This window comes from Lycium barbarum, chromosome 2, assembly GCF_019175385.1.
Source record: "Lycium barbarum isolate Lr01 chromosome 2, ASM1917538v2, whole genome shotgun sequence".
Classification (NCBI taxonomy): Eukaryota; Viridiplantae; Streptophyta; class Magnoliopsida; order Solanales; family Solanaceae; genus Lycium; species Lycium barbarum.
Genome location: NC_083338.1, coordinates 3,730,866 through 3,875,044, shown reverse-complemented (window position 1 = coordinate 3,875,044; position 144,179 = coordinate 3,730,866). Strand labels below are relative to the sequence as shown.

The window sequence follows — 144,179 nt, the reverse complement described above, 5'->3', positions numbered from 1 at the left end:
TGAATGATGTACCTAAAATTTAGGACTACTTTAAATTATTTCAATGTAAAATCACCAAGAAAACTTTCAATCATCGTCTTGGCTATCATCAAGTCCGGAACCAAAATGACCCCAAAAACAATCTTTTGAATCAAAATATCCCAATAAAAAAAAGGTCACAGAAGTACCTTTAGCGCAATATTTTACTGCGCTAAAGCACTTAACCGTGACAGAGCCGTTAAGTGCTTTAGCGCAGTATTTTCGCTAAATAATATTTTCTCTCCCCTATAGCGCAGTAAAATGCTGCGCTATATCACTCAACTTAAAAACCCATCGGGTTCCACCACTGGTCCCTCCAATGGCAAAAAAAAAAAAAAACGCCATTGGAGGCTATTTCAAGGTGGTCCCCACATAAAAATACGTCGTTTTCTATTAATTTTCGTTGGGAAAGTTTAGATTCTCGGTATATTCAAGTCAAAGAGTAAGATTCTAAGCTCGAATTGTGGGAAAAAGCGGCGTACAACTCGATTAACACAACTCTACAAAAAATCTTCAACAACAAGGTTTTCTACATTATATTGTACACATGTTTAACATTTAATCGTCGTTAATTTTCAAAAAAAAAAAAAAATCATTTTTTTTTTTTGGTTTGATTGGGCTGGCAGTGGCTTTTGCCACTGTTGATTTGTTTTTTTCGGTGGCTAATTCATTAATTGTTAAATGTGTATGAATTGTTAATTTGTTAAACGTTTATGAATTGTTAAGTTGTTATATGTTTATGAGTTGTTAATTTGTTAATTGTTAATGAATTATTATTTTGTTAATTGATTATTTGTTAAATATTGATTATGAATTAATTAGTTGTTAAACATTGGTTATGAATTGAAAGAAGTTGATTGGTAATGAATTATTATTTTGTTAACACTTTGTTTGGATGATTGTTATGTATTGTTTCATAATGTATCGTATTGTGTTGTACTGTATAGGACCAAATCAGTCGTTACATAAAATAGGACCTTTCGTCATTACATAACGATGGATTTAACGATACGATACAATAAAATTAAAGTAACAATCAAAGCAAACATTGTATTTAAACTAACAACACAATATAATACAATAGGTAACAACCATCCAAACAAGTTGTAAATGATTATGAATTGTTAATCTATATTATTTTAAAAGCATGAATATATATGTTAAATAAAAAAAGATTATCTAAAAAAGAATACTTAAAGTTTTTCTTTTCATAAATACATAAGTTAACGATAAAAATGTAAAGTTTGTAGGAAAAATATGTGGTTGATGAATATACTCTTTTAGTCTAATTTTATGATAGTTGTGTTGGCTATTTGGTCAACTAAAAATTTATCACATATTCAAAAAAAGAGTTCTAAATAAATATTACTGCTGAATTTCGATTCCCAAACTAATTAACTTAAAAGACTTTGCCATCACATAATTCAAAACTAATTAACTTAAAAGTCTTTGCCATCACATATGTGTCTTTACTATACAACAAGCCCAGTATAATCCCACTATGTGGGGTCTGGATATGTGTCCTTACTATCACATATTAAATTTACTACACATTTAAATGACAAAAGCCATGTTGAAAATAATTATTTTTATTCCAATATTTGGTTGGAGAGTGAAAATAATTTTTGGAAAAGACTATCTAATAAAGATTTATACATTCAAAATAAATATTGTATTCAAGATAATAAGCAGATATTTTTTTTTCCAAGTTGCTTATCAATAGAATATAAATAATATTATAAAAATCGACAAGAAATATTCGTGCAACGCACCTGCATAGAGTCTACATACCCTCAAAATATAGTAATCTCCTATTATGTTAATTATGCCATTGTTATTTTATTTATTTGTGAAATTGTTTATCACATGTTAATTATTCACAAGATATAATACAACATAATTCGCATATTCCCTAAAAATTATTAATTAGTTAATATAATTTATCTTTCATTTCAAGAATAATGACTAATTTAGTTTGTACAGACCGGACTCTTTCATGGATCCGAATGTTCCCCCTGGGCCCGATGATCACCCGGGGCCCGCTGTTCACCCGGGGCTTGCTGATAGATCAGTATCGTCTTTGCAAGACAATCATAGGTCAGAGTTATTATGGGCTGGTACTATAGGGATATCGACTAGGCTTCGTCCTCGTAGGCTACAGAGAGTGTGGACTCTTTTACGCGAGCTCCCCCCACACCCTCGCGTCTTAGAGATATTGTTTCGGGGCGGCATCTATCGTTGCGTGTCCGTTGGTCGGGTACAACATGATTGGGCGCTCATTATGACCATGGTTGAGCGGTGGAGGCCGGAGGCACATACCTTCCATCTTCGCACTGGTGAGACCACGATTACACTTCAGGGTGTGGAGGTCCTCTTTGGATTGCGGGTAGATGGAGAGCCACTATACACTTGGTACGAGCCTCGTCCTGGTCGTACATAGGTGACAGAGTTGACAAGGCTCACCCACTTCGTGCCTGATGCCGCGGCCCAGATATCGGGACAGAGTCGGGTTCAGCTTAGTGCACTCTGCACTTATTTGGAGGGTCTGGATCCGGTTGTGGACGGCACCTAGCAGGACGATGTTGATCGTCATGCCCGTTTGTACCTGATTATTATATTTGGGGGCATCTTGTTCCCGAACTCATCGGGTGCCTTTGTTAGTACGTTATTTGGTTTTCTTGAAGCATCTGGACTGTTTGGGAGACTACAGCTGGGGCAGTGCTGTTTTGGCGTATCTTTACAAATGCCTATGCCGAGCATCTATTGGTGCTGTCAGAGATGTGTGTGGATTTTTTTCTCTTCTCCAGGTAATATTTTAAGTGTGTGTTCCTTTAATGTAAACAAATCTCTTGAAACGGCGACTAAACACTTTGCATTTTATAATATCACTTACAGTTATGGGTCGGGAAGAGGATGCTGCCTTTTCAGCCCGTACCTAGGCATCACCTCGAGATTGACATGCCTTATGCGAGGAGGTGGACAGCGGATTTTGACCGGGATGTGGATATGCACCATAATATTCTTCCATTCCGGGACCAGCTTGATCACATGACGGACGATGCGATAAAACTATTTAACTTTACACTATTAATTTAATTAAATGTCATTTCTACTTGGTGATCACTGATTTGTATTTATATTTTATGCAGCTATTTATATGGACGCCGTACGCTGCTATATTAGATGGTTTGCCGGCCTTTTGCAGGGCAGGTCAGGGGTTTGGAAGTCGCGGTGTCCATTGATACACCTAAACATCGTAGAGGACCACTTGCCCGAGAGTGTCTTACGGCAGTTTGGGCATACACAGAGTATACCTCCTGACGTCCGTCATGAGCTCCGACACTACCAGCGAGACGATCGGGCTGCCGTTGATGATGGTTTTCTGGAATTCATGGATGTCCAGCTCCACCGTTGGGAGAACAGGTTGGGCACTTTAGCGGTGGTCGGCCATTTGACTCCCATTAAGGATTACATGCACTAGTATCATCAAATCACACGCCGATTGATCGGCAACCCAGCCTTGCGTCCCGCTAGGGATGTAGGATACTCAGCACTCGCGGGGCAGTACGAGGCATTGTTAAGTTTATCGTATTTAGATTTATTTAATTGCATTAATTGTTACGTTTTAAAAAATAACTACTTTTTTTACTGTTGAACATAAATGCAGTTGGTGGCTGTACAGCGATTACGCATGTTGGGGTTAGAGCATATGTCTTACCCCAGGCTTACGGGGCTTGCGTCGAAGATGGTACGGATATCTGAGGATGGTATCTGGCAAGCAGGAGAGATTAGGCGCATGGACGAGCCTGTTCCAGAGGTTGAGTATCAGCCAGCGCCAGGAGGAGGACCGGGTGCTCCCAGAGGAGGAGGCCGTGCTGGCACGCGTAGAGGACGCGGTGCTGTTGCTAGAGGACCTGGAGGTGGAGGACACCATCTTGTAAATGAGGCAGATCCCATTCTAGAGGACGTTCTCGTTCTAGTCCATCCGCAGCCGTTCCAGGCCGGTGGCAGCTCACCTGGGGACTCACCTACGTTTACGTCGGCGCTCCTACTTGCTGAGATACCTGGGTCTTCATCACAGCCAAACTAGAATGCATACGTGGAGGAGCGTAATAACGTCGATTGGGCGGGGTTACGCGCTTCATTAGCTGATGAGCAGCCTGTGAGGAATTTAGAGGGAGCCAGGATTCTTGACTTCAATGAGTTTTTGATCCCGATTAGTATTTAAAATACTTATTTTTCATTTAAATTACTTATTTTAAATATATATGTTACTCATTATTTAGTAATATTTTATATTTTAGGATTCGGCGCCAGTGGGTCCAGCAGAGCCACCCACTCAAGCGTTTCTCATGGGCCTGCCGAGCCAATAGTGTTTTCCCATGTGACTGTAGAGCCACAGGTAAGGTTTTTATTAAAATTAGTTTTGTTCAATATAAGGTCAATATTTAAAATACATATTTGATTATTTAAAGTACTTATTTTAAATATGTATGTTACTTATTATTTTGTTTTTGTCATATTTTAGGATTCGACGCCAGTGGGTCCACAGTTGCGACCCATTCAGGGGCCTTCTCATCAGCCTGCCGAGGCAGAGGTGTCTTCTCATGAGACTACCGAGACGCAGGTAAGATTTTTACTTAAAATCAATTTTATTCAATATAAGGTAAATATTTATTTAATTTTTATAACCTTTATTTGGACTTCGAACAACATCTCGTCCAGGAGACTACCGCATATTCTACACTAGACCCATCTTAGGAGCCTACAGACCCATCTCAGGAGCCTACTCAGGCACCCGTTGATACACAGGTTTGATTATTCAACAAACGTTAATGTATTCAATATAAATAAGAAATGGTACTAATTATTATATACTTTTCAAGTTCATCCTTCGGCGCCTGCAGTGGCAACTCCCGATGAGGAAGAGGTCGAGTTTCCATACCCAGGTCAGCATGAGGTTCTGCTCGTGCTAGCGGGACCAGATCCCAAGAAGAAGCACATTCTAGTCAAGGGTGCACGGACCAGGGGAAGAGGAGATGATTATGACTTGGAGTGCCCGGTTATTAAGAGGAAAAAGTGCAATGGAGACGATGGCGAGGGCGGTGGGGATGATATGAGCCTTAGGCCTAAGGATAATCTCAGGCATACCACATGTGAGACCCATCCACGATAGTGTATATACATTAGTGCTGTACAATTTATTGTAAATATTATATATTTTTTGCATATCTATTTATATTTATAAATATTATCTTAGTCTTTATTATTGTTTATAGTTTCACATCCTAAATTGATAATAAAAAAAAAAACATGACACATTCGAAATAAAGTTAAGCATTAATTTAAAAATAACACGAAACCCTAAAAGATAAATAACGTAAAGCTAATGACTACAAGTCTTCAAACAAAAAAGGACTTCGAGCACTTTTCAACCACTAAAACGACAATCCAAACTTTTGTGTATCCTGGAAGTATTGAGCCTACCTTATTAATCGTACAAATATAAGTAGAGTTCTATATAAAATATTAAAGTTTCGGAGTCTCAAAGCACGATTAATATACGGCTAAATTACGTAAAAAAGTCTGAAAATGTATTAAGTGGTTGTTTTGGGAAAATGGTGGACTCCTATAGTGCAGTAAAACTGCGTTATAGGGGAGAGAGAATTTGGTTTAGCGCAGTAAAGCACTTAACGGTTCCGTCACGGTTAAGTGCTTTAGCGCAGTAAAATACTGCACTAAAGGTACTCATGTCACATTTTTTTTTTGTTGGGGTATTTTGGTTCAAAAAGTTTTTTTGGGGGTCATTTTGGTTCCGGACTCGCTATCATCTTAGTTGGCTATTAATTTTTTTATATGCTTCAAAATTAAAAAATCGATTATAGTATAATGTTAAATGTCAAATTAGCAAAATACAATTTTTTTAAAGTAACAAGAATAAAATAGTAAAAAATAATTGTATTCTAACTGGATTGTCATTTTTTGTTACAGTAAAATTCGTCGTTAATCCTATTTAGCCATTGATTAGAAATGAATTATCATAACAAAATCATAGCTTTGAGCAATTTAGCGACAAAACTTGTAGCTAAGTCCATTTTTTTTTTTTTGGTAGTATATGCTGTCAAATGAGGTACGCGTTTTGTTCACATGCAAAGCGTATACACTAAACTAGTCTTTTTATACTAATGAGATCTATTTTAATTTATTGGTTTCATTCGAGTCTATGGAAACCTAACTGATTTTTGGATCATTTATGCCTTGTTGACACCCAATTTTGTCCCTCCTTTATTTAATTTTTATTTACTCGGATTTTTAAATTTATTAACAAGCTAAATACTTTATTTTCACTTTTTTTTTTATTGCTACTACTATTAATTTTCACTATTTTTACTTTCAACATTACGAGCATTACTTTATCACAAATTTTAAATGGTTCGTCATCGTTTCATTTTCGGGTTTGGACTCGTTAAATTTAATTACAAGACAATACTTTGTTAAATTCTTATTTTTCTACATATTTCACATAGTATATTTTGTACTGGTTATTAAGTTAAAAGCTCCAAATTGTAGGAGTGGCACAAATGTCCTAAAGAACAAACAATGGTGCCTCAATTTCTTCGTTTCATTCCCTCTTTCTCTCGTAGCCTTTCTTTTTCCCCTTTGTGCAAACCCCAGAATGGAAATGCTTGGAGAAGGATGTTGAGTGCTTATGCATCTTCAGCAGAAGGTGAATTTGATGAAATCCAAGATGACACCAGAGCATCAGAGAAAGCAACTGCACTGCGTTCAGCCCTCTCACAGCTTGAAGGCGATTTTTGCAAAGAATCAATGTTGTCGTTGCAGCGATTCTTTGGTGCTAGATGTGCTCCTGTAATACCTACTGGCTCATTGAGGCTTGATCTAGCACTTGGGGTTGGAGGACTACCCAAGGGAAGAATTGTTGAAATTTATGGACAAGAAGCATCTGGGAAGACAACACTTGCCCTTCATGTAATTAGAGAGGCTCAAAAGCTTGGATGTTATTGTGCATATCTGGATGTCGAAAACGGAATGAACCCCTCCATTGCCGAAGCAATAGGGGTTAATGTAGAAAATCTCCTTGTTTCACAGCCAGATTCTACTGAGAATTTGCTGAGTATTGTCAATACCCTGACAAAAAGTGGATCCATGGATATAATCGTGGTCGATAGTGTGGCAGCTCTTGTTCCCCAACTTGAGCTTGATGCTACTTTATGTGACTCTCATAAAGGCTTGCAACCAAAGATTATGACACAAGCACTACGTAAAATTCATTATTCGTTATGCAACTCTAGCACAATAATTATATTCATTAATCAGGTAAGAAGATCTGACAAAGGATTAGTTCGAGGCTCTGGGCGTATGGACGAAGTAACTTGTGGTGGAAATGCTTTGCCTTTTTATGCTGCCGTACGGCTTAGAACGATTGGAAAACAATTGCTTACAACTAGGGATGGGGGAGGTGGTTTTTGGTTCATAGCTTACTCTCAGAATTTCATACACTTTGATTAATCACCCTGCATTCTTGAACATTTCTACATAAATTGTTATGGTCTGATTTCCCCTTGTTTTTACCATTCTCTTTTGATTCATTGTGTTCGGGTGTATCGAGGATTGCACTCGAAAAAGTTCGAGCGTCGTTCGCGTTCGAGCGTAGATCCGAGGCCCGAGGCTCCCGTTCACTGCACCCAGAAAAGGTATTTCCTTATCGTTTTATCGCTTCTATTAGTTTTCTTGTTTGATTTAGGGATTGGTCTGTTCGTTAGTTTTCTTGCTAATTTTGTGGTTTAGCCCACTTCATTTTGCGTTTAGAGTAATTGGTAGCCCCTGTTATGTTACGGTGAAGGTTTGGGTCGGATAGCTTGACCTGTATAAGCAATGATAGTGTTTCGTCGCGTTTGTTCTGATCACTGTGCCTTAAATTTAAGGGCTAATTGATGTTGCTGGGCTGTTTAATGTTATTTCGATCCGAGTTCTAAACGGTACAGTCTTGTGTTAGTCCATCGTTGTGTTTCTTTGCCTACGTTGCTTAGAGTATCACATTCATCGCAATGGTAAAAGTTCCAGTCGACTCAAACAGTTTGAAAATACATAAATGATGGTCTGGTCTTGTAAAAATTTGAATCCGGCGAGTCATTTTAGTGTTTCCTCTGCCGTACCCCATTTTAACCGGGTTAATTTAGAGTACAACATATTGGAGATTCCTATTTTGTTTTACTTTAAGGAGTCGCCACCTAATTAATTTAACGGTGAATTAGGACACCTAAATGTTAACTAAGGTAAAGTTAAAACTAAACCTCCGTTAATAGTCTGCTTAACCAATGTGATTCTAGGTAAGGGCTCCATATTATCCTAAAGGGAAGGGGTTAGGCATCCTTTAGAATCCGTTAACTTACGGTTATCCGACAAAACTTAGGTTAATTAATTTAGATTGAATATAATGCTTAAGTATTAAGAGAATATGTTGTAATGTTATTGAGGTTTTAAAGGAAAGCATAATGATGATATTTAAACTGACTTGAAAACATACATAGTAGTCCACTTAAAAATAAAACTTATAAATGTTGTTGAGCTTAAAATAATAATTTTTATTGTAAAAACGAGACTTGCAAAATATAATGATTTGTATATAAACAGAAGCTTTTAAGAGAAAACCTAGCCAATTTAACTTGAAATAAAATAACATTATATCAATATAATAGTGAAGGAAGTCAAGACTTGTTTTAAAAAATAGAATGCAAAGATGATGAATTTCTTTCTCTTTTTTACTGATTTATTTAATTATGCTCGGCTAAGAATAGACGTGATTGATTCAAACTTGAAGAGTTATTTATAAAATATACTTGAGTTTATACTTGCATATTAATGACGTTTTGAAATGTTTAGGATAGTAAGAATAAAATATGATTCCCTTTAGTTAAAATATATAGTCATGCCATTTTGCAAATCAATTATTCCAAATAAAATAAATATTAGATGTTTTAACATGAAAAGAAGAGAATAAAACTTATGGAATTAATTTTAATCTTCTTTAAACTAACTACCCATTACTAAAACTAAATCTACAAATTCATTAGGATTCATCTGAGTTAATAAAATAGGATAAGGTTAGCCATTCAAAGCAAATAAAAATACACGACAATAAAAATAAGGAAGAGAGGGAAAGAAAAGATGCAATGGATCTGGTCCATCTTAAGGCCCAATAAATTTTATATGTTGCTGTTGTGGGTCGTTGCTGCTTATTGGCCTTTGGCCCAGAAACTTGTTCTCTTTCTTTGCTGCGGCAGAATTAATAGAAATGACTCAAAAGGATTGCGTTGAGCTTTTAGCCCAACAGCGAATGCAAGAGAAGAATGAATCCGAGAACTCGTACGCGGTGGTCATGCATAAAAAATAAAAGAGAGGATTAGTATATAATCAACGAATGAAGTTAAACATGCGAAATATAACTCAAAAAAAAACAAATCAGTAGGTCGTGTATACTCTATGTATATTTTTAGTATATCTCATGTTTTGATCAATAAACCTCAAACTCAAAGTATTGAACTTACTGCCAGTTTTCATAGTCTGATAATACTCAAATTAGTACTTCCGTTTAATCACTTGCAAAGGCAAACGAACAGTTTAATACTGCCAAAACTCGAGAACAATTTAATACTGCCAAAAACTAGGTAATCACTGTTTTCTAATCCCCCCTTTCTTGTTTCAAAGTTTCACACACTTAATGAAACATCATTTATGCGAATTTCATATTAAGCAAAGATTTCCAAACTCGAGAGTCAAGAGGGAATTCATTCAAGCATTGACATATCATGCCAAACGAATAAAAGGACTTCATACCAAACCTGATAATTTTAAAAGCAGGGACAGGATGATGACAGAAATGAGGGACCGAGAGACTGGGCTTAAAACAACCAGATTCAGGAAAACATCCATATCTTGACCATGTTATTGTTTTAGTTCAACTTACCAAACTTCATTCAAAGCAGTTTTTAAATAAACAAAGATTGAATCAAACATAAACATGCTTGATTGGACCAATTGATATCAACATTGAATCACACACAACAGTGACATTCGACAGAGATATTCAATATTTGTAGATGGATATATTGCAGGCACAGAGATTATAACATGGCATACTTCATTCTTAAAAAGAAAGAGTAATGAATCATTTTGGTCAAGAAAAGAATGGTCACACTTGAGACTTCATTTTACTATAATCTCACCAGAAATTTGTTTTTTAACTCAATAATGTCTTAAGGCAATAGAGTTTGAATATAAGCTTTAAACAGGATTCATGGCAAGATTACACTACTACAATGAGATGTGGGTAAAGCATGTAGACTTCTTAATCATATATTTTCCAAACTTGAATATTTACCATGAACATAACATACTTGAGTGCAATATGCTTCGACTATCCATCAAACCAGGATTATTAGAAGACAAAGATGATCAGAGATCTCAACAGATTTCACAGATTTACTCAATGAGTTCATAGGTATGATCATGGCACACAATCAAACAGGACTCAATCAGAACAACTTATAGGCTAAATTGAATCATATTAAACATCTCACTGATTCAAACCAAACTCCAACCGAAAACACAAGATTTGCCAACATTTTGATTGGACAGAGTTTATAACAAAGATTAGGCTAAACTATGGCATGCTGATAATTAATATAGCACCCATTCAAATAGGAGACATTTTAGTTTATACCAACCCAAACGAAACGTGATAGACTAGACAGTATGGCTAACTGATCAGACCAATTTGACAAATCACTCGGAATATATTGTATACACTACTCGCTTGGCTATTCTACATTTCGTTTACACCCTTATAAGGTTTAAGCCATTATTAAACTGAAAATCAAAACCCACAGCAACCAAGCATATAACAATTAAAAGCACATAACTGGACTGTCTTAACGCATACATAGACACTGAACATACAAATCCAGGACAGAAAATTGAATCTATACAAAATGAACGAACCCAAAAAATAAAACAAAAAAAAAGATACGAAAGGGGAAAAGGAGAATCACCTGTTTCGGGTGCAGCGAAGTGGGTACGGGGTTTCAAATTCACCCTCGAACACTCTCGAATTTGAGCTTGCGATGCTCGGGTTCAACGCAATACCAACACAAACGAAAACAGAGAAAATTAATTTCGTGTTCCTAATTCGATATTCAGAATTCTAACCACTACAGATTCAGAACCCCTTTTTAGGGGGAACTTTAGCCACTGGAAACTTGTATTTTTCAAAGAATAAACAGGGTTTTTAGATCTGTTCCCCGAACTATTCCTTTTTTTTTTTAGATCCCCGTCTCTTCTAATGGAATCCCCCCTCTCTTCGATTCAACCCCCACAACCCTTTATAGATCTTTTGGCTTTTGTGTTGAAGAAAGAGAGAGGAAGCGGGGAACAACGAAGAGTGGAGGTGACAGACGCGTGGGGGGTGTCAGAGGTATGGGTGTGAGGGAAATGGCAGGGAACGTGGGTGTGGTGGAGAGGAACGTGAAGTGTCAGAGGTATGGGTGTGAGGGACAGTGGCGAGTGGGGAGGTCAGACGGAGGAATCAGTGAAGTGGGGGATGTGCGGCGGAGGTGCGGAGGCGAGAAGGGAAAAGGGTTTCCCTTATTTTGAATAAAATGGGTCAGACCCGGTCCATTTGTGGACTGGGTCAATTTTAGACCGGGTATTAAAAGAATGGGCTAGCGAATTAAAACACGAACTGTTCTAAAAAATCGAGATCAAAATATGGGCTGGTAAAAAATATTTATGAGTTGACTGGACTTTGATTTTGAATCCGATAAATCAAAATACGGACTGAGTGCAAGTAATAGTTTGGCTTCTAAATTTAAATAAAAGACTCATTTTAATTAACGATATGCTGAGGGTGCTTAATAAAAAAAATGTGTGATTATTAGGACTCGGGTAATAAGATCATATGACGCTATAATAGCAGTGCAACAATATTTTTTTGAAAATCCACAGTGAAATAAATACTATTATTTAATTATGCAAAGATAAACGCGATGCGCATGCGTAAGCTAGTAAAATATCGAAATGATAAAAATTGTGAATTATAATAATAGTAATAAATAATAATAATAATAATGATAATAATAATAATAATAGTAACCGTAATAAAATAATGAAGTGCCGGTATTGATAAAAGGCTAATAATTATAGTAAAAAACAAATATATGCATTTTTTAATTTTTCTAAAAATATTAGAAGCATAAATAGGTATTTCGGGGGAGAGACGGGACAAAATTGGGTGTCAACATCCTCTTGTCTGTGTTTTGGTCCCTATGTATTGAACAGTATATGGCCCATTTGGATCAGTTTTTTGTTCACACGATCCCACTATAGTTTTTGTTTAGCATCTTGTGTTAGGAAGATCGTTAGTCTATACTTATGAATGTGGGCAGGCTGTTTTCGTGTTCCTGTGAGCTTACAATCTTGTATCATCTGTTATTAATTTAGTTTTAATGTCTTCTGCCTATGCTACATATTAAAATAAATCATCTTCTCTATGGTTTTGGCAAATACTCGGGGTTGATTTCGCAATTTGGATCAGGCTTTATAGTCCCTCTTATCTGAATTGCCTGGGATCACTTATTCATATATCCCTGTTCTAAAAAAGGCTTCTTAACCACTGTTTTGTTGTCACATTTAGATTATGTTTAAAACCCTGCATTATGGTATTTGTTGAGTCTATGAAGTCCACAATTTGCTTGTCTAATTTCAATGCCTGTCAGCTTGATCTAGTAGCCTACACATGTTTGAACCAGTTTAATACCCAGTATCTTCCCCTCTGAACCTGTCTATCTCCTTCCTGAAAGTATCCCGTGAGTCAATTATTTATCATGAGTCAATTATTTATCACGTATGTCTGTTTGCAATAGCCGTAATATTATCATATACGACTTGTCTTCAAAATGACTATGAGACCTGTTACTCTACCCGTCTGTGTTAAGTCTCCGACTCAGCGTTCTGTTTTCCTCTTTATGTGTTCATGATAAATGAGAAACCGATTGTATAATGTGAACCGAGAGGCGATGATATTTTGCTACAGCTTTAGTGTCATAAGCCACTGGCAGAGATGATTTTTTTGCTATAACTATTGGTGTCTTGCCTTGTCAATATAAAGAATACAAACTGGGAATGTGCCCGAACGCCATAAACATCCCATCTAAATTTAGTAGGTGTTTTGTGTATCATGAATCGGCCTTGTTTAGCCTTGGTATGTACTAGGTGTTGGCAGCAGCCTTTTTTTATTTTTTTTATTTTTTTTTATTTTTAAACTATGCACGTTCTACATAGGCAAAAATGCTTGATTAGAATTCTTCAAATGGTTGAATATTATGTATATGCTTAGTCCATATCATGTGCATTTTTGCGTGCGTAAATATATATTAGCAGGTCCCGCACATGGTTTGTTATCAGTTTGGTTTGAACTCTGTGTGTTGCAAGCATGTTTCAGCTAAAGTATATATATATATATATATAGAATATACACAATCCGCTAGTTTGTTTGAGTTTTATATTTCATATGTTTAATATAATTCATCGATCGTATACTAATCTGTTTCTTTCGTTTCTTTGCATGACTATCGTATACGAGTCCGAGGACTCGTTTTTCTTCCGCATATGGCGTTGGGCTAAAAGCCCAACATGACTCTTCCCTTGTTCAGCCTCTAGCCGCAGCAGTCCAAAAAAATAACTGGGCCAAAGCCCAACAACAGCCTGGTCACAGCAGTCCTAAAATGGGCTGAGCCCATTTAACTTATTTCCCCTTCTATTTTATCTTTTGAGCATTTAAGTTGTGTTGTATGACTAACACTTTTGTTTGTTAATTTAAATGAACTTTAGCAAATTAGTGGGTTTTAATTTAATAATGGGTAGTTAATTTAAGGAAAACCAATCAATTCCATAAAGTTCATTTTTATTGATTTTCAAGAGCATGTCTTTATAATATAAAAAAAAAATGTATATTCTATGTCCGTTCTTGCTCTATAGTTCACGCTACAAACAATTTTCTAGAACTCACATTGTAATGCAATAGATTTTCAGATATATGTAAATATAAATTCAAGTATATTTTATGAACACATTTTCAAGAATTATGCATAATTTAGTTAAATAAAGTTAATAAAAGAGAAAGAAAACTCACTTCCTTTTGCATCCTATTTATAAAAATAAGTCTAGATTTCTCTATATTGCCATATTCATATAACATAATCCAAAAATTCAAATTTGCTAAGCCCTTTCCTAAAGGCTATCACATTATATGCAAACTATTGCATTTTACGCAAATCTTATTTTATTTAAAACTTTAGCCACATTTATAAGTCTTCTTTAAATAACATTTCATTTAAAGCCTTAACAACTTAACAATATTTATAAGTATTATTTTAAATAGCATATTTTCCTTTAAAACTTTAGCAATATTTATAAGCTATTTTTTCTTAAATTTTTAAAGATTACATCTACCTTTTTAGCCTTAATTAATTAACATAAGTCCGGTCGGATTAACCATTATTAATGGAATTTAGAGGATGCCTAATACCTTCCCTCTAGATTAGTTGAACCCTTACCTAAAATCTTAAGTTTCGCAGACTTTTAAAACAGAGCTAACTTTAAAATAACTTTAATAAATTTAGGTGTCCTAATTCACCATAAAATAATTAGGTGGCGACTCTTTAAAATAAACAAAATAGGGATCACCAATATGTTGTACTCTACTTTAACCCGGTTAAAATGGGGTATGACATGCCTCAAATTTGTTCCTGAAGAACAATATTGTTAAGAGAGATTATGATGTTAATTCCGTGTCCCTTAATGGCTAAATGAGAGTTTGCAAGAAATATCTGATCATCAGAAATGATAATATTTATTAAATCTCGTTATGATTAAATTCATTTACTTTTATAACCACCCGAAGTGGGAGTATTCTTATGGGCTTGTTGTGGCTGCTAGGGTTGTACAAGGCAAACCGATAAACCGCACCAAATCGAACCAAACCGGAAAAAAAAAAACCCGACTAGTGGTTTGGTTTTATTTGGTTTGGTGTTGGGAAAAAAAATCCCCGACGATTATAGGGTTGGTTTGGTTTTATCTACAAAAAATCAAACCGAACCCAAACCGACCCGATTATGTGGATATTACTTTTAAATTATGTTATACATAAAAATATTTATTAAAATGTAATTTATAAGTATTTTCTTAAACTTTTCATAATTTTTGTTTTCTTTCTTACATTCAGATTTGGACTTAAGAAGCCCATCTAAATAATACAAAAAAGCCCAATAGAAACCAAATGAGAAGGAAATGAAAACCAAAAGTCCAAAACATATGTAATGCAAGTGTAACAACAGAAACCCTATTCGACTACAATACCTTTTCTCCCAAAATCAGAAACCCTTTCTCATTTCATAAAAAGCCACTGTTCTTCCTTTTCTCATTTCACAAAAAGCCATTGTTCTACCCTCTTTTGCTTTCCTCTCAAATTAGCAACCCTACAAGACTCAACTCTAAAAGAAACTCTCATTTCACACTTCACACTGTAAGCCTTTTATTTTTCCTAATTAGCTTTAAGGTTTTACAAATTTATTTATATTGCTGTCCATTTGTTGATTTATTACAAATTACAACTTTTTAATTATGTGCAGAAATTATCTTTCGCGATGGAAGCTACAACTTCTAGAACTAAATCGCTGGTGATTGACAACAACCCTTCGATTGTGCCAATAGAATCTCAACAACAAGAAGGTAAGAACATTCCTCATCGATGCACTCTTTCTAAAAAGCAAAAAAGAACCTTCTAAATTTGGGAATACTGGTAGAGAGACTTTTGAGATTTGTGATCACTTCTCCAAATTTAAAGCTAAAGGAGGTAAATGTAGGGCGAAATGCAATTATTGTCCAAAAACGTTTGCTGCCGAAAGCAAGAATGAGACTACTGTATTATGGTCACATCTAACTGTTAAACGTAGCAAATCTCCCTTTCGAATCATTGATAAGAAAGAAACAACATTAAAACCTATTAAAGAAGGGTGGACAGAAGGTCCTTTGGGTTCTAATGAAAGGGTAGTGTATAATGCAGATGACATTAGGAGGGCCATTGATAAATTTGTAATTATTGATGAGCAGCCATTTAGAGTTGTAGAGGGAGAAGGATTTAGGAAATTGATGACTAAAACCATACCAAATTTTGAATTACCTTCTCGTGTTATTGTTGCAAGGCATTCTTTAAGGATTTATCAAAAAGAGAAAGATAAGCTTAAACGTCTTATCAAAAACCAACGTATTTGCCTTACTAGTGACACATGGACATCACTCCAAAATTTGACTTATATGGTTGTCACCGCACATTGGATTGATGACCAATGGAATTTACAAAAGAAAATTCTGAACTTTTTCCAACACCAGATCACAAAGGCGAGACTATTGCTAAGGGAATTGAGGAATGCTTATTGGGTTGGGGCATTGATAACCTATTTACAGTAACCTTAGACAATGCAACTGCCAATGATGCTGCCATTAAGCATTTGAAGGTACTGATGGATGATTGAAACGGGGTAACACTTGGAAATGAATTTTTACATGTTAGGTGTAGTGCTCACGTATTGAACTTGTTTGTAAAAGAACAAATTGAACCCATTTCTTGTGTAAGGAATGCGGTGAAATATGCTAGATCTTCTCCTTCAAGGTTTGCTTCTTTTAAGTCATTTGTTGAAAAAATTAAGATAGACACTCATGGTCTTGTGAGTCTTGATGTTGAAACTAGATGGAACTCGACATATACAATGTTAGATACGACTATAAAATTTGAAAAAGCCTTTACAAGAATGTATCTTAATGACCATAAATACCAAAAGCATTGTCAAGAAATAAAGTGCATTAAGAGGAAATCCATCAGCAAATGATTGGAAGAATGTCAGAGCTTTTGTTAAGTTTCTTGATCTTTTCTACCAGAACACTTTAAAATTTTCAGGGACTTTGTATGTTACTTCCAACTGTTTCTTCCGTGAATTTTTTACTCTTCGAAGTTCTATTAATAAGTATTCTACATGCGAAGATCTTATTTTGGTTGATATGGCAGAAAGGATGAAAAGTAAATTTGAGAAGTATTGGGGTAAGTTTGAGAATATGAATATGTTGTTGCTTGTTGCTGTTGTGTTAGATCCCAAATATAAGATGACATATGTAAACTTCACTCTTTCCAAAGCATATGGTCCTTTGTTGGGAAGATTAAAGTCGGAAGATGTGGCAAGTGTTTTAACGCGTTTGTATAATTCTTACAGGAACTCTGTCTTTGGTGCTTCTTCTGATGACGATATTGGAGGTGATACTAGCATGAGTGAAACCGATGATTTGTTGGAATCTGAGTGGGAGAAACATTTGGAAGACGAAGGAAATATTGCAAAAAAAACTGATCTTCAGATATGCTTGATGGATGATATGGTGAAGAATAAAGATTTTGATATCTTGTCTTGGTGGAAAGTTTCGTCTAGTAAATATCCAGTTGTTTAAAAAATTGCGAGAGATGTTCTTTCTATTCCTATTTCTACTGTTGCATCTGAGTCGACACTTTAGTACAGGTGGTCGAATTCTTGATTCTTACCGGAGTTCTTTATCGCCAAAACAGTAGAAGCTCTAATTTGTACTCAACAATGGCTATGATCACCTTTTAAAGAATACAAGTTTCACGACAGTTTAGAAGGGTCCAGAAAATTGAGCAAGTTGATGAAGGTATTTTATATATTTAGTTTTTAAGAATATGGTTATATTTTTATATTATTTATCCAATATATTAATTTTTTTTTCTTGTAGAGCATCGAAACTCACCTTTGAGCATTGATTAGCTAGCTTCGTTCATGATGCACTATCTGTGTGAGAATTGGTATGATAATTGATTGCATTATTCTTCTAGAAAAGGTTGCAGGCTTCTTCTACAAAAAGTTATTTTGTACAACTCAGCTTCTTTGATAGTTATGAATTGGCTGGCACTTATTCTCCTCTATTATTTCAGTTAGTAAAAACTAAATTAAATTTCTGCATATTTACATTGCTTTAGTTTCTGCAAGCTTATACTCCTATAAACTAAAACAGTTTATAGGTGATTGTGCTTAGTTTTATTGTTTGAGGGATGATTAATCTTGTTTGAGGATATAGGTTTGCATACTAACAATCTTGTTGAGCATTTTTCAAATCTCTATATCTTTCATCTAATATCAGTCTTCCAATTTTAGAATGTACTAAATAATATAGTCTTCCAACAGTTCATAGTGTTATTATCTTGACGTGTTGTATAGTTTTGTAACACAATTTATACATTCTTAGAGATTCTTGTTATCTTTGGAATTTTACTTGCTTTGGATCATTATTTCTAGTGTTTGTAGTCCTTGTACATGAAAAGTTTTTCTTGTGGGTAGGCATTGAGTGATCTTTCTAGTGTTTAATTACCTTTCGTTTATCAAGCCCGATCAAGGTATGATAACTGAAGTCTAGTTAGGCAAGTAACAGTTATGCTTGCATTGACTCTACAGTTCTGGGATCTTTATTTTATTTAGTAGACATTAGTGTTCGTTCTACCATCTCATTGCATTAGAGTGTTGGTGACTTTTAAAGCATATCAAAAAATTAATAGCCAACTAAGATGATAGCCAAGACGATGATTGAAAGTTTTCTTGGTGACTTTATATTGTTATAAGTTATCATGATTTGATATGCTTAAGGCACATTCAGATAATTATGTTTTATTCCAAAAGAATAAAAACTTTTGATAAATGTTGCCAATACAGGTTCATTCTCTGAAGTGAATGTGATAGTATGCAATAAAGCCTATACATATGAATGTGCATTTGATTGTGAAATATCACGATTCATCTCCAAAAGAGGTAGAATAATTGAGAAGAAATATTCTGAATTTTCTATGCTTTACTCCCGAAGTAGTAAACTTAGAAATTTGCTCCCCCAGTAGAAAACTTTGAACTTTACTCTCGAAGTAGTAGAACTTTGAAGCTCTACTACCGAAATAGTATGACTCTGAATTCTACTCCCGAAGTAGTAGAACTTTGAAATCTACTCCCGAAGTAGTAGAACTCTAAAATTTACTCCTGAAGTAATAAACATTCTGAAATCTATTCTCGAAATACTAATACTCTAAACTCTACTCCTAAAGTAGTAGAATTGTGGAATTTACTCCTGAAGTAGTAAAACTTTAAAATTTACTCCCAAAGAAGTAAAATATCTTAAAATTTACTCCTGAAGTAGTAAAATCTCAAAACTTTACTCCGGAAGTAGAAAGAATTAATAAATATCTGAGAATTATTTTGAAGCAATGTATTCCTGTGCTTGAGCAACATAACGAGCTAGTGATGAACGTCGTATTTCAAGCACATCTGAATTATCAAGTTTCATTCCCTGAAGTGAATGAAGAAATACCACTCCAGGGGAGATAAACTAACAAGGGTTATACATGTTATTTTTGTGGTATGAAATTAAGGCATTGCAACACGTACCTGTCGTACGTAGAAACATCTTGAATGATTTTATTAAAGTATCATTTTAAGGCAAAAGGGAGTAGAGTAGAATGCTTTCTGCTATAACCACATTAATACATTATGGTTAGTTGTTATTGAATTTCTTGAAGGAAATAAACATTGATGTATCTCTTCCTGAAGGATGTGATTCCTATGCGGTTGCTGCTTTGATACAAAATATTCAGATGTTAATGGCTAATCTCCTTGAAGGAGATATTTAAGATACTGAAGTTTAGAGCTTAACGTTTACTTTTCGTAATTTATAGTTTAATATTGTCTTTAAACTTTCATTTGATTATTGTTTTCTTTCATGACACCAGTAGTGTCTAACCATTATTTCATTCATGATACCAGAAGTATCGCAAAAAAAATATTTGGTTGTAGAAACTAATAATGAAGGGCTCCAGAAGAACTAATTGTTTATCTATAAGTATCATGACACCAGCAGTGTCCAAATAGTATCCGATTATGATAAATAAATTAAAGTCTCTCGAAGAGGATATATATGATAGCATAATTTGTCCTAGATTGGTAATCGTTACGATCAGAACACAAATTATAGTAAACCTGAAGTTTACTAGCAATGAAATTAGTTATCATATTGGGACTACAAATGATTGGAATATTGAATATCCTTAAGTTACCACAGGTAAGAAATACATATATGAAACGTTACCCAAGCATGATGGATCACATGTCACAATAAACCGGAAGTTTATGACATAAAATAAATAGCACTCGTCATGGTAAACTTAAAGTTTATGGGTACAGATAATTTCATCAGTTGACAAGACTATTTTGGTCGTTCTGATTTAAATCTGATGACTAATTAAGTATTCAAAATATATTGAAGAACTAGAAGATTCTTCAAGAATTTGTTTGTGTTGCTTGTTCTCATGATAAGTAGATTACACCAGCTAATGTTAGGATTGAATCCCCTAAAATTCTGGAAAATATAAAAGGTGAATATGGGACCCTTCACCTACAATGTGATGTCTGAAATAGATGCATCTATGAGATGGTCACATGTACGTTTATTGTTAAATGATAGTTTGACATTTACGAAGTTGCTTGATCAAAATAATTGAGTTGGAAGCACAATTTTCAGAATATATAATCAAGACAATTCATCTTGATAGTGCTAGTTTATATCTAAGTTGGTTTGGCATTGGATGCTTCCATAATATAGCTAAACCATTGCTTATGAGAACAGAGCTTCAAATGTTGGTTTGATGGTCTGAGATATGATATATTGCATACAACAGCACCTATATGATTCAGACCAATAAATTAGGATAAATTCTCCCCTATCAATTGGTTCAGGGTCAGGAATCAAATATTTCCATCTAATTGTTGACACTCAATTTTGTCCCTCCTTTATTTAATTTTATTCACTCGAGCGTCTAAATTTACTGACAAGCTAAATATTTTATTTTCACTACTATTATTTGCGCTACTTTTATTTTCAACATTACGAGCACTACTTTATCACAAATTTTAAATAGTTCGTCATCGTCTCATTTTTGGGTTTGAGCTTGTTAAATTAATTACAAGACAACACTTTGTTAAATCCTTTATTTTCTACATATTAATCATTAATTATCATAGTATATATTATACTGGTTATTAAATTAGGAGCCCAAAATTAATTAAATAGAGGAGGAAGGACCAACAATTTTCAGCCAAATTAATGGCTTAAAATATAAATACAATGTTATTCCCCTACCCAAATAATCAGCCCACATTTTAAATACACAGCCCATACTTTCGGACCTGGCCAGCCCATTAAGAAAAATTGACCCGACCGGCCCACTATCCCTGCGACCCGGTCCATTCAACAACAAAAATGAAGGGTTTCATTCCTTCATCCAAGCAGCCGCACCATTCCCTTTGTCATCTTCTTCGCCCCTCTCCTTCTCTCTTTCCTTTTCTCCACTTCACTCACACGCTCCCCTCCACTCGTCTCTCTCTCCCACGCTTCACCTCTGCCATCTCCACCATCGTCATCTCCACCCCTCCCTGCTCCTCACGTTCTCCTGTCCCCCACGCCTCTGCCACCTCCACGCTCCCCTTTTCCCCACGTTGTCCCCTGCTCCTTCGTCTCTTTCATACGCTCCTCTCTTTTCTTCAATACCAATGAAACCCTATAAAAATAATGCTAGTTGAATCGTTTAAAGGGAGGGATTTTGATGAGCTAGAAACCCGATCAAGAAAAACAGACCAAAAACCCCAACAATCGGGAACAGAATACTTCACCATACTCAGCATTTCACCTTTCCACTACTATTTTAAGTCTTAGCTTGTTCTAATTCTACTCTGTTTCAAGTTCTTTCTAGCCACTGAGGTCTTTTCCTTAAAATATCGATTTCTTGAGTCTTAACATTTTCGGGTAGCTTACTCATACATTTGACACGATTCGATAAATCATTCGAGTCTGCTCTTGAACATTTCTGGAAAACAAGAACTTCTGGATTGTTGTAATTCGAGTTTCGAGATCGTTTGTGGTATTCGAGAGTAGATTCGAGGCCATCGACACCCATTTCACTGTACCCAAAACAGGTCGGCACCATCTCTCTTTCACTCTATTTATTCAAGCAATATACCCTGTCATGAATATAACTTGTTTGGGTAGATACGATGAAATGATTATATGATATGTCGATGTTTGGTTGTTGATTTAATTTGGTCTCAAATCTGTGTTTTATGCTCAGTTCCATTAGCAATCATGTATTAGATCTAATTCTATTTTAGTTTGATTAGTATGTTTATATGAAGATAAACATATCTTAGACCATGATACTAGTCATATCCGTGTGTTTTGTTTTTAAAAAAAATCATGAAATAAATATGTCAATACCTATATTAGCTCTAATGGTCTCTGTTATGTGTTAGTAGTAGAATATGACTATATTCAAGGTTCGTTTTGGGGTTTAGATATCGCATACAGGAATTCGACAACAAAATACTTTGTTATGCAGTTTGTCCATGTTCAGTCTTATTTGTCTAATCTCATCATCGGCATGTTTTAGAAGAATATTTGGTCACGATTTTTAAGTATATAACTGTCTGCCCTCTTAATGAACTCATAAGAGTTTTTAAACTCAGCAAAGGTGTGCAATGTGTTTCTCAAACTAACTGTAAAGAGCCCTACATGTGAAATGAAATTGAGGTAACATTTTAGGACTTCAGCATGACTGTCCAAGCTGGTTATTTGCCTAGTTTAATATGTGGTAACTTCCTTGGGTTGCTTAAGGCCTGGTTTTTCTGCTAACATGGCAGTTTTAAGTCCATTATTGTTCTACATGCTTGGATCTGGAACATGCTATTAAGTTTATGGTTTCATGTGTTCAAATGTTGTGACCTGCGTCTGATCATGCATGCTATGACTAGAGCTTTACCCCTGAATTGCCCGCATGAATGTGCTGAGCTCCTAACCAAGCTGCAGTGCTATTGTTAACTTTAAATCCATAATAAGCCTGCTGTTGTGCCTCCTCATACTTCAGAGCATTTACCTTTGCATCCTTACTGTGTGAAGTCATATGCCATTCAGCATGCATCATGTTTTGATCTTGTTGCCAATCTGCTTGCCTTTGCCCATTCCTGAGATGCCATGATATAGCTATCACTCTGTAGTACTCATTTGACTCTCTTAAATTCGTTTGAGTTTAGGATCATGGTTGACGTTCGTATTCCTCTAAATAAGTTAAACATACCTCTCTCATTTAGTGTGCATACTCGGCATGTCTGCCTAAGTCTAGTTATATTTGGTTTGACTAATTAAGTTTGTCATTGAACTTTAAAGTGCACCCTTACCCATCCTGTTTGTCCTTTGATCCCATATATCTACTGCCCATACTTTCCTTTACTATTCAATGTTACCTGTTTTTGCTGAGACTCTAAGTCCACTCATGAGATTGTCTTTGCCCCTTCACAGCTGCCTGTGCTCACAGCTGCTATTACAGCTGCTGTTACTGCTTGTTTGACTTGTTATTACTGTTTTGTGTCATTAAGGACTTTGTAAAATGAATCTCATATGTATGTATTTGTGCATCGCCTCCCACTCATGCCTAAATCTTTGAATGCTCAAAGTCCGCAATAATCCCTTCTTGAACTTAATTGTCATTGCATGCATATTTTAAAAAAAAAATTGATTCAAAACACTGATTGAAAAATTGGTTTGAAATCTCACATGTATTCTTGATAAATGGCCACTCATTCAATCATCAGAATCTAATCCTTGATGTTTGCTGACTGTTTGGTTACATTTATGCTCCAAATACTCATGTTGACTTATCTTCGCATATTCTCTCTCTGATTTTCTGTTTGTGGTATGATATACCTCGAAGTATACATAGTATATGAGCCTTAGTATACATCAAGTGTATACAAGAGCCGCATATCAGTGTATACCTTTCAGGTATACCAGGCATACTCTGAATATTGTGCATATATTAGTCATTATATATGTCTTGAACTTTGCACATGTCTAATGCATAATAGATGTTATACTGCTTGATTCAGTTGAGTTTGGTTGTTGCCTTGTTTATGCGTAGCAAGTGTGTGGTGGCTGAATTGTGTATACATGAGATATATCTAGAATATACACAGAGTATACAATCTGTTAATTTGTTTTCTTTGAGTTCATAATTCGTATGTTTAACACTATTCGTTGACCATATACTAATCCTTTTCATTTTTTTATATACATGACACATCGCATACGAGTCCGAGGGATTCACATTCCTCCACATTCGACGTTGGGCTAAAGGCCCAACATAATTTCTCTCTTGTCCAGCCTGCCCACAGCAACAACAACAAAAAAAGGGGGCTTTCTGGGCTGAAGCCCAATAACAAAATAGGCTGCAGCAGCAGTCCAAAAAATGGACTGTTCCATTTGCTCTTCTTTCCTTCTATCTTATTTTTGTTGTATTTCTTATTTACCTTGTATGACTAACACTTTATTTTTGCCTTTTAGTTTATACGAATTATAGAGAATTAGTACGGGTAGTTGTAGAAACAATAAGTAGTCATCTTAAGGAAGAACTATTAATAATTCCATCAGTTTCGTTTTCTTTTTATCTATTTTATCTATTTCTAAAATTGTTTATAGTACTTATAGTATTCACTTATATTACACAATTGATCTTCAAAGACGCGAAGTCGCGAACATCTATTTTGAATTAAGGGTACGTCCTATTCTTATTATCTTAGAAATTTTTGAAATGCCACTAAGATGTAAGTATGAACTCATGTATACTTTATCAACAACTCTTCAAGTTTGAATCAATCATGTACATTGAGAAAAAAAAAATCCATCTTATCTTTATTTTTAAAACAAAATCAGCTAATGTCTCCCCTTTTGAGTCATTTTCCAACATGTTTAAAACATTACACCATCCCGCGTTTTTCTTCAATTTATTTTTCTTTTATGCAAATTATTATTTTCTACAAGTCTTATTTTAATAAGCATTCTTACATGGTTATTCACCACTTTAGGCATATTTACAAGACTACATTCTTTTTATAATACTATGCTTACACTTAGCCTAATTAATTATAAGCCCGGTCGGATTAACCATTATTAATGGAATTTAGAGGATGCCTAATATCTTCCCTCTAGATTAGTTGAACCCGTACCTAGAATCATTTGGTTTCGTAGACTTTAAAATAAAATCAACTTTAGATAAATACTTTAAGTAACTTTAGGTGCCCTAATTCACCATAAATAATTAGGTGGCGACTCCTTAATATAAACAATGAACAAAAATAGGAATCACCAATATGTTGTACTTCTAATTTAACCCGGTTAAAAAGGGGTATGACACTAATAACTTTTGATGTGTGGTATGTGATTAATGGAACTACCACGTGCACAAAGATGGATTTTCCCAAATGATATGGGGAATATGTTAGTTTATCTAACATGAGGGGGAGACAATAAGCAGCTAAGAAACTTGTTGTAAATTATCATCAGTATGATCCTTATTCAAAAGATAATTCAAGTCAAATGCTAGAAGCATTGTTGACCCAAAATTAATCTCATTTTTCAGCTGCAAATGCTCCTATTGACGTTTTTGAAGGACAAATTCTACAACATGCATGAAGCATGGTGGACGAATTGATTCCAAATGTAATAATTCTTGAAAAAAAAAAGGATTAAATGATCAGTATGATCATAATAAGGAGGCAATGTGCTCTTGAAGAGCCTACGACATAACACTTCATGAAACCTTATGGGAGGTTCAGGTACCTAAAAATAATGAAGTGATGAGATCTCAGTAAGTTATGTCAAATTGCGAACCGATACAAAATGCTATCTCATCGACAATGTCTTTAATACAATATGGCGCGCAATATTGTATAAGATTGTGAGGATATGAGTCCTACGTCTCTTAAAGCATGCTGATGTAGAAACAATTACCAAGTGATATGATACATCTTGGTAAGCGCAAATTTTATTGGATTTGCAGTCCAGACATTACAAGTTCTTGGGGAACTCGTTCATAATCCTTATATGGATTAAATCAGGTAAGGTAAATGTGATTTAATCACCTTAGTAAATATTCATTGATGAAGGAACAAAAATGATCCTGTTTATCCTTGTCTCTTTATGATAATCGGAACCTTTCATATTATTATGCAAGTTGATGATTTGAATATTATTGGAGCTCTTGAAGAGTTTCCAAAAGCAGTAAATTATCTGCTAAGAGATGGTGAAATAGGGTCAATTGCATATTGCAAATGAAAGCCTTGACATGAATGTGTTTATCCTAACAATGTCAAGTTTTTGGAATACAGTTAGTGCTCATTTGTTAATGACTTATGCACCAGATTATTACTGAAGGACATGGAGCCCAATAAATACACCTTGGCTTGGGCCAGTTTATTATAGTATGATTTGTTTCACGTGAAAATCAGGAATGTGTGCTTGGTGTAATGGAAAATAATTTCTGAAAAATATTTTCTTGAAATCTCATTTTTGGTGTCTAGTTGCCATAAATGCTTTTAAAAGATCATACTCAGTGACGGAGTCAGGAATTTGGTGAAGGATATTCAAATTTTCTTCTCTGTTGTGTTAAGGGTGTGCAAAACTAAATATACACTCATAATAGCTAATATGTAACCTCTGTAGACCACATAGTTTTCCGGCGAAGGGTGTGCACCGGACCACCGTTCGCCTAAGGTGGCTCCACCCATGATCATACAATTCACTAAAAGTGAAAATAAAATAGGAATATTAATTATAGTTTGCCGGTTATGTTTCTGCGTTTTATACTTTAACTGTGTGGTTAATAGCAATTTCACAACATGATAGTGGAGCACCAATAACTTTATAGTATAAAATACACTTCGTTTTGTACCCACCAAAAAAAAAAAAAAAAAAAAGAGAGAGAGAAGAATACACTTTGTTTACGAAGCATTGTGACCTAGGAAGAAAAGGGAATTATAGTATAAAATATGCTTACAAAATTATATAACCATTATGTTATTGATTTTGAAATATAATATTTACTCTTTTACTTAAGATGAGCTTGTTTGAGCAGAAATTGCATGGTTTTCCCTTCAAATGGGCCGGTCTTTAATTTTTACTCTTCAAAACCGGACTTATGCCTAGTAGTGGACATAAGATCTTTCAGAACGGGAGCATAATTTGTGGAATATTATAATGCATAAATATAACTTATGTCCTGCGAAAAACTTGTTTGTCTTGAGGGCCAATAATTAAAGACCAGAGCAAAAGAGAGACAGAAGTGCAAATGACCCTGGTTTGATGGGTTTCTGGGCTGTTCTACATGGGCTTGTGCCAAAAGTCGTTGAGGCCAACTTTAAGCCCAATGTCAGAAGTTGTTGAAAACTAAAATTCTTACTCGACTTAATTTGAATTAGTAAGCTTTATTTGGATCTTTAGATATAAGTGCAGAGAACTCGTTTGCTTTCCAAATTAAGCAAGTATAGAACATAAAAAATGATAGAATGCAAAAAGTTAATAAGACATGATATGTTTCTACATCTAGTACATTTGGGTTATTTTAGAGCTCTTTGAATTGTGCTTCTACTTTGAATGTTTCAACAAATTTTGACCGGCCAATTCCACCAACCTAAAATGGAAGAAAGAAGAAGGTATTGTTCATGAACTACAACCAACCTGCATGCATCTTGCCAACTATTAAACAACCTTCAATTAGCCTCTAATTGTCCAGTTATAACTTCTACATAGCTACAAGTCAATGTCAATGTGACGCTCGTGACGGAGGACAGGTCACAAAGAAGGACTATTAGGATTTTAGGGTGGTAAATTTATAAAGAAAGGGTGCCCATGATATCGTATGTAAATCCCACATCACAATGAATTTATAAAACACATCACAAATTCACATGTTACGCGTGTTATTGGGCTCAATAATGGCGTAACTCAAGAGAGACAAATCTGTGAGATTTGCTGGGCCAAAACGAATAATACGTATCCGTAGCTTGAATTGTATTTTCAAGCAAGTCCTCCTTCATTTTTTACATCCAAGGCACAGATGAAATCAAACATGGCACACACAGGGTAAGCCTGCAGGCTTTTTTAGCACAAAAGATTACTTTGTTAATTTCACGAAAGACAACAATTAACTATCATTGGAAGGTTCTCCAAAGGTGGACAATGTATGGAGGAAAATGTTTATTGAAATAATATTTTAGGTGATACAAAATCCAAACACATGAAGGGGAGCCTTGACGTAACTGGTAAAGTTGCTGCCATGTGACCAGGAGATCATCGGTTCGAGCCGTGGAAACAGGCTCTTGCAGAAATGCAAGGTAAGGCTGCGTACAATAACCCTTGTGGTTCGGCCCTTCCCCGAACCCCGCGCAAAGCGGGAGCTTAGTGCACCGGGCTGCCCTTGCCGTAAAATCCAAACACATACATAGGATGTGTTTGGTATAAAACAAAATGTTTTTCGCTGTAAATATTTTCCTGGAAAGTAAATGGTTGTCCCAAAAGCATTTATACATAGTTTAGGCAAACACTATTGGGGTGAGATGGGAATTGGGTGTGGAGTAGTGGGAAAGCGGGCTATGGGCGTATGTTGGAGATCGGAAGTAGGGGAATGCCACTTATAAAACTTATTTTTTTCTCTATTTTTACTAGAAAAGTTATTTTTCTCATTTTTAAGTAACTTGTTTTCCTAATGAAAATATTTTTCAAAATTTTTGAGCAATTAAACATGAAAAAAAAAATCTTTTTGAAAAATATCTTCCTCCCTACTAACACCTTGTTTGGATGGTTGTTACCTATTGTGTTGTTAGTTTAAATGTTTGTTTTGTTGTCACTTAAATTTTATTATATCGTATCGTTAAATTCATTATTATGTAATGATGAAAAGTCTTATTTTATGTAACGACCGATTTGTTGTGGTCGAATGTCTCACATTGTTACCTTTTTTTTTTTTCTACTCATCTTGTCTTGCTTATAATCTAATAATTGTATTTTATCCTTTATCCTACTTATTTATACTAGCTCACTCTTTTTGTAGGTTTGTTCTTCAAATTGTTGATACACGCATTATGTAACGACGGAAAAACTATACATTCAATCCAAATAGTATATTCATTAAAACAATACGATATAATATTATACAACATAACACAATATAATACAATAGCCTATCCAAACGAGGTGTAAAACACCCATAGTGTATAAAGTAATCCTTATCCGCGAAACAAACAAAAGTTGAAGACCAAAATAAACATTTTTTTTTGTGCGGAATGCCCCTTCAAAGGCACTGTCTTTAATTTTTGCCCCTCAAATGGATCTTTAATTTTTTTTCCTTTGGCTAAAAATTTCTTAGTTCCGGGTTTGAATTCTCACTTAGTCAAAAAAAATTAAAAAAAAAATTCAAAATAGAGTTTGAATTCGGCAGATAGAGTTTTTCCTCAAACTCTACCTGATCAGGCAGATTTTGAGGCGAAACTCTACCGCGCTACCTAATTTTTGCCCGAATAGATCTAATTTTACTATGAAACTCTCCCTTGCAACTTTTTTTTTTTAAATGAACTGAAGTTTGAACCCAATACCTCGGGATACCATTAATTTGAAAGGAAAAAGTTTAAAACCCAATCCAACTCAAACACAATAACTAAAACCTCCCCCAATTGGGCCGCACACCCCACGTCATTTTCCCTAATATATAGTAATTCATACACCTACCCATACCCACAATCCCACTAGCATAACAAATCTTCCACATTATTATTACTTCACATATACTCCAAACAACCAACTTTCTTTCTACCATTTCTTGATTTTCCGTCCAAGAAAACCATGCCGGAACCCCACTTAAACGGTGCCTATTACGGCCCATCAATCCCCCCACATTCATCCAAAACCTACCACCGCCCAAGCAACCGCAGTTCCACCACTTGTTGTTGCAACCCATTCACTTGTTGTTGTTCTTGCATCTTCAACTGTATCTGTACTTGCATTTTCCAAATCCTATGTACACTCTTAATCATCGGAGCTGTCATAGGTTTCATTCTCTGGTTTATCCTACGACCAAACAAAGTCAATTTCCACGTGGCCAACGCTCAGCTAACTCAGTTCACTTACTCTAACAACAATACCCTCAATTACGATCTTGCCCTTAATGTCTCCATAAGGAATCCTAATAAAAGGATTGGGATTTACTATGATTTGATTGAAGCTAGGGGTTTTTACCATGGGGTTAATTTTGGTAATTCGACACTTGAGCCTTTTTATCAGGGTCATAAGAATACTACTGATTTGGATCTGATGTTTAAGGGTACTAAGAATGAGATTAAATTAGGGGATTATTATAATGGAGAGAAGGATGATGGGATTTATGAGATTGGAGTGAAGCTTTATATGAGGATTAGGTTTAAGTTTGGGTGGATTAAGACTAAGAAGATTAAGCCTATGATTAAGTGTGATTTGAAGGTTCCTTTTAAGGGTAATGGTACTTTTGAGAGAACCCAATGCCATCTTGATTGGTGATTATTGCTTCTATTGTTTCTTAATCTCTTGATATTTTTTGGATATTAGGAGATACAATTCTTGATATTGGAATATTTTCTCTGTTTTTAGTTGTTTTTTTTTTTTTTGTTAAATTTTTGTTGGATTATTGAGATATGATTCATCTATAGACAATGGTATAATCTTGCTTTTCTGGATATTGTTTGTGAATAAATAATGAGCTTCTTTATTTCATTTTATATTATTTTTTTATCTGTTGATAGTCTTTGATATTATTGAAATTGAGCTATTATCTCTGTTTTTTTTTTCTTTTGGACATAGACAATGAATGAGGTATGCTCTTGATTTTTGGATATTGTTTGCGAATAAATAATGAGTTTTTGTTTAAAATTTTCTCTTTTTGTCTTGTGTTTCTTTGTTTTTATAATGCTTGCAGAAGATAATTAAATTGGGATTACTTGTTTTATCCAAATAAAAAGTTGAAATGTTCCTTTCAGATTTTGTCTTCAGATAAATAATGGTCAAGTTGTTGCACATTAATTCAGTAATATTTCCGTTACACAAAAGTTAGAAAGTGCCCCCTCGGAACTGATTTTGAATTTGAAAATTGATTCTCTCTGTGTGTTTTCGTTTTTGGTTTTGCTATAGGCACTTGTCTTTATTTTCCTATTAATTCATGCTAAAAAGAATGACATTTTTTTATATTTAGAAATAATTTATATTTATGCAATGATTTATAGTCACACAAAATATGTGACTCATTTTACACCACAAGTTTAAAAGTCTTCTCTACTTTCTTAAACTCCGTGGTCAGTTAAATGGGTTCACATAAGTTGAAACGGATGGAGTATTTTTTTTTTGAAATAGTTGCAGCTGAATAAATTAGGCATAATACATAAATAGACCTTTGAACTTGACTTCAGCTGACAAACATGTCCTTCAACTTTGAGTGTGCATAAGTAGGCATCTCTCAACTTGTATAACGTTGAACACATAAATATAAATGCTGATGTGGCATTGATGTTGCACATAAATTTTGGAGGTGTCTAGACGATCAGTTTGTAAGTTAGAGTGTTCAAACTGACAAAGTGGAGACAAGTTGAGGTGTCTACTTGTGCACACCCAAAGTTGGAGGACTTTCAGCTAAATTCAAGTTTGAGGGCCTATTTATGAGTTTGTTTGCCTTAGCTTATAAGTTGGTGAAAACGATTTATAAGTTATTTTCAGCTTTTTAAGTATTTGACTTTGTGCTTAAAAAATCAAAAAAAAAAAAAAAGTTGGGTTTAAGCCCATCCAAAATGCCAATAAAGTACTGCTGTGGTTTTCCACGTGTGCAATTTACATTGTTTTCTTAACATTTCCATTTTAAATTGTAGTAATAACAAAAGTTCTCACCCTTTTTTAAAGAAGAGTGATTTATTTCGTGTCTTCTTCAATAAGTGATTTCATATCTCACTTTTCTTAAAAGCAAGTGCGTTATCTTCAATAATACATTTCTGCAACAAAGAATCAAAACACACTCCAACATTTTTCCCTGTTTTTAGTTTTTTCTATTGGATTATTGGGCTATAGTCATCCACAGAGAATGGTATTATTATTTTTTTAATTATTTTTTACTTTTATATCTGTTACCATATTTTGTTTGTTGTGTTTCGCTGTTGTTATTGTTCTTTTTTTTTTTTTCTTTTTTTTTTTGAATGTTTGTACTGCTTTCATTTTTTTTTCATAACTACTTTGATTAACTAAACCTGAGCTTAACGTCTTTCAGAAACTGTCTCTCTACTTTCACTAGATAAGGTAACGTCTGCATACACCCTACCGTAATAAAAAAATTGGGATTTACTATGATGCAATTGAAGCTAGGGCTTTTTATCATGGGGTTAATTTTTGGGAATTCGATTATTGACCCGTTTTATCCGTAGATTTCTTTACTACAATATGTGGGATTGCACTGGCTATGTTGTTGTATTGGTAGATTTCTTTGAATATAGGAGATATTATTGAAATTGAGTTATTTTCCCTGTTTTTTGTTTTGTGGATGAGGTATGCTCCTGATTTTTGGATATTGTTTGTGAATAAATAACGAGTTTTTGTTTAAAATTTTCTCTCAATTTCTTTTTGCCTTGTGTTTCTTTGTTTTATAATTGCTTGCAGAAGATAATTAAATGGGGATTAATTGTTTTATTCAAATAAAAAGTTGAAGTGTTCCTTTCAAATTTCGTCTTCTCATAAATAATGGTCAAGTTGTTGCACATTAATTCAGTAATATGTCCGTTACACAAAAGTTAAAAAAGTGGCCCCTCGGAGCTGAATATTGATTCTCTCAGTGTTTAAATTTTGAATTTGAATTTGTTTTCGTTTTTGCAGCTGAATAAGAGTACTACTCCTACGATTTTCCACGTGTGCAATTTACTTCGTTTTCTTAGAATATTCATTTTAAATTCGTCTTAAATGTCAGCCTAGCTAAAAACACATATATTAAGAAATTAATATTGCAATGTGAAGTTTATTAAATTATCCTTATATAATAAAAATAAATTATTTTTTCCTTTTAATTAGGGTATGCAAAAGTAATAAATTTTTTAACATTGCGAATCCAATAATATCAAGTTATTATGTGATTTTTTTAATCATCATCTAGATGTTATTTTAACTTGTCTCGATAATGTTTTTTGGTTAAGGTGACATTATTATGGGACGGAAGGAGTAGTAATAACAAAGGTTCTCACCTTTATAAAAGAAAACTTTTATAAAAAAAGTGATTCATTTCGTGTCTTCTTCGGTAAGTGATTTCATGTCTTCACTTTTCTTAAAAGAAAGTGCTTTTATCTTCTATTTTACTCTTCTGCAACAAAGAATCAGAATACACTTCAACATTTTTGTCAACTCATTTAGATTATTGATTGTAGACATTTCTTATCATTATCGCGTCAAATTAAAAGTGGGTACTAAAGTTGAATTAGAATGTATGGTGTGTACGTTTTAAAGGGCAAAAGGGCAGTCCGGTACACTAAGCTCGTGCAGGGTCCGGGAAAGAGCCGGACCACAAGGGTCTATTGTACGCAGCATTACCCTGCATTTTTCAAGAGGTTGTTATAGGTTTTATTGAGGAAAATACATAAAATTACACTACAAACTTGTGTCGAAAAGTCAGTTATGCTTTATAATCTTGCAAACTGCCTTTTACTCTCCCATTTTCGTGTTTTAAGTGTAATTAGTACCCTGACGTGCGGATTTAATTTTTGTTATGAGCCAAATACATATATTTTTTTGGAGTACTATAATGGATGACTGTGATACTCTTATATGACTTTTTTCTATCCGCTAATATGTTAAAATGTGTGATTATCTCATTTGAAACTTTGATCTCACAATTCAATACCAACATGTCTTTTTGCACCTAATCTAAATTTCAATCTAGAAAATCTTCGACCTTGAAAGAAATTGTAGCTTATCTTCGACTTTAAACTTGATAAGTAATAATTCTCCTATTTTCTTGAAGTTTTTTCCTTCCAATCTTGAATCCTTTTTCACTTGTTTCATCTGGATCAGAAAATTTAGCAACTGTCATTATCATGTTCGATCACAACCTAATCAATTATTCAATCCTTCTTTCTGAAAAGAATAGCATAATCTCTCTTTATGCACACTTTATATCCAATAAACATTCTCAATTATTGACAATTCATTTATCATTTTCTTCTAACACTGACTATTGCAAAAACAAATTCACGGAAGACTACGTCTTTCATCTTCTTTTCCATGATCTTGTGAAGTCTTAAGACTCACACTTTCTCGACAGATTGCTCTTTTCTTCATAAGTCCGGAGAGTATGATTCTCTTTGAGAATATCCTGTCTCTCAACATGTCCTCAAATTCGGAGAAACACATTCACTGAAGATTTTGAAATTACCCTTACACTTTCATGATCAAACCGACTAATCTGATACTAGTTGTTAGAATATAAGATGGATCCTTGATAATATAATAAGGCATAGAGGGAAGAAAAGGAGACAAATATAAAACATACTTATATCATTAAAAGAAATCGCTATTGCAGAACAACATTACAGAAGAGACTTTTATGAGTGAAATAAGAGGGTGTATACGGTACAAACCGGACCAACTTGTGTCCGATATGAGCGGATTAAGAGATAGGTCTGAATGGGCACGAGCACGATCGACCTTGCTTCAACATCGAGAGTGTTTTACCGGACAAGGTAGATCCGACCCTAAATAAGTATATCCGGTTTTCAGTTCGGACAATCAATCACAACAGTAGTATATTTTCCTTCTTCAGCCATTTCAACAGTCTTCAATCCAACAAGCTTCATCAACGGATTCGCTAATATAGAAACTTGAGTTTAAGTGTTGGATCGTCGTCCTTACGATGCAACACAGTAATTTTGATTGGTTGATGGTATCAAGTACTTACACGTGGCTGCTATCTTTCCTTGTTTATCCCACTTTCACACTCAATTCTTTTTCTTCATCCATTTGATGTTGGCCCTGCAACTTTTCTTTAAAATCTTTTTTAGCCCCTTACTCCTTTGATTTATATTACTCTCTCCAGCTCAATTTAAGTGTCTTAGTTTGACTAGGTATAAAATTTAAAAATTAAAAATAAAAATTAATCTCATGGTCCTAAATTAAAAATGTATATAATGTACTAAAATGTCTTTTGAATCTTGTGGTTTTAAACTAATCATGTAGTGTTTGAATTATCAACTTACTAAATATAGAAAGAGATACGATTTTGGGGACAAATTAAAAAGGAAAGTAAAACACTTAAATTGAGACAGAGAAAGTAGTATATATGATATTTTTAGCTTTTATATTTAGTTCAAAACAAATAGTTTTTACGTAATCAAGAAGATATTAATAGCTTTTAGCTTTTATTTTCTTTGATAAATTCATATTTACATAACCAAGAAATTATATAATATTGAGACTATTATAATTTTGTGAAATCGCTTTCTACTCTCTAGGAATAAGCAATTCTTTAAGGGGTGTATTCGAACTAAAAACACCATATAATATGAACTGGAGGGAACATTACGTCCCTTTACATATTTGTCATTATACATTTTGGCAAAATTTAGGCAATTGTAGAGGCACATTTTTGTTTCTAACTAAAGAATTTTTTAAATCTTATTAATTATTCTCTCTTTATTTCAATTTATGTGGCATTTTTTATTTTTTGAGAGTTAATTTGATTAAACTTTGAAGTTAAATTAAATTAGATCCACTTAATGTTTTAAATTAAAATTAAGATATTGGAAACTATAAAAAAAAAAGTACATCAATATTTTTTAAGCATAACTATATACGAAGAACTAAATTTATTCTTGAGGTTCATTTAATGAATTTAGTTTTTTTCCTTAATTTCATCTGAAATTAAGCTTAAATCACCATATTTAACTAATATAAACTCATGCGGCATGAAATAATCGTGAGTGAAATTAAAACTTAATAAATACCAAAAACTATTTCTATCTATAAATAAAGAAATTATTATTCACAAATTCATAAATTTTTAATATTTTCCAATTTATGATTTCACAGAGTTGTAACTATTTTGTATAATTTAGATCATGTTGCTTTACAAAATGTCGAGTCGGTTGTATCTCTTTGATATTTGATAATTCTCATGTCAATCTTCCTTCCTCATAAATAATTTTTTATTTAAAATGTCAATCTCCGAAAAGCCGTCGCAAACTTGAGCTTTAAGGGGGTAATATTGATAATACTTGTTGTGATCTTGCACATTGATCTAATTAGGTGATTAAGAAACTTCAATAATTAAGAAGACTTAAATTTAACATGCCACCGAATTATATCAATTATGCAGTAAAAATATGATACAGACTATACTTCTTAATTAAATTTGGGCAATTTGCAAGAATGCCCTTCGCTGGGGGTGGTCTTAATTTTTACCCTTCGCTTAATATCCCGAGGTCCTGAGTTCAAACCTAGGCTCAGTCAAAAAAAGTAAAAATCCCAAGGCATAAGTTGGATTCGCAAGGCGTAAGTTGACGCCAACTTATGCCTTAAGACAAACTTTTACCCAAATTTAGGCCTTAAGACAGAGGTTTGCAAAATTCTAGCAAAGTAATTTTTTTTTTTTTGCCTTAAGGCAGAGTTTGAAACCCAACTTATACCTTGTGAATCCCAACTTACGCCTTGCGAATTTTTTTTAATTTTTGATTGAGCTAGGGTTCAAAGGCGGAACCAAGGGGATTTTAGCGAAGGACAAAAATTAAAGGTCACCAATTTGAGGGCCAAAAATTAAAGACCAGTCTTTTTGAAGGGCATTTCGCGCAAAAAGTCCATTAAAGTATTACTTTATTTTGAGTGAGTGGGTTTGGAGGCAGGATGGTCAACATGGTTGTGCGCTTCTATAACATTAAATTCAACTCTCAGGGGTATCTTTGGAATTTGATAGTTTGTCTGTTTTAGGCCTGTTGTACTCAATAGTATTATGTGTGTACTTTTTCTTATTTGGACGAAAATACCGGACCATTTTAATTGGTTTGTCCGTATCCTCTTTAAAGAATTGTAGTCAGGTAAATCACCCAAGAAATGTGGGTCCCAGAATTTTCATCTTCCACGGTAACTTTCAAAAACTGAGTATTGTGGCCTCTAAGCAATACTGTAGATTCCTATTTATTTTTAGTTTAAAGAATTATTGCACACTATTATGGTATCCACTTTCTCATGTCAATTCACTGATTTATTATATTTTACACATGATATCTTTATAATTACGGGGGAAATCTATACAAATTCAACATTTTAAAAACTAAATGCATCTATTTATTACATTTTAGTCGATCAATTTTTGTTTGGGAAAGGAAAGAGTTTTGTATAAGCTGACATCAGAAGATGTAACACAAGTCATCCATAAATTTCTAAAAATAAAAGATGGAATATCCAATAAAACCGTTAGAAAAACAACGCAATAAGAGAAAGTGTATACTTTGATCTACCAACAAAAAGATCTATGCTCATGTGATATTTCCTCCATTTCAAAATAAGTGATGCTTTTAGCATGGTTACATCATTTACAAAATTACTCAATCCTAAAAGTAAAAGGTACTTTTACTTACCCTTAAATATCTCGAAAGATGTAGCTCTTTAGTTTTAAATGATTATAAAACTAGTAAATTTAACCGTGCTTCGCGCGATATAAAAGATATGAGTAAACTAATGAAATAATAATGTTATAAATTTATAGAAAATTTATAGAAAAGGTAAAAAAAAAAAAAAAAAAAAACTTGTTACACACATAAAACTGAATTCTCTATAATTAAATTAAGTCACAAATACCAATATGTTCATTATAATTCTTTGTGGAATCTCATAAGAAGATCATAAATTAGCTATCTACATTTCAAGTACACTAAATATATTGATGATATGTTATGAAAAGTGCACAAATTACTGACTCGTCGTCTATAAAGATAGCTTTCTCAAATGCCTTAAAATAGAAGTAGTGTTAAGAATCTCTTTTTATATGCAACTCTATGCAAATAGTTACATACAATAACAATAACTGGATGTAGTAAAGCTATCAATGAACATGCAAAAAAACAAAAGAAAATATAGACCATTTTTTTACCAATAATAAGTAACATGAAACAACTTTCTCAACCAAAGTTCTATTCAATATTATGTTATACATTATCCGACTTAAAATTTGGGTAAAAGAAACTTTACCGTACTTCTTTTTATCTCTTTTTGCTGAATTTAATGTGTCGCAATATATTATTCTACCGTTCGAGGTAAACAATACATAGTCATTCTTTATATATTATCCCTACAAATATTTAAAATTCGGTAGGTAGGCGCAAAAAAAAAAAAAACGATCTACATATATATAACTGCATGATACATGCCACAACACATAATAAGATTTAAGAACAACAATGAAAGTAAATTAAAAGAATTACAAACATTACATCAACTTAAATGCATCTAACAAAAGCCACCTGAGATCGTTCCTCATAATCCATTGATCAGTCAATCTCCTTGACCGACCTGTTTAGTCTTAGAACATAATTTTTGCACTTAATAAGCCACTGGTAATGAAATTTACAGTAAATCTATGAGATATAATAGATTCCTGATTGTCTTTATTAAAAAAGATTTTTTATTTAATTACATATCTATGTAGAATTTGTTGAGGAAGTTTTATGAAGAAATCAATAAAAAGGTACCTCTTCAAGGATTTAATTTTCTTTTAGGATCTATTCTATGCTTTACTTTTATGCTTTATGATAATTTTGTCCTGCAAAAAAATAAAAAGAAAGTTGTGAATCGAGAACCTCTAACTCAAATTTGGAAATTTAAACCACATAGATTTTTTAAAAATAAATTGAAACCAATAAATCAGAGAGGTCAAAATTATTTATTTGGACAAGTCTGATGGAACCGACCCTTTGCAAAATCTGATAAAATAAAAAAACAGATTGTTAGTGTTACTTCACCTCTACATTGAGTATTATATTTGCGTTTCTTAATAAACATGTCCACGAATATAGGGAAAATTGTCATCATTTGCAAACCTTAACAATGCTATCTTCTTCTCATTCTACAACGGAAGAGGAACTTCCAATTAATAGACGTTTCTTCAAGGTGATGGTGCTTGATTTACAGTCTGAACTTGTAAGATAAAATAATCAAAAAAGAAGAGAAAATGCAAGGCTTGTTACTTGCCTGGACTGGATGCAATACGTAAAACAAAGTACATATAAAAAAAAACGAAGAAGGAAAAGAGTGATTTAAGGAAATGGTATGAATAGCATTAATGATGAGGTTCATGGGAAGGAAAAGGGTATACTAACGAAGGGATTGGAAAGGTTTCAGGAAAAGAGATTAATAGTGTTAAGTAGTATAATATAAATAAATAAGGCCATCTTTAATATTCAGCAAATTTTAAGGTAATATTTTTAAAAATACATAAAGTCTTTTAAAAAATCCCATGAGTGGTGCACCTCATATTTCTTTTGCCTAGCACTATATATAGATTAAATATTAATAAGCCTTTACTCTTTTTTCTCCAAATTAGACTTTATTGGTATTATTATAATTATGGAGTACTTATTGTCTTGTAACTGATTGTAGATAGTTGAAGAGGCTAACCAATAGTAGTAATAACGATGGTTTATAAGCCTTATCCTATGATTTCAGTTAATTTTGAATTAATAAGCCTTTAATTTAAATAAAATTTGAAGGGACAAGTTGATGAAAAATATTCAAAAAAAGGAGAAAAAAGATAAATGTCAATGGAGGTCATAGAAAGGTGTCACATAGGATTGTCTATGCGTAGCTTTATATTATATATAGATTGAAAGAACATCTTTTTAATTATGTGAAATACCACTTATTTTAAAACAAGAGAATATCATTGGCCCGTGCTATCCCATCCGGTAGAAATAAATGTTGCCATTCGCAGAAAGAACTTTTATTTCCTCACTGAACTTTAACGGTACTCCATAACATAATCAAAATTTCCTTGGAAAAAAAAAAGAAAAAGAAAAACAGAGGCATGAATGGGCGAAGGCGACGATTCATCGCAGCAACTTCATCAATGGGCGATTTCCGTATTAAGTTCTCTCGAATCGTATCTCAGCACCAACAACTAAAATTCGCCTTCAATCAACTCGATACTCACATCCGTACTGGCTTACAAGAAGTAGGTAACGACATTAATTCCTCAAACTTTGATTTTAGAAATTATTGTGCATTTGACGTTTTTAATTTTGAAGGCTGCGGATGTGTTTGAATCGTTAGCGAATCCGTTGATGAAGCTTGTTGGATTGAAGACTGTTGAAATGGCTGAAGAAGGAAAATATACTACTGTTGTGATTGATTATCCTACTCATTTTCATGCCAATGTACTCATCTCTTTAGCTAGTGTTTGGTTATGGATTTTGGATCACATTTCAAAATACATCTTCAAATATCTGTTTGGCCATGAAATTTGATCACATTTCAAAATTTATCTTCAAATATTTGTTTGGCCATGAAATTTGATCACATTTTGAAAATTTATCTTGAAATTATTTTAAAGTTTCAAAAACTGGCTCATACAAGTTTTTATTGAAATTTGAGTTTTTGAAGTTGTGATTTTGGAACTTGAAGTTGTGTTTGAACATGCATTTTACTTGGGAAAAAAACTGAAGTTTTGTGAGTTGGAAGTGAGATTTATCCCAAAAACTGGTGTGGAACTTGAAAATATTTTGAAAATAAATTTTCAAAACCTGATTAAATTTCATGGCCAAACAGATATTTGAAGATAAATTTTCAAAATTTGATCCACAATCTACGGCCAAACTCTCTTTTCTCCGTGTGATTAATCAACATCTGAACTTCTGTTTGAGCGTGTCGATGATCGTGAAGATATTAAACTCCTATTGCATATTTTGGTGGCTCAATCTGTGTTTTACTTTCCAGAAAGCGTGAATAAAAAAAGTTATGGTTTCGGTGACAGGGCTGCAAGAGAAACGAGAATAGAGCTGAAACGATGGTGAGAAAGGAGGCTAGTGAAATTGAGGTAATACGTAACGAGTTTGAGTTTGAGTTTGTGTATGCATTAGTAATTTCAGATTTCCGTTTCATTTTACATGACTCGACGCTCAAGATGTTAGTTTAATTTGTGCACAAGTATTACCTTATTTGTAGTGGTTGAAAAGAAATCTGATCTGAGTATAAAATTTGAATAGTTAAATGAACTTAAAGTTTTGAAACTTGTGAGAGTTGCTATAATTTCATATATTTTGTAATGTTCCAAAACAGAAAGAGTGTAGTATAATTGGAATAGTAGGAGTATGTGTACATGATGTATATTTCTATCCGTAACTGAACTGTGAGACTAATTGGAGAGATAATGCTTTCCAAAAGTTAATCTCGACACCTATAAGTATATCAAGCAAGTAGATGGACACTATTTCTTTCGAATGACAAAAGCACGAAATCTGAAAGTGATTGAAGCAATATCTATGCTCCATTCAAATCTGAAACTCTACCTCTTACTCATGCTGCCTTTGTGTATCCCGATATTTTTCTTTTGGTGGTAGAGGCAACGTTAATCATTGTTCAACATTGAGGTCTAAACTGAATTTATTGGTATAGTAATTGGCTATATACACAAATTATGCAGAGGAAGAGTACTTCAAGATGTTGCCTAATATACTACTTGTATGACTTAATGAACTGTTGGGATCGGCTGACTCTTCAAAAGATTCCCATGAATTTCCACATAAATTGTTTGATTGTAGATGTGAATTTGGTTTCTCAATCTGCAAATGCAGGAAGAAGGCTATATGAATAGAGCCAAAACAGTTGGCAAAGAGCTAATTCAGAAACAAGAGATGCAGCTAAGGCAGTTGATCCATCTGCTTAGACAAGTTGAATCCCAAGTAAATACAAGCCAAACCAACATTCTTCAGACCCTTAGTGACCATCAAACTTCCATACATAGTGTTTTCAAGAAAGCTGTTGCATATGTTTCTGCCATTCACCAAAGAGGCGAAAATAATGGCACTTCTTTGATCACAATTCAACTTTTGAAACACATATTTCGTCTTGTTATTACTACACTGAGCTCGGTAGAGTGTGGAGTGGACAACCTAGTGGATGAGCTAGCTACAAGAATGTGTAGGCCAATGGTCGACTATGTCAAGGGTCTTAAGCTCGAAGTCACATCAGGAAGATGCCATCGCCTACTGAACATAGTGGAAGAGATGGGAGGAGCAATGAGAACAGGGAGGACAGAGTTGGAGGAAGCAAGGAAGAAGGCAAGACTAGCAGAACATAATAGACGTGAGGCGCTGTACAAGCTGAAGGAATCAGAAGATTTGGCAAGGAAATATCAGGGATTCCTCCCAAAAGCCAAGAATGGATCAAAGGAACAATTTGAGCAAGAGAAGGTATTATTTATACTTGATTAGTTTACTGCAAATTCACTTAATGTTAACCATTTCTTTAGTCTGAAGAGAAAATCTTCTTCACTATGGGTGGTCAAGGATGCACTGTCTCTAAGAGCCTTACTATTTAATAAAATAGATCTAGCTCCCATACTACATATGCTGAGAAATCCAGTGACTCTCACTGTATGTATTTGATCTTCTTATGCCAAAACCTTTTGAACTCATTATATTTCTTGTTATGATCTTCAGTTCTTCATTGAAGGAATTTAAAATTGTTATGTTTCCAGAATTAACGAATTCAATGATTGTTTGGACTGCGGAATACATGCTTGTGAGAATGTACATATGCTTATAAGGAAAATAGTGAATGAAACATCTTACTATGGATGGAATTTATCACAGACAATAGTCATCCACTCACATATGCTTTTCAGTTTTCTCAATCCTTGTGCTTGTACATTGTGCTACCCTAGCACTTCTTATTTCCCTATCCTTTCTATATTCTATAGTATTATAACTTCGTTTGAGATCCAATTGTTTATTTGTATTTCAATTATCAAAATGGAAATTGCTTGTAAAGTGGTTTGTTTAGGAGCTGCATTTGGGAAATTCCTCTATGCTCACTTGCTAAACCTTTTAGTGCTACTGACTATGCTATTGTTTGCAAATTTTTGTCTTATCGTAAAGCTTGCAGTGAAGGACCAGGATCATGCTAAAGAGGACAACCTACTGTGGGATCTACTAAAGAAGAAGAGAAAATTAGGCATGGGAAATGGCAGCAGTAAACCGTGTGGCCTTCCACTGAGCCATTTGAAAGAGCTAGGTCCACAAACCCCATGTTTGGGTCCCTCCTCTTCACCTACGTACAGTTCAAATGGGCATCGTTTGCTACCCATGATACCCCTGGGTACCTCGCCTTCAGTGACATATCCCCAACACAGACCTCAGAAGAAGATCAAATCCGGATTTCATACTTAAAATTTTAGCATATGGAAAGCAGGACACTTGCTAATAGGGGACTTGGAGCAGTTCGCCTATTGCTTGCTTTAGGTAACTATACTTCGATTACCTTTTTAACTTTTACTTGCAAGGTGCTTCAGTGGTTTGCCATGAGTTCTGTTATTCCACCATGTTGACAGTGTATAAAGTAAACTTTAGTGCGCAGTCACCGATTAAATTTTCCAAACCATGATAATATCCTCTGGCGTGGACAATGGTTACAAGCAAAACTGTTTGCAAACCGTTGAAGAGCTACTATGTCCTGCATTATTAGATGAGTAAGAGAAACATAGAAATTATGCTAAAGAAAGTAGCAGTGTATTTTAAACAATAGTGGAAATGCAGATTACTGCTGGTAAAATGGATAAAATATCCAAGTATCCTCCTAATCTATCCATTTAAAAACAGTTGGATAGCCAACTTGCTAAAAAGCGGATCAAATATGGACTAATCCTTATAACCCGTGGTAAAAAATGGATAAACCACGGGTCGAAAATGGATAAATCCATATTGGTGCTGCTGGAACTGAGTCCGGCGCCTAAATGGCATAAAAATGGACCAAAGTTTCCAAAAGGGGTTATGAAATATATTATAGACCAAAGGGGGTTAATCGTGCAGGCCTACACGATTTACCCCCAAACTTTAACGCCTCATTATTTGTCTGTTAACCAAATATATATATATATATATATATATATATATATATATATATATATATATATATATATATATATATATATATATATATATATTAAATAACAAATCGTGTTACGATTTGTTAAAAATCAAGAATTCAACTTCACCCTCATCAAAATTAAACCAATTCCAAATTCACCCCACATAAAAATCCCCCCCCCCCCCCCCCCCCCCCCCAAAAAAAAAAAAAAAAACTTCACCAAAATCAACTTCAACCACAAAAATTAACCCAATTCCAAATTCACCCCCCTAAAAAATCCACCAAATTCAACTTCAACCCACAAAAATTAAACCAATTCCAAATTCACCCCCATAAGAAACCCCCCCCCCCCCCCCCAAAAAAAAAAAAAAAAAAACAATCTATTTTTTATTTCACAGATCAACAAAATTAAGTAACAAATCGTGCTATATCCATTTCATTTCTCCTTCTACTTGTACTCCGCGCTCCTGAAGTTCACTCGTATTCAGTGTTTGCATGGTTAGAAAGTGTAGTGCGTGCAAGGAAACAGGTCATAATTAGAATCGTTGTCCCTTGCGAAATCAGTAGTTGTTGTTGTTTTCTCGTTATTATGTTTTTTCCTAAGTTGTACGTTGTTATTGCCTTATGTAATTCTCCATGAATATGTTGTTGTCTTAATTGTGTGATGTTTTATTCAGATAATGTGTGACATTTATTAAACTTTTTTTTTTTTGTATTTTATATTTTTACATATTATTTCATAAATTTGTAATTATTGATGACTTTGTTTGAGGTAAAATATTTTTGAATCAAATGTGACAATAAATGAAAAACCAAAAATAAGTTAACATCAAAAAAAAAAAATTTAAAAAAAAAAGAAGGTAGAGGTGCAAATCATGTTATGGTACACGATTTGCTATTTAATTTTTTCTTTTTTTAGTTAACGGACGAATGACGAGGCGTTAAAATTTGGGGGTAAATCGTGTAGGGTTGCATGATTAACCCCCTTTGGTCTATAATAAATTTCACAATTCATTTTGGAAATTTTGGTCCATTTTTATGCCATTTAGACGCCGGACTCTGCTGGAACTAATCTAAAACTAATCCTGAATACGGGTGAATTTTGATAAAGCGTGACTTCATTTTGGATTACAATTGGCAACTAGGTTCTTACATACACAATCTTTCACACATTAATGAATTGTCGGTGTTAATATAGACTTCAAAAAAATTATTCTTTTTTTTTTGTCCCTAGATTCCGCATAAGTTTAGTTGATACTTGATAGCAAAGATAATGGGTTGTGAGTTGAGATTTTAGTTAAACTACCAGAATTCAACACTAGAAGCTGATATGAGTTAAGCTATCACTCATGCTCCTCATACTCATTCATGAAGTGTTGATGCAATCTGATGTAGCACAAGCAACTTCTAATAGTGTTAACATGGTTAAATGTGCAAAGATCTATATTTGCAAGTACGTACTAGAGCAACCTGTATTATGGTCATATTATCCCCAGGTTGACATATAGTACATTCACAAATTTTAGTATTAGAAAAAAAATACAATGAAAAAAATAGGGATATCTGTATTATCCGTCACTCAACCCATTTTGACCCGTATTAGATTTGGCCAGGTCTGATATTTTATTCATTTTTGCTTAACCTATTTTCGTCCCGCACATTTGCCACTACTAATGCAGAAGGAGTAAATAGCATACCTCATGATGCTATCTCATATACTGACGACGGTTGTAGGAACTAAATAACAGTAAGTCAGTTTACCACGACAAACATTTCTAGATGAATTCGTTCAGAGCTGCTGCTCCAATAAACATTCGGCTCCATTTAATTGACACTAATATCCTTAAAATGAAACATCTATATAATTCTGAGCGAAAAAGGGTGTGTTTGATAAGATACAGGTCATTTTTACGGAAAGATATTTTCCATGAGAAAGACATTTTCTAGTGTTTGGTTACTAGAAAATGTTATCAAGATGGGAAAAATGTTATCAGCATTTGCCTTCCATTAATAGTTTGGATCAGTCATGCCCCCATCGTTACTTAGAGCCTGTTTGGATTGGCTTATTTTAGGTGCTCTTAAAGTCAAAAAACTTTTAAACACTTTTATAGTGTTTGGTAAAATAAAAATGTTTTTTAAGAAGTTAAAATAACAAAATTAAGCCAAAAATCATAAACTAGAATTCCTAACTTACGACTTTAGGCTTATAAGTCAAAAGACATAAGTCCATCCAAACGAGCTATTGGTTGGGCCAAATATGCCTAGCACAGGACCCCCGTTGGCATAATTAGACGGGAAAAGGACACACTGTGGCCTTTCAGCCCAAAGTAGTCCCATGTTTGGGCTTAATACCGTGAATTGGCCTTTCGGCCCAAAGTAATCTCACGCGCTAGCCAGCCCAGCATCCCAAACACATTAAAAAAAAAATAGACTTTTTGTGGCGACTTTAGTCGCCACGAAAGACTTGCTACAGAAAAATAAAGATCTAAAAGTCACCACTAAAAGTCAAAATTCATATTGAGCCTTTAAAAAATATTTCAAAACATATATAATATGTGTATACTTATACAGTAATTGAGCTTTCAAGAAGTATCCCAAAACATGTATAATATGTGTATATTTATACGTTGATTGAGCTTTCAAGAAATATCCCAAAACATGTATAATATGCGTATAATTTGTAAGTATACGCTGATTATACATTTATTATACACATATTATACATGTTTTGGGATATAATCAATGTTGTATAGAATATGTATCACTACTGTATATGTATGATACATTTTTTATACGTATGATACATTTTCTATACGAGAATGATACAGTTATATACATATACTAGAATTATATATACACTTTCTATACAAGAATGATACAGTTTATACATAAATTATACAACAACGATACATTTTCTATACTTATGTATGGAATATGTATAATATGTGAACCATAGTGTATAATCAATGTATAACGTACATATTAATGTATAATATATGTATGATTAGTGAGTATACGTTGATGATACATTTATTATACACAAATTACACAACAATGATACAAACCTGTGATGCACTTTCTATACATATACGGTAGGGATACATATTCTATACAACAATGATACATTTTTTATACGTATGATACATTTTCTATGCATATTTGATCTTTAGTGGCGACTAAAGTAGCCACAATAAGTCCTTTTTTTGCAACTAGCTTTTAGTTACTACTTTTAGTGGCGACTTTTTTTTTTGTAGTAAATGGGCTGGGCTGGCTACAAATTGGGTTTGGGAAAACTTGGGTCATCGGGTGGGGTTAGTTTTACCCGGTCGGTCATTTCTGTCCCTTTTCCTAATTAGACGACTTTATTAGTGTGCCACTCCCTTCCCCTTTCTCAAGCCCATTTAAATTTATTATATTTTACCAGGACCCCAACCCCTCTTCTTAGTGTTTTTCCCTTTAATTTTGGCAATTCCAAGTTAATTTAGGCATTTGGAGTAATATTGAAGTATCTTCCTCATTTATTTCTCTCAATTGTTTGTGAAGTGTCTCAATGTTCTAGTTCTTCATATGAGTATATTTTTGAAGCAATCGGTGGGTTCAATTATGTTATTTGATGCAATATAGTTGCATTTTGTGGTTTGAAGTAACATAATGATTTTTTTTTTATGACATTATAGTTGTTGTATTTTTAGGTAAAGCTTCTTATTTAAGTTGCATAAAATGACACTTTAAGTTGCTTAAAAATGACCTAGAATGTGCTCTATGTGATGCTTGAAATTGGTGAGAAAATTTATTACAATTTAACGAAGTTATTGCATAATTACAGTTAGGAACTAAACTGGATAAAATATGCTCCTTAATGTATGCATGTCGATCCATAACTACCCTACAATTAGTCTTTTAATTATGTTCCGTTAGGTTTCGTGCAAAATAAGAACATATATATTTTGCCAACTAAGTAATGGTAAGTGCATGATTGAGTCAAACTATTAAAGGAGAACAAATGTTGTGAATTTTGCATACTTGAAGCACATTTTTTCAACCCTTTTTCTAGAAATGTATGACTTCTGTCAGATACCAAAAAAGAAATATATATATATATATATATAATATATGGTTTTCCTTGGGCTTGAATTTCAATACAGACTATCAAGTTCATCAACTATCTTTATCCATATGGTCCGCTAAGACCAAGTTGGGAGTTTTGGACTGCTTTTATGGTTTGGGCCTTCATTCTTACCCCATTGACCACTGACCAGATAGTTATAATTTCTTCCCATAAAACGGGGATACTGAAAGAGATAGAATTGCCATAAGAAATGTGGACTTTGACGGCAGCCCTCGTTGTCATTGTCTAAAGACTAAAAATGCGTGTTGAATATTGGAAGATTAGTTTCATGTGTATTTATCATTTGCAGCCTCTGAATTTCAATCAGTTGGAGGAATGAGTAGTCATAAGATTTAAGTTATATATCCTATAAATCATTATTAACTATCGTGAAATTCAACGAATTGTTAAATAATCTGATAGTGTATAAGGTTCTTAATTATTTTGTGTGTATTAAGAAAATAACTTTTTGTTAAATATTATCTACTACTTCGATGAAAAAACTGTAACACGAGTGAGGGAGTCATGTGCTTTGAATGTTAAAATTAGAAGTAATGCAGTAAAGTTTGACATTGAGGAATTGTGCGCCGAAATAATAATAATAATTGATATTTGGGGTTTGTGTTTATTTCTAGTATTAATCTAAATCTTAGCTCCATGAAAGAATATGTTACGACTGAAAATACAGAAGAATTTGAAATTCTATCGTAAAGGATAACTTAGAGTGCATTAAGCCTTCGTGAAATTGACGATCAACGACCTCTTGACATAAGTGTTTTCCCTTCATTCGGAGACTCATCAACACTTCGATCGAAGCTAAGTCCGAAATACATTCTATCACCATCTATGACCCATGTAAGCGGATTCAAGATTTAAAGTTTATGAAATTCTAAAACATTTTCAAACTAAAACTACAATAATAACTGAGTTGACTATTAAATTAAGGCCTAGATTCACATGAACTCATAACCGACCTCTAAATCTGCCTTTACCAATTTACCATCCACAACCATGTCCTAGAGTTGAGTATTTAAGTATCTTACCACTACTAAAATTTGAGTATCTCACCACCACTAAAATTGAGTATTAGGTCGACGACATGTCCACCACCAATTTCTACATTTGAACCCTTTTTACTGGGAGCCCGTTTGGATTGGCTTATAAGCTGTTTTCAGTTTTTTTGAGTGTTTGGCTGGCCAGCTTAAAGTCATTTTGTGCTTAAAATAAGCTTAAAAAAATAATTGGGCCCATTTGACTTAGCTTATCTAAAGCAGCTTATAAGCTGAAAACAGTTTCTAAGCCAAAAAAAAAAAAAAAAGTTAGACTACCCCAACTTATTTTTTTTAACTTATAAGCTATTTTCAGCTTATAGGCATAAGCCCATTCAAACAGGCTCTAGTAACGGAATCAACGACTACTTTTATTTGCATTTGTCACAAAGACACCTAATCTTTCCTTCATCCAGAAATTGAGAAACAGATTTTCCTTCATTAGGCGAGTATTGAATTGATAAGTAATCATTTATTCTCCTTTTCAATTCTTTTTTTTTGTCCAAACTTAAATCATTCCTCTCTTGTTTTATTTGGATTAGAGAATTCATCAACTGTCATTTCCACATTCGATCATAACTTGATCAATTATCTCATCTTTCTCTTTAAAAAGAATAACACCATCACTCTTTTTGCGCACTACATATCAATAAACGAACTCAATAATTGACAATTCATTCCCCAATTTTTTCTAACCTACATTGGCTATTGCAAACACAAACCCAATTAAGACATTTGTTGTCATCTTTCCTATCTTGTGAAATTGACGGACTGCTCTCTTTTTTCACAAACCCAAAGAATTCACATTTCTTTTTTGTAAATACCCTACCTCTCAACAGGTTCTCAAATTCGAAGAAGCACCTTCAATTAAGATTGTTAAATTATTAATTATCCTTACACCTTTTAGGATCGAATCAACAATCTGATACCGCTTGCTGAAATATATGATGAGTTTTTCCTAATATCATAAGACATAAAGAGGACGAAAGAGAAAAATACACATAAAGCACACTTCCATCATTAGAAAAACTTAACTTATGCGAAGTAATACTTCCTCCTGTCCAGATTATATGGAATTTTAGCTTTTATATTTAGTCTAAAATTAAAAAAATTACAATTAAGAAGGTATTAATTATTATTTTTCAAATTTACCTTATTCAAATAGGAAAAATCAAATATAAGCTTTACATAAATAAAAAATCATATTAATAAGTACTATTTAATTAAGAGTAATTTTGTGAAAACACCTCACTTTCAAGTATCTAAATGTACTATTCTTTTTCGGATGAACCTATACCAAAATAATGTCAAATAAATTGGAACAGATGGAATCCCATAAAAGGATCAATCCTTATAAAGTGTTTGTGAATTAAAAATAGCAAACAACACAGTATGTGGATTAAACGCTGGGAGGAAAAGAGAATCAAGAACTTCATGAAGATTCTTTTGACAAGGGAGAAGAAGAGAATAACGATACCATTGTTTTAACTAACTATGACTATGTCTCATCCATAATAAAATTGAGTTTTACTTATATACACTGTTATTAATGTAAACAACTTTAAGTGATTTCTTTTCATCTGTTCAAGTTTTGGTGAAAAGAGTTACTTTAATAGAGGATTTGAACCCTTGACCAAGGGGAGCATAGCTTAAAGCTTCTTTCTCTGCCACTTGACTAATAACACACTTTGTTAATGGATTCCCAAGTTGTATTTTTTATATATTTACTGAAATTTTCAATACAAATACTGAATCAGCGTGAATGTATGGGGGTTCCCGGGAACCCCCATTGTATAATCTAAAACCGCCCCTGTTGGTGGTGGGAGATAACATTTATCTCATGACATTAGTCGAGGTGCGTGCAAGGCTGGAAGCTAACTCGAATATCATGGTTCTTCTGCTAGTCTAGTTAATTATTTTTTATACCATCATGTCACATTTACACGTTGCAGCCGAAAACAGGTCTTATTTTTAGAATCACAAATTTCATATTTTAAGGAGGCTTACTTCTAAATATCCGGATAGTTTAAAAAAATTACTTAATTACTCAATATAATTCAAACTCAATAAAATCTCCTCCACAAAAAGCTAATTTTAACAAAATTGACTAAAATAGAATTTCTCAACAAAGACAATCGTGTGTCAAACCTTAACCACACCAAAACATTATTGGCATTTCCACTATTTCCTCCCCGCCTTTTATTTTCCTGCTTCACCAACTAAATATATCTATACATATACACATTAACCCCACATTTGAGACTAGCAGCAACACACATACAGAAGAATCACACTCCCTCCAATTTGATTCTTCTGTATTAGAACACATAAAAAAAATCCTTCCCATCCAAATTTATTATTAAAAAAAAAAAAACAAATCCCCGTCATGGGGAAATTTTGTTGTTGCAACTGTATCTTCAGTTGTGTTTGTGCATGCATTTTTCAGATACTATGCGCCATCATAGTCATCTTCGGCATCATTGTTCTAGCCATTTGGCTCATTTGGAGGCCCAACAAGGTCTATTTCCACGTGGCGGATGCCTCATTGGCCAAATTCGATTTCTCCCCTTCAACCAACACCCTTGATTATGACCTCAACCTCAGCTTTGACATTAGAAACTCCAATGAAAAGCTCGGGGTCCACTTTGACTTCATCGAGGCCAAGACCACTTTCCATCATAGAAGATTCGCTACCACCAATCTTGAATCGTTCTATCAGGAGCCTAGGAACACCACCACTTTGCACCCAGTGATCAAGGGACAAAGCGCGGTTGAATGGGGAAGTAGTGAGAAATCGGACTATGAGGACGAGAAGAAAAATGGAGCTTTCGATATTTACACATTGTTTTCCATGCGCATTAGGCTCAAATCAGGTTGGATCACAACGGGGAAGCTTAAATTTCTTGTTGGCTGCTCACTGAAGGTTCCCTTGAAGTCAGATAAGATATCGTCTTCTACTTTTGAGAGAACTAAGTGCATTACCCTACCTGATTGGACGAAATCTTAATTAATTAATTTTGGAGCTTATTTCTTTAAAAAAAACAAAAATCTAAAATTTTATAATTTGTTTCTCTATACATGTATTCTTTGGTTTGTTAATTAGATGTTGTTGATTATGGGTTTTGTTTTTTAACCCGATTTATCTTTATAAGGATGAAATGTATTTGAATAACTATAACGAATATAGAGAATTCATACAGTCGATCCCTAGCTTGGGATTTGATGTATGGTTAGTCATTAGCAGATCATATTCTTGGATGCTATTCATCGATACACATATATATAATCTGGTTATTTTGATGTTGGAGTTTCTCTTATTCTGGTTTTGTTTTGTGTTTCAATATTTTGGGAGATATGATTATGAGAATAATAAAGCATGTTTTCGTTAAGTTTGTTTGGAGGTTTAGGAGGATTACTCATTAATAAATTATTTAAGGAAGATATAATGATAATTTAGACAAATATTCCTTATGATCAACTCTATCAAAATAAGGCCAGCAAACAATTGCCTCCAACCTTGATTACGGACAATCGAAGAAAGCATGTTAAACGTATTCCTATTTTGGGGGTAAAGCGCTCCACATTGAAATGACGGATGCATATGCTCTCCCTGCATCTGCCTCCTAACCACGTCCAGCGAATACGTAAACGTCTATCCAAATAAGCCACCTAGAGCTCCACAAGAAAGACATATCAAATGGAGCTTTGATGCTCTTCGGGAACACACCTCTTTAATTCCTCATAAACATAAAACTTTAATCCAGCATACGGAAGAATACCAACAACTGTAGGCCCTATGCCCCGATATAGTGCACGTAGTCCCCCTTCCTTGTAGACAGTCCGATGACATGTTTAACACCACTATATGGAGGATAGATCCTCAAACATCCTTTTGAGTCCACAACTTGATAAGCCAACTTGGTACGAGCCAAATCTAGAGGATAGGTATACAAAACTACAGTTCCTCCTGCAGCTGAGCCAGCTAAAAGATCTACAGAAGACCCTGATCCCACGACAGAGTCGTAGTTATTCAAAACCCAACCACGATAATGCTCATATTCCATGAAATGCAATGCAGCATATGGAACAATTCAAAGGACACTCGCTCCATTTCCTCTATAGAAACCAACAATGCCTTCGTGTTTCAGGATCTTCTTTAGAGAATGGTAAACTCCAAGATAATTAAAGCCTCCCGTTCTCTTCTGCATAAGTATTTTCACCCGCTCTAGAGGAGCAACCGTGGTTTTGGCAAATGCACCAGCAGCTCCTCCAGCGATTAGCTCCTTCACATATATGGCAAACCATTAAAAACTGAAACATCTCTATAATTAAAGGACAAAGTAAACCCTCGTGAAGAAGACCCCATCTTTAAAAAATACTATCTTTAATCCAATTTCCAAAACTTAAGCCTTTTAATACACAAAACAAAAGAATTATTATCCACCCTATAGTTTGTAGAACGCTATGTCAACCTATTTCTTAGAGGCCCCGAAAAATATATTCTTCCAATTCTTCACTACTCAAATAGGTAGTAACACTCTTATTTATAATAGTAGTTCAAAACCGTTTTTTAGTAGAAATTGGAAAATCTATTTCCATATGAATTTGGCTACAAATCATATTAAGATACCAAATCCTAAACTATTTAGGTTTCCTACTTCAACTTTGAATTAATCTTCTAATAATGGGAAATCACTTATCTCGATAGATACGCCACAATCAAAACATATAATGACAGTACTCTTTCGACGGATACCGTCGACTTTCCAATTTTTGTGTTAGTGTTAGCCTTTTTCGAACGGTCAAAAAGATGTCGAAATTTCGACAGATCGGTGTCGGTCTAAAATTGATGTTAGAAATCCGATAAATTTTAATAGATTCTAAACTTCAATATAGGAACAATCTTGTGATATTTTAATCTGATTATCCATCGATTATTATTTTTGCGTTATTTTCATCATATTCACATTATCAAAGGATTAATTAAATTTGGGCTAACCCAATCGCTTGTGACCTCATTATATAAATCTAATTGATTGACCTAATGAGCAGATTTTAGGTTAAACAGCAATACCATTTTCAAATTTGTTTACTTTAACAATATAGTATGCTTCCTTCGTTTCAGTTTATGCTATCCTATTTTATTGTAGTCCGTTTGAAAAATAATAAGTCATTTCTATTTAGAAACTTATTAACTTAATCTTCTCCATTTATCATTAAAAATGGGTGTATAGTTACATAAATATTATAACATGTTTAAAACAATTCTCAAAAGTCTAATAACTCTTTTAAGGCTAGACGTATTTAAAAAGTCTTATTTTTTTGAAGAAAAAAAAAATCATGTCCCACTAAATATGTTTAAATAAATTGAAACGAAAAGAATATATCTTATGATCATTATTATCTCATATGCATGCTTCATTAATACTAAAAATATATAGTTCTGGTCACCTCAAAATTTCTTAGAAAGTTCTAGCGACACAACAATAACATAAATATACAACCAATGGGAAACATAGAAACCAATAAAGTAAAATGTCAAAATCAAACCATACAAAAGATTTCCTACTACAGCTCGGCAAAGCCGGCCGTCGATCAGCAGTTGATCCAGCTCTTCCACTACGGGTTTTCGGAAACTCAGTAATTTGCTCATATCCTATATATGTATTATATATATTCGATTGTGCACTTAGTTATCATTGTAAAATAATTTAATATTGCTGTAGGAACCTATAAATTTCAAATTATGAATCCCCTGCCGACGTTGCATAACAATGACGTTTTATAAGCTTACTTCACGAGTCGGAGAAGCTACTGGAGTTGAGTAAAACAATGTCGTTTTACTCTTCGTAGAATTAGCATCATTATTAGTTGTCGGCACCGCAACCACCTCCTCAGGCAACTCTTCGCTGACTAACACCAATACAGGCAAAGTCGATATTTGATTTGCAATTTAAAAACTCGTATATAACTAATACATATATAAGTTATGAGGAAATCTATATATTATTTTATGCAGGATAAAAAGTGAAATAACTATTATATAAATAACTAATTCGTGCATAAAATAATATATAGATTCCTTCATAACTAATCCTTATATTACTAACCCTTGCATAACTCTAATCAGCTTCTAAATGATCCCTTCACGCCTCGGAGAAGCCACCGGAGTTAAGTAAAACGGCGAATCGCAAGGAGTTGAAAACGGAGTCGTTTTATTCTCCATAGAATCATAATCAATTGCCACCTCCTCTGGCAACTCTTCGCCGACTAACTCCTTTTCCGGCAACTCCGACATCACTTCCGGCGACTCTGGCAAGTTTTCCGGCGAGTCTTCATCAATTTTCATACACTCCTTTAAGCTCATGCTCTTCATTTTCTCATCCGATTTATCCGATTCCAAATCTTCTTTCTCTTCTTCGTTTATCGTAAACAGAAATCTCGATGGTCCATACATATCATGTAGCTTCAACAAATCAATAAGCTCCATTTCCACCGGATCATGGGAACTCGGGTTCGGGTCGGGTTCTACCCGAGAGATATTCGTTTGTTGTGTTTTAAGACAGAATAAAAAAAGAAGAAGCTCTTTGGAAGATGATGATGAATATTATTGTTAGAGCTGTTCCTAGTGGGCTTAGACTGGAAGTCATGGCAATAAAACGGGTCGGGTCGGGTGCTTTCCGGTGGGTTGTTGCCGGTGATGGAGGAAATATGAGATTTTGGAGTATGAAAAAAGTGGACTTTTTAAAAGTTTTGGAAGTTTCTAACTGATATATTTCTTGGAAATCGAGAGAGATTTATATATTTATATATGAAAGAAAATGTTACACTTGGTTTGGATGGTTGTTACCGATTGTATTGTATTCGTGTATTGCGTTGTTAATTTAAATATAATGTTTGTTTTGATTGATGCTTAATTTTTGTTGCATCGTATAGTTAAATTTACTGTTACGTAAAGACGAAAAATCTCATTTTATATAATGATCGATTTGATGTGATCGCGTCGTTACCCTTTTTCCTCCTCATTTTGTCTTTACTTATAGTCTAACACGGACTAATTTTATTTTATCTTTTATCGTACCTTTTTATTGTAATAGCTCTACTCAATATTCTACTTTTCTTGTAGGTTTATCCTTCAAATATGTAATATTATGTAACAACAAAAAACGATACTATCCGTTCAAAATATTTTACCCATCAATAATATAATATAATATAATATAATATAATATAATATGATGCATTAACCATCCACACAAGGTGTTAATGTTAGGAAGAGAGGGACGTGGAGGGCGAGAGGTAGATGACATGGATTGGCTATTTTTAATTTGAAATAAATGAGTGGAACTTTCCTTTTGACACTTATCTACCCACAAAACTTTGATATTTTTGTTTTTGTTTTTTAAAGAGTTTAAGTTATACATCACGTAAGTTTTAAAGATTTTTTTTCTTCATATTATTACCTAAAAGATACTTTTAAATAAGTTTCGTTAAATTATACGATTAACAATTTAAAAATAAGATAAGTTATCTATTATTATTAAAATAGATAAGAGTGATTTAATGATGATAAAAAAATCTTAATGACAATGTGTATAACTAAAGCTCTTTTATAATATGGGGTATGTAATCAATATCGATTTGAGTTTAGCTTATATAAATTGATAGTGTATATTATTTCTTATATTTTTTGCATTATCATATCATCTAAAAAGTATTTATAATTACTCCATAAAAAGGCGAAATTCATAATTTTGGAAATGAAGGAAGTTACTTGCTAGGATATATAAAAGTAATTCGGCAGTGTAAAAATTTATTATCTTATCGGTGTATATAATTAAGTTAAATATATTGATGGTGTAAAGAAAATTAGACTATCAATGCAATTTAGTCAGATTACTATCATTATTTTAAAATTATAAGTTACCATCATTGCATAGAACTTAGAAGTTAATATATGTTTAAACTAAGGCATCAAAGCAATAAAGAGTTTAGATTTCTACGTCCTTTGAGGTTGGGATAAAAAACTAACAAGTCAACTTTGTATATAAGGTATGAATTGAATCTTAGTTTTTATTATAAAGGTTTTGCAATATCCAATCATTAAAAGATTGAATAAGATTAGTGTTCCGCTTTGTTTAAAAATACTTTTGACTCCATTTATTTAGTATCATTTCAACATTGAATAAGAACACAATTTTCGCCCTTTGTTTATAAACATGACATAATTGATGTTTCATGCTGACTAAGATAAGAACTAAGAAGATTGAATAAATTATTATACAAGGCAAAAGATAAAATTAAACGTTTTAAAGACCTTATATAAGGTTTAGAGTTGTGATGGGGTGGTAATTAAGTACTTTAGGTTCTAATAGAGGTTTGAGATTCGAGTCGTGATAATGGAATCGTTTTTGGTAGGGAGTGCTTCATCCCTATAGTGAAATTTATTGGAGCGAAATTGAACTAGTCGGACCCATAAGTGAGTACAGTACCAGACACAAAGTGAGAAACAAAAAACACTCTCATTTAAATTAAACACAATTTTTATTTTTATTAACGAAATATTGACCTGTAAGATTAGTACGTCTCATCTATAAGGATGAGATGCACCAATCGAGAAATTGTTCAATTTTCTTTTCCGTTTTTTTTTTAATAGTTTTGACCTGTAAAGTAAAACTATGTATAATTTAGTTTCTTTTTCCTTTCTTGTTACATATGCCTACCTTTGTTTTGTTAGAGAAATGACTTATAAAGATAGTATTAAACTAGTTTCTCTGTAAGCTTAACTAAATTTCATAGGATTTAAGTTCTTTAACATGAAACGTGAGTTAATTAATTTTCTTATTATACCTCTGGGCTAATTATAAAAAGGATGTTGGATATAGATTCCAACTTAATTTAGCAAAGGGTATTCATGAGTGATATTATAGAGAGTTTGTGAGCATAATTTTTTTGCAATTTTTTTGGCCATTTACTTCAATAGATATCCATTTACTATAATTTGTCTTTTGTTTTATTTCTTTTTTACAGAAACTTATAGTTTTAAACGTAAGAGATAAGTCCAAGATACATACAAACACGTCGTAATGAGATACTGATGTTTCTGCTTGAGGCCTTTCTTTCATATGCCCTCTTCCTGGAAGGTGGTACTGCGGGTTGGGTGCTCTTCAATTTGTATTTTGTTTTGTTTGTTATGGTAAGTTTTCACTGTTCACCAAAAACAAAAACGTAAGAGATATAAAAATAACATACGAAATCTTTGAGGGGTCGTTTTCTTTTATTAAAACTATAATAAAGAGCTATGTTCAGTTCAACCAGACTCGCTGCACTTATCCCATTACACATATACCAGATTATACCCACTTATAGAATCAATAATTAGTCAAAACCACACGCATCGTCACATACTTTATTATCCACTAAATTTCTTACCAACTTTTATGAAAGACTCTCTATACCAATAAATAGGTCACTCTTCCTTGTGGTGATGACGAAAAGAGTGATGTACTTTTGCATAAAAAAGTGGCATGTGTGGGAGAAAATATTTTAAAGCACTCCAACATATAAAAAATAAAAGGGAGAGTTAATTTAATCATAACAACATATACCATACTTTGAATTCACTGAACTTCCTGCCCCATTGAGTACTTAAACTTTGCCTTTTTAATATGATATCGGTATAATGATTTGTTTTTTGTACACCTTTTTAAAATGTGACTTACAAAAAATCCAAAGTATATTTGAGCTTGAACTCTTTAGAAAGGACCAGATACTCTCGCTTTAATTAGCATGAAGAACTGTTCTTGTCACTTTATCAAATATGCTTGTAGTTTCACCAATAACTTAAAGGAAATTCAATAGCTACAACTGCAAATCGAAAGATATTAATGTGGAAGATCTCAACAAGCTATTTTATTCCAATGGTACTCCTTCAAGAAAACAAAGCGTTTCTCTATTAACTTTGTAATGATGTGAAAAAATTGACTCATGAATGGTTGACAATAGTTTAAAATCAAACATGTAATATAAGTATTTACCTTGTTTTGCACCAGAAAACGTCATTGACTTGCTCTTCGAGATATTGGAAACTTTAATAAAAGAAAAACATAGAGCGCTTCTGTTGCACTGTATAATATAGTAGTTCTATTTTATTTTTTTCAGTGCCTTGGTGCTTAGACTTGTTCTTTTTTTTTTTTTTTTATGAATTTACAAAAATGGTTAATGAAGACATATTAATTGGATTCAAGTACTTTAACTAGCAAAATACTTTTGATAGTATCTAGCAAGCTTAGTTAAATTGTTGAGTACAGGGTTGAAAATGCAATTGAGGGTTGGATCAAATAGGCTACCTTTAGAATCGGCAAACAACTAAACAAAACCTGACTGACCATTATCAAAAATAGTTCTAAAATTATGTGCAAGCTAAAAAGATTATATGCTTAACACAAGGGAAAAGAGAATTATTGACCAAATAACGAAGTTGCAAAGAAAATAATCACTCTATTTTGCTCTTTCCTCAATCATTTAAGCTGCAATAACCTCAAGAAAGAAGAGTCATATGAATCAATTTTGAGATTTAAAAAAAAAACCTAGCACAGTATACATAACATTATATTCCAAGGTCAAGACCTTACATCTCTTCTCTGTGGAATTGGAAGCAGCAAATTTAAGTCAAATATGTTGCTCTAAGATCAATCACCTCTCTTGCATTTCAACGACCAAACATATGTCTAGCTAAGAGACGTTTTTTTTGGGTAACAAAACTGATTTTAGCAGCAATCATCACCAAAGTATGAAATCAACTCCTGTTGGTGCAAACGGAAAGACGTGGAGGCTTCACTTCAAACTTCATATTCTGCATGTTCAGTCCCCTAGAAGCGTCCGCTTTTTGGATGTGTTCATGTAAGGCCTTATGACCCATTCAGTTTGAGCTTCGTCTTGGTCCATCGTCCCTAATTTGATCTACGTATAAAAACAAGGAACTTGATCAGGAACGAGCAGATAAGAGAACTTGCAGCACTTCTTTTCCTTTTTTATTGTTCCAAATTATTTTGAAGGAATATGTGGATGTGGAAAATGTAGGTCTGGCTACTAAACGTAGATAAATCAAGATACCACAGTTTCACAATTATTCATTAACGTGGATGCAAACAAATATGACGAACCAGGTCCTGTTTTAATTATTGTTACCTGGTAAAGCCGTAGTTCAAATCGAGGGCCAACCTCTTTCAGCTCAATTGATTTTGGACCTCCATGCTTTTCATAGATGTGATGTCTGCATGTCTCAATCAAATTTAGTACAAAGCAATGGGGAAAGAAGAAGCCGTATCTTATTCAACTATTCTCTCAGTATCTTAATGATTTCTGAAATAATCACTATGCTAAGCTGCTGGAACAAATGTATAAAAAGCAATGACCAAAACAACTAAAAGAGCCATCCCTGAAATGAACTTGAAAACACACAAAAAGATGTTGCACGAGGAAAAAAAACTTCCTATATCTATAATTGTTTAAGAATAGCTAAGCCCAAAGATATACTAGTTTATAAGCTTCATCCGCTCGTATGGCACCATCATTTTTTCAGTAATTTAATTACTATGAACAAGAAACTAACCTGAATGAAATGTAATCTGACTGGTTAGCAAATGTGATGATACGTTTTGTATCAGGCTTGGGCACAGGAAACAAATGCTTTAGGATGTTAACTGTCCTCTCACCAAGCTGCATGATCAAAATATCTCACGCTATATTAAGAATAAATAACTCTAGATAACATAGATTTTCGTTTCTTTTGGAAATATGCAAGTCTATTGAAATGAGGGTGAAGTTTTATTCTTCATCAAAAGGGGTGTTAGGAATTACCTTAGTTGAAAATTTGTCAAAAATCAAATGTGGGTACGCCTCAGGCATTGTTCCCATAGATTTTTTGTCCTTGATATCATGTCTGGTGACCTGCATGAAAAAGATAGATGAGAACGTCGTCTACAACTCACAGCCAGCAGAAGAAAACTTCTGGATATACAAGGGAAGAGTAAGACCACTTACCACATTGAGCAATCCAAAGTAAGCAGTTGGACCAAAAGGCAGATGGCTAATGATAATACCATCAGGCACACCACGATGCTCATGGACCAAAATTACATCTGTAAAATCATGAGCTCGGCATGTTTCAATTATTTCTGATATAACCTGCAAAAAAATGAGTAAAATACAAACACATGATAAACAAATACAAGAAAGTCTAAGAATGTAAATAGCTTGAAGCTATGCTGCTCGGACTATCCAAAATGGCGGATCCTCCAAAAATGCAGTACTTTTGGAGGACCCGACATGCACCCAGACAATATTTTTAAAACACCGAGCAACATAGGCTTGAAGAACTAAATAGCTTGTTACGCAAGTATATTAAAGTAAATAAGTGCTTCAGCTAAATCATTTTCCCCGCAAAAAACAAGGGGTCTAAAGTCCAGAGCTGCTTTTTTTACAAAACTAATACGTGGTGTATATATGTGTGCCTCAAACAGTTTTCCAGTATTTACTGTGTTCCAGGATACACATACAGACACAAAAATGTACATATACACATACTTCTAAATTGTAATTTAAATTTTAAGCTAATGGATCGTCCTACCCGACAAGAAGTTAGAGAAAACAGTTCCAATTGTAATATAATGAATCTTTCAAGTTGTAAGCCCAACCTGACCACCACGATTCATCCGCTGAGCATTAGGGAACACAATTTTCAACTCCTGGCTCCATACAACAACAGGGGAAGAAGGAAAGAATACGACATGAGAAATGTCAATTGAAAAAATATAGTTATCAATTTAATGACTTGTAAAAGAAAGAGTGAAGGGGTTAGGGGATTACGTAATATAACAGGACAATTTAAGGGTACACCAACCTTGACAAACTGGGTAAGAGGAGCACTAGGATTTCTTGAAGTGGTAAGCAAGATTTTGGGATCTTTTTCAGTTGCATTAGCATATTCATCATCAATAGTTGATCGAGGTACTGCATCAACATCATTAAAAATAGACAAAAGCCTTGTCTTAGCAAATACATAGCACGTACAACTACAACTCAACACGTAATGTAATTGGAGAACATCTCAACAGCAAGACACTGTGCTCTACTTGTACATGCATCGTCTACAATTCCCATCTCTGAATATATTCTTAAGAGAATAAAGTGACATTTGTCATAGAAAAGGCATGATGAAGATACAGCATAAAAGGGCGAATAACTGTAAAGGTTATAGGTCCCGACCGCACAGTTTTCACATGTTCTTGTTGTACTCTTATTGCTTGTTTGCTTTATTCTTCCTACATATTTTCTTAGTATGACTATATTTCTGACAGAGATTGTATATGGATGGCTTCCAATCATAAGTTACCTTTTGTTTTATTAGATTCCCCCTTTCATTCAGGAAACACATGGTATCAAGTAATATTGCGCCAATTCTCACCTCTAATAATAGTCTTGCAAAGTTTAGCCCAATATTCCTTTCATTATGTCTATCAACTATTAGAGTCTTTCCCATGAGACTTCCTATTTTGCTTAGACCCTTGGCACTCCAGTATTTAAAATCTAAACCTGGTAGTTTTATCCAGATGGGGATAGAAAATAGTTTTTTTTTTTTAAGATAAATGATTTCATTGCAGGCATCAAGCAGATGCATAGTAGTTACAAATGTAGAATAGCAAAAGGGCCAGCTCTCCTTTATATAGCTAGTTAAGGGACAGGAAACTGACAAAGTTCAGAAAGGTAACAGGGGAATCTAATGGAGATAAATAAACCCAGCTATACAAAAACATGAGGTATTTGGCTTTTAAAGATTGGTAGGTAGTTGATATCCCATCAAAGCATCTTCTATTAGTTCCTCCCTTGAAAACTCCATATTCGGATCCTATGCCTTCATAATAAGTGGTTTGTTAGCAAACTGATAGATCCCACCTTTTAACACCTCATCCTTCCCTTCTCCAGAGTCAAATCTCACCAAAAGTATGTCATTCTTCATCATTAATATTTTGTTGATACCTAGTTTTCTCCACATCCTCTGTATGAAGCCATTTAATATAGAAAATGGAGGATGAGCTCCCAACACATAACAAACAATAAAATTCTAACAGTATTCTACCTCTCTGATATCCTCATCTTCAGTTTCTACTTTTAGTTAATCCCCTTTATTAGATGGTGGCACATATTCTAGATTAAAACCAACATTACGGATTTTTGATATATCAAAATTGTCCCAAACTGATGTTTTGGATGCACTGCGAGTTATAGAATCGGGTTCCAGATTATTACCAGTTGTTGACTACAAGTGCCCTACCTCATCTGCTCACAATGACTACATTCATCAGCTGAACCATGAATGATTTGGTTCCATTCTGCTAATGTCTCCTTAGCCGGAGTACTTTTAAGTCGAATTGGGCTCACCACAGTAGCAGCAGCAGTTGTTACGAGCACATTACTAGATCCACCGGTCTGAATTCGAGTTGGGCTCACTGTCACACCAGTTGTACAAGACTCAAACCCCTTCGTTGCAGCTACTACAACAGTACAGGCCACTGGTAACTAAGCAGCAAGAGCAACTTGATCACAGCAATGTAATTAGTTCGCTTCATTCCCTTCTTCTGGGCCATAACTGTACCCTAAATCAAATTCCTCTAGCTAGTATTACGTCTCTGCTGTTCTAGTAGTGCAATTTCCAGTGTCGAAGGTTTGGCCTCCTACCCATGGTGAGGTGCACGATATGCTAACCTGCACTGGGAGAGCTCAAAACTTGCCATCCTAAAGAATTAATGAATTCTATTCTTCATATATGACCCAAATATTTGTCTGAGCTAAACGCAGTGGTTTTGTTGAACTTGTGTCTAATCTAAATCCGCCACTACCTTCCATCCTTCATTGCTTTTTACAAGAACAAGCAGCTCCAATTTTTAATACTAATTTCAAGCTTAAGCGGATAAATTGATCCTAATTCTAGTAAAATCTTGAAACTGGTCCCCAAATTCTAATTGCAATTCAACACTTTTTTTCTGGATTATGCTTAAAAAGAAAATTTGCAATTTTGTTATGGAAAATGTGCCAATTCATTGCAACAAATTATGTAGTATTAACTTCTATTGTAAATTAAACTTTCAAATACAGAGCCGATTAAATTATTTTTCACTTAAATATGAAGTGCAAAAGCAATTTCTACACAATAGATCACGTCTTCTGATGCCATGTAGTAGCCGTTACTGAAACAGAATACATGAGACGTAAGCCAAACCCCTTTTTTAGACAACTATATATCAATCAATTATACCACAATTTCAAAGTAATTCAGTTCTAAGATGGAACAGCGCTTAAAAGTCAAAAACAAACTAGAAAGAGAATAGCTTAACAATATGAACTCTTTTTGACAAAACGAACAAGATATTTTAGTGTATTTTTGGTCGGTTTTTGTTCCATCTTTTTGCCTCACACTAACAAAGTGAAAATAAAGTTACATTCCTACTAGAAATGGTATTGCATTCTCGTGCCCATCTTTCCCTGTCTGTTCTTCCCATTCTGCTAAATATGGCTCTACATGCCTACCAACATCCAACTTTTAATCTTTCAACTTTTCTTTTTCCCATATTATGTTATTTGCTAACGAAAAAAATCCAATCTTTGGCCTTCAATTCATTTTTGTCAATCATTTTAAGCAAATCTAAGGTGCTGTTTGGCCATAAATACCAAAAACAAATTCACTTTTTTTGGAATTTTTGAAGTTGGAGTTGGAGTTGTGTTTGGCCATAGTTTTTGAAATTGTAGTTTTTGGTGAAATGTAGTTGTAAAAAAGTGAAAAAAGTGATTTTTTTTTTAAAAACAAGTTTTTTGAGTTTTTGGTATTACGGAATACAACTTCAAGTTGTATTCGGAATATTTATGGCCAAACGCCCAAAAGTGAAAAAAGTGAAGAAAAAAAATCCGGAAAAAAGTGAATAATTTTTATGGCCAAACGGCACCTAAGTAAACATAGCACTTCTTCTCCTACTATTAAACACCAAAAACCACTTCCACCCCAGTTAAATAAACTAAGTATCCATAACCAATACTAATTGCATCACCCTTAATCAGTCCTCTAAACTTATAAAATCATGCAAACAACACATGGGGCAAAAGGGTCAATTAGCATACCAGCAGTATTTTCATCTTCAAGGTCGATTTCTTTGCGAAGAGCAGCCTCTTCATTCCTCAGCTCAGTTGGAATCGGTTTTCCCTCTGTAAATACACAAAATATACAATATTATGTAACATTATAATAACTGGGGAAAGCATTATCCATAATGTATCAACCTCGTATAAAAGCGTATAATAATGTATACAAGGTGTATATACACAACTATAGGCTAAACCGGGAACAAAATCAAAATATGGGCTACATAGGGTTAATATTCTCTTCCACTAAACATAGAGCGTAATTTTTCCCAAACAAAAAAGCATTAAAAAAAAAAAAAGAATTCCACGAAGTTCAAGATTTTCTCATTAATATTTTCTCCCACTAGACATAACGCATAATTTTTCCAAAAAAAAAAAAAAGCATTAAAATTATTCTACACAGTTCAAGATTTTGAATAAATAAAAGGTGTTTACACACAACTATGGGCTAAACAGGGTAACAAACTCAAAATATGGGCTACATGGGGTAAATATTTTCTCCCACTAGACATAACGCATAATTTTTCCAAAAAAAAAAAACATTAAAATTATTCTACACAGTTCAAGATTTTGAATAAATAAAAGGTGTTTACACACAACTATGGGCTAAACAGGGTAACAAACTCAAAATATGGGCTACATGGGGTAAATATTTTCTCCCACTAGACATAACGCATAATTTTTCCAAAAAAAAAAAAAAAGCATTAAAATTATTCTACACAGTTCAAGATTTTGAATAAATAAAAGGTGTTTACACACAACTATGGGCTAAACAGGTTAACAAACTCAAAATATGGGCTACATGGGGTAAATATTTTCTCCCACTAAACATAGAGCGTAATTTTTCCCAAAAAAAAAAAAGAATTCTACAAAGTTGAAGATTTAAGTGACCTTCTAAAGCTTCTTTAATTTTGCGTTTCTTTTCATAGAGCAAACGTTCTTTCCCTTCTAAGCTTTTTCTGTATAGATATTCTCTTCGTAACCTAATGTTTCTTCTATGCATGGCTGCCTTCAAAACGTTGTCGTTTTCAAGGTTTTGTTGGTGTTAGGGTTTAAGGAGAAGAAGAAAGGAAGGGTTTTGATCTTGCAATGGGTCATTTGCACTTTTTCCCTTCAAATGGGCTGGTCTTTTAATTTTTGTCCGTGAAAATCTTCTTTTTTTTTTTTTTTGCGCGGATCGCCCTTTATTTGGGCTGGTCTTTAATTTTTGCCCTCCAAATTACTGGTCTTTAAATTTTACCCTTGCATAACACTCTAAGGTTGTGGGTTTGAAACCTAACTCAGTTAAAAAAAAAATTGCAAGGCAGAATTTTGGCATAGGTACTATGTAGTTTCATATGAACTTATGGCTTGCGATTTTTTTTTTTAACTCTACTGGGATTCGAACCCAGTATCCAAATGTTAGGGGTAGTTTAGGCCACTTTTTTGTTAGTTAAAGTACCGAAGGGCAAAAATTAAAGACCAACAATTTGAGGAGAAAAAATTAAAGACCACCCCCGAAGGCATTCGTGCGAATGACCCCTTATGCATATAGGGGCACAAGTTATGTATCGTAATATTCACAAGTCATGCCTAAGACTTTAAAAAACTCATGCCCCATTAGACATAAGCTCGATTTTGAAGGGTAAAAATTAAACATCAGCCCATTTGAAGGTCAAACTGGGCTATTAGAAATAATTGCACGGTTTGACCTTCAAATAAGTTGGTCTTTAATTTATGTAAAATCAGAATTTCTATCAAATCACACATTTGCCTTTCAAATTTGAGCGTATGTCTAACGGGGCATAAGATTTTTAAGGTTGCGACGCATAACTTGTGGAATATTATGATGTGAAAATATAAATTTATGCCTCATGAAAAAGTTATTTGCATTGAAGGTAAATATTAAAGACCCAGCACAAAATAGGAAGAAAAGTGCAAATGACCCATAGTTAAACTTGCAGATGGACTTACATCGGTTTGGGGTTTCCTCGTATATACGCTGGATCAAGTTATTGGGCTCATTCTATTAGCATTGTGTATTAGCCTGAAAGGAGGAAGTGACAAATAGGCAAATAGCTGTTTGGAGGATACATAGTTTTTACTACTATATAGAAGCACCAGTTGGGGTCACTTTTGGTCGTCTGTTGTGGTCCTTTTTCGTCGTCCGTTGTGGGCCCTTAAAAAAATTGTAAAAAAAAAAAAATTGGGCCCCATATGAAACAGGCCTAATAAAAAAAAATTATAAAAAAAAAATTGTGGACCCCATATATATCAAACAACAACTAATATTTTTAAAAAATGTGAGCCTCATATTAAACATCAACTAGTATTAAAAAAGAAAAAGAAGAAAAAAAGTGGAAACCACCACATTCAAACTCACGGGAAAAAAAAAAGCGGACCCCATATTAACAAAATCAAACAATAGTAAAAAAAAAAAGTGAATCCCATATTAAAAAAAACAAACAATGTTAAAAAAAAAGGTGCTTAGAAAATCAAACAATTTAATCAATAATGATTGACTCATTGCCACATGTGTATCAACTCATTAGTGGGAGCAAATGAAATTATTGTATAGCAACATGCTTAAAATACTTATATATTAAAATAAGATAGAATCTAATTACTTTTTCATTTTTTCCTTACTCTAATAAATGTGAAAAGAGATTAATGTCATAAAAGAAAAAATAATATTAAATGGAGATCAAATAATTAATAAGGTAAATTAGTGAAATTATAATTCTAATTGACGTTTCCTTAAAAAGCCGTGTAAAAAACAACATGACAAGTAAAATGAATTAATAAAAAAATATTTACTAAAAATTAAAAAATAGAAGTTCTTCATTTAGATAAAAAATCAAATTTCTACTTTGTTTCATCTTAAACATGTAAAATTAATATAATAATTTGAATTAGAATTATCCAAATCAAAATTTGATAAAATAATTATATGTATTACTTTACTATTACTACTATATAGAAGAGCCGGTTTATAGAGGCAAGATCGTCGTCCGTGTTCGGTCCTACTTTTATATTTAAGAGTAAACAAATCCTTTATGATCCCACCCACTTTCTTATTTAAGGGCAAAAAAATGACGTTTTATACTTTATATTACCAACTCTTCTAAAAAGCAGATAGAAATACTTTATTATATTTCTATTTTTCTACTATATACAAGCATCGGTTTACCCATGCTTCGTCGACAGTCACTCTTAAAAAAAAAAAAAAAAAAAAAAAAACTAGACCCCACCATAAAGCATGTATAAAGCATACTTTGACAGACGTGTGAACTCCAAACAATACTCGCGAACTGACTTATTACCCTGCTCCAGCTTTTCAAATTTTGTAGCCATTGCAATTCTTTCCTCATCAGACAAAAACCTTTCCATGAATGCCTCCTCAAATTCAGCCCACGTCGGAGCTAAAGCAACGTCACCTCTCTCAGATTCCCATATCTCAAACCATACGTGAGCAACATCCTTCAACTGATACGAAGCAAGCCTCACAGCTTCTGAATCGTGGGCATCCATTGCCCTCAATGCCTTAAAGGTCTCATCTAAGAAGTGTTGGGGGTCGTCCACCTCTCGTGACCCAAAGAACTCTGGTGGCTTTAAGTCTAGGAACTGCTTAAATCTGCCTCCACCATGAGGTCCCACACCAACACGCTGCTGTTGAGCCGCAACCAAAGCAGTCAACATTTGAATCGCTGTTTGCATAGTACCAATCTCAGGCACACCCGCAACAGGAATAGCAGGAGCAGGCGGTGCTGGGGGTGGTGCTTGATTTCCAGCATCATTTCCATTACCAGCATTCGATCCTCCAAGATTTCGGTTAGCTTTTGCGGGGCGTCCTTGTTTACCACTTTTGGATCGCGTCAGAGTCATTTCTGCAAGGCACGAATTACGAGCGAATTAGAATGATCCTAAAGAAAGTTCAAGCTCTATAGCACAATCTAGAATAGAGAGGAGTGAGAAACACCTATAAATGCCCTGGTAGTCTTTCGATCATACAGGTGATCAGGCTGCACAAGGAAGACTCCACTAGACACAGCTCCACAGACACAGACAACTCCTAGGACACATTTAAACCTTGGCTCTGATACCAAGCTTGTCACGCCCCAAATCCCACCCTAGACGTGACCGGCATCCGACGTCATGAACGATATCGGAAGAACCTAATAACACCATAATAATACTCGAACCCGCCAGGTTCAACATTCGCCTCAGAAAAATTTATAAATTAAATGTAACATATCATGAATCATGAATTAAATTAGCGGAAGTCTTTAATATCATAAAAGTTAATTAAAACGTGACAACGCCCAAGAGTTAACAAAACTCCACAACTACCCACAAGAATGCATACTATGGAGCTTCTAGGATAAAGAGATAATAGTTTGACTCATCGGGACGCAGCCCGGAAATCTAAAATAATAAGTGAAACAGGAAGTGTCCCACCAACAAGGATGTGGGCTCACCAAATCAACAACAGCAGCAAGTCCTCCTAAGCGTCGAGAGTATCACGAGCCTGCTCTTCTCCGTTACCTAACATACCATCAAAAACAACAATGGTATGCCTGAGTACTTCGTACTCAGTGAGTGCCTCGGGGACAACAAGTACTATGAAAATAGAATACGTAACGCATAAAGAAATTAGTCTTGCCAGTCAGGTTAGAACGATATAAGAACAGTTATCCAGTTTATGTATCTCAATAATAACATCAAAACCAATTTATAAAGCCTCTTGTCAAGATACAATCTCAAATATGTCTTTTTAACCAATTAAGATAATCATCACCAATTCCATGAGAGAATAAGAATATCTCACATGCCAATACAGTCCCAAGAACCAATCACATCGAAGGGATAACCGTAGAGATTCCCTAAACACTGCGCAATACACCGAATTATAGATTCACGGTGGCTACTCTTCCTCCCGAATAGCAAGGCCATTAATACACCCCAGGTAGCGAACCCGGAAGTGGCCACTCTTACTCCCGAATGGCAAGGCAATTAATACACTAGGATCCATAGTGGCTACTCTTCCTCCCGAATAGCAAGGCAAACACAATAACAAAGTCCATGGCATAGAAGCCGATTCACAATTTGTCTCAAAGTAGTCACACCATCAATAACATTAAAGTTCATTATGCCATATCTAAAGAATAAGTCATTCCAATCAAAGTTTTGAAACGTATAACTTCTTTACAAAAGATTTCCATGTCCCAATTCATCAATGAGAATGTTATCACCAACTCTTAACCATCATTATTAAGCATCTCTCATAGGGAAAAACATTCATAATATCTTATACATATATAGGGTTTGTTACAATCTAGGTTTAATGTGGGTTTGTCCCCTCACACACATTAACCACCATTTAGACATGAATTAGAGTTCAAGAAACATAAAAAGATTGCTTTTCCTTTCATTCATTAAGGAATCTTGAATAAAATTTATACTTCCAACAATAGTTTCATAAGTGATTTTAAAAGGGAGACATACCTTAATTTGTTAAACAAGATTTAACAATTCACTTTTCTATTGAAGAACACCCAAAACCTAGCTTGAATCACTTTGGAAGGAAATATGTTGCAAACCCTTAATTGTTCCAAAACTTGAATTAAAGACTTGAATTTTTGGAGAAGATTTCCTAAATCTTGATTCTTGAATCTTGAGATGGGTTTTCTTGAAAACCCTAGATTAGGAATGATGATTTACTGATTAGATTACAAGGATATTAGAATTGAGTTGGAATAATTAGAATGGACTTACCTTGGTGTTCTTGATGTTGGAGGAGAGTAGGAGGTCGTTCTAGGGTTTGAAGGAATGAAAAATAATGAGTTGAACTGATATGGATGAATATATATTGTTCTGTGAAAGTGAAATTTACGACCTGAACAGTGCTGGTCGTAAAGTCAGTTTACGGGCCGTAAATTGATTTACGGACCGTATTCTGCACTTTGGACTGCACTGTGTCGCTTCAGTAAAATGGCCATAACTCCTTGCACAGATGTCCGTTTGACCCCCGTAAGATACCGTTGGAAAGGTATTTCAATGATCTACAACTTTCATCAAGGAAGTTTTCCCAAATTCTAAATACGTTTTGAAATACGGGCCGTAAAGTGAAATACGGTCCGTATTTAACCATATGACCTCAAAATGTCAAATTCCAGAATGTTCAGAAATTCTTGGTTTCAGTTTACGGGCACTGTTCATGGTCGTAAATTGAAATACGGTCACTGTTCATGGGCGTAAACCACCATATCACAACTGAACAGAAAAATTTCAATTTCCACATTCTTTATCTGATGTTCTAAGTCTAGGATCGTGGTCAAAACTTTCGTTAAAGGTACGGGGTGTTACAATTAATATCAAATGAAGATCAAATAATGAATAAAGTAAATTAGTCAAATTATAATTCTAATTCACGTTTCCCTAAAAAAATCATGCAAAAGACAATATGACAAGTAAAATGAGTTAAACCGAGAATATTTACCAAAAATTAATAAATGGCATTTCTTCATTTAAATAGAAAATTAATTTCTACTTTGTTTCGTTTCAAACATGTAAAATTAATTTAATATTTTGAATTAGAATTATCCAAATCAAAATTTGATAAAAAAATAATAAGTATTTTACACTTTTAAATTAATCGCATTAAAATTGAAAGTATCAACTGATGCTTAAATATTGCTATTATTATTATTATATATATATATATATATATATATATCGAAGTGTTGGGCCCGTGCGCAGCACGGGCATAAGCCATCTAGTTGTTTATAGAAAAGGCGAAAAAACAGATTATTTAATATAAAAATTAATTTAAATAGTCGTTATTCAAAAAATAATAACTAATATATGTATAATCTATAGAATTAGTGTATATTTTATGTATATTGTCCAACGGAAAAATAGTTTTGGTCAAGCGGCTTAGTGTATAACTGTTTCTTATTGAATGTTTAATCGCTTTAGAATCAAATTTAAAGTTGCGATTCTAAACTTTCACCTTCAATCCTTTGAGTATGAAGTTAGAATTGCTAAAGCCTAATTTCATACCTCGGGGCTTAAATTTTTAATGCGGGTTGTTTGTATGCTTTTCTAATCTTCTGGGTTGATGTTAGACTTTGGCATTCCAACTTTAAACATGAAGTAGGATGTATCTAGTAGTATAGATGTGGTGTAACACCTCGTATCTTGGAACTCATGTTAGACTCGTAACGTTAGAGTTTTAGAGAAAAATTTGAAAGTTCGTACGTATTACGAAAGTGGTTGACCAGCCTACTTCGGGCACCCGTAACTCCTTGATTAGTTGATAATTTGAGAAAACTTAAAACATGAAAGTTGTATCCCTTTTGGAATAACTTTCCAAAGGTATCTTATGGAGCTCAAACGGAGCTATGTGCTAAGAGTTATGCCTATTTTTACTATCACTGGTCGGAGTAGAATTTTCAGATTTTGGGTTACATTTTTAGCCTTTTCCTACTCGAATTGGGACTCCTTATTTTATTATTGTATGAACTAAAAACGTCCCTAACACTATTCTAAACCCTAAGAGACTATTCTTTCTCTCTCTACATCCATCCCTAATGAACCTAGACACTTCAATCTTGCAAGAAACTCATTCTTGCAATCAAGAAAAATCAAGAAACCTTTAAGAATTCGGTTTGGCAATCTAGTTTCCTAAGGTTTCCTCCAAGGTAAATATTTTAATCAAGAACCTTTGTATTCTACAAGATTTATCATTTATAAATACTAGAATAAATCCATCTATCCCGTTACCCTATAAAAATCAAGAGTTGTAAAAAAGTTGGAGAAAACTCTAGTATTTTTCTGTTGAGTTTCATTCCGACCAGCCATATTAATTTGATGTTTTTTGATAATCTAACCATTGGATCCAGCCCAAATATTAACTGAGTGTTCATAACATATAAGTCTAACATATGAACGGTGGAGATTGGATTTAGAGGTCTGTAGCAGTACCCTTTGAGCCACAAACAATAGCTATGAAAATCAGTGAAAATCCTCTCAAGGTTTCCAAATTCAAAGCTTTTGGAATTATTCTTCAAAGATTCAGACTTTTCTTCAAGTTTTGGACAGATTAAAGTATGTAGAGTTACTATCTATGTGTGGGAACATCATTGTTCTTCCCTACGCCTCATAATCCATAAATTATGATTCTCTGTGAAAACTAGGGTTTCTATACCATGCTCATGATAACCCTAGGTATATGTCCATGATTATATTATGTATGAATTGTTATAGTTCCATCATTGAGTTCTTAATATTTTTTTATGATTATTAAGAATCTGTCTGTAATCTATGAAAAATCCATATATCTCATTCCATGGGTTCATGCATGCTAGTTTATGATATATTATGCTATTTGCAAGAAAATACTATACATGTTTTACAAGTTCATGCAAGCAACTATAATTCATGATATCCATGTACAAGCAAGTTATATTCATGAAAACCATGGGCTGCAAGTGCTACTTATTTTACATGTTCATGTTTTTTTGGGATTTGCTTAGTTAACCGAGAAGGCTCAGATAGCCTGAAACTACGTAGTCACCGTAGGATATGGGTTGTCAGCAAGGAGACAAGACCTTTATTATGCAGTTTAGATCCTTACATGCTTATTATTACTTAAATGTCATATTCCTGTCAAGATATGAATGTTCTGCTGGTAGGACGCAAGTACCAGATCATGTTGTCAGTTATACTATATCACTCCCCATGTTACAAGTAGTTATATATACATGTATTTCCATTGATTTACTGTTTTCAGACTTTATTTATATGTGTTCATGCTCATGTTCATGTCCAGGTTTTCAGTTTCACTTCTTATCATATTATTTCATGTCTCATGTTCTTTCTTTCAGTTGCTTTAAATACCAGTACATTCAATGTGCTGACGTCCCCTTTCTATTGCCCGGGGGCCTGCATTTCACGATGCAGGTATTGATTGACAAGACAACATATTTGCTCGTTAGGACATTGCTCGTATCAGCTTTTGGTGAGCCCGATCTCATTCGAGGTTGTGTCTTTACTTCTATTTATTTGATTATACATTTAAGGTATGCCGAGGGCCTTGTCCCGGTGAACAGTTTAGCAGACAGATTCATGTCAGAGGTTTCACAGACTAGTCAGTTGTCATGTTCAGTTGAGTTGGCCTTAATTTCTACATTACCATAATTCCACATTCATGATATAATAATAATAACAATAATTTCAGACTTTAATTATTGAACTCCATGTTTTCACAATTCATGCATGTTTACTTTATATTCCGCATCAGTTCATGTCCCATGTAGACTCATCAAGTCATGTGGTTCGCTCGGTCACATGCAGCAAGGTACCGAGTGTCGTGTTACGCCCAGGCCGTTGACATTAAGTAATGAAGTTTGAAATTTTTCATCGTAGAGATTTGAAGCCAGGAATTGGCGAAGAATTAATTTTGGCCAAACCCATCGGCAGCCCCTTGTGGGCTAAACAGGGTAACAAATTCAAAATATGGGCTACATGGGGTATATATTTTCTCCCACTACACATGTCATGGCCGGATTTCCAGCCATGCCCCATGACCCCTTGGGCGCGCCCCATGGCGCCATGGCAAGCCTCTCAGCGCATAACGCCATGGACAGCCCCGTGGTCTCGGACGCCCCAAGTGACAAGGTTGCTTCTGCCAATGTCACCCCATCAATGTCCCTCGCTCGCGCCCCTGCGCTGGCCGTGCCTCAACGCGTGCCCAGCGCCCAGTGACAATGCAGCTCTGCTACAGTGCCAGCGCTCAGCGCCTAGTGCCTGCGCCCCAGTGCGCGCGCGCACGACAGTGCCCCGACCAAGGGTGCACAAGGACCTGCTCTAGTTAGGTCTCTTTTGTTGTAATTATAGAGTAGTTTACTTTATGTATTTTTTGTTGTGATTCTCTAGCAAGCCTATGTCTAGTTCTATGACTTGGGTTTTTATATTTAAAGTATTATTAGGGGGGATCAAGCAATCAAAACATTCAAGCAAGCAATCAATTCTCTGTACTGGTGTCTCTCCCCCTCGACACCGCTTGCTTTCTTTGTAATAGCTTTCATTAATTCAAACAACTCTTTTCTCAATTCACTTTCCTGTTCTCTCAATTGCTCTTGACATTGGTTTTCCCGCACGACACTGACAGTCTCGTCTAGCGTGCGGAGGGGACCCCGGTTGGCGGACAGTAACCTTGGAATCATCGGTTGCTTAGCCTTACGTCGCCCTTCCAAGAAGTCTCAGGAAGGCGCCGCGTAACAGTTGGTATCAGAGCTTAGGCTCGACATCGGACGAGGGAACACGTTGCTATTGTTATCATTTTCTGACCATGGTGAACCATGGAGACCGCCTCTTGATTTTGGAAACTGCGGTCAATAGATTTCAACCCGTGACCGAAAGGGTGGAGGACCTGGACCGCAGGATGCTGCAGGTCGATCAAGACATTGTGAATATTGCTACTGACACTGATGCAGCCGCCCAGACGGCTGCCGCACAAAGAGATGAGGACCTGGCCCATAGGACTCAGGAGGCAGATAGAATGACTGCCATGCAAGTAACCATCGACAACTTGACTAATCAGCTCAATGTTGTCAACGCTGCCTTACAGGGCCTACTCCGAGGAGGGGGCAATCCTATTGGGGGCGCGGCAAACATTACCGCGGCACCCCAAAAACTCAAGATTCCCGAACCAAAGCCCTATCAGGGTGCTCGAAACGCCAAAGAAGTGGAAAATTTCATCTTTGACATCGAGCAGTACTTCGACGCTGTGGGAGAACTGGAGGAGCCCAAGAAGGTAGCAACTGCTGCCATGTATTTACAAGGCGACGCCAAACTCTGGTGGCGTGTGAAATATGAAGCTATCAAGGCAGGTGAGGATGCTCTTGAGACATGGGAAGAACTAAAAGCAGTCATTCGTTTACAGTTCTTCCCCGAGAACGTCTAGTATAATGCACGGAGGAAACTTCGGGAACTCAGGCAAACGAAGTCAGTCCGAGATTATGTCCGCGAGTTCTCTGCACTCATGATGAACATAAGGGACATGGGCGACAAGGACAAGCTTTTCACGTTCATGGAAGGGTTGAAACCCTATGCCCGCATGGAAATACAAAGACAAAGGGTGGATTCCTTGCCCAAAGCTATCCAAGCTGCAGAATGCCTCAGTGACTACCAAGTGAATGCTCGAAAGCATAGACCTCAACCACCAGCCCGTGGGGGATTCAAAGGGGGTCAATCCTACAATGCTGGCCCCAGCCGAAGTGGGGGAGATCGTAGTGTGACCAAATCTAAAGGTTCCTCCTCAGGCAGCAATAGTGCTGCATCTCATAATAATGATCGGGGGCGGAAGCCCCCTGTTGACACCCAATTTTGTCCCGTCTCTCTGCCAAAATACCTATTTACGCTTCTAATATTTTTTGGAAAAGATAAAAAATATTATGTTTTACTATAATTATTAGCCTTTTATCAAAACCGGGGTTTCATTATTATATTACAGTTACTAATTATTATTATTATTATTATTATTATTATTATTATTATTATTATTATTATTATTATTATTACAGTTCACAATTTCTATCATTTTCAGTATTTTACCAGCTTACGCACACGCATCGCATTTATCTTTGCATAATTAAATAATAGTATTTATTTCAGTGTGGATTTTTCAAAATATTATTGCACGGCTATTATAACGCTATTTTTATCCGAGCATTGATGATTGCATATCTCATGTCGAGCAATATTTTAACACAAGTTATTTAAATAAGTCCCTTATTCAAATTTAGAAAAAAAAAACTATTTCTTGCACTCGGTCCGTATTTTGACTTACCGGACCCCAAATCGAAGTCCAATCAACTCATAAATATTTTTTTGTATCAGTCCATATTTTTGACTCAATTTTTAGACCAATCCATTTTTTAATTTATTAGCCATCCTTTTAATACCCGGTCTAAAAAATCAACCCAGTCCATAAATGGACTGGGTCCGACCCATTTCGTCCAAAAAGGGGAAACCCTTAGGGTTTCCTCTCATTTCTCACCCCACCTCCCTCTTCGTTCCTTCTTCTCTCTTTTCCTCGTCTCCGCCTCCCACTTCCACCGCTTCCCCACCTTCCCGTCGATTCTCTCCACCTATCCATCGTCACCTCTACACCACCATCTCCTCCCTTCTTATCACCACCATCACCACCGTCGCCACCACGTCACCTCCACCATACCTCCGACTTCAGCCATTCACCACGTGACCCCCATCCGCCGCTCCCTGCCATCTCCCACGTTATCATCTGACACACTCCACTTAACTTCGTCTCCACCCACGCCTCTGACACCCACGTTACCCCTGTCACACCCACGTTACCCCTGTCACACCCACGTTACCCCTGTCACACCCACGCTACCCTCACCATCACCCCCAGCTCGTTTTGTCTCCCCCCGCTCCTCTCTCTCTCCTTCTTCAAAGCCTTATAAATAGTTGTGGTCGAAAATCAAAGAAGGGGGAGAAAAAAAGATAAGATTCTTGAAATCAAAACGCTTTCAAGAAACAGAGGGAAAAGGGATTGAAAAAAAGACTGAGTCGCACAAAATCCCTTGAAAAACCGAGTCTTTTAGTCACCTGTAACTCCCTAAAAAAATACGGACTCGATTCACAGTTTTTTTCGTTTGTTTTGTTTTTGTTATCGAGTCGAAATATCAAATCAATTTTGTTTTCTGTTGATTGTTGTGGTGTTGCTGCGAATCCGAGCATCGCAAGCTCGGATTTGGTAGTGTTCGAGTGTAGATCGAGGATTCGAAGCCTCATTTCGCTGCATCCCGAGAAGGTCAATAACCTTTCCTTTTCTTTATTTTTTTTTGCGTGTTCTTGCTCCTTTAATTATTATGTGTTATGTATTCAGCTTAAGCATGTCGGTTTATTCAGGTTAGTAGGCTAATCTGCTTATGTGTTCGTCTCGGACTGGTTTAGCTCTCCTTTAATTTTGCTAGCCGTGCTCTGTTTATCCTAGATTGGCAGTTAAGATATCGACATGTTAGCAATTAGTTAGGTAATTCCAGTTACGTAGTTAAGGCATATCTTATATGATTTGTGTGGGTTTAGGTGTAGGGATGACTTAGTCAATGTTCGAAACATATGAGCAAGATCTGTTGGGTATGTTTGGGTGTTAATTTGACTTGTTTCAACTGAATTTGTCTAAAATGTTGCATTGTCTGGCCTATATGTTGTTGTGGTTAGAATATATTAGTTAACTGCTGTACAATCTGAGTGTTAGTGGTCCTAAACCAGGCTGTTATGCGTATATTATCCTATCTTCTGCCTACTACTTTCCCAAACATATAATTGTTGTGTTTAAAAAACATGAGATTGGGAATCTCTGTGCTGAGCCAGTCACAGTTATGCAATAGAGTATGTCAAAAAATATGAATTTTGAAATAGGTCTTGTCCATTCTGAGTGCTAACATGCCTTCTAAAATGAGTAATCTCTTCTGGTTTATCAATATAGTTTTACCTGGAGACGAGGTGTATAATTTCATGTTAAGTTGACTTTTTAAGATATTCGCTGCGATTGCTATGCCAATGCTGTTTGCTTTAGTGTATTGTGTAGTTTCTCATAAAAGTCCATTGTCTATCTGCTGGGCTGTCGTGTTGTTTGTTTGGAACCATGATTATGCTCGTAAGAATTCCCTATACTACTGTTCTATTCCCATCATCGTGTCTGCCTTTGCTAATAGTTGGCTGTTATGATATGATGCCAACACCATACTAAAAGAACTACTGGTTTTGAAAGAGGCAGGTGCTTTGGTGTGGTGAGAATGTAGTATTAAGCTTTACTGCTATATGTTGAGATTTGTTGAACCTGAAGATTCTGGTTGCTTTCTAATTACCATCTCAATATAACAATTTGTGTAATTTTGAAAGGTTCAGTTAGTTTAGCAAGAACTGTGGTGATTTGTTGTTTATTCTGTTGCTATTTTGATAAAACAAACGACACACTTTGAGGAGGAAATTAACTGCTTGTTGATTTGTTCTATAAAAAGAAATAGACATCATATTCGATAGGCCTGTCCTACTTGTGTTTGAGTCAGCATGTCTGGTAGGAATATTGAATGTCACTTTTTTTTTTCTCAGTTAAGTTCCTCATGACTAGGTAGTATTTAATCTCTTTCATTGCGGGCATGCCATCAAAGATATAACAACCAATAGCCTTACTTAAATTTCGCATGGCTTTTATAATTCAATTCTGTGAAAACTCATTGGACTTATTCAATCAAATCAAGGACTGCCTGAGTCTGTTTGAATTGGAAAACTCTCCATCATATGATTTGAACAATGAAGAGGTTATGTAAAATGAATAGCATTGGCACTAAACAGTTGAAAATGGAAGGTTCCTTAGACTGAATACGTAGAACCCTGCTCGTTTCAATGATTGCATGTTAAATGTATTTAGTGTGCAGACAGTATATGATTTGTTATGCATTGAAGATGTTTAAGCCCTTTTCGAAATCCTATAGTCAAATTATGCATGCAAATGGCCTCCTGACATTCGGATTTTGAGTTGTGTTTCATCCTGACTGTGTTGTGTTAATTTCCCGAATGAATATACTCAAACATATACAGTATATATATTTAACTTACCAATCTACTTTGAATCTATATTTTATATGTTTGAGCCTTATTTATCGATTACGTACTAATCTTTTTCCTTTCGTTTTATGCATGATCATCACATACGAGTCCGAGAAACTCGTTCTTCTCCTACATTTTATGTTGGGCTAAAAGCCCAACGACGTCTCCTCCGTATCCAGTTCTGCTCGCAGCCAAGGGGAATAAAGATGGAGTTTTGGGTTAAGGCTCAAATAAAAAAGAAAACAGCATCAACAATCCTTAAAATGGGTTGAGCCCATTTAGCTCATTTCTTCTTCTATCTTGTTTTTTTTCTTTTCGCGTACTTAGTTTTGTATTGCATGATTAACTCTTTATTTTGTTTTATCTTCTTAACTTAGATAAACCTTAGTAGAGTCGTTGAGTTAATTTAATATAACGGGTGGTCAATTTAAAGTATCTATAATATTTATTTTGTTAAGATAGTTGATTTTCAATAACATACTTGGAGTAAAAGAAATCATGTTCTGCTACTTTAAAATATTATATTTAAAAAATATTATATTTAAAAAATATTGCAAATACGCAAATACAAACTCTAGTCTAATTTGTAAATAATTCTTCAGGTTTGAATCAATTTAGCATACTCTTAATAAGAAGTAATAAAAGGATAAAAGAAACCCATTTCTTGCTGAATCCTATCTATAAGTCTAGATTCTTCTACATCGTCATATTCCTGTAACATAGTTTAAAAACGTTTAAATCTTTTCTTAAAAGCTATTATTTATGGGCAAAATCGTTATATTCCCTACAAGTATAATCTTAAATAGCATTTTACTATATTTCATATAAATTCTCCGCCACATTTTAAGCTTTATTTAAATAGCATCTAAAGTCTTCCTTTATGCAAACTATCTTTTATAAGTTTTATTTCTAAATAGCATTTGATTTAAAGCCTTAATAACCTTTATGAGTTTTATTCGAAAATGGCATCTAAAGTTTTCTTTATACAAATTATTATCTCTTTTCTGTAAATATTACTTTAGTTAACATGATTTTCTTCTTAAAACTTTAGCAATATTCTAAGGTCATTTTCTAAAAAATTTATCCTACATTTAATTTAATTAATTAACCTAAGTTGGTCGGATAACCGTAAGTTAACGGATTCTAAAGTATGCCTAACCCCTTCCCTTTAGGATAATATAGAGCCCTTACTTAGAATCACACTGGTTAAGCAGACTATTAATTGAGGTTTAGTTTTAACTTTGCCTTAGTTAAACTCTAGGTGTCCTAATTCACCGTTAAATTAATTAGGTGGCGGCTCCTTAAAACAAAATAAACGGGAATCACCAATACGTCATACTCCTTAAATCAACCCGGTTAAAATGGGGTGTGACAGCTTGGCGACTCCACTGGGGACTTTAGGTTTTTAACCATAACAACTTAGGTTAATAGTTAATTTGTTGGATATTTTGTTTGTTTTTCTTTTTTTGCCTTTATTATTGCTTTTTTCTTATATGCTTTTGGTTGTTTTTATTTTATTCCTTATGTAAATTTTCTATGTAATATGTATGTTATTGCTTTCCTTAAATTGGCATTCCGCTCATATTTCTTCCACTCCTGGAAAACTCACACATATTCACACACTTAAAGCGGCTTCGCAGTTTGCGCCCGTGCACTACTAAATTACCCCTTTAGTTGGATTGGTCTTGTGGATTTAGTCGATCGGCGGTGCAGTCGACGGCCACGAACTTTCCACTTCCAAGTTGTCCGCCTGGGGGAGCCTTGTGTCATAGGAAAACCATTCTTAGTCTACCTAGGTAGAGCGAAAACCAAAACCTTGTAAGGACATGCATCATTTTAAACCTAGGAGGCTTAATACCCTTGGAGTATTAAGTTCATTAGTCAACCTTACCAAATGTCCAAATGAGTCTATGACTCTAAGTGACACTATTCACTATTTATGTGCATTATTTGAAGGACAAATATGTGGATTATGTGGACCTAATACTCTATAGATAAATATTTCAAGGAAACTAACCTTTTGTTGCAGGTTGTTGTGGAGCATCCAAAATTAATGCCGGAGGTTTGAAGACAGCCAAAGGAAATTAGTGGAGTTGAAGTATTAGATATCTTAGATTAACTTTGAATTGTATTATTAACTGGCATGTAATAAATTTTTATTATTCTTGTAAATTAGTTTTAGAAAGAGTTATGGAATGACACATAAAAAACATGTTTGTCCTTCAAATGTTCGTTAGGCCTACCTCTGGCATAAAGAGGTCCCTGCATTATAAAACGCGATGTATTATGTGCAATAATGTGTTTATATGCAATAAGATGTCCTTACCGTATACTGACTCATTATCTTTTTCTTTTTCTTGTTTTATTATTTTTCTTTTAAAACTTATTTTCAAAACAAAAAGGTTGACTTGTGCTAAAGGGGAACTGGCGGAGCATTCATATTTCACACGACCTAAAGCCAAGAAATCAGACTCTGACTCATTACTAATCACCTGGTTAACTAAAAGGACTCCTTCTAAAATGGAGAAAAGTTTGATCAATGCGACCACTTTATTTGAGTCATCTCTTAGTTTACCGATCACAAGTAATCCCACATCCTCTAATGAACCAGAAAATACATTTACAGATAATTGGTCGTCTGGAGCGACGAGTTGCTGAATTAAGCCACATGGTACTTCAAAATCAGTAATTTTCTCAAAATCCGCCACATATAACTCCATCTCATGGGGTTCGTTAGACTTTGCCTATGCCAGATTCTCAAACCAAGCAAGCTATTTTACCTCTTCTCGACCAGCTCATTCCGAATCAGGCACCCACCTCATAATGCGGGTATTTTTAAATTTCAATTTAGGCAACCCACATAGGGTTCGACCCCCCCTTTTTTATTAAAAACAAAAAAAAACTCAAAAGTTCTTATTTTGATCAACGAACTACGTTTGGCCTGACTTCCTGTTGGATACGTAGGCAGCCCATATCGGGTTCGACCACTCTTTTCAAATATTTCAGTGTCTTTGTTTTGTGGTTGGAACTACGTGTGGCCTGATTTCCTTTTGGATACGTAGGCAACCCGAGGCGGGTTCGGCCCTTCTATTTTAAAATTTTCAATATTTTCGGTTTGTCCAACTATTTTGGTTCCTATAAGATACATAAGGATTTTTATATAAGATTTTGGTCTTCCCACTGTTTAAATTCATATGTCTTAGTAGCTTGAAACTGGGACAAATTTTGAAATCGGTCAAATCGCTTCCCAAAACTTTCATTATAAGTTCTCACTTTTCAATCGTTTAGAACCAAGTGCCTCCAGGACTTGAAACTGGGATAATTTTTAAAAGTTAGCACAAAGGTGGTCTTAAATGTTTGACGATTCTAAATAAAAGTCCGCCCATATCTTTCTAAAAATGTTGATAAATTCAAATTCGAGTCTTTACAATCATTCTATCTATTAGAGCCACTAAGTATTTCCCTTCGAAGTCATCCAAATCTTGTTATTCTCAAAATACACTTTTATTACTTATAACTGAAACTCCCGGGCAAAGCAAAATATCTGGTGGGACATCGAAGAACGTGGACGCAACCGAAGCAAAAATCAATTCAAGGACCAAGTTCCCCAACAAGCACAAGTCAACCAATTTTCTTTAAACTCACAACTTTTCTTTGATGAGACAGGTTTCAATTAACATAGATGTGGCGCATATTTAACTCTTCTTCAAATTTTAGTTATGGACGTGAACAAAGAGTTAGCCTTCTGCAAAAGGCAAATATTCTTCAATGTGGATGTAAATTTAGCTTGCGCTAAACGGTGGATGTTGTTCCATTCTTCATGAAATTTTGGTCGCAACAGCGGACATGAATTTATCTTCTCAACCAAGGGTTGTGAGCATAATTCTTTCAAACCCAGCTATTTACATATTCTTATCACTAACAGTTGTTTTAGCTCGTGGCATTTCTCGATGGATCAAGGGCACATAATCGTGGAGTTATCTTTCTTCAAGGTGGATACGGACATGGTCACCTATTATCGGGTTAAATTCCTCAACTTTTTCATCACTTTATATATACTTATTTATTTCAAATCGATAACAAGTTATTTTTTTTAGAATGTGATATTTACTAAGATGACAAGATCGAGATCTTGCATCATATATTAAATTGTGGAATAATTATAGATTTAACTTCCGTCACAACAGGACATGGACTAGGTTGTGGATATAAATGTGGATACCTTTCTACAATACCATTTTAAGTAGACGTGAATTTACATTTACATTGTGGATGTGAGCGTGGAAGTGGAAGTAGATTTATATTACAAAAGAAAAACACACATATAATTATGAAAAGTGGATGCAGATTTATTTTTCGAAAGTAGAAGTGGATTTATTTTTGTACCGTATAATACGGACGCGGAAGTAGGAGTGGATTTTTCTTTTCTTGCACCGTATGATACGGACATGAAAGTAGAAGTGGATTTATTTTGCATCATATAATACGGGTTGGAAGTAAAAGTGGATTTATTTTTGCAACGTATGATATGGACGTGGAAGTAGAAGTGGATTTATTCATTACACCGTATAATACGGACGTGGAAGTGGATGTGGATTCACATTTTTTTGTATTGTAGAAGTGGATGGGGATCCAAATTTCAATTCAGGCGCCCACCTTAGAATGCGGGTATTTCAAATTTCAATTGAGGCACCCACCTCCGAATGCGGGTATTTTATTACAGGCACCCACCTCCGAATGCGGGTATTTTATTACAGGCACCCACCTCCGAATGCGGGTATTTTATATTTCAGTGCAGGCACCCACCTCTGAATGCGGGTATTTTATATTTAAAGTTCAGGCACCCACCTCCGAATGCGGGTATTTTATATTTCAAGTTCAGGCGCCCACCTCCGAATGCGGGTATTTAATGTTTTATATTTTCAGGCACCCACCTCCGAATGCGGGTATTTTATATTTCAGTACAGGCACCCACCTCCGAATGCGGGTATTTTATATTTCAGTGCAGGCACCCACCTCCGAATGCGGGTATTTTACATTTAAAGTTCAGGCACCCACCTCCGAATGCGGGTATTTTATATTTCAGTTCAGGCACCCACCTCCGAATGCGGGTATTTTATATTTTTATTTCAGGCACCCACCTCCGAACGGGGCCAAACCCTGTATTGTCCCATGCACAACCATAAAGATGGCTTCAGGAAACATCTCTGCATTGCAGCTGAAGAAGGGGGTCCAGCGACAAGAACCCACGTTCCTAGCTACCCTTTGCATTGAAGAGATTGAGCGTTCTTCGGGTCCCATTCCAATGCCCGTGAAAGAGCTCATGAAGGAATTTGAGGATGTCATGCCGCAAGATATGCCGAAACGACTCCCACCTAGGCGGACGGTCTATCATGAAATTGAATTAGTGCCGGGTGCGAAGCCACCTGCCCGGGCACCCTACAGAATGTCACAACCCGAACTCACCGAGCTTCGGAGACAGTTGACGGAGATGCTGGACACGGGGATCATCGTGACCTCCAAGTCGCCTTATGGGTCACCTGTACTATTCCAAAAGAAACACGATGGCACCCTAAGGCTTTGTGTTGACTATAGGGCCCTCAACAAGATCACCGTGAAGAACAAGTACCCCATACCACTAATGGCGGACTTGTTTGATAGACTGGGCGGTGCCACAGTGTTCACCAAAATAGACCTGAAGACAGGTTATTGGCAAGTCCGCATTGCGGAAGGAGATGAGTCCAAGACGACATGTGTGACAAGATATGGCACGTTCGACTTCCTGGTCATGCCGTTCGGTCTGACCAATGCTCCAGCCACGTTTTGCACTCTAATGAACCAGGTCTTTCGAGAATACATTGATGAATTTGTGGTGGTATACCTGGACGACATTGTGGTGTACAACAAAACATTAGGCGAACACCTGGAGCACCTAAGGAAAGTCCTAACTCGGTTGCGGGAGCATGAATTGTACGTAAAGCTATCCAAGTGCTCCTTTGCTCAGAAACAGATTGACTTCCTTGGGCATGTTGTCGAAGAAGGTCGCATCAAGATGGACCAACAAAAGATCAAGGATGTCACAGATTGGCCACCACCCAAGGATATCCATGCCTTGAGGGCGTTCCTTGGCCTATGTAACTTTTATCGACGGTTCGTCAAGAACTACTCCCTCATTGCATTACCACTGACAGAGCTCCTCAAGAATATTACACCTTGGGACTGGTCGCCAAAGAGAGCAGACGCTTTCAACTCACTAAAAGTGGCTATGTCTAGTAGCCCTATTTTGGCCTTGCCCGACTTGACCAGACCCTTCGAAGTAGAGACGGATGCCTCTGATTACGCCTTGGGCGGAGTCTTGCTACAAGAGGGGCACCCGGTGGCCTACGAAAGTCAAAAATTGAAAGATGCGGAACGGCGCTATGCGGCTCATGAGAAAGAATTATTGGTTGTCGTCCATTGCTTGCGCCTTTGGAGGAACTATCTTCTGGGTTCCCCTTTCGTGGTGAAGACGGACAACACGGCTGTCAGTCACTTTATGACCCAGCCAAACCTAAATGGCCGCCAGGCTAGATGGCAGGAACTTCTAGCGGAATTTCACTTCAATCTGGAATATCGAAGTGGGAAGACCAATCATGTTGCGGATGCACTGAGTCGAAGGGCCGATCTAGCATCAGTATGCCTGCTTGCCACCCTTAGGGGAAGCGAGGTGGCTACCACCATAAAAGATCAAATCCAGGGCCTTCTCACCAAGGACCCTTCGGCACAGTATTTGGTTGACCTAGCAGGTCAAGGAAAAACTCGCCAGTTCTACATGGAAGATGGGTTCCTGAAAGCAAAAGGGAACCGCCTTTACGTTTCTAAAGGAGGAGATTTGCGGAGAACTCTCCTGATGGAATGTCACGATACTCTATGGGCAGGCCAACCTGGAGAAGAACGTACCATGGCATTGCTACGCCGTGCATATTATTGGCCCCAGATGGCAGATGATGTCGCTCAGTATGTGAAGACTTGCTTAGTATGCCAGAAAGACAAGTCTGACCGTTTGACACAAGCGGGCCTGTTGGAGCCCTTACCTGTCCCAAAGAGGCCTTGGGAAAGCGTCTCACTGGATTTCATCACTGGCTTACCCAAGGTTGGAGATCTCACGACTATCTTAGTCGTGGTTGATCGGTTTTCTAAGTATGCTACTTTCACTGCGGCACCCAAGCATATATCAGCAGAGGAGACAGCTCGACTCTTCTTCACCCATGTTGTCAAATATTGGGGCCTGCCCAAGGATATTGTTAGTGACCGCGACTCTCGCTTCACCAACAACTTTTGGACCCAGCTCTTTAAGTGCTTGGGGTCTAAATTGAGCCACAGCTCGAGTTTTCACCCGCAATCCGATGGTCAGACGGAGCGGTTCAATGGCATGTTGGAGGAATACTTGCGGCACTTTGTTACCGGCTCGCAGAAGAATTGGGTGAAGCTATTGGATGCGGCCCAACTGTGTTTCAACTCACAAAAGAGCTCTAGCACAAATAGGAGCGCTTTTGAAATTGTTACCGGGCAGCAACCGCTACTCCCACACACTGTGAATGCCCCAAACATGGCCAAATCTCCACGAGCAGCTAGCATCTCCAAAGAATGGAAGCAGAATCTAGAGATAGTGCGGAGCTATCTGGTAAAAGCACAAAAGCGGATGAAGAGACATGCTGATCAGAATCGTCGCTTTGTGGAATATCAGGTTGGGGACAAGGTGATGGTGAAGATCCCCAAGAGATACTTATTTGCAGGGGTCCACGACCCTTGCCTGTTGCAAAAATACATTGGCCCTCTGTCCATTGAGAGGCGCATCGGGAAGGTAGCATACCGGGTGGACACCCCAGCTTGGTGGAAGATTCATCATGTGTTCCATGTCAGTCTTTTAAAGCCTTTTCGAGAAGACACAGAAGACCCTTCACGCAGCCAGCTCACAATACCCAGTATTCGAGGCCCACAAGCAACTGGGAAAAGGGTAGTAGAAGCTATCCTCAACGATCGAGTCATACATGCCTCAAGGAAAGATCACCAAGAGTTCCTGGTGAAATGGCTGGGATGTGATGCTGAAGAGAATACGTGGGAGAGGGGCACCAGCCTCAAAGCCTGCAAGCACCTGATCGATGACTACCTTGCAAGCAAGGCGCCGAAGACGTCGCCAACTCAGGTGGGGGAGAATGTCATGGGCGGCTTTCCAGCCATGCCCCATGACCCCTTGGGCGCGCCCCATGGCGCCATGGCAAGCCTCTCAGCGCATAGCGCCATGGACGGCCCCGTGGTCTCGGACGCCCCAAGTGACAAGGTTGCTTCTGCCAATGTCACCCCTTCAATGTCCCTCGCTCGCGCCCCTGCGCTGGCCGTGCCTCAACGCGTGCCCAGCGCCCAGTGACAATGCAGCTCTGCTACAGTGCCAGCGCTCAGCGCCTAGTGCCTGCGCCCCAGTGCGCGCGCGCACGACAGTGCCCCGACCAAGGGAGCACATGGACCTGCTCTAGTTAGGTCTCTTTTGTTGTAATTATAGAGTAGTTTACTTTATGTATTTTTGGTTGTGATTCTCTAGCAAGCCTATGTCTAGTTCTATGACTTGGGTTTTTATTTTTAAAGCATTATTAGGGGGGATCAAGCAATCAAAACTTTCAAGCAAGCAATCAATTCTCTGTACTGGTGTCTCTCCCCCTCGACACCGCTTGCTTTCTTTGTAATAGCTTTCATTAATGCAAACAACTCTTTTCTCAATTCACTTTCCTGTTCTCTCAATTGCTCTTGACATTGGTTTTCCCGCACGGCACTGACAGTCTCGTCTAGCGTGCGGAGGGGACCCCGGTTGGCGGACAGTAACCTTAGAATCATCGGTTGCTTAGCCTTACGTCGCCCTTCCAAGAAGTCTCAGGAAGGCGCCGCGTAACAGACATAATGCATAATTTTCCCAAAAAAAAAAAAAAACACTAAAATTATTCTACACAGTTCAAGATTTTCTCATTTAATATGTGAATAAATAAAAGGTGTTTATATACAAATATAGGCTACATGAGGTAAATATTTTCTCCCACTAAACATAGAGCGTAATTTTTCCCAAGAAAAAAAAAAGGCAATCTACAAAGTTGAAGATTTAACTGACCTTCTAAAGCTTCTTTAATTTTGCGTTTCTTTTCATAAAGCAAACGTTCTTTCCCTTCTAAGATTTTTCTGTATAGATATTCTCTTCGTAACCTAATGTTTCTTCTATGCATGGCTGCCTTCAAAACGTTGTCGTTTTCAAGGTTTTGTTGGTGTTAGGGTTTAAGAGATTATTTTTGGAGAAGAAGAAAGGAAGGGTTTTGTGATAAAAGAATTATTGAAATGGGCTTTGTTTTGATCTTGCAATTTTTTGACCCAATGGGTCATTAGCACTTTTTCCCTTCAAATGGGCTGGTCTTATAATTTTGGGCATTTTACATAAATAGCAAACATTTAGGGTTTAATCAAGTTGCATAGCTAATGTTTCAATATTTACGTTCTGTAGCAAATCAGCCCAGCTTTCACATATGTATTCAATTTTCTTTTTTTAGCTGTATTCATGAATACAATAATTTTTTTTTCCACTGTATTCATAAAATAATTATCTGTATTCATAAATTGGCTTGTTGTATTCATGAATACAACGAGTAAAAAACTGAATACATATACACCAATAATTACACAAATACATCATATTTTCAGGTATGTATACAACAAATACAGGTGAAAAATATTGTATACAACATAGATACACCAAAAATTAACAAAAAGGCCATATTTTTCGGTATGTATACAACAAATACAAAACGAAAAAAATTGTATACACGGTAAATATACAACAAATACAGCGAAAATCTAGACTTTTTCCAGATCTGACCGGAAAATATTTTTCGGTATGTATACAACAAATACAAGCGAAAAATATTATATACACGGTAAATATACAACAAATACAATGAAAATCTAGACTTTTTCCAGATCTGATCGGAAAAAAATTCCAGCGAATACAACGATGACATTTTTTTCCGACGTAGATCTGAGTTTTTTCTTCTTCTCCGGCATAGATCTGAGGTTCTTTTCCGGCGTGCCCTCGTCGGCATTTTGAATTCTTCGTGGTGGCGACGGCGGAGATTGGAGGGACTTCGTCGAAGCTTCGCCGACCAGCGAATCCGTCATAGATCTGGGTTTTTTCCTTTTTGCCTCCGGTTATTGCAGTTGCCCATGTTCGTACTTGTATTTACTTTGTTGGTAAATAGCAACTGTGTTTCTTCCTACTCATCAGGATACTAAACACCTTAATCTTGTTTCTTTTTTAACACAAGAACTCACAAGAAAAGGACATAATTGCGAATGAGGCCTATTTCCTTTTGGAGATACTTCTCAAATCAAAAGCCTAAAAGAACGTTTGAGTACGCATGAATTAAAATGAATTCTACATAAACTAGATTTAGGATTTTACCTGCAACAATTTCACAGAAATGGGAGCTCCGGCGGTGGCGGTGGCCGGCGGCGGAGCAGTGGGGAGAAGAGGGGGTGAGAGAGATGGGAGGGATAGGTTGGGAGTGAATAGTGTGATGAGTATTCTATTTTGTGTGTGTATATATATAGTTACTAAATGTTATTAATATACAAATGTTTGCTATGAGAAGTAATTAAGTTAAACTATAGCTACTAAATGTTAATACCCACTGTATGTTTGTTATATCATGTAATTATTCCTTTAATTTTTGTCAGTCAAAATCTTTTTTTTGTGCGGATCACCCTTTATTTGGGTTGGTCTTTAATATTTGCCCTTCAAATTGGTGATCTTTAAATTTTACCCCTCGCATAACACTCCAAGGTTGTGGGTTCGAACCCCAGCTCAGTTAAAAAAAATAAAAAATTGCAAGGCAGAATTTTGCAAAACTGCCAGCAAAATTCTGCCTGTGCAGTCCCAAATTCTGCTTGAAGGACAGAATTTAAAGACCACCATTTTGAGGGGTAAAAATTGAAGCCCATCTCCGGTGAAGGGCAATCCTGCAAATTGCCCAGTCAAAATCGAACTTATACATCAAAAAATTTGAGTGGATTTAACTTCATAAGGACTGGTCTTTAATTTTTGTTAGGACTGGTCTTTAACTTTTGTCCCTCAATTCGCTGGTCTTTAATTTTTGTTCCTACTTCTCATTTAACAAAAGAAATACATAGATTGCTTCTGTGGCACTGTATAATACAGTAGTTCTTCTATTGGTTTTTTCAGTGCCTTAGCCAGCAAAATACTTTTGATAGTGTAGTCTATTGTTGATTCAGTATCTAGCAAGTTTAGTTAAATTGTTGAGTACGGGCCTACGGGGATGAAAATGCAACTGAGGGTTGGATCACATAGGCTACCTTTAGAATCGGCAAACAACTAAACAAAACCTCACTGACCATCATCAAAAATAGTTCTAAAATTATGTGCAAGCTAAAAAGATTATATGTTTAACACAAAAGGGAAAAGAGAATTATTGACCAAATAACGAAGTTACAAAGAAAAAGAATCACTCCATTTCGCTCTTTCCTCAAATCATTTAAGCTGCAATAACCTCAGGAAAGGATTCATATGAATCAATTTTGAGATTAAAAAAAAAAAACTAGCACATTATACATAACATTATATTTCGAGTTCAAGACATTACAACATCTCCTCTCTGTGGAATTGGAAGCCGCAAATTAAGTCAAATATGTTGCTCTAAGATCAATCACCTCTCCTGCATTTCAACTATCAAATATATGTCCTGCTAAGAGACGTTTTTTCGGTAACAAAATTGATTTTAGCAGCAATAATCACCAAAATATTAAATCAACTCCTGTTGGTGCAAAAGGAAAGACGTGGAGGCTTCAATTCAAAGTTCATATTCTTCATGCTCAGTCACCTAGAAGCGTCCGCTTTTTGGATGTGTTCATGTAAGGCCTTATGACCCATTCAGTTTGAGCTTCATCTTGATCCATCGTTCCTAATTTGATCTACATGTAAAAACAAGTTGATCGGGAATGAGCAGTCAGCAACAGATGGATTACAGATCAAGATCAGCAAAACGAAAGGTTATCACACGTTCCTAACAACATAGTTTGAAATCCATGCAATATGCAATTGACATTCAATAAAGAAAAAGCGCAAGCACTTGGCAACTAACGTAGTATATATACGTTATTCCCCCCATCCAGCCGGGAATATTATATGGACATGTAGGTCTGGTTATTAAACTTAGATGAGTCAAAATACCACAGTATCAGAACTATTCATAAACATGGATTAAAGAAATATGACGAGCCAGGTCTCATTTTAATTATGATTACCTGGTAAAGCCGTAGTTCAAATCGAGGGCCAACCTCTTTCAGATCAATTGATTTCGGACCTCCATGCTTTTCATAAATGTGATGTCTGCATGTTTGAATCAAATTTAGTACAAAGCGAGGGGAGGCAAAAAGAAGCTATACATCCAATAAATCATCAAATTTATACCTATGTTTTAGCTATCCTCTCTGTCAATTAGAAAATGCAAAGCTCTTTTCCCTTATCGCTTAGGTCCTATATAAAGGCCATTCAACAAGACAAGTGAGGGATAGCCTAATGATAACGACCATCCACCAGAGGGTTATTCGAAATCTTAGTGAAACACTAGATTTCTTCTCTCTTTTTTTTTCCCTTTTTTTTTTTTTTTTTTGGGTAATAGTGGTGTCCAGGCTAGCTTGGACGCACCTCGACTAATTCCACGGGATACCTGCCACTTCCCACCAGCAACAACACCAAGTAACTACGTTCAGATGGGAAGAAATCACCTAGTGTTTTTGTCGCTGCTGGAATTTGAACTTGAGACCTCATGGCTCTTAACCCATTTCATTGACCGCTAGGGTAAACCCTTCAGTGCAACATTGGATTTCCTATCTCATGTCTGCTTTTCTGAAAATATACCGATTGAATTGAAGGATTTCTTCAAACAACAAGGGGTTGGTTCAACTATCCAATAAAATGATTTTGCACATGTTTCCCATCTCCTCTCAAGAAACAAGTGGGCTTTTCCTTTGCAAAACTGTGCTCAATACCATATGTGGCATTCCGTTAAGATCGAACCATGAGGTTGGTGGTTTGAGTCAATCAAGAGAGTAAAGTGGGAAAAGCTACTGTTGTACTCCTGGAGAGGAGAGGTTATGAAATTTAAGCAGGATATTCAACTCCTGCATGGTCTTGTCATTATCCATTTGTTTGTCTATTTCTCTCCTTTTAACTTTTTGAGTAGTGAAAGTATGAAGCATATCATGGATCTACCCCCTTCTTTTTGTTAGATCTTTTTGTTAGACTATTTCCTGCAAACCATGGGCCCCACAATGTCAGAACTAAAGAAAGGTTAATACTTTCTGAGAGATTTGCAAAAACACAACAAATGTTGCAAAAATAAAAAGGTAAGAACAGAACATAGTCGGGTGCAATCAGAGAAACAGTAATCAGCTATATATCTAATTGTTTAAGAATAGCTAATTCAAAAGATACACTTTACAAGCTTCATTCTGCTTGTAGGGCACCACTATAATTTCAATTATTTAGTTACTATGAAGAAGAAACTAACCTGAATGAAATGTAGTCTGACTGGTTAGCAAATGTGATAATACGTTTTGTATCAGGCTTGGGCACAGGAAACAAATGCTTTAGGATGTTAACTGTCCTCTCACCAAGCTGCATGATCAAAATATCCCTGGTGAGTATAAACAGTATATGCGATGCTACACTAAGAATACAAAGACTCCAGATATTCATATATTTATAGAACTTCCAAGGATTGATTTTGTCGACCAACCAGTTTCAAAGAATCTTGATGTTAGTATTTCACCAACTGGGAGCCATTGTGAAGCTATGGACTTTGATATGGAGATAGGGGCGTCAAACTGGCGGGTTGGGCTGGATTAGGAGGGTCAAATAGGCTGAGTTAATAAATGGGCGGGTGAAAAGTTACTTGGGCTGAAAGGGGGTGGACTAAAATGTGCTAAAAAGCGGGTCATAACCCAACCCACCCAATTCTTACTAAGTGTTGATTTCTCTGCTCTTTATTATTTTTTAAGTACCTAATAAATCTCGTTTTATTCTTTATTATGGATATATATATATATAATATCAAATAAAAAAATGTCATTTTGAAAATATTTTGACAAAGGATTCTATGGGTCAATTTGGGCTACACATCAGCCCAACTTATAGATGGGTTGAAACAGGTTAGGCTAAAATGGGATGAGCTAATAAATGGCGGACAAACTTGAATGGGTTGGGCAAGTCATGTTTTCATGAGCTAATTTTGTCATATTCATCCCTATATGGAGATAACATAGAATTCTTTTTTCCTTTGACAATATCTCTAGCAAGTCTATTGGAATGCATGAACGGATGATAAGTTATACTCTTCATGAAAAAAGGGATGTCAGAGATTACCTTCGTTGAAAATTTGTCAAATATCAAATGTGGGTACGCCTCAGGCATTGTTCCCATAGATTTTTTGTCCTTTATATCATGTCTTGTGACCTGCACCAAAACGGTAGATGAAGACATCATCTACAACTCACACAGCAGCAGAAGACTTCTGGGCTGTACTAGGGAAGAATAAGACCACTTACCACATTGAGCAATCCAAAGTAAGCAGTTGGACCAAAAGGCAGATGGCTAATGATAATACCATCAGGCACACCACGATGCTCGTGGACCAAAATTACATCTGTAAAATCATGAGCTCGGCAGGTTTCAATTATTTCTGATATAACCTGCAAAAAGAAAATAGAGTTAAATACAAACACGTGATGAACAAATACAAGGTATGCAAACAGCTTGAAGCTATGCTGCTCTGACTCTCCAAAAATTTTGTCGTATTCATGACGGATCCTCCAAAAATACACTACTTTTTGAAGAATCCGAACAACATAGCCTTGAAGAACAAAATAGCTTGTTGCGCAAGTAAGACTTAAGCCAAATCACCTTCCCCGCAAAAAAAAAGGGACTAACGGCTCGTTTGGTTAGAAAACAAGTTACCCCGGGATAACTAATCCCGGGATTAGTTATCCCGGGATGCCGGGATTTTTATTCCACCCTCAATGTAGGTTAAAAAAACACTTTAATCCCGGAATTAGTTATCCCGAGTATTTATTCCAACCAAACGTGGGATAAGGCGGTGCTAAATTTTTATCCCAGGACTATTTTTGCTTATCCATCATACCAAAAGAGCCCTAAAAATCAAAGTATCGGACCTCCTTCCTTTGCAAAAAAGGAAAATACGTGATGTCCATTGCCATGTGCTCTCTTCATTTTATAAAAAAAGGGCAGGCCGGTGCACTAAGCTCTCGCTATGCGCGGGGTCCGGGGAAGGGCCGGACCACAAGGGTCTATTGGTATATTCAATTATTTTTTCAAGATAGTTTGCAAAAGTGTATATATGTGTGTTTGAAACAGTGTTCCAGTATTACTCTTTGTGTTTCACTATATAAACATACAGACACAAAAATGTACATATACACATACATTTAAATTGGTCATTTAAACTAATGCAACACCTCATCCTATTCCGAAACAAGTTAGAGACAACAGTTCCAATTCTCATATTATGATTCTTTATGCATTGAAGTCTCAACAAGAACATAATTCTCAATAGTAGACCAACCTGACCACCTCGATTCATCCGCTGAGCATTAGGGAACACAATTTTCAACTCCTGTCTCCATACAACAACAGGGAAAAAGGAAGAATAGGGCATGAGAAGTGTCAATTTAAAAAATATAGTCATCAATTTTGATGACTTGTAAAAGAAAGGAGTGAAGGGGTTAGGGGACTACGCAATATAATAACAGGAAAATTTAAGGATACACCAACCTTGACAAACTGAGTAAGAGGAGCACTAGGATTTCTTGATGTGGTAAGCAAAATTTTGGGATCTTTTTCAGTTGCATTAGCATATTCATCATCAATAGTTGATCGAGGAACTGCATCAACATCATTAAAATTAGACAAAAGCCTTCTCTTAGCAAATACATAGCATGTACAACTATAACTCAACACGTAATGTAATTGGAGAACATCTCAACAATAACAAGCCACTATGATCTACTTGTACATGCATATTCCCATCTGTGAATTTATTATTAAAAGATCAAAAAGAGCGAGAGGGAGAGAGAGATTTTGTCATAGAAAGGCATGACTAAGATACAGCATTAAAGGACCAATAACTGTAAAGGTTATATGTCCCGACCACACAGTTTTTAACACTAAAAGGGAGTTTTGTAGAGCAAGGAAATGAAAATGGCTCTACAACAAACCCTCAAAACATTTTTTTTCCTTTTTTTATTGATTAATCAAAATTAAAAATCTCAACTTTATCCTTTTTTACATAAGGTCCACATAACCCCAGGGACCACGGCCAATAGACTGTAAAAAGTTGTGGCAACTTGGCGGTGAACCAGAATGAACTATACACAGGGGACTACGTACTGAATCCTGAAAATCTTTAAAATGATGATATGGAAGTGAAATTCATAACAGGAGCAAAATGAATTACTTTCATGACCAGCAAGATTTCACATCAACCATATTACAAGGTAACAGGAAGCGGTATTTGTCATTCTTCGAGTCAAATACCATAGTTGATCTTCACCAAAAGGCCGAGAAATGTATCCTGAGTCTAAAAGTATATAAACTGAGCAAAAAAGGTGTGAAAAAGGATCCTCCAGCCAGCACAAACACCTTGGTTTAGACAAATGAAAAAAGTTCGAATAGCAATTTTTTTACTCTACTAGGATTTGAACCTTGGTCACTAGGTCACATCCTAAAGGTTCCCATATTACATTGCACCTTCAATGATCACGAGGTCGCACCCTAGTGGTCAAAAATACATGACATTGCAAATTTAGCCAAAAATCCATTTTTTGGCCTACAAGTTATTTCTGTCAATAATTTTTAGCATCAGAAGCCTCACTTTCTAAGCTTTAGCGGCTAGCTCAGAATGACACCTTGATTAAAAAATAACGGTTAACTCATAATGCAACTGCAATATCCTATTTACCACAATGCCATGTTGACTGCACTTGACTACCTGTTACCTTGTGCCAGCACAAACACCAGGTAAATCCATTCAACAAGGTTTAGACAAATGAGAAGAAGTCCGTTGAATCCTAGGATTTTGAACCTTGGTTTCCCAAAATTCATTCAAGCTTCATTGACCACTAGGTCACCCTAAAGGTTCCCATAATACATTCCAACTTCATCGACCACTAAATCACACCCTTGCATGATGCTGCAAAATTTAGCTAAAAATCCATTCTTTGGCCTACAAGTTATTTCTGTCAATAATTTTCTAACATCAGAAGCCTCACTTTCTAAGCTTTAGAGGCTGGGTTAACTCAGAATGACACCTTGATAGGAAAAAGGTTAACTCATAATGACACTGCAATTTTTTTTGCTTACCACAGGCACGGTGACACATTGACTAATGCACTGGCTACCTTTACCTTCTACCAGCACAAACACCGAGTAAATCCGTTCAATAATGTTTAGACAAATGAGAAGAAGTCCGAATAGCATTTCTTTTTACTCTACTAGGATTTGAACTTTGGTCTCCCATAATTCATTCCAGCTTCATTGACCAGTAAGTCACACCGTAAAGGTTGACCTAAAACATTCCAAATTCATTGACCACAAGGGTGTGCAGAGGCAGAGCCAAGATTTTAATTTTGTGAATTCTAAATTTTAGAACAGCTACTTCATGTACTAATAACTGGTTTCTAAATTCATATGTGTACATATATAATGAATTTCTTAACACAGATACACAGTTTGAGTAAAAGCTATTGGGTTCGAGCGAACCATATCTAGGCTTCTACCTACGCCCCCGAGGGTCGCGCTGCGAATTCACCCAAAAATTCAATCTTTTGGCCATCAAGTTATTTATATCAATCATTTTAAGCAAACATACCACTTCTTCTCCTACTATTAGACACCAAAAACACTTCCACCCCAATTTAATCAAGTATCCCCATAGGCCATAACCAATACTAATTGCAGGATCCTTAATCAACCCTCTAAATTTATAAAACCATACAAACAACACATGGGCAAAACTCTAATTATAGGGGCAAAAAGGGAAACTAGCATACCAGCAGTATTTTCATCTTCAAGATCGATTTCTTTGCGAAGCGCAGCCTCTTCATTCCTTAGCTCAGTTGGTATCGGTTTTCCCTCTGAAAATGTCAAAAATTACAAATGAAACACAAAAAAAAAAAAAAAAAAAAAAAAAAGGATAATTTTACACACAAAAAGGAGCAATTTTTCAGATACCCAGTAACTTCAATGGCTTCTACAAATCTAAGATAATGAGAACTATTCACTTTATTTGAAATTTGAAAAAAACCTTGTTTTCACATTTTTCACTTAAAGTATATTCAAATAACCAAATATTTTTTGCAAAAAACTATAACCAAACACAACCCCACTACTTAAAAACGAAAAATTCAAAACAGTTCAAGATTTTCTCAATTATTTTGTGTAAGAAAATTTAGTATTAAAAACTGACTGACCCTCTAAAGCTTGTATAAAAGGAGTTTATCTTTATACACAACTATGGGCTAAACAGGGTAACAAACTCAAAATATGGGCCACAAGGGATAAATATTTTCTCCCACTAGACATACAAAGTAATTTTCCCAAAACAAAAAAGCATAAAAGAATTCTACAAAGTTGAAGATTTAAGTGACCTTCTAAAGCTTCTTTAATTTTGCGTTTCTTTTCATAAAGCAAACGTTCTTTCCCTTCTAAGCTTTTTCTGTATAGATATTCTCTTCGTAACCTAATGTTTCTTCTATGCATGGCTGCCTTCAAAACGTTGTCGTTTTCAAGGTTTTGTTGGTGTTAGGGTTTAAGGAGAAGAAGAAAGGAAGGGTTTTGTGATAAAAGAATTATTGAGATGGGCTTTGTTTTGATCTTCCAATTTATTGACCCAATGGGTCATTTGCACTTTTTCCCTTCAAATGGGCTGCTCTTTTAATTTTTGTCAGTCAAATTCTGCCTGAAGGGCAGAATTTAAAGACGGGCAATTCGCAGAATTGTCCTTCTTTTGGGGTGGTCTTTAAATTTTGCTCCTCATATTTGATATCTTTAAATTTTGCCCTTAGGCTAAACCCCATGAGTTTCAGGTTCGAATCTCCACACAGTCAAAATTTAAAAAAAAATCGCAAGGCAGAGTTTTAATTCGCTATGCCCCCACCGGCATACACTTGTGAAGGAATTACCAACGTTATGCTGGACCCGGCATACTTATGCCTTATGGGCAGACTTGACATAAGTATGTCGGGTCTGGCATAACTTTGATAATTCCTTCACAAGTTTATGCCTGGTCCGGCATAAAAGATGAGGGTACCTAGGAAGAATTTCATTGTCCTCCTTCCAATATTATTACAGAACTAAAAGGCTTCATGATAAAAACTTTGTGCGTGGCCTCTTCCACTCATCGTCATGCAAATGCTGTCAACAATTATCATAGTGTTAATACTCATGAAAAACTAGGCTTAGATATAATGAAACAAAATCACCACAACTATTCTTTTCTAACACTACTCCATGCTTTTCATAGATGTGATGTCTGCATGTCTCAATCAAATTTAGTACAAAGCAATGGGGAAAGAAGAAGCCGTATCTTATTCAACTATTCTCTCAGTATCTTAATGATTTCTGAAATAATCACTAGGCTAAGCTGCTGGAACAAATGTATAAAAAGCAATGACCAAAACAACTAAAAGAGCCATCCCTGAAATGAACTTGAAAACACACAAAAAAATGTTGCACGAGGAAATAAAAACTTCCTACATCTATAATTGTTTAAGAATAGCTAAGCCCAAAGATATACGCTTCATCCGCTCGTATGGCACCATCATTTTTTCAGTAATTTAATTACTATGAACAAGAAACTAACCTGAATGAAATGTAATCTGACTGGTTAGCAAATGTGATGATACGTTTTGTATCAGGCTTGGGCACAGGAAACAAATGCTTTAGGATGTTAACTGCCCTCTCACCAAGCTGCATGATCAAAATATCTCACGCTATATTAAGAATAAATAACTCTAGATAACATAGATTTTCGTTTCTTTTGGAAATATGCAAGTCTATTGAAATGAGGGTGAAGTTTTATTCTTCATCAAAAGGGGTGTTAGGAATTACCTTAGTTGAAAATTTGTCAAAAATCAAATGTGGGTACGCCTTAGGCATTGTTCCCAAATTCTGCCTGAAGGCAGAATTTAAAGACCACCATTTTGAGGGGTAAAAATTGAAGCCCACCTCCAGTGAAGGGCAATCCTGCAAATTGCCCAGTCAAAATCGAACTTATACATCAAAAATTTAGTGGATTTAACTTCATAAGGACTGGTCTTTAATTTTTGTTAGGACTGGTCTTTAACTTTTGTCCCTCAATTCGCTGGTCTTTAGTTTTTGTTCCTACTTCTCATTTAATGAAAATTTGTGGGCTAAAGTACCCTGTTCAGGCAAGAGATTTTGGATTCGATCCCCGACAGAGTAATAATTTCGCAAGGTTGAACCTATGCCTATTTGGGCGAAGTTACACATAACATATGCCTTGCCCGACAAAGGTTCAAGGAAATGAAGTTCTGCCTTAATTTCGTAACTATGCCTATAGGCATAGGTACTATGTAGTTTCATATGAACTTATGACCTGCGATTTTTTTTTTTTAACTCTACTGGGGTTCGAACCCAGGATCCAAATGTCAGGGGTAGTTTAGGCCACTTTTTTGTTAGTTAAAGTACAAAAGGGCAAAAATTAAAGACCCCTTATGCATATAGGGGCACAAGTTATGCATCGTAATATTCACAAGTCATGCCTACGCCCTTAAAAAACTCATGCCCCATTAGACATAAGCTCGATTTTGAAGGGTAAAAATTAAACATCAGCCCATTTGAAGGTCAAACTGGGCAATTAGAAATAATTGCACGGTGTGACCTTCAAATAAGCTGGTCTTTAATTTATGTAAAATCAGAATTTCTATCAAATCACACATTTGCCTTTCAAATTTGAGCGTATCTAACGGGGCATAAGTTTTTTAAGGTTACGGGGCATATCTTGTGGAATATTATGATGTGAAAATATAAACTTATGCCTCATGAAAAAGTTATTTGCATTGAAGGTAAACATTAAAGACCAGCACAAAATAGGAAGAAAAGTGCAAATGACCCATAGTTAAACTTGCAGATGGACTTACATCGGTTTGGGGTTTCCTCGTATATATGCTGGACCAAGGTATTGGACTCATTCTATTAGCATTGTGTATTAGCCTGAAAGGAGGAAGTGCACAAATAGGCAAATAGCTGTTGGGAGGATACATAGTTTTGTTTATAGCAAAGCCGAAAAAAACAGATTATTTAACATAAAAATTAATTTAAATAGCCGTTATTCAAAAAATAATAACTGATATATGTATAATCTATATCATTAGTGTATATTTTATGTATATTGGCCAACGGAAAAATAGTTTTGGTCAAGCGGCTTAGTGTATAACTGTTCCTTATTGAATGTTTAATCACTTTAGAATCAAATTTAGAGTTGCGATTCTAAACTTTCACCTTCAATCCTTTGAGTATGAAGTTAGAATTGCTAAAGCCTAAATTCATACCTCGGGGCTTAAAGTTTTAATGCGGGTTGTTTGTATGCTTTTCTAATCTTCTGGGTTGATGTTAGACTTTGGCATTCCAACTTTAAACATGAAGTAGGATGTATCTAGTAGTATAGATGTGGTGTAACACCTCGTATCTTCGAACTTATGTTAGACTCGTAACGTTATAGTTTTAGAGAAAAATTTGAAAGTTTGTACGTATTACGAAAGTGGTTGACCAGCCTACTTCGGGCACTCGTAACTTCTTGATTAGTTGATAATTTGAGAAAACTTAAAACATGAAAGTTGTATCCCTTTGGAATATCTTTCCAAAGGTATCTTATGGAACTCAAACGGAGCTCTGTGCTAAGAGTTATGCCTATTTTACTATCACTGGTCGGAGTAGAATATTCAGATTTTGGGTTACGTTTTTAGCGTTTTCCTACTCGAATTGAGACTCCTTATTTTATTATTGTATGAAGTAAAAACGTCCCTAACACTATTCTAAACCCTAAGAGACTATTCTTTTTCTCTCTACCTCCATCTCTAAGAACCTAGACACTTCAATCTTGCAAGAAACTCATTCTTGCAATCTAGAAAAATCAAGAAACCTTCAAGAATTCGGTTTGGCAATCTAGTTTCCTAAGGTTTCCTCCAAGGTAAATATTTTAATCAATAACCTTTGTATTCTACAAGATTTATCATTTATAAAGACTAGAATAAATCCATCTATCCCGTTACCCTATAAAAATCAAGAGTTGTTAAAAAGTTGGAGAAAACTCTAGTAGTTTTCTATTGAGTTTTATTCCGACCAGCCATATTAGTTTGGTGTTTTCCGATAATCTAACCGTTGTATCAAGCCCAAATTTTAACTGAGTGTTCATAACATATAAGTCTAAAATATGAACGGTGGAGATTGGATTTAGAGGTCCGGAGCAGTACCCTTTGAGCCACAAACAGTAGCTATGAAAATCAGTGAAAATCCTCTCAAGGTTTCCAAATTCAAAGCTTTTGGAATTCTTCTTCAAAGATTCAGACTTTTCTTCAAGTTTTGGAGCGACTAAGGTATGTAGAGTTACTATCTATGTGTGGAACATCATTGTTCTTCCCCACGCCTCATAATCCATAAATTATGATTCTCTGTGAAAACTAGGGTTTCTATACCATGCTCATGATAACCCTAGGTCTATGTCCATGATTATATTATGTATGAATTGTTATAGTTCCATCATTGAGTTCTTAATATTTCTTTATGATTATTAAGAATCTGTCCGTAATCTATGAAAAATCCATATATCTCATTTCATGGGTTCATGCATGCTAGTTTATGATATATTATGCTATTTTCAAGAAAATACTATACATGTTTTACAAGTTCATGCAAGCAAGATATAATTCATAATATCCATGTACAAGCAAGTTATATTCATGAAAACCATAGGCAGCAAGTGCCACTTATTTTACATGTTCATATTTTTTTGGGATTTGCTTAGTTAACCGAGAAGGCTCAGATAGCCCGAAACTACGTAGCCACCATAGGATAAGGGTTGTCAGCAAGGAGGCAACACCTTCATTATGCAGTTTTGATCCTTACATGTTTATTATTACTTAAATCTCATATTCCTGGCAAGATATGAGTGTTCTGCTGGTAGGACGCAAGTACCAGATCATGTTGTCGGTTATACTATATCACTCCCCATGTTACAAGCAGTTATATATATATATGTCTTTCTATTGATTTACTGTTTTCAGACTTTATTTATATGTGTTCATGCTCATGCTCATGTTCATGTCCAGGTTTTTCAGTTTCACTTCTTATCATGTTATTCCATGTCCCATGTTATTTCTTTCAGTTGCTTTACATACCAGTACATTCAATGTGCTGACGTCCCCTTTCTATTGCCCGGGAGCCGGCATTTCACGATGCAGGTTTGATTTACAGGACGACAGATTTGCTCGTTAGGACATTACTCGTACCAGCTTTTGGTGAGCCCCATATCATTCGGGGTTGTGTCTTTACTTCTATTTATGTTAGTTATACATTTAAGGTATGCCGAGGGCCTTGTCCCAATGAACAGTTTAGCAGACAGATTCATGTCAGAGGTTTCATAGACTAGTCAGTGGTCATGTTCAGTTGAGTTGGCCTTAATGGCTACATTACCATAATTTCGCATTCATGATATAATAATAATAATATTTTCAGACTTATGATTATTGAATTCCATGTTTTCACAATTCATGCATGTTTACTTTATATTCCGCATCAGTTCATGTCCCATGTAGACTCAGCAAGTCATGTGGTTCGCTCGGTCACATGCAGCAAAGCACAGAGTGCCGTGTTACGCCCAGACCATGATTCGGGGCGTGACATGTGGTTCATTTGAATGCACAACTTTTAGCTTAGATTTAGATTTATCTGTGTAAATTTCATTGAAATTGTTAAAACTATTAAACTGTGCTCCTAGAACTCACATAAGATGATGGGTTTAATGATTGGAATTCGAGTTCTAAACTCATAGAATTAAAATATGGATCCACCGTTGACATTAAGTAATGAAGTTTGAAATTTTTCATCCTAGAGATTTGAAGCCGGGAATTGGTGAAGAATTAATTTTGGCCAAACCCATCGGCGGCCCCTTGTGGTTGTTCAAATTTTTCACTTAAACACCTCAACTAAACCTTGTTTCATTTAGACACCTGAGGTAGGGTCTGACTGTGCCATTAGACACTTTTCGCTGAATCAGCCAAAATTACAAAGTGTGTGCAATACACTCGCCGCTGACATGGTCGTCCTGAAAATATATAGCAAAACTGTTAGTAAGAGGAAGGCGTATCTTGAGTGTAGGCGTGCACATTAGATAGTCTACGGCAATTGGAAGGGCTCTTTCAAGAAGTTGTCGAGATACATGGCGACTCTACAACACTTTAATCATGGTACTCTTGTTGAATGGAAGCTCAAATCGAAGCCTGGTGTGCTTGGTAATATTTTTGAGTTTGTATTTTGGGCATTCAAACCATGCATTGATTGTTTTGCTCATTGTCGGCCTGTAATATCAATAGATGGAACACACGTGTACGAGGTATACGACATAAACCTGCTAATTGCAGTTGGAATGGATGCAAATGGAGCTATATTCCCTCTAGCTTTTTCAATTACAGCTAATGTGAGCATTAGTACGTGGGGTTTGTTTTTGGACTACTTAAGGCAACATGTTATTAAGGATCGCATGGGAATGTGTGTGATTTCAGACAGAAATGCTGGCATATTGCACAATATGTTCAATTTGCAGAGGTGGCAGCCACCCTTTTCCTACCATCGTTAATGTTTAAGGCATTTGAAGGCAAACTTCCAAAAGGCATATCGAATCCCAACACTTTGCAATTGGATGTGGGCGGCTGCAACAAAGCATCATGAGTAGAAGTTTAACCTGCAGATGGCCATTATTAGGCGGGCGAATGAGGAAGCCTTCCACTGGTTGAATGCAATTGATAAAGACAAATGTACATTACACCAGGATGAAGGTAGGCGATGGGGTATGCTGACAATAAGCAGCTCTGAGTCATTCAATGGCTTGTTGAAATCTGCACGGGGACTACCCGTCACCGCAATGGTGAGAATGACTTTTAAGCAGGTTGTGGAGCGGTTTGTCAATAGATCAAAAGAGGCCAAAGCACATACAACAACAGTTCTAAGATGGATGCCAAAACCGTTACAATTGTTCGAGTACCACAAATATAAGGCTAAAAAATATGACTGAATGGAGTACAACTCTGCAGAGCGCATATTTGAACTCACAACAAGTGTGCACTAAGGTAAAGGAGGTAACGTCCACACAATTTGTGAGATTCCAAGAACATGCACATGGGGCAAGTGGCAATCATATCACATGCCATGTTCTCATGCCTTCAAGTGTTTTATCGCAATGGGAAAGAACGCCTCCCCGTACATAGCTGAGGAATATACAGTTGAAAATTATGCAAGAACGTATGTTAGAAGGTTCTGCCCACTTGGTAGTGAGAGTTATTGGCCACCGGATCCATTTTTAATGGTTGCAAATAAAACATTTATCCGTAAATTCAAAAAGAAAGCATACTCCCGTATTCATAATGAAATGGTTGTTCCACCGGGGAAATACACTCGAAAATGCTCATTTTGCAATTATGTTGGTTATGATAAGCGCAAGTGTCCCTTACGGCATGGTGGTCAAACTACATCTCGCGGTGGAAGTACCTCTCGTGGTAGAGGAAACTTTCGTTGTGGCACATCTACTAGTGGTGGTGGCGGACAATCAACTCAAAGGCATTAACTGATGAATGTTTTTTAAGTTTTTTTCTTTCTTTGATGATTGTATTTTAAAAAGTTTGGGTTTCTTATTAATGAACAAGTTTAAGTATTTTCATATTGTTATGAATTATGCAATTTAATTATTTTGAGATCTTTATGAATGCTGCAATTTTGACTAAAAAATAGTAAACTTAAATCTAAACCCAAGTATTCGTAAAGAACTTAAAGCTAATGACACCAAGCCTTCAAACAAAAATGGCGTTGAACACTTTTCAACCACTAAAACGGCAATCCGAAGATTTTCTTATCCTTGATGTATTGAACCTACCTTATTAATCGCACAAAATTAAGTAGGGTTCTATATAAAATATTAAAGTTTTGAGGTCCCGAAGCATGATTAATCTATGGTCAAAGTACGTTAAAAAGTGTAATGAAAGAGGGGTTAACCAAAGGGCAAAAAAAAAAAAAAAAAAAAAGGAACCCTTTAGCGCAGTAAATTACTGCGCTAAAGACAGTTTTGTAACTTTTTTTTTTGTTCGGGTAGTTTGGTTCAAAAACACTTTTCTGGGGTTATTTTGATTCCGAACTCTACTGAGTGCAATTGCCTCGTACACGAATAACCTTTTGCAAAGCCCAATATCCATTTTTTGGATTGTTCTTTAACTTAGATTCGCCTGTTAACGCAAAAATAAATTGGATGGGAAAAGTTGGATTTTGTGTTATTCAATTGTGAAAATGGTATAATGAGTTAAGAAAGTTTATGCAATAATGCTTTCCATATATCCCAGTTCAATTCTGAAACCACACGTGCTTCCTTTTTCACCACATAATTAAGGGCGTATAATTTCCTTATGTATGAAGGGAGGAAAAAGTTTTCTCCATGTTCACATATCTTTCTAATATTACTATATGATTATTAGGATGGAAGACTGGAAAAAGGTGAGGCGTTAAAGGTATAAAAAAGGTGCTTTAGATGAAAGTTCATTTCAGATAAGAAAAGGTTAAAGTTAAACATCAGTCTTAAAGGAATGAAAAAAAGCAAACAACTTTTGGGGGTGTTAAAAGGGCTGTCCACTTTCTGCATTAATGCTTTTTAGACTTTTATTCATTAATTCGTTCATGTATAGTGGAGGATCTTTTTTACTTGGTTAGAATCCTTTCATCCTTTTGTGGAAAAAATGTAGATTTCCAAACACTTTCACATGTCAATATAAGTAACTAATGTATAGTTTTACTAGTTGGATATATAGGCCCTTAGAGTAGAATGATACTTTTGTTGTCATGATTTAAGATCATGACACATATTGTTTATTTTAGCTCAACCACCCTTACAAATTTGTCTCTTGGGTTATACCGTCTCGAACCCAAAAATGTGCATATCATATGATCGTGAATTTGTGTTATGCCTCATAAAACTTCTCACTTTCCTTACCCACTCCGTTGTGGGGTATGCCTAAGGTATCGCGTGTACTCCTTCTTCAGAAACTTACCAACCTAGAAGTGTGACAATCCTTCTCTTTGACCTGCTCTTGTCTGGCCACCTCCATCATGGACGTCACATATATTGCCCCTTAGGGACCCAGGGTTCTCACTGAGGTTTGCACCATCACCAGATTGTGAGAGTGTCAGGATCTTATGCCATATTTATTGCTACCCAAACTCATGATACGTTGTCCGACAAGCCTCAGGGATTTGTCCTTTGGGATAAGTCATCATCAAGCCTAAAAGCGTGCGTACCATGTGGATCAGTTCCTTGCCTTACGGATGTTTCATTTAGAAACATGTCAGTCCTTCTCTGTGACAACTGACAAGTTCTTGTTGGCCTACTGTCCGTCATGAGCGTCACATTTGTTTTAGCATGAATTTTTCACTTCTTAATTCTTCACATACTACAAAAGACAAGAATTAGTTACAAAATTCATCATTAATATCTTTTAAATAATCCATAATTAATATAATTTTGTTGATAATAGTGCTGGGATATATACTATTAACCATGTGTTTGGATATAGTATTTATTATAGAATAATTGTTTATTCAATTTTTAATAATGATTTAAATAGATCATGTATTTGTATGTGTGTCATTTACTTATATAGTAGATGATTTAGTGTATAAGGTTTAGCTTATATGCGGAAGATTAAATCATCGGTTCTTATAAGTATAAAGTTTATGGTCACAATCTAAGATGAAATTGGATAAAGCCATCGGTATCATTATAGCACAAAATTAAATATAATTTGTCTTCATTATGTGAATGGTATAGTTCCGACTTCTTGTGCTAGTACATTTTGTATGTATTGAACGGATCAAGTAGAGATAAGTGTTTTGTACTGAATATATAAAACAACATCTCTAGTTCATTAAATGTACTTACACTCTTAATCTTGATATAATTATTATGATCAATGATTTTTGTTCATTATTTTGATTTATCAAAAGGTACGACTCTATTGTGAGTCAATGTATACTGATAAGTTGGATAGTGGTAGATAACATTTGTGAAATAATAATTAGTTGATAGAATCCGTGTCTCGTCTTTGAGATTGATGATACCGCTTTATAGATACTTATAAGTTTTCATGTGAAAACCCTGCAAGTGAATTTTTTATCCGTCACATGAAATAAGTTAAGTGGAAGTACAAAGGATTTAATTAGTCAATGAATTAAATTGTCAGTAATTTAATTTAATTGATTGGTATATGTAATTTTAACCTGGGGAATTAAATAAGTTTTAATGAAAGATTTCGAAATTAAACTGAGGAGTGAAATTAGGGCTGCATATCGGTCGGTTCGGTTCGGGTTTCAAAGTTATCGGTTCAACTTATTCGTTATCGGTTTATAGATATGTTAAACCGTTAAACAACCGTTAAGATATCGGTTAATGGGTTATCGGTTAATCAGTTGTTGTTTGTTATCGGTTCGGTTATCGGTTTAACCGTTAAGATTTCACACAAAAAGTTTTCATGAACAAAGAACCCATGCACAGTTTTAAACGAGAGAGAAATACAAAAACACAAAAACAAGAGTGAGAATTGAAAGCAATACAGAAAATGTAAAAGAGACTCACTTCTTTTCTTTCCAAGGTAAAGCAAAAGACCATTTCTGTGTTTTTGTCTGTATTCAATCAAATATCTGTCATGAAATAAAATTAACTACGAATATTAATATTTAGCGACAAAAATTATCATCACTAATTCCTGTTTTCTTTTATACTAGCACTAAAGCATTTGGCAAGTCATCTGTTCTTTTCTGGTCTTCTTTTTCCCAATTTTCACTTTGCTCCCTTTCCAAGATGAATGAATCCTAGGTGAAAGTAACTGTTTCTTAATTGACTTCAGAAATTGTATAGTACTCTTCTCAATATATTACAAGAGAGTTCAAAAAAAGAAAGGAATGATAAATTATACGTCGTAGGATGATGTACAAAAAGGAGAAAATTCAGATCCGTATCCTATATGTTTTTCAATTACTTTATCTGCTACTTCATTTTTCTATGTTTTTTTCATAATCAGATATAACATTAATGCTAATCGAGACAATTACGTAAACTTAGATATCTCCTAAAAATGAATTAATTAGTTAATTGATTTCTTTTGTTGTCAATATCTATCTACTTAGCTGCAAGCATAAAAGAACATTAATGTATGAAAGTATGAATTAACAACAATTAATTGAAAGAGATCATTAAACGGTAAATCTTGAAAAGGAGGAAAAGGAAAGTAGTCAAATATGGAGGCTCCTTCCTTTTTAACAGTACAAAAAGGAACAAACGTTGATGAAGTCTTTGGTCTTGAAGAGGCTGGTTTTGCAAATACCACAAGTGTCTATTACGTGAAAGAGTATAAAGGATAAAAAATGATATCTAGTTGTTTGCTTTAACATTTTGGTCTCTCAATTCTTGGTAAATTTTTAAATGTTCTGTGGATTTTGGTCATTTTATGTAAAAAAAATTATTATCATTTAGACTACTTTCAGAATTATATTATTGTCAAATGTGGAATACGTCAAGAACGCACACGTTCAGAAAATGAAGGTAGCGAAGGTACGGATACTCAAATGGATGTGCGGGCATACTAAGAGAGATAAGATTAGAAACGAAGTTATATTGGACAAGAAGAGAGTGACTTCTATGGGGAACAAGATTAGGAAAGCGAGACTGAGTTGACTCAGACATGTGAAGAGGAGGTGCGAGGAGGCACCAGTGAGGTGTGAGAGGTTGGGTAAAACAGATTTTAGAAGAACTAGAGATGGGCCAAAGAAGAACAGGAGGAGGTGATTAAATAAGACATGACACATCTTCAACTTACTGAGGACATGATCCTAGATAGGAAGGTATAGAGGTTGAGGATTAGAATATAAGGGTATTAGGAAGCCGAGTGTTGTAGTACTTTTATGTGGGAGAGGCAGGGGCTAGTCTCCCCTTCTCATCTTCTCCTTAGGTAGTAGTATTATCTAGTATTAATTGGCATAGTATCTTATTCAGCTTTTATTACTACCAATTACCTCATTTGATTTGTTTTCTAGTTATTTTTGTTGTTGTTATTTTGATGTCTATCCTACTTTGATTACACTTCTTGTGAGTTGAGGGTCTATCAAAAATAATCTCTCTACCCATCAAAGGTACGGGTAATGTCGACGTACATCCTACCCTTTTCAGATCCCACTCATGAAATTACACTGAGTATATTATTATTGTTGTTGTCATCAAGTATGGAATAATGATACAAACTTAACATAAAACAACATATGTAATTAGGTGATGAAACTATTGATAATCATGATAATTGTGAGTATTTGCAAGCAAATAGATAAACAGAATCTGTATCAAGTTATCAATAATTGAGCGACCAAAAACACTAGGACCCTTCTCATAAATAATGACACTATATTATTTGAAAGTTATTATTTATTATTATGATCTTTTAAATCATCTTTGAAGTAAAACTTAGATCGATGTTTGAATTCATACTAAAATTTAAACCTAATAACTCATACATTCTTCCAATCTTGTCATTAATCTTAGAACTGGGGTAAATGTTTATTTAATTATACTATTTCTTTTATTTGTGGTTTTACTTTTTTTTTTTTTGTTCTAAAGGATGTGCATGATTCTTCTTGTGCTTTTCAAAAGCTGGGTACTAAGCGACAAATTCCACTCTTATTTGTTATAGGTTTAATTTAAAGTGATGAAGATAATCTTTTGGCGATTCTCAAGTTAAATTAGTTAATAAAGCACATCTTTAAGGTTTAAACAATTAAAGAGATTCTTATCGATGTTCTTCACAATGTTTTACTTTTTCTTCTTCTGCTTTTTCATTAGATCAACTTTTTAATTTTTTTTATCAAATGAACTAAGTTTATCATTCCAATTTTCTGGAATAACTCATTTTTATTCTTCTCCAAATTCTTTTTACATAATGCTTTTTGAAGATAAGAATGTTGGGTTTACAAAAATCAAAGTGAGAAAAAGTGATTATGTTCTCCAAGACCTATATAGCATGAAAAAGTAATTGCCTCTTTCTTTCTTTTTTGGATATTTCTTTGGGAAGATTTTGCTTCCTTTTTTTTTTTCCATTATTGTTTTTCTTTTGTTCTTCTAATTAAGTAGAAAAGTTTATCCTCCTTTGCACAATTCTTAAGTTTATCCTACTTGGCACAATTCTTACGTTATGGATCACAACCCTTATAAAATTAAACCATGCCTTGCGGTCGAAATTTTGGTCAAAAATTGACCTTTTTCGACCTCGTGTGATAAAATTTTTTAGTTAAATTTCACTGTTTTTTTAATAGTGTGATTTATTTTTAACTACAAAAAACTGGCCTAACGCTAAGCAGTAAACAGCTATTGCCAACTTATCAATGTTGTTGGCTCCAACAGTACCAAGAATATGTGTGTAATTACATCTCAAACCTTTTTGGGGGGATTCTATATAGTTAGTATTTATTTATGGCAAAAAACAACAAATTCCGTGCATGGGGCTTGCAAGTATTGTCGATCTCAAGTCCAACACACATTCACAAAATAAGTATTGTACAGATACGTATATTAAGATGAATGTACGGTTACTGCATTCATGGATTAGACAAGATATAGAAGTAACCACATTCACAAAAAAAAAATCAAGTGGTACATATCAAAGATAAAAAATAAAAAATTCCATCTCGCAAATTGTTTTCTCTGCTTTATTATAAGTACTTATTTAAGCAAATACTTTCCTGTACGCTTTTTGGCTTTTATTTTTACATTTTCCTTCCAATAACTAAATTCAATGGAGGAAGAAAAAAAATAACGGGGGGTGGGGGGTGCAAAAAGGTATACATACTGTTCATACTTTTGCTGTTTGAATTGAGCTGTGGCTTGTGAGATGTTCTCTAAGAGCCTGTTTGGATGGACTTATGTCTATAAGCTGGAAACAACTTATAAGCTAAAAAAAATAAGTTGGGGTAGTCTAACTTATTTTTTTTGGCTTATAAGCTGTTTTCAGCTTATAAGCTGCTTTAGATAAGCTAAGTCAAATGGGCTCAATTATTTTTTTGAGCTTATTTTAAGCACAAAATGACTTTAAGCTGGCCAGCCAAACACTAAAAAAAGCTGAAAACAGCTTATAAGCAACTTATAAGCCAATCCAAACGGGCTCTAAGTCTGAAATAAAGATTGGCACCTCAGGAGGGTAAAAAATTCATGAGGAAAAAAAGGAATAATCCCACTGTAGTCACCGACATACTTTGGATTAATTTCGTTATGATCGCTTAACTTTTATTTTATCACGCTAAATAGAGTTACTAAGCTATTTTTAACCATAAAAAATAAGCTAACTTTATCTAAATATTACGAAAATCACTAAATTATTAATATTTTGTAACAAAAGAGTCACTCAATTTGCCTAAGTATGACAGAAAGGTAGTAGAAGAAAACAAAAGAGACATCTTATATGATATCAAGGTAAAGTTGAATGATTTGTTAGCAAGAAAATTATTTACAGGTTTTATATGATGCTTAAGCCAAAGTTAACGATTTTTTTGTTAAACTAATTAATGACTTTGATGCAATAAATAAAACTTGAGTGGGTATTCGTGAAATTATTCTTCTAATCTTTTTTCAGTATTTTCCCATGATTCAAGAAAAGAAAAACCTTATGAAAAACAGATTTTTCTTTTGGGAAATCTGTTTTTACAGACAAAAAGCAAAATTCCACCTTTGGCTTTCTTTTCCTCTTCTTTTTCTTATTATTTTGTTCAAAATTCCACGTTCTTTCTCTTTTTCTGGTCGTGATTTTCTTTCTTAATAAGAGTATAAATGAGAAAGCGAGGACACAATAATTGTGTTCTTGTAAGATTCTAATGTAGTCCTTATCTTTTTAGGTTTAGCAACTTTTTTAGGGATAGTAGAAGCTTTTCTTGCAACCTGGCCTATTTAGGCAAATATTTCTACTAAGTTATCATTTAAATTGTGTTCATATTTTGAAAAGTTGAGCAAGATAGCTCTTGGATGATTATACTTCCGGACAATATTAAACTCGGGTCTAATGTTTGATATATTGGGCAAACTATTAGGCAATTTATTAGAATGTTATTAAACTCGGGTCTAATGTTTGATATATTGGTCAAACTATTAGGCAATTTATTAGAATGTCATCTAACGTTGGAGATAGTTACTTATAAAATTTTAGATTGTAGTCTAATGTTTAGACCGTGATTTAAACGGTCAATAAGTGACCGGCAGCACAAAAAAAGATTCATAAGTTGCAAGAGAAAATAAAAAGAGGATCATTTACTAAACAATTATCCCAAAAAGAAAAACCACAGAAAATTTATGGTGAAACCTTACTATATGCAAATATCGATATCTATTCCCTTCCGAAAATCATTTATTCTTGTAATTCGATCAATCACAAGCCACATGTATCAAAATAAATCATAAACGATGTTTTATCACTTATAATATTCCTACCCCGAGCCATATAAATTGATGACTTAGAAACAAATACACTGAGAGCGGATATACCGTTGAAGTTACACATATTGGACAGAAGTCAGTAAATTTAGCACACATGAGGTTCATGGCTTGCTTGTTGGTTGGTTTAATTTTCATATGATATTGCGTTAGACTTTTTATCTAGATCATCAGACTATATTATTTAAAGACTTCGCTAGCTTCTATTAATATGTTAGTTCGGAAGTGACTATAAATAATTTAAACAAGATTCACTCGACAAATAATACACTTTGGGTGTCAATTAAGTCCACCCTAATTTTGAGGTCACGACACTTTCTTCCTTTCTTAAATTCCTTATTCGGTCAAACATGTCTACATAAAATGAAATGGAAGGAGCAACAAATATTGTTTCTTTCAAAATATTCAATCGTAATGACAAATAACATAGGATTGGCAGTCTTAATCTTTTCTTTGTTACTTTTAATGACAATATTGTTGTAAGAACAGTATTGAATATAAGTAGTCTCTAATAATGGACATTCTATTTAGAACAATTTAAACTCGGAGCAGAAAGAGAGAAGGAATTAAACTATTTGACTAATTACTACTATCTAAATAGTGCAAAGATACACAGAAAAGTGACAAGGATAAGGAAAATTTTCTCATCACATAATCATACATAAGGCGTTTAATTAATTGATTCTCCTACATTTCTTGAATTCTAAACATAATGCATCTATCAACTCTATCAAGAAGCCTAATATCATCAAGATTGTACTGTTGATCATCAACACTAGTTTCATGGTCATCAATTGAGATGTTTAAATCCAAAGAAACACAATTAGGACTAATACTCCTAGTTTCCTCCATTGCGTTTGCCCCTTTAATTTCCTCATTGTCTGATCCATCACAAGGAGAAACACCTCTTGATGACCTAGAACTAATAAAACTCTCATGATCACAACTCAAAATGATAATGGCATCCCTTAGACTCACTTCTTCATCTCTTGAATTTGTAATTTTCCCTCTTTCAATTGCCTTCTTGATTCCCCTTTGAGAACAATAGTCCACTTGTTCCACATCCTCCACGAAGAAAACGCGATGAGGATTCGAAGAAACCCCTTGTGCAAATCTCTCAATGTAGCTACAACTTTGTTCATCTCGCGACCTTTTGTAATCCGACTTCATGGAAGAAAAACTGCTCAGAGCAATCGATGTGCATCGCGAATAAGAACCAAACACAACCTTAGCCAATTCCCTTGCAATTTTTTCTTTTGCTTGAACATCATTGCCTAGGAAAAATAACCAAGTGTCCTCTTTGATTTCACCATTTCTTTTTATCATTCCTGACCTACATTGCAATATTGTCCCTGAAATTTCTCTAATGACCTCTTTCTGCCATGGCACTTTCTCCTCCAATGCATTGGTAAGAATCTTCAAGTTTTCTAAATTGAACTCCTTAAACATTGAAGTATAGTAATCCATCTCCATGATTTGATCACTTGAGGAAGCGGAATTAGGAGTAGAATTCGGATTACTTGAAGAAAATGCGTTTCTAGGCTCACCATCACTGTGCTCAGGAATGTAGATTCTCAGACTTGTTTCGCGTGTATTATCATTTTTCTCCCTCCATGTGTGTACTTCTGGATCAAGAAATGGCGAATTGAATATTGAAGAAGGCGATGTTGAAGAAGGAAAGGTTAAACTTCTTTCAAACATCTTGGTTTTTTTATGAGACGAGTTGCATATTGAATTCCATTTCTTGCAGAGTTGTTCAATTGACACATTCTTCTGAACGAAAACAAAAATTTTAAGTTTAGAATTTTTGCCAAAAAAAAAAAAAAAAAGGTGGCCTAAAGATAAATCAAGATTTGAGGCTTATAAGGTACCTGTTCATGATGATGATTACTATTAAGTCTTTGCCTCTCATCTTTAAGCCATGAAGGTAAATTTGAGGACAATGTTGAAGATTCAATATTAGAAGCATTGTTTTGTTGTAAGCTCAATGCTTCTACTTTGAACTTGGAAGAGCAATCAGCGCAACAAGTCAATTGTTTCTCATGATAATGATCTCCACTATCAATAATCATCCCACAAGATCCATTTTCAGATGCCTTGCGTCTAAGTTCAAGTTGTGTATCACTGATATACAAATATAAAAAACATTGGAAAAAATCAATAAGTTGACAAAAACATTCCCTATAAAAATAAAAATAAAAATTAAAACAAAAACCAAAACAAAAATTAGTTATGAAATTCGTTCATTAATCTATTGCTAATTAGCCAATAACTAACAAGATGTTTTGATAATATGTCATTAAATAGAATTAGCAATGGATTTTGTTGTTTAGTAATAGAAGTTGTCGTTGCTAATTTTTATTTTTTATAATTCACTGTGTGAAAGCTTTGAGTGTTTTTTTTTTTTTTTCCAAAAAAAAAACTTTACTTTCTCATATTTTGAGGGAGTTAAAGAGAGAGCCGACCATAATAAAATTAAAGTGGAGGAAAAAAAAAGGAAAAGGGAAAAGTGAATGGTCAAACAACAAATTGCCTAGAATGAGAAGAAGAAGAAGAATAAAGGTGAAAGAAGGATTAAGGAGTAATGCTTTTGAGGAATATTAGTAGAAATATAAAAAGGGTAACTAACACGTTTTCTGCTCTCTTTCATGTAACATTTTCTGCACAAAGGATACTTTCGATCAAAGATAACTCCCAAAATTTAACAATCAAATTCAAGAAAATTTGGTAATGCTGATACACCAAATAACAATCAAATTCAGCCAAAAAAAAAAAAAACGATGAACTCATTAAAATTCAGTAACTAATTTATTTGGATATAAGTAATATGATTGATTGCGTAAAGGATTTTTACATCAATAAATCAATTATTTACTGGATTACTCCCGAACTTCAGTCACTAAACAACACAAAATTCATTGCCGATCATATTTAACGATGGATTAGCTTATAAAAAATTCACGTTAGCAATGAACTATTTAGAGAGGGATTAATGCCAAATTCCGTAGCTATTTCTTGTTTTTTGTAGTCGAAGATTTACATATTGTTATAAGTGAAACTTAACCTGAAATTATAAAAAGTATATATCTTAAAAATCTATAAATTGACAGTGCATATTGTTTAAGTGTTTTATCCTACCTGTCAGAGTTGAGACTCAGGCCCAAACTGCCAGTAGGAACAGTAACAGGATGCAGGCCCCAAATAGATTCCAATGAATTATGACCATTTCTGCATCTCATGTAAGTTTGAAATGTTGCAATTCCCACAAGCCAAAATTTTCCATTTTCACCAATACTACAAACCAATCTCCCGAGTTCCATGATCATGTGTTCCACAGAATAGTAGTAACTTGAATTATTGTTACTATTAGCCCTATAATCAGTAATCCACTTGAGATCTCCCAAGTACAAAAGAACTCCTTTGGTCACTAGACTTTTCACAAGGCAAGTCAATTCTCCTATTTTTTGCTCAACTTCTTCTCTTGTGAGATTAGCAAAACTTGAAAGAGGGACACTTATGAGTTTAATTTCCTTCAAAGATTCATCAATAGTAAAATCTCCATTTATATTGTCAACCTTATCCATCACTCCTTTAATCACTCCTTCTAAGCTGTCAATACATTCACCAACTATCACAATACTTTTCCTCCTTTTGTTCTTTAGACTTTCCACGACACTCATCACATCCTCATCTTTAACATGTGCAAAAGAATTAGGAGTACTACTTACTTTGTTGCAACTTGCTTTTAATAATCCACCACTTTGATCATGAGAAAGGAATACATGGTTGTTGTTGTTGTTGTTTTCTTTGGGCTTACTTGAAGGAGAAGGACTTTGAGAAGTAGTACAGATGAGGTCTAGTGAAATTATAGCTTGTTCAACATTGGTTTTGACTTGAGTACTAGAAAAGCCAGCTTCTCTCATGACCCTACTCACACTAGGATCATCCAAGATAGAAATAATGAGTTGCTCAAGATCTATCTTCACAGCCAGAAGAGGTTGTTGTTGTTGTTGTTGATGATGATTCTCTACTATTGACCCTCTCCTCTGATGAGCTTGAGCACGCTTGAAGGCGGCCACAAGCGCGTTAGAAATGGAAGGATGTTGATGTTGATGTTGATGTTGATTCTGATGAGGATTATAAGGGCCTAATAACATGGGGCTACTAGAAGAAGAGGAAGATGTAGGAAGGCGATTGAGGGCCACGTTGAAGCAAAGCTCAAGGGCTTTACAACGAAGGGGGTGAGACTGAGACTGAGTCTGAGACTGGAGACATGCTTTCCTAAGTAAGCCAGAAGAAGAAGAGAGTAGGGTGTTGGCTACATGGAGAGGTGTCACTTGGGCATGGCCGCGACGTTTCGCTAGCACCACAGCTTGTTTTACTATATTTGCTGCCTCTGATGTTAGAGCTTGTTGCACTGTGCAACCTCCACTCCTCATTTTTAACTACTTGATCAAGAAATTAAGGAAGAAGAAAGTTGGCTAATTTTTTGAGCTAGGGTTAATTAAGCTAAGGTGTATAGACCCTTGTGATCAAAGTCTTGGTTTCCTGATGAGTAGAGAATTAAAAGTTGCACTCATATAAACAAGGCTTATGTGACTTGATTGAGTTAAGATTTAACATGGGATTCAAGACCTCAATAGACGGAATGAATTACAAAAGAGAAATTAAACCCTATTCAACCTCAAAGAATTAGGTTTATATATGTCTATCTTGGATAGAGGATTGTGTAGACATCAAAGCTGAAATCTAGAGTAAGATTGTATTGTTTGAGAGAGAAGAGAGAAATATAAGGTTGGAGGTAGTGAGGAGTTAATAAGTTTGAACTTTTATTTTATGTGTCAGGGCCTGTTCTTTTCTTGTATGTGAGGTAAAATTTTGGGGGTCCAAAAGTGATTTGTAGTGGAAAGTGGAATGCGTGTACTGACAAGGAGGAAGAATTGCACCATTACCAAAGGCAACTAATCAACTTCAAAAAAAAAAAAAAAAAAAAAAAAATCAACTTTAGTTTACTCTCTTATACACATTTGTAGATTTATTTAAGTTACATACGCCTTCGATATAATGATTTTTTATATCTTTTGGTTACCTTTATTTGTTATAGTTAACGGGTAATTTGTCATATTTTTATAATCCCATCTATAAATATCCTTTAAGCAATCTTATAATATAATAAAAATTTACATTGACGGTGTATATATAGCATAAATTACGGCAAATACTTAATCGTACCGGGTGTTTACACAAAATCAATTACATTTACTGTGGTTAAGTGATTTAATGAAGTAAATACATACATTAATTATGGTTAAGTGATAGTTGTATACAATCAAACACATGTCATGCATTCATTAGTTTGGTATAAACACCCGATACTGTCAAATTTTTACCGCTACCTAATACTCCTACTTAATAAAGATAGTGATATGATTCCCCCGTTTCTTTCTTTTGTTTAGAGATACTTAAAATGATCCTACAACCTTCCATTTGTTTTAATTAATAAAATAGAAGTTGATATACACAATTCCAAAAAATTATACAGAAAAGAATTAGGATAATTGGTCTGGTTAGAAGATAGTCTAAGTAGGATAATGGGCATCATTATATCAAATTGACTTACGGTTTAACGTGCAGGGCACGTGCCCCTTGCTACTAGGAGACGAACTGAGTTAGTGAAACTATACCTTTCATGCAAGTATTATATATTTACATTATTATTATTACTACTTTCTTTAACTATTTTATTAATTTACAAAAGGTGAGTAGTATTGGATACCAACACATCCATCAATTCATTTGGGGCACCAAAATCTTTCTTGTGGTTTTCGTATAGTTAGACTAGTATTAAATTTGAAAAGATTTTTTAAAAAATGACTAGTATTAAAGAAAAGGTACAAGAACCAAAGTGGAACTTTTTTTTTTTTTTTGGGTTCAAAAGATCACTTATATTAGGAACCACCTAAACCTAGACATAGCTTTAACTCAAACAAAGAGACGAATATGTGATTTTCCAAAAAGAAATGCTATGCAACGATACATTTGACAATTTTACATGTCGTACAGTTATGGTTAGTCTTTAAAGAAAACGTGTAAGAGCCTCGATTGAATTAGCTGAAAAAAGTAACTTTTATGCATAAGTACTTAAAGTATTTTTTAAGTGTTAAAAGTTATTTTATAAATAAGCAGTTACGTGTTTGGATAAAAGTGCTTAAAGGATTTTTAGAAGTAAGGGTAGTATTGGAATTAGCAAAAAATATAAGGGATAAAAGGATAAAGTTGTTGGTCAAACCAAAATGACTTTTAAGCTCAAAAAAATAAAAATAAGTTGGGGTTGAACAACTTCTTAGTTTTGACTTATTTTAAGCACTTTTTAACTCAAATTAAGCTGTTTTCTATGTTACCAAACACCCAAATAAGTTTAAAATGGCTTATAAGCCAGTTTGGCCAACTTATAAGCCAATCCAAACATGCTCTAAGTTGAAAAAGAGGGTAAGAGATCTCATTTTCTCTACTTTTAACACTCTCAGTTTATCCTTAATAACACTTTTTCCTTATAATCACATGACATATTTAAGACCCACAAGAATCAAATAGGCCGAGTTAAGATTTGAAGTTTATGAGTTCAAAATTTTAACCCTTTTAAGTTATTGGAATCTAAATCAATAATTTATGCATATTAAATAAATTTCTTAAGACAAATATAGAATTTGGACCAAACTTAATGGATTCGACCGGACTCATACTTTGATCTCTAGCTCCGCTCCCCATACATACATCTTTCATATATATATATATGTATGTTATAAACACATTTAATTTAAGATGCTAATATTAACTTTTTTAAAACTATGTCTAATCAAATTAAACCACACAAAATAAAATGGGGGAGCTGTAAATATGCTGACTAATTTTGAAAATATATAAAAAAAGGTTAATATATGTGACTGCCCCAATTAGAAGGAGAGAACATGAGATGAAAGTGTGTCATGGAACCTTGTAAATACAACTATTTTGTTCCGAACTAGAGGACAAGGAAGAACGGCCTTCAATTTATAATTGACTACTTATAGTTAGATGTACTTACATTCAATAGTTCAATTATATGACCCTTATGATTTTGTTTTATATTGGTTAAAGAACGTGAAAATTCTATTTTAATACTGGGTGTGGGGCAGGGGCGGCAGGAACAGCGGTGGGAGGTAGTCCGCGGGATACGAATTTGGTTTCACTCAAATTGTGTATGTATTCAGAAACTTATTAAATATGTAAAAATTTGAATTTAATTTAGAATTCAGTTATCAACACTTAAAAGGATCATTTCAAATTCATAACATTATATGGTTCAAATTCTATGCTACTATGCTATTATATGTTATTTTCTGTGCTTTGATTATTCTATGTTATCTGTGTCGCTTGCGTTACTTCATTTCCATATCGCTTTGAATCTCTTAGCCGTATCTGATCTCTTTTTATGTTTTTATTGAGCCGAGGGTCTCTCGGAAACAGCCGTCCTACCTTGATAGGAGTAAGGTCTGCGTACACTCTACCCTCCCCAGACCCCACGTTGTGAAATTTTACTGGATTGTTGTTGTTGTTGTTGTTGTATATAGTTCAAATTCTGAATCCACTTTTGATAGACATTTGCATGTTCCGGCAACATCAAATAATATGAGATAACTACGAGTAATTGCTCATACTAATGTGTTGCACAGAAATAAAGCAGACATCCCATTATATAATGTTGAAATTAACCATTTAAATGGCAAAGTCTTTATATTATATATCATGCCTTTACTAGCTAGGCATAATGATATGATAAAGATAATTTTTTATCGGACTCAAAGATTATCTAAATCCAGATTGTAGAATTGTGCTTTGCTTTCTGTCTCTAAGCAATTGGTTTTAACGTTTATATTAATCATCTTTTATCTTTCTCGTTGAAGATTTTTTTAACCAAATAATAATCCATCATTTCATTGTTTTCCCGGATAGTATCTACACAACATGATTACTGTCTATTTGTGGTCCAAATCTACAAGTTATTTGATTATTTTTAATGTTATTTTATCTTATTTTATGTTTATACTTTATAAGGATACTTTGTGGGGGCAATTTTACTTTGTATTGGCCCATGCCATGTTAGATTTGTGGTATCATTCTTCAGCGTGACATATTATAGCATATAAAGAAGAGCAACTCCACTCGCTATCCTCTTTATCTTTTGATAAATCCAACAGAAAAAACAAAAACTCAAAAAGAAAAACCATTTGTAGTATTAAATTAAGATATATAGAAAATGTTAACTTGTGTTCTACACAATTAACGAGAGATCTCACTTTTAATTCCTCAATCATATTCTGCTTTAACTGGCCTTCTTCAAGACTATCTGACAGAATAATATGTTGGGAACTAGCTACTCTTAGGGTGTGTTTGGTACGAACGAAAATGTTTCTCTAGAGATACTTTTTTAGAAAACAAGTAATTTTTCTCTTTTATTTTTTTGTGTTTGGTGAGTGAATTAAAATTATTATCTCAAAAATATTTCTATATAATGTAGACAAACACTACAAAAATATAAAGTGGAGTGTTCATGTAGAAGTGGAGGAGGAGGGGGGCAAAAGGGGGTGGAGTGGTGGGGTGAGGGAGGATAGGGGAATGCGTGGGGGCGAGGATGGGGGTGGGGGAGTGAGGTGGGGGGCGAGCGAGGGGTAGGACATGGAGGTGGTGTAGTGGTAATGGACTTGGGTGGATGGAGAGTGGAGACAATCAGCATGAAATGTTATTTATGAAATTTATTTTCTTTATTTACACTAGAGGAATCGTTTTTCTAATTTGTTACAAGAAACATATTTTTCTAAAAAAAATATTTTCAAAAAATATTTTGATTAAAGAATATGAGAAAATTGAAAAAAACATTCCTCCATATAAATTGAAAAAAACATTCCTCCATATAAAACTCACCCTTAGTCTCAATCTCCTTTAATTCCAAAAAAGAAAAGGAGGGAAAATTATTTATTTTAGCCTTTAGGAACAGAATATTTTTAAAAGTGAGCTAGGTAGGGATATATGTATCCCTTAAAAAACGAGGAGCTTCCCTTTTTCGCTTTTAACTATTTTCATTTTTGGTACTGTACGAGAACGATAATTTGTGATCTCGCAAAAGAAAAAAAAAAAAAAATTAAAGCAAACAGACCGTAAGAATGTTTTCTTATGAGGATCAGAAGTGGGGGACAGAGCTACAACTTTACCTATGAATTTGACAGAATTCATTAGCATGGGATCAAATCTTATGTTTGTATTTAAAATTCCGCTTAATAAATATAATTAATTTATCAAGAACTCAATAAATTATTTTTTAAAAAGTTCAGAACTCATAAATCTAAAATTCTATTTCAATCTTTGCCAAGAAGATGCACACAAACGGCCGAATTGTACTCCTCAATTAGTGATGGATTCAAAATTAAGACGTATTGAATAGTGGAGGCCTGCCACCTTAAAAACCCAACAGTGTCACTCAATACTGTATGGACAAACAAAAAGCCGGAATATTTTACTTTTTGTATACACGTAAATATATTGTAACGTTAAAATAAAATAAGTTGAGTCTACTAAGATCACTACTCACTAGCTAGCTTAAGACCATATACATAAATGGTTGAATCAATGGTGCTTAAAGTTAAAGTCAATTTTCATTTACACCTCAATTAACTAAGGTTTGTATCTATTTAACACTTCAACATTATTTTCTCTGGTTCATTTTACATGTCGTCCTTATTAAAAATAGATGGTCCAAATATAGTTGCCATTTTAGAAAATCAAAATATAATTAAGTACTATTTTTTTTCATCTTTACGAGAGATTCATGTAGTGAAAAAGAGAGTAGAATTGAATTGAGATCAAAGAGTGAATCGGGATAATTTAATTAAATTACCCTTTTAGTTAATATTTTCTTAAGGGAATTGTAAATAGAAAACATGATAAGTAAAATAGACTGGATCGAGGGAGTTTTTAGATCTTTTGAATTTTTTAACTGAGTATACATGTAATAAAATGTAAAAAAACATATAAATAATATAAGTTGACACTACTAGGCGTGCGTATCATAGTCCAACTAGTCAAATGTGTAGCTTAAGGCCAAATACAATCGATGGTACTTTAATTTAATACCTTAATGAGGTTTGCACCAATTAGGCAATTTAACAAGATCCAAAATGTATCTATTAAACACAAAAAATCGCTGTTGCAACTTGCATTTTTTTTTCTTTTCTTAAAATCTCATTGTGGATCTTGGTCATTTGCAGTAAATTTAGTGGTGAGGGGAAAGTAAAAGAGAATAGAAAAAAACAGGAACTTTGCTAGATATAGTAGATGGTCCATTAAACTGTGAGAATATATTTATCTTCTTTCAAGAGGAATTAGCATGCCAGTCAAAAAAGTTTATCTCCCTCATCTTTGTTTTCTTAAAAGACATAACAAGATTGTTTTCATTGAAAGAACAAAGAGAGAGAGAGAGCACTCTTTGGAAGCCATAAAAAGTAGTGTTTGATCAATGAAAGTAAGCAACTTTTTTTTTTCTTCCTATAATTTAGCATGCACAAACAAATATCACCCATACAGAAGGTGTTTAAACCCCCCCCCCCCCCCACCCCACCCCACACCCAAGTTCACAATTGTTAGAAAGTTGTTCTAATTTAAAGATTATTAAAGTGTTAAAAAGCTCCCCCCAAACTGTTTGTTGCAAGTTATTCAATTAGGTAGACCGCTATAAGATATGTGAGCATATATAGAGGAAAATATTAAGTTAACTTAGGCTATTTGGGACCCCATTAGGTTTTTCTCTTTACCTAGTCAAACTAGCTCCCTTTTTTTCCATTTGTTGTCCGGCCGGATGCTCACTTGGGTACTAAACTCATAACGTCAGGACTTTCAGTCAACAGTGACTACAAAAAAAAATCAATTGTAATTAAAAATAATGACCAATTTGGACTTTTGGAGACTGAATTTCCCTTTAGTGAGAGCTTTTTTTCTTGTAATGTCCCCCATATATATAAATTTGCTTAATATGACTCAACTTACATTATGTGAGTAATCTAAAGAAATTACTCTACTTTTTTGTACAGATATTGTAAAAATACTAACAGATTATCACAAAGACATAATTGTGAAAAATGAGATTATCAGCCTGAAAAATAAGACAGATAACTTATAATATTAAAATACATTAATTTGTTTTTTCACACAGTCATGTATATGAGCTAAATCCTACTCGTAATAGCAATCAAGTTGTCAACATCATGAGCTAATCACTTATCTTGAGAATTCATGTTGAACCAATGCCTTGGGCTTTCTTAATTAATAATCTTAACTCTAGATCTTTCAACATCAAATCCTAAGTTCTTAGTAATGATTCATTATTTTAATCCAAAAAGATAGGATGAGTGATCATAATTCACACAACTTCAAAACGAAATCCTGCAACATAGAAGTAATCAAGTTGTAACAGAAGTAACTTGTTTGTTCTTTAATCTTTTGCTTTTTGGTTAAAGCAAAGCAAAGCATTCTATGCATAAAGCACTATTAAAAGCAAAATATGGCATTATCTACTCAAAAGGGCTGCTCATTTTTATGCTTTTGAGCTTCTCCTACGCGCCTTTGGCCATGTAGTTTAAAGGAAATATCACAAATTAAGTATATAAAAAATATATGTTTTCCCTGTATTTCAAATTATATGCCTCGCTTTCTTTTTGATTTGTTTAAAAGAATGTCACTTTTTATATCTAGCATTTACTTATCGCAATAAATTTGACACTATCTAACTTAGGATGAAAATTCCGAAAGAAAGAAAGAAAGTTTTTTGAACTTGTGACATATATTTGTCTAACTATCATCTCATTAAGGATTTAATATAGCAAGGGGATATTCTTCTTAAGAAAGAGTGAAAAAAAAGTGTGTCACATAAAATTGAGATAAAATTATACCTCTTTAATTTTAATATTCAGAGGCAGATTCAAGATTTAAAATTTATGGGTCTTAGATTCTATCTCTTTCGAGTTATCTGGTTTCTAAATTAATAATTTATACATGTAAAATAAAACTTAAGACAAATACAAGATTTTGACCAAAATTACTAGATTTTAATTGCCTATATGTACCTTCTACTCTACCTCTACATCTGTCAATGTCCCGTATGACATGTTTAAAATCACATATTTATATAATGACCTTGAGATTTAAGTTTTTTCTTAATTTGTATCCGGACAAACTAAAACACATAAATAATTTCGTATTCAGTCAAACTCAGTAGGCGTTTGGCCATGAAAACCAAATATTTTTCACTTTATATTGAATTTTGGAGTTGAAGTTGTGTTTGATAATAGTTTTTGCAAAGAATATTTGATTGTTTGAATATATTGAAAATAAAAAAAGTGAAAAAAAAAATTTTTAATTATTTTTTAAATTCCAAATACAACTTCAAATTGCATTTGAAATTTTCATGATCAAATGTTAATTTTTAAATAAAATGAAATAATTTTTCAGAAAAAAGTGAGAAATTCTCGTGGCCAAACGGGTCCTAAGATACATAAAATAAAAAGAGGGATACATAAAAATATGTGTGTTTTTGGGGTGGGTTTGGTTTGGTGGGGGCACGGGGGGCCTATAGTGGGATACTTTAAAGGTGGAGAAGGAAAAAGTTGCTCTAATTTTGACATGACAGCCTTCTTATAACGTTAAAGGTGATGGATTACGTACTATACCCAAACTGCTTTTCCAAAAAGTATTGATAATTTTTAGGCCATTATTTTGTAATGACCAAATTTTATGTTTCATGCACTTGTCAAAGCATAACATGAGAATATAAAAGGCAACCATTTGCTTTAGAGATTATTATAACCTGCAATCATCTCTAGGGAATGTTCCCTAGCCCTTTGCTTTAGTAGGGCTTTTTGGCCTTTTATTTTAGATTTAAATTATAAACCATTAGTATAAAAATAATTTACACTATCATTTTATTCAAAGAACATTTATAGATCATTATTTTTAAATATGAAATATATAATCTTAAAAATAAATTATATTATCTGCTACAATCGGAAATTCTAACCCAATATTATTAAATTTTCTTACACTGACTATATATAATTAAATGTTATTTCTAGGGTGGGGAAGGTGGAGCCTTTTGATGGAAGAGGGTTTTGTGGAACTCAAGAGAATGTTCTGATTCACTCTTTCCTAGGATTATGCTTCTTGTATGTTGGAATAGCAGTTTGCATTTGAGAAAAATGAGATAAATTTTAAACAGCAGCTATATATGAAGTTAAAACTATTGATAGTTTGAAAAAGAAAGGGTATAACTGTTCAAATTTGAAGTTATCCGAAATTAGTGGCAGTTAAGTTATCTTAGCATTTAAGTAATATAGTAGGTAATCTATATACCATGCAGTGGTTGTGACAGTTGACAATTGGCAATAATTAGAACCGGAACTAGAGGGATAAAAGTTTCATCTGAATTTTTTTTTCTGAAAACTTATACTGTATATATAAGGTTAAATGATTTTTATATTTATATAGTAGATGAACAACATTAGTGGAATCTTGCTTTCCGCCATTGTGTATAGTTGAAGATTAACTCTCTTATTTGATACTTAATAGTATAATTATTATTTACATTATCATTTTACGTATATAGAAGTTACACCCGTTCTCAAATGCAGGTAACTTTGTATGTCATAGAGTGTGTTGTGTCCTTAATTTGTGGTACTTAGCTAAGTAATTAATATTTAATCTCACTTAGATAACTTTTACTATTCTATATTAAAATATCCCAATTTTCATGAAATAACCATAAACGATGAAATATTCTTATAACATGCAAAGACCAAACGTCGTTTCAAGTTGTGTAATGCCTAAATTCACTGGGGTCATTTGCACGATTTCCCTTCAAAGGCACTGGTCTTTAATTTTGCCCTTCGTCTAATATCCTGAGGTTCTGAGTTTGAACCTCGGTTCAGTAAAAAAAAAATTGCAAGGCAGAGGTTTGTAGATTAGGCCTCAAGGCAAACCTCTGCCTGAAGGCTTAACTTTTCAGGCAAAGTTAGGCCTATAAGGCAAACTTCTGTCTGAATAGGCCTAACTTTGCCCGAATATGCCTAATTTTGCTACAAACCTCTGTCTTACGATTTGTTTTTTTTAAAAATTGATTGAGAACAAGAGTTTGAACCCGGAACCTATGGATTTTTAGGTAAAGGCGAATTATACGTTCAAACAATGTTCAAGGACCAGTGCCTTTGAAGGACATTCCGCACAAAAAAATGAATTCACTAGAGTTCGAATTATTGGGCCAGGTTTGATTTGTCTTACCAAAATTCTTTGGGCAATTCGCAGAATTGCCATTCTTTTGGGGTGGTCTTTAAATTTTGCCTCTCATATTTGAAAATTTTAAATTTTGCCCTTCGACTAAATTCCATGGGTTTCAGGTTCGAACCCTCACACAGTTAAATTTTAAAAAAAAAATCGCAAGACAGAGTTTAAATTTCGCTATGCCCCCACCGGCATACACTTGTGAAGGAATTACCAAAGTTATGCCGGACCCGGCATACTTATGCCTTATGGGCAGACTTGGCATAAGTATTCCGGGTCCGGCATAACTTTGGTAATTCCTTCACAAGTTTATGCCGAGTCCGACATAAAAGTTTGTCCATTAAAAGTATGCCCCCACCGGCATAAACTTGTTAAGGAATTACCAAACTTATGCCGGATCCGACATACTTATGCCTTATGGGCAGACTTGGCATAAGTATGTCGGGTCCGGCATAACTTTGGTAATTCCTTCACAAGTTTATGCCGGTGGGGGCATACTTTTATAGTATGTCACATAAGACGGAATTTTTCCTTTAGGCATAACTAAAAGTTTGTCTTAAGGCAAAGTCTATACCTTAAGAAAAAGTTCTACCTTATGGGGCATACTTTTGGTTATGCCTTAATTAAAAGTCTGCCCCCATAAGGCATAGTTCCTTAAGAAAAAGTTTTGCCCCATAAGACATAACTAAACTATGCCTTGAGGAAAAGTTATGCCCCCTCCGGCATAACTTTAGTTTTTCCTTAAGGACTTTATGCCGGATCCGGCATACACTCCCCCCAGCCCTGCCTTGCGAAATTATTTTTTTATTTTATGCCTGAGCGGGGGTTCGAACCCAGAACCTCAGGTATCCAAGCGAAGGGCAAAATTTAAAGACCACAAATATGACGGGCAAAATTTAAATGCCACCCCAAAAGAAGAGCAATCCGTGCAAAAAAATGAAATTCTTTGGAGCTTGGCCTCATTATAGTTTTGGAATTGGTTAGTTGGCCCAAATCTACGTTCATGGTCCAATAAGAAGACCTTAGAGGAAAACTCACCAGTCATTTGCATTTTTGTTCGTATTTTGTGCTGGTCTTTAATTTTGCCCTTCAAATGGGCTGGTCTTTAACTCTTTCCCTTCAAAATCAAGGCATAAGTTACGCATTATAATATTTATAATTTATGTTAGTTCCCTTAAAGAATTTATGCCCCCGCTAGGGCATAAGTTCGATTTTGAATGGCCAAAATTAAAGACCAACCATTTGAAGGGGGGAAATTAAAGACCAGTAGACCAGTCCATTCGAAGGACAAACCGCGCAATTACTTCAAAACTCACAGAATAACTATGGGCCCAATAACTATTCCAATGAAGAAATTTCACGGTTTTCCCTTCATATGGGCTGATCTTTAATTTTTGTCCTTTAAATGGATTGATCTTTAATTTTTTTTCCCTTCAAATGGGTTGGTCTTTAAATTTTGATTTTCAAAATTGAATTTATGTCCAGCGGGGCATAAATATTTTAAGGAATCTGGCATAACTTGTGAGATATTAGGATGCAAAATTATAAACTTGCGTCTATGAAAAAATTATCTATCTGAAGGGACAAAATTAGACCGGCACAAAATAGGAGCAAAGGTGCAAATGGCCCTATTCTAGCTATTTCCTACAGATCTAGAAATGGGTTAGGAGCCCAAATGGAAAGAGTAGAGTAGGGGAATTTATACGTTATATATGTGTGTGTGAGAACGGTATATACAAATTTTTTACACTAATAATGTAGTTTAATCATCGATAAGAGGTCAGCTCAACTAAATAAAACAAATTCCTCAATTCTTTTTAGGATAGTTGTTCAATAAATATACTCTTTTGTCTAATGATTTGTCTTTAAGGTTGAGTAATATACGAGCAAATATTAGACAAGAGTCTAACATTGTCCGGAAAAGTAACTTTCAAGAGGTATGCTGCACAATTTTAACACTAGGGACAAATTTAAATAGTAGCCTAACTATGGACATTCTCTAAATTAGTCCCAACTAAATCGGATGTCAAATTTTTTTAGTATAGCCTTTATATATATATATATATATATATATATATATATATATATATATATATATATATATGAAAAACAGTGAAAACATATAATTTTCTTAAAGATAAATGTACAATTTTAACCATTATTTTGCATTCCACTTATATTTTAATCGATTTATTATCCAATCATGCATATCTAACATTGGTGAGTAAATAATCCTCCCAAATTTAGGTGGATTTGACGGATCATATTTTGATGGGTTAATTTATCATCCTAAGTGCTAGCATTCGAGTTGTAACAGTGCACCATTAGATAGAAAGTGTCATATTCTTAACAATCTCTATTATTTTAAAAGCATGAATATAAATGCTGGTTGAGCAAAATATCCTTCAAATATAGAACGATTTTTATACCTTTTAAGATGAATTATTTCTTCAAAATATAATTTTGTATTGGATAAAATTGTACTTTAAATTCCTCCCTAATATTAACTTCTATTGAATTCTAATCACAATCAAGTTTCAACTTCCTACGTACCTATTATTTAGTATTTCGGACTCCGAAGTAAAACTATGAAAGAATATGAATTTGGAGTACAAAAAGGTAATGCCATGAAAGTCATATCAAATACGAGCAACTTTTTAGTTATCTTTGTTTGGTCCATATGCCTTGAAAGTCAAATATGAATTTGGAGTAAAAAAGGTAATGCCATGAAAGTCATATTAATGAATTCTTCATCACGAAAAAAGTGTTAAATATTGTTGCATTAGTCAAGTGATTTTACATCTTTAACTGCATGACTTTGTGATTTCGGAACGTTTTGCTCAATTTAATTTATCTTTTGATTGTGTCGAACTTTTTCAGTAAAGTTGGTTTTGGTTATATATTGTATTCTTTTATTATCTATATTATAAAAGTACGAATAACAATGTTTAACGATAAAAACATTCCTAAAATGCTGATCGACTTACATACTTTTTTAGTCTAATTCTATCATATTTCTATCGACCATTTTCGTAAATATAGAATATCACAGTCAAAAATAGAATTTAAAATAAATACTATTAGCTTCCTGAATTTCGGCTTCCAACCTGATTAATCAAAGAGTCTGAGTCTCAATATTAAAAGGATTGAGTTGTGTTAATGCCTTAACTAAGTTGTATAATTTGAGGTTTAGTACTATTAGACCGCGTGCAATTCATCTTTATCACCTTTGTTTCCAATTCAAATTGAGTATGGAAAGACTTATTTCCCCAAAAATATAAATTTGAAAGCCTTAGATTTTTTAAAGCCACTTGATATTTTTTTTAATTAAAAAATAAGCTAAATGATTTATTTTTTTAAAATTCTGTCAGCGAAAAGAGTATATTTGCATCATTTGTGTAACGACGGGAGTGTATCATTTGCATCATTTGTGTAACGACAGGAGTGTATATGCACCACTTTTTTAACAAGAGGTATATCTGTTCTAAATCGCAAAATTGAGCGGTATATTTACACATTTACCCTTTATTTTATTTTATTATAAATACGTTTAACTTCTTCGGCAAACAAATGCTTGGTATTCTTTTGATTTTGCATAATATAATAATTTTCAGTATAATGGGTTATTTTAGTCATATTTTTTTTCCACGCAGGTAAAAACATAAAGCATTATGGAAAGTATTAAGTGGATAAGATCAAAAAATATTTTTGTACCTTATAAAATTAATAATATGTAATTTAAATAACATCATTTAACATTTGAGAGATTGACAGGCAATAACGTCCGAGACACGTTCATAGATATTAGTTTTTATAAATATTTAAACCCACGCACCATTTACAATATTTTTATTCATTCATCGAAAGAAAAAAGACAGATAGTATTAAATTGTGGACTGATCTAACCTTGTCTATATTGAAGTACAAAGTATCTAACCAATGAGTGTCCCTATCAATTTCACTTTTTTATAGCTTTCAAAAGTGGAGGAAGAATTTCAAGAAATTGGTTCTCTCTTATGACCTAATCTTATTACTTCATTTAATTCCCAAACAAAAAATAATCCTTGAAGATATTTTGCGGCCCTTTTAGCAACACACTCTATCCACAATTCTAATCAATTCAAAATCTTTGAAACCGCAATTTTTATTTCCATATCAATTCGTATCTGTTGCTAACAAAGATAGTTTTTTAAAAATAAAAAAATACTTATCATTCTATCATAATCTTTGGTGGTGTTCAAATTGAATCCATATATATGTGTCAGCGAAATAATACTGACCTAAGAAATAATAATAAAAAATAATTAAGAGAGATTATCTATATATTTTGTAAGAGAAATGTGATACTTTCTAAGTGACAACTAATAGGTTTGATCAATTCAAGAATCTTTACATATACTTGAGAGTCTTCTTCCAACATCTTGTAAACCAAATAAGATTGGAATTTTTATAGATCTTGAGTATCTTTCTAGTTATATCAAGGTACATTTGTAACATAACCGATGGTTGGATTTTTGACCCTCTCTTAACTATTCTTCACAAGATTTCATTTAGCAATAAGTTAATATAGGTTATTCAATTTAAAATACAGTACTACCTTTATTAATTTTAATAGTTTGGTATATAATCAATCTCACATATATAATGGGGCAAAAAATTATATGAGAAGATTTTTACATTTTTTCCCTATATGCATTGATAAATTTCTTCTTATTTCACTTAGCTTGTTTCTCTGATTTATCTTATTGGAAATGACATTAATTAGTAGCATAAGAGATCTATTCAAAGTAATAATTCATATATTTTAATTGATTTTGTTCCTAATCCTTAGTCTAAAAATGAGTAGAATTGTTATTTTTCTTTTCTATACATTGATACCATGCAAATAATTGGCCAATTAATCTAATTATTTGCATCTTAGCTTGTCCTCATCAATTCAACTGTGTACTGCTAATATAGTCAAATGGATTTGAAGTGATTGAGAGCTTTACTTGTCCTGGAAAAAATAAACAAAAAGAAGAAAAAGTAACTAAACTAATACAAGATGGATTTTGGATATCCGCCTGAATGATTTTGTTTTACAAACGTTCTATCCATTAAATCAACTGAGATTTTCTTTGGTAAGAAGACTAAAAAGGAGGAGAAGAGAATTAGATCCCATTTTCCAATTGCTTATTTATATTTTCTATATCCACCTAACAATAGTGACTAGGTGGATTATTTAATTTAATTGAATAAATAATATTTCCATTTATATAAAATGTGTCACAGTGTATTGAATGGAGAAATGAGAAAAAGAGTTATATATGCAAAATGAAGTTCATGAGCTTCATTAGATTTACTTACTTATGATGTGTGTATATAATAATTTATTGAGTCAAACAATTTAACTTTACTAGTTGCGGAAATGAGAATGTTTAGATGGATGTGTGAGCATATTAACAGAGATAAGATTAGGAATAAAGATATTCGGGATAAGGTGAGAGCGATCTCTATGGTTAACAAGACGAGGTAAGCGAGACTGAAATTGTTTGGGCATCTGAAGAGGAATTGTACAAATGCCCGGATGATAAGACGTGAGAGTTTGGATATGTGGTGGGTATGAAGAAAGGTAGAGGTAGGCCGAAGAAGTATTGGAGAGGGGTGATTAGATGGGACTTGAAGCAGCTTCAGCTTACCGAGGACATGACCTTAGATAAAAGGATATGGAGGTCGAGGATTAAGGTAGAAAGTTTGTAGGTAATTGAGCATTGTCTCACTTTTCGGTGGAATTAGGCATGGTGGTGGTCTGGATCACTATGTCTGTCATAATACAGACTTAGAGCCCGTTTGGATTGGCTTACAGCTTAAAGCTGTTTGCAGCTTATAAGCTGAAAAAAATAAGTTGGGGTAGTCCAACTTATTTTTTTTGGCTTATAAGCTGTTTTCAGCTTATAAGCTGCTTTAGATAAACTAAGTCAAATGGGTTCAATTATTTTTTTGAGCTTATTTTAAGCATAAAATGACTTTAAGCTGGCCAGCCAAACACTCAAAAAAGCTGAAAACAGCTTCTAAGCCAACTTATAAGCCAATCCAAACGGGCTCTTATTCGTGTATGCTTTGTTTTTATAAATGTTACCTTGTTTGTTGTGTTTCACTATTGTTATTGTTCTTTTTCTTTTATTTCCAATTATAACTACTTTAATTTTGTTGAAACAACATTTTTACCTCCACGAGATAAAGATAAGGATTGGATACACTCTATCCTTTTAATTCAGACACCATTTTTTGAATAACACTGTATATTTTGTTGCAAACGATTTAACTTTAAGTGCTATAAACTAAAACTAAAGTGAAAACATATTAAAATATCACTCTCTTAATTCTATTAATTACACCTCTTAATTCTCTTAATTACACCTTTTGCAAAATCAATAAAGATGCAATGTGTGAAATAGGGAAGGAACGTGATACCATCATAATGTCAATATAACCGTCGTGAGCATACTTTTCATCAGTTGAATGGTTGCAACTTGCAACTACTACATTGTTTCTATTAGAGTAAGGGAAACCTAATACTGTGTATATTTATATATAATGTCACCTCCATAACTTACACCTCTCGCTTTCTACTCTTGATAACAATTAACATCCATAACTCTCGTGTTACTCATGTCCATAATTCCAAATATTTAATGTGTAAATTTATGACAATTTAATATGTGCATAAAGAAGAGAGGAATTTTTATATGTAGTACTATGCAAGGTTTGCCAGAGAAATGGTCATGGAAGGCCTCAAACTAAGCACGACATTGTTTGACACTTTGAAATAGATTTCGAATCATAAACAAGCCGCTACGGTATTTGATTTTTTTCTCCCATTTTTTAGTATTTTGAATTGAGATTAGAAATATATAGCATTTGCTTTGTGATAAATCATATCGTATAAAATATCTTCTTCTTTTTTGTTGTTGTTGTCACAGTGAAGATCTTTACCAGCCAAACAAAGGTAAGTTTTTCTTTTTATTATTATATTATGATAACTCATAATGTGTAAACACTTATGGACCCAAAAAAAAAGTCTATTTATTTCTTGATATACCCTTAATTTAATAATATTTGAATGGATCAATGAGATGGATCTAATTATTCAATTCGATAATATTGTATGTAACAGATTATTCTTCAAGAAACTACACCATATGAACAAGAGAAATTATTTTCTACCAAAACAATTATAATTATTTTATCTTTTCTTATTAAGTTCATATATATTGGAGCTAGAAAGTATGAGTAGAATAAATTATTTTATCTTTCTTTATTCAAGTTCATATGTACTGATTTAAATGATTGAGGAAGAGGCAGGAAATTAAGGGAGAAGAAAGTACCGAGGAGATGTTTAGACAGAGTCTCAAACGGAATGATTATTTTAAAGATTTTTTGCCGGATAAAAAAATAGGTTGATGCAGAGTGCTAAGGAGTATTAAAAAACAATTCACTGCGTGCTAGAAAAAGGTATATATTATTTGTTAGTTTGTGTAAAAGTTTGAGTTTTTGATTAATTAAAAGAATATGCATGTTGACAAGGTTAGAATTTGTTTGAGAAGCTTTATACATGTCTAATTATCTTCCTTGCCACAGAGAAAAGGATGGAAAGATTGGTCTCACATGAAGATTTTCTATCAGTGAAGATTTTCCTTTCTGTTTTTTAGCTTTAAATTTATGGTGTATTTTTTTCTGGACTTTTTTAATTATTTTTCCATGAAATTTCATTTGTTCATATATAGTTGAGTTAGCGAGCTTTTAGAAAGAATTCAACACATATCTTAAAGGAAAATCGGTATTTTTTTAAATCTTTTCTTGACGATCAAGTAAATCACAAAGAGTTCCACGTTATAGAAATACGTTGCTTATTCATATTATTTTTTGCATTTAAATATACTAAAATAAGCCAAATGGGGGTTAAATTGACAAATTCAATTTCAATATCTATGTTTTGTTGATAAGAGATATTCAAGACTTAGTTTAATCTTTTATTGTTTTGTTGTCGTTCTTACTTCTTTTTTGGTTTCACAAAAAATATTAGTGATGATCTGATTTGTTTCGTCTTTTAATTTAGTTTTTTTATTTAAGTTTCTCAAAATATATATGGCCGGTTGGATTTATAAAATTATATATTTAGTTTATCATAACTTAATGAGATCGTTCATAACTGCGCGAAACGCAGACAAATTTACTAGTATAAACATAAAATAGGGCTAAATTTTATACAAGATTTCTTGGGGGTGGCTAAAACAGGGAGGTCCTATAGGGGGTCACGTCTGATTATTTGCCGGCGGCGTCTCCCCACGTGTGTCTGCTCCGCCCAATTAATAGCATTACCCATTTACGCTGACACTTCAAATTTTCTGCCGTTAGTATATTTCAATTTCTTTCTTCTCAACTTTATTTCTATAGTATTAATTACGTAGCAGTCTTAATTATAATGGAGTCAAAGAAAGAAGGCAAATTATGTTGAAAAAATAAATCTTATATCTCAAAAATAAGTAGTAACATATTCTGTATTCTTTACTAGCCATTAATCACCTTCAATACTTCTTGTAGCATACCCTTTATTACTTCTTGAATAGCCTTGATTGACCATCTTTCTTCGCAATGCGTTACTTTGCATTAGTAACAAATCTCTGACTCATTATTATCATTAATCTACATTGTGCCATTGGAGGCTTGGAGCCATTAATCTGGCTATTGAACATTGTCTCAACTTCACTCTTATGGGATGATTTCTTTTACCTATATATATTAAAGTTCTTTCATTTGGTGAGAGATATATCAAGCATACGTAAGATTATTCTCTTTCATTCTGCTGGGTTTGCTATAAAAATAAATATTTGTTAGATTCTAGCTCCTAGTTTTGTACTAGAAGAGATTGTTGAATCCTGGGGATACACCCACTCCAGGTGAAATATCCTTAAGAACAATGTCTTAATTGACATGCCTCAAGTTATGTGAATTCGGTAAAGTGTTCGTGATCGAGTATTTTCCGTAAGATTTCCAACAATTCCCCCAGGATTCAACAAGCTCTTCTAGTACAAAACTAGGAGTCAGAATATAACACAGATCTATTTTGGTAGCAAACCCAACAGAATAAAAGAGAATAATCTTATGTATTCTTGATATATCTCTCACCAAATGAAAGAACTTTAATATATATATATATATATATATATATGTGTGTGTGTGTGTGTATGTATAAAAGAGTGAAGTTGAGACAATGTTCAATTGCAAGCTTAATGGCTCCAAGCCTCCAACGGCACAATGTAGATTAATAATAATGAGTCAGAGATTTGATACTAATGCAGAGTAACGTATGGAATTGTGAAGAAAGATGGTCAATCAAGGCTATTCAAGAAGTAATAAAGGGTATGTTACAAGGAGTATTAAAGGTGATTAATGGCTAGTAAAGAATACAGAATATGTTACTACTTATTTTTGAGATATAAGATTTATTTTTTCAACCATCTCCCATATATCTCAAAAATAATATTAAGAAAATAGAAAGAACTAAGAGGTTTCGCTAGGTTTCCACATATGAGTACAATGCATCGAATCTGGTGTCGCATAGACTATGAACCAAACCTAGATAAAAATAAGATTAAACTTACGAAATAAATGGTGAAGTTTAAAACTTCTATGAACTAAAAATTCTTTTGTAAGTCTAGGGACTTATTATATCACATTATACTCGCACAATCTTTGTCATTATCGAGGTTTTGCGCTAAGATACCATGCATGTGTCCTGGTTTTCATGAGTACTCTAGAAATTCGTCACAATTTCATAGGAGCGACACTACTCCACACTCATATACGTCCACTCATCAAGTGTATTCTGTAGAGCAATACACCACCTATAATGGATTAAGAGTTTATAACTCATGTTATACCCTATTTTAACCGGAGTCAAAATAGTTTACAACATCCGGGTAATTCCGGAGTTAATTAAAGTACAGGAGTCGCCACCTAATTACTTATGGTGAATTAGGACACCTAAGGTTAATTAAAGTAATTACCTAAAGTTGATTTTATTTTAAAGTCTACGAAACCAAAAAGATTCTAGGTAAGGGTTCAACTAATCCAGAGGGAAGGTATTAGGCATCCTCTAAGATCCATTAACAATGGTTAACTGATCGGACTTATGTTAATTAAGGCTAAAAATGTAGATGTAACATTTTACAATATTTAAGAAAATATCTTTGTGAGTATTGTTAAGGTTTTAAAGGAAAATATAATAATGTTATTAAAAAATAAGACTTGTAGAAATATATAATAATTTGCATGAAAGAAGGCTCCAAATGCTATTCAAAAGTGAGGCTTATGAAAGACTATTAGTTCAATATAGACTATGTAAAGGTTGTTTTAGCAAGTACATGTTTTAAGTGTTGAAAAAGAGCTAAAGTGAAGAAGTTATCCACAGAATTAGTTTGCCTTTTTATCTCTCAAAATAAACTAACGTTAGTGTAAAACTTGTGATGTTTTGAAGAAAAAATTATGTTATGTGAATGGTTTTTGAAGTTGGACTTAATTCTTTAGCAAACTCGAATAGGAAATTATAATTTATTTATTTTTGCATTTCGTGTATTAAAAAACGAAATAGGATAAAAAAAATTGTGTTTTTGTATTTCGTTTATATAAAAAAATAGGAAAATAATGTTATTTTCATTTCGTTTATATAAAACGAAATAGGAATACATACATACATATATATATATATATATATATATATATATATATATATATATATATATATATATATATATATATATATATATTTATTTATTTATTTCATTCATATACCAATGAAATAGGATGAATATATATATATTTTTTGTATTTCATTTCATACAAAAAAAAAATATATATTCATCCTATTTCATTGGTATATGAATGAAATAAAAAATATATATATATATATATATATATATATATATATATATATATATATATATATATATATATATGTATTCCTATTTCGTTTATATAAACGAAATGAAAATAAAATTATTTTTCTATTTTTTTATATAAACGAAATACAAAAATGCAAAAAAAAAAATTATCTTATTTTGTTTTTTAATACACGAAATGCAAAAAAAAAATTATAATTTCCCATTTCGTTGGTATATCAACGAAATACAAAAAAAAAAAATATTTTATCCTATTTCGTTGATCTACCAACGAAATGCAATATATATATATATATATATATATATATATATATTCTAATTTTGTTTTTAGATGAACGAAATAAAAAAAATTCATATTTCATTTTTTAATAAACGAAATACAAAAAAAAAAATATACTATTTCGTTGATATACCAACGAAATGCAAAAAAAAAAAAAAAAATCCAATTTCGTTTTTATATGAACGAAATAAAAAAAAAAATCATATTTAGTTTTTTAATAAACGAAATACAAAAAAAAAATATACTATTTCGTTGATATACCAACGAAATGCAAAAAAAAAAAAAATTGTTACATTTCGCTACAAGTGGCAACTAAATATTCCGGCTATGAACAGTGCTAATTGTGGGTATTTCGTTGAATAACCAACGAAATGCCATTGTGGTATAAAAAAAAAGACAGCCTATTTTGGGCTATTAACTCCAAAAACAAGTCATTTTGGTTCCGGACTCGAAAATTTTGGTCCTTATTAAAATCCACGTCTGTTACTGACCCTAAATTGAGATAGAAGGAGTAGCATTATGAATTCACTTTACAACTTTTAACTTTTGTTGCTCGTATCCTCTAATTTATTGCAATATTTGTATCAAATTCTCTAAAAATAAACTATTTTTAGAGAATCTCACACACGTTTATCCGATATTTTTAAAGAATTCGATTACATACTTTTAACCATGCATGTTGATGTAGTTGTAACAACAAGAATTCAATAAGCCATTATATGGTGGTGGGACATTGAAGTATTTTCTGTCGAGGAAAGTCCATGGACAGACAAAAATCGGTGAATCACCCCCACGTGTGTTCATGGTCTTTGAACAAGGCAAATTCCAATTGTTCTAAAAAATTCCATAGAATATGCTACTTTGTCAAAATTACACGAGTGGACAATTATGATTTGTGAATCTAGTTGGTACCGTAGGTTCACTATAAGTCATGTTTTAAGCATTTGGATTTTCTCTTGTGGAGTTTTGGCTAGATATAAATGCACTCTTGGGACATGGAATCTTGAAGAAGGGTATTCAAATTGATCTACAAAAGATTGAGACAGTCAAGAGAAGATTAAAACCAACGACATCTTTGAAATAAAAAATTTCTTGCGTTTGGCAATATACTACCGGCAATTTTTTAGATGGATTCTCATCATTAACAGCTCCTTCAATCAAACTGAAACATAAAAATATGATTTTTTTTAGCGATTTGACGCTTGTGACAAAAACTTTCAAGAACTCAAGATTATGAGCCGTTTGGCTTAGCTTATAAGTTGCTGAAAACTTTCAAGAACAAAATTTCAGTTTTTTTTTTTGTGTTTGGCTGGTCAGCTTATAAGCTATTTTATGATTAAAATAAGCTCAAAAAAATAAATTGGCCTATTTGGCTTAGCTTAAAAAAAAGCAACTTATAAGCTTGTTTTCAACTTATAAGCTGCTTTTTTTAAGCCTATCCAAACAACCTCTATATATAGAGTTAATAGTTAAAAAAACACCTAAACTATAATTTTTTCGCGAGTTTCACATCCAATTATCAGTTTTTCAGTTTTACTACCTGAACTTATATCATCATCTATGTATTAAAACAAAACTCAACTATCAGTTGTTTCTTTTTTATACATGGACTGTTACCATCGTCCAGATAGCAAAAGAAAACAACTGATAGTTCCGATGTGTTTTGATACATTGATGGCGAACACGTAATAACAGAAGTGTGTAACTTGCCAAAAAGTAATAGATCATGTGTGTTTTTTACCATTATCTCTTATATATTTACCCTGACATCAATAGAGAAATGGATAATTAACTTTATGATATATTGTGATACTTTCATAATTGGATTGAGATAGCAGTGGTGATCTTCCGCTTAAAAATTAAGAAATTGAGATAAATAACAGTCCACCAAAGTAATAGCCAGCAGTGTATGATATACATAAAATATACAATTTTAATATAAAGTAATATTTTTATATTTGACTATCGAAGATAATTATTTTGAGCGGATCAGTCAAATGTGTAACCTGTCCTAACTATTTGGCATCACTATTTTTATTGTGAGTAAATTGCGACCAATTTGAGATCCTACTAGGAAAATCGATATAAATTTGAAAGTCATTTGCATTATAGAAGTATCTAATACAGTAGTACCGTAAATGGAGGAGGAAAGTATGATTGGCGCGATGCTTGTGAGAAGAGCTTTAAAAACTTAAACTATACTGACCAGGATATCAGTATTGGCACTGTCGATAAAATTGAGTAGAAGTGTGATACTTGTGATGCTTGAAGTTAAGATTGGCATAGCAAAGGTGATCTGCACTTTGAAAATTTGGCATTACTTTCTTTACTGTAAACCATGTGACAAATTTGATATCGCAATAAGAAAATTCTGGATAAAATTAAATAGAGTAACTTACATAAACATCTATAAATCATAGCTAATGCTTTTGTAATTACAATTTCAAAATACAATCAGCTAACTAAGTATGTGTATGGATCACTCAAATACACTACTTTGCTCAAATGTGCAGTCAGTCAAATACTTATACCTTATACCTGTTGTAAATGCAAATAACACTTATAGCTATGGTTTGTAATAAAATTAAAATAGTAATTATTATACTCAAAACATCTTATATGTTAGCTACTCAATTAAATATATTAAAAAATGTAGGAGTGTATGTCATACCGCAAATGAAGGAGGAATGGGACGAGTGATTAGTCGGTAAGGGGGAACAAGCCATAATTGTGATGTCTCACATCTTCAACATACCAATACAGAGTGAAGTGATCGGTGAAAAAGGCTCCTTTTCTTGCTTTTCTCAATGCAAAATAAAATATAAAGAAGAGGGATACGGAAAAATAAGACATCCATCAATCAAAGAAGAGAAAAGCACAATGATTGCATGTTCAGTTTGTGAAAAAATCCGATTTGAAGTTTATAGAGGTTTAGGGCTCACATTTTCCAATCTGATTGAACATATCGTAGCCTTACTTTGTCGGATCAAATCCCATTTCTATTCCACTTATTACTCCGTCCAACTTGCTTTGCCACTTGGTATCCCATACTCATATTATAACATCAAACTCAATTCAGCATAAAACTACGAGCAAGATATACATAGATTTTATCTCTACTTTTGTGGGGTGCGGTGATTGTTACGAACAGGCCACTTTTGTGGGGTGCGGTAAATTTACGCTATGCAAAATTTACTAATCGCTCCCTATTAAAATTATTTTCAGGTATATTTTTGAATTGAAAATATTTCGCTATGCACTTTCGATCTTAATTTTTAATGAGACATTGTATCAAAAGTGTATTTTTTTTCTTCATAAATTGTCTTCCATTTAGATTTCACGTCGAGTCAAACAATAACACATAAATTGAGAAGAAGAAAATATATATCACTAGTTAGACAATAGATGTATACATGTTATATCATCGTTGATTTCTCCGCCGTTACAAGGAATTTTTTTATTTAGTATCATGTCGGATGTGAGAAAATCATTTTTTTACTTCTTTTGTTTTATTTCATGTCACGCTATTTCCTATTATTCATTCAAGAAAGAAAACTTTTTTTTATTTTACTTTTAATAATATTCTTCTATATGTAGCTATAAAAATATAAGGGCCACGTCACAAAGGATGTGATGTAGACAGTCTAACCTAATGCAAGTATTAGTGGCTATTTCCATAACTCAAAACATTTGACTTGTAAGTGACAACTTTTCCGTTGATCCAAGACTCCCCTTCGAAGCCATACACATGTAATGATATATTTTAGATCAAAAGTTAAGAAAACAAAATCTTCTTTTCTTAAATTCTATGCTAAACCAAACTCCACTGCATAAAGCAAAACGGAAGAAATGATTTTTTGGTCCTTTACAAACTTTTTATTAATTTTATGATTTTTTTACAAGAGATCTTCATTTTTTACATATAAGAAATCTGAAAAGTTCAGTTTTTTCTATTTAAATTTTAAGAGGGTAAGAGATCTTATTTCCTTAAGCGAACATGTAGAGTATAAATTTAACTCATTTTAGAAATATTTAGAACCCTAAAGAACAAAAGGAAAAACATTCAAAGATTTGCCTCATGCTATACACGTCTCCTAAAATATGGTCTGCATTTAAGCTTACAAATTTTGAATTGGACTTTATTTGTGGCCCAACAGACAAATATTTTAGTTTCCAATATTTTAAGCCACATCCAATAACGGGCCTGTTTAAAATACTTTATTTTCTTGATCAATATTTCCAAATATAGTTTCGCATAATTAAATCCCACTAACTTATAGCCTGTTTGGCCAAGCTTATTTTTCTCGCAAAAATACTTATTTTATTAATAAGTACTTATTTTAAAAAAAGTGAGGTGTTTGGCCAAGCTTTTAGGAGAAAATAAGTACTTTTGGAGAGTAGCAAAAACAGTTTTTCAAAAGCTAAAAAAATAGTTTTTGCCCAAAAATACTTTTTTGAAAAGTACTTTTGAGAAAAATACACATAGAAACACTTTTTAAAAGCTTGGCCAAACACTAATTGCTGCTCAAAAGTACTTTTCAAATT

At 34.2% G+C, this 144,179-nt stretch overlaps 8 protein-coding genes, 1 long non-coding RNA gene and 1 pseudogene across 11 annotated transcripts; 4 read left to right on the top strand and 6 right to left on the bottom strand.

Moving 5' to 3' along the window:
• Positions 1-6,575: 6,575 nt before the first annotated feature.
• On the top strand, positions 6,576-7,548 carry LOC132624595 (DNA repair protein recA homolog 2, mitochondrial-like). The gene has a single exon (XM_060339353.1). It carries the CDS (start codon positions 6,619-6,621, stop codon positions 7,546-7,548), a length of 930 nt encoding a protein of 309 aa, XP_060195336.1. The 5' UTR covers positions 6,576-6,618.
• Positions 7,549-29,783: 22,235 nt separating this feature from the next.
• LOC132625906 (NDR1/HIN1-like protein 3) lies at positions 29,784-30,815 on the top strand. The gene has a single exon (XM_060340537.1). The coding sequence runs from the start codon at positions 29,908-29,910 to the stop codon at positions 30,595-30,597; it is 690 nt and encodes a 229-aa protein (XP_060196520.1). The 5' UTR covers positions 29,784-29,907; the 3' UTR covers positions 30,598-30,815.
• Positions 30,816-39,904: 9,089 nt separating this feature from the next.
• LOC132629233 (uncharacterized) lies at positions 39,905-44,093 on the top strand. Its single transcript, XM_060344944.1, has 5 exons — positions 39,905-40,273; positions 40,347-40,475; positions 41,072-41,134; positions 41,892-42,509; positions 43,197-44,093. Exons 1-5 carry the CDS (start codon positions 40,127-40,129, stop codon positions 43,485-43,487), a joined length of 1,248 nt encoding a protein of 415 aa, XP_060200927.1. The 5' UTR covers positions 39,905-40,126; the 3' UTR covers positions 43,488-44,093.
• Positions 44,094-51,103: 7,010 nt separating this feature from the next.
• LOC132624585 (NDR1/HIN1-like protein 3) lies at positions 51,104-52,348 on the top strand. The gene is made up of 2 exons (XM_060339345.1): positions 51,104-51,196; positions 51,788-52,348. The coding sequence occupies exons 1-2, from the start codon at positions 51,104-51,106 to the stop codon at positions 52,346-52,348; spliced, it is 654 nt and encodes a 217-aa protein (XP_060195328.1).
• A 420-nt stretch (positions 52,349-52,768) lies between these two features.
• LOC132624581 (mitochondrial carrier protein CoAc1-like) lies at positions 52,769-53,707 on the bottom strand (annotated as a pseudogene).
• Positions 53,708-55,364: 1,657 nt separating this feature from the next.
• LOC132625905 (uncharacterized) lies at positions 55,365-56,272 on the bottom strand. Its single transcript, XM_060340536.1, has one exon. It carries the CDS (start codon positions 55,829-55,831, stop codon positions 55,475-55,477), a length of 357 nt encoding a protein of 118 aa, XP_060196519.1. The 5' UTR covers positions 55,832-56,272; the 3' UTR covers positions 55,365-55,474.
• A 3,623-nt stretch (positions 56,273-59,895) lies between these two features.
• Positions 59,896-89,420, bottom strand: LOC132625903 (uncharacterized). Of its 2 annotated transcripts, none has more exons than XM_060340534.1 (9): positions 89,294-89,420; positions 65,515-65,598; positions 62,246-62,355; positions 62,040-62,090; positions 61,387-61,530; positions 61,204-61,293; positions 60,956-61,062; positions 60,532-60,616; positions 59,896-60,303 (listed from the first exon to the last, which is right to left on the bottom strand). In XM_060340534.1, exons 1-9 carry the CDS (start codon positions 89,403-89,405, stop codon positions 60,205-60,207), a joined length of 882 nt encoding a protein of 293 aa, XP_060196517.1. In that variant the 5' UTR covers positions 89,406-89,420; the 3' UTR covers positions 59,896-60,204. The 2 variants fall into 2 exon arrangements, with proteins under 2 accessions (XP_060196517.1, XP_060196516.1); XM_060340533.1 differs by lacking the exon at positions 89,294-89,420 and adding an exon at positions 66,427-66,658.
• A 2,157-nt stretch (positions 89,421-91,577) lies between these two features.
• Positions 91,578-99,137, bottom strand: LOC132625904 (uncharacterized). The gene is made up of 9 exons (XM_060340535.1): positions 98,911-99,137; positions 98,314-98,397; positions 96,038-96,147; positions 95,829-95,879; positions 94,795-94,938; positions 94,613-94,702; positions 93,759-93,865; positions 92,491-92,575; positions 91,578-92,157 (listed from the first exon to the last, which is right to left on the bottom strand). Exons 1-9 carry the CDS (start codon positions 99,020-99,022, stop codon positions 92,059-92,061), a joined length of 882 nt encoding a protein of 293 aa, XP_060196518.1. The 5' UTR covers positions 99,023-99,137; the 3' UTR covers positions 91,578-92,058.
• A 629-nt stretch (positions 99,138-99,766) lies between these two features.
• LOC132629232 (uncharacterized) lies at positions 99,767-100,428 on the bottom strand. Its single transcript, XR_009578153.1, has 3 exons — positions 100,373-100,428; positions 100,125-100,231; positions 99,767-99,794 (listed from the first exon to the last, which is right to left on the bottom strand). It is a non-coding gene; the product is annotated as an uncharacterized LOC132629232 (long non-coding RNA).
• A 14,239-nt stretch (positions 100,429-114,667) lies between these two features.
• On the bottom strand, positions 114,668-118,904 carry LOC132625902 (protein SMAX1-LIKE 3). Of its 2 annotated transcripts, none has more exons than XM_060340532.1 (3): positions 117,195-118,904; positions 115,928-116,180; positions 114,668-115,826 (listed from the first exon to the last, which is right to left on the bottom strand). In XM_060340532.1, exons 1-3 carry the CDS (start codon positions 118,493-118,495, stop codon positions 114,744-114,746), a joined length of 2,637 nt encoding a protein of 878 aa, XP_060196515.1. In that variant the 5' UTR covers positions 118,496-118,904; the 3' UTR covers positions 114,668-114,743. The 2 variants fall into 2 exon arrangements, with proteins under 2 accessions (XP_060196515.1, XP_060196514.1); XM_060340531.1 differs by having other exon boundaries at positions 114,668-115,829; positions 117,195-118,902.
• Positions 118,905-144,179: the final 25,275 nt, after the last annotated feature.

Excerpts from the sequence above, each read along its gene's own strand:
- LOC132624595 (XM_060339353.1), top strand. The coding sequence starts at position 6,619 with ATGGTGCCTCAATTTCTTCGTTTCATTCCCTCTTTCTCTCGTAGCCTT.
- LOC132625906 (XM_060340537.1), top strand. The coding sequence starts at position 29,908 with ATGCCGGAACCCCACTTAAACGGTGCCTATTACGGCCCATCAATCCCC.
- LOC132629233 (XM_060344944.1), top strand. The coding sequence starts at position 40,127 with ATGAATGGGCGAAGGCGACGATTCATCGCAGCAACTTCATCAATGGGC. Across the intron at positions 40,274-40,346 it reads TCCGTACTGGCTTACAAGAA|GCTGCGGATGTGTTTGAATC; the intron begins GTAGGTAACGAC and ends TTAATTTTGAAG. Across the intron at positions 42,510-43,196 it reads AACAATTTGAGCAAGAGAAG|CTTGCAGTGAAGGACCAGGA; the intron begins GTATTATTTATA and ends CTTATCGTAAAG.
- LOC132624585 (XM_060339345.1), top strand. The coding sequence starts at position 51,104 with ATGTATGGGGGTTCCCGGGAACCCCCATTGTATAATCTAAAACCGCCC. Across the intron at positions 51,197-51,787 it reads ATCTCATGACATTAGTCGAG|ATACTATGCGCCATCATAGT; the intron begins GTGCGTGCAAGG and ends TGCATTTTTCAG.
- LOC132625905 (XM_060340536.1), bottom strand. The coding sequence starts at position 55,831 with ATGGAGCTTATTGATTTGTTGAAGCTACATGATATGTATGGACCATCG.
- LOC132625903 (XM_060340534.1), bottom strand. The coding sequence starts at position 89,405 with ATGCATAGAAGAAACATTAGGTTACGAAGAGAATATCTATACAGAAAA. Across the intron at positions 65,599-89,293 it reads AATTAAAGAAGCTTTAGAAG|AGGGAAAACCGATTCCAACT; the intron begins GTCAGTTAAATC and ends GTGTATTTACAG. Across the intron at positions 61,531-62,039 it reads GGATGAATCGTGGTGGTCAG|GTTATATCAGAAATAATTGA; the intron begins GTTGGGCTTACA and ends ATTTTTTTGCAG.
- LOC132625904 (XM_060340535.1), bottom strand. The coding sequence starts at position 99,022 with ATGCATAGAAGAAACATTAGGTTACGAAGAGAATATCTATACAGAAAA. Across the intron at positions 95,880-96,037 it reads CTCTTACTCAGTTTGTCAAG|GAGTTGAAAATTGTGTTCCC; the intron begins GTTGGTGTATCC and ends GTATGGAGACAG. Across the intron at positions 92,576-93,758 it reads TCAGACTACATTTCATTCAG|ACATCACATTTATGAAAAGC; the intron begins GTTAGTTTCTTC and ends TCAAACATGCAG.
- LOC132625902 (XM_060340531.1), bottom strand. The coding sequence starts at position 118,495 with ATGAGGAGTGGAGGTTGCACAGTGCAACAAGCTCTAACATCAGAGGCA. Across the intron at positions 116,181-117,194 it reads CTGAGTCTCAACTCTGACAG|TGATACACAACTTGAACTTA; the intron begins GTAGGATAAAAC and ends TTTGTATATCAG. Across the intron at positions 115,830-115,927 it reads GTAATCATCATCATGAACAG|AAGAATGTGTCAATTGAACA; the intron begins GTACCTTATAAG and ends GTTTTCGTTCAG.